Here is a 144,179-nt window from a genome sequence, read left to right as displayed (position 1 = left end):
ATTTGGCAGCTGGAGTATAATGTGAGAAAATGTGAGGTTATCCACTTTGGAAAAAAAAAATAGAAAAGCAAATTATAATTTAAAAGGAGAAAAATTGCAAAGTGCTGCAGTACTTACAGAGGGACCTGGGGTCATTGTGCACGAAACACAAAAAGTTAGTATGCAAGTACAACAATAATCAGGAAGACTAATGGAATGTTGGCCTTTATTGCAAGGGGGATAGAGTATAAAAGCAGAGAAGTCCTGCTACACTGTACAGGGTATTGGTGAGGCTACACCTAGAGTACTCCGAATTTAAGGAAGGATATACTTGCATTAGAGGCTGTTCAGAGAAGGTTCACTCGGTTGATTCTGGAGATGAGGGGGTTGACTTATGAAGGTAGGTTGAGTAAGTTGGGCCTATACTCATTGGAGTTCAGAAGAATGAGGTGTGATCTTATCGAAGCTATAAGGTAATGAGGGGGCTCGACACGGTGGATTCAGAGAGGATATTTCCACTCACGGAGGCAACTAAAACCCAGGGGCATTGGAATCAATGTTCCCCAGTGATTTGTGCCGTTTTTTTGGAGCAGGCTGCTTTTTTTGGCCTAAGTTTAAAAATCCACAGTTTCCCCAATCAATTTGCACCAAAGTAAATCAGTTAGTTACGATTTTTTTAGGTAAGTTTTTTTTCAGCCAAATGGGGTGTAATCTGCCACCTACTCCAATTTTGGCCATTGAGGCAAGTTTGGCCAGCTGAGAGTTACGCCAGTTCTGCTTAGGCCAGTGCATGTGGCTTCTGCATCATGATGGATTTCAGACATTTTTACGAATATAACTTTTAACTATGTATTGTAAAGTCTGTAAACTCTCTTATAAGCCTATCTGTAAACTTCTTTTCTGATCGGTAAACCCCCTTTTCCTCTTTCTCCTCTCTTCTAATTTACTGCCTTCTCGGTATCTCTCTCTCTCTCTCTCTCTCTCTGCCCCTTCCTGAGCCTTCTGTGCATGTGTGGATGACCCCTGACCTCCCAAAATGCGGGAAAAGCAGTCACCAAGAAAAAAAAAATCGCATGCGCGGAAGGCCGTTGCTAGGAAAGCTTTTGCCTTCCACATCGCTGGCTGTTCGCTGGGCGCACGTCACATCGCTGACCTTTCACATCGCCCATTTCACATCGCTGGCCTATCGGCGAGTGGAAAATCGCAATCCAAAAAATGGGCGATGTTCCAGCGATCGGTAAGACTGAGAAATCGAACATCGCTGGAACATCGCCCATTTTTTGGGCGCTAGCCAGCAAAGTGAAAAGTCTAGCCCAAAGAAATCGGCGCAGGTAAGGAAATCGGCAAAGGTAAGTGCAGCAGATGCCCGGACAGCAACAGCAGGAATGGTAAGAGAGAGTGGGGGAGAGAGAGAGAGAGGTGGGGGGTGGAAGTGGGTGTGGGGGAGAGAGTGGGGGTGGGGGGAAGCTTTTCAGGTGTAGTTAGGTGCGGGGACTGGGAGGGAGGAGGCCGTTCGACCTGGGATAGGGACGGGGATCGGACCGGCAAGTCCTTCGGCCTGGGCTAGGAGCAGGAAGTGGGACCGGTAAGGCACTCGGGGCCAGGGTCGGGTGGGGGAGTGGACCGGGAGGGCACGTGGGGCCAGGGTCGGGCGGGGGAGCAGATCGGCAAGCCCTTCGGCCTGGGCTAGGAGCGGGGGACTGGCAAGGGGCTCGGGGCTGGGAGAGTGGGGTGGAGGACCGGAACGGCACTCGGGGCTGGGGGAGGGGGGGACTGAGACCAGTAAGACACTCTGGGCTGGGGCGGGGTCGGGGGGAACCAGGACAGGCAAGAGGCTTGGGGCAGGCTAGGGATTCGGGGTTCGGCTACAAAACAAACTGTGGGTGGGGGGAAGAGAGGAGAGGAGGGACAGATAGCCGGTCAAAAGGCTTGGTGCCCGGAGAGGGGAGGGGGAGGGAGAAAGAGGTCACTTCCGTAATGCTATGTTTTGTTAGTGGAACATGATTCAGTTTTAATGTAAAATATATTTTATTCAAAAGTTTACAATGTACTTAACTCACACAGCACTCCTTCTCACACACACAAATGGCTCTTTAAAAATGGCTGATTGCCAAACCCCAGCTATACTGAGCATGCGCCTTCATTAAAATGATGTCAAAAACTTAACTTTTTTTTTTTCCGTGCATGTGCAGAAGGCGCAGCTTTGTTTTTTGGCGCAGACAGCAGGCTCCATTCCCCCGAGGCGACAGGACACGCTACGCAGCGCCAAATTCGAAACTTTGGAAAACTATTTCTGGCGCATTTCTGGCCTAGCAAACCCGGCCTAACTCTGGCAATATGCCAGAAAACGGGCTTGGGGAAAATTGAGCCCATTGTCTTAGAATAAGGGGCCGTTCATTTAAAACTGAGATGAGGAGAAATTTCTTCTCTCGGAGGGTTGTAAATCTGTGGAATTCTCTTCCCCAGAAAATTGTGGAGGCTGGGTCATTGACTATATTTAAGGCGGAGATAGATTTTTGAGCGATAAGAGAATAAAGGGTTATGGGGAGCGGGTGGGGAAGTGGAGCTGAGTCCATGATCAGATCAGCCATGATCTTATTGAATGGCGGAGCAGGCTCGAGAGGTCAAATGGCCCAGTCCTGCTCCTATTTCTTATGTTCTTAAGTTCTTATCACAGAAGCCAGTTTTCAGTTAATTCGATTCAATCCATGTGACATCAAGAAACGGCCAAATGCACTGGACACAGCAAAGGCTATGGGCCCCGACAACATCCCGGCTGTTGTGCTGAAGACTTGTGCTCCAGAACTAGCCGCGCCTCTACTCAGGCTGCTCCAGTACAGCTACAACACTGGCATCTACCTGGCAATGTGGAAAACTGCCCAGGTATATCCTGTCCACGAAAAGCAGGACAAATCTAATCTGGCTAATTATCACCCCATCAGTCTACTCTCAATCATCAGTAAATGATGGAAGGTGTTGTCGACAGTTCTATGAAGCAGCACTTACTCACCAATAACCTGTAAACCGAAGCTCAGTTTGGGTTTCACCAGGACCATTCGTCTCCAGACCTCATTACAGCCTTGGTCCAAACATGGAAAAAAGCTGAAGTTTTGAGGTGAGAGGGACTGCCCTTGACATCAAGGCAGCATTTGACTGAGTGTGGCATCAAGGAGCCGTCATAAAATTCGAAGATGGTTGTGGGAGGTCAATCATCTCAGCCTCAGGACATCATTGCAGGAATTCGTCAGGGCAGTGTCCTAGGCCCAACAATCTTCAGCTGCTTCATCAATGACCTTCCCTCCATCATAAGCTCAGAAGTGTGATGTTCGCTGATGATTGCAGAGTGTTCAGTTCCATTTGCAACTCGTCAGATAATGGAGCAGTCCATGCCCGCGCGCAGCGAGACCTGGACGACATTCAGGCTTCAGCTGATGTATGGCATGAATGTTACTTTTCACTTAAGTACCAGGCAATGACCATCTCCAACAAGCGAGAGTCTAACCACCACCCCATGATATTCAATGGCATTACCATCACCGAATCCCCCACCATCAACATCCTGGGGGTCACCATTGACCATAAACTTAGCTGGACCAGTCACATAAATACTGTGGCAACAAGAGCAGGTCAGAGGCTGTGCATTCTGCGGTGAGTGTCTCACCTCCTGACTCCCCAAAGCTTTTTCACCATCTACATGGCACAGTCAGGAGTGTGATGTAATAATCTCCACTTGCCTGGATGAATGCAGCTCCAACAACACTCAAAATACTCGACACCATCCAGGACAAAGCAGCCCACTTGATTGGCACCGCATCCGCCACCTTCAACATTCACTCCCTCCACTACCGGTACACTGTGGCTGCAGTGTGTACCATCCATAAGATGCACTGCAACAACTTGCCAAGGCTTCTTTGGCAGCACCTCACAAACCCGCAACCTCTACCATCGAGAAGGAGAAGGGCAGCAGGCACATGGGAGCACCATCACCTGCAAGTTCCCCTCCAAATCACACACCATCCTGACTTGGAAGTATATTGCCGTTCCTTCATTGTCGCTGGGTCAAAATCCTGGAACTCCCTCTATAACAGCACTGTGGGAGTCCCTTCACCACAAGGACTGCAGCGGTTCAAAGCGGTGGCTCACCACCATCTTCTAAAAGGCAATTAGGGATGGGCCATGAATGCTGGCCATTCCAGGAACGAATAAAAAAAAAAAATTAGTGTAGATGACCAAAAGCTTAGTCAAAGAGGGAGGCTTTACGGAGCGTCTTAAAGGAAGAAAGAGAGGTAGAGAAGCGAAGAGGTTTAGGGAGGGAATTCCGGACTTCAGGGCCTTGGCAGCTGAAGACACAGTGCCAATGGTGGAGCGATTATAATTGGGGATGCGCAAGAGGCCAGAATTGGAAGATCGCAGATACCAGACTTGTAGGTCTGGAGGAGATTACAGGGATAAGGAAAGGAAAGGCCATGGAGGGATTTGAAAACAAGGATAAAATATAAGTGTTGCTTAACTGGAAGCCAATGTAGGTCAATGAGCACAGGGGTGATGGGTGAACAGGAGTTAAGACACTGGCTGCCGAGTTTTGGATGACCTCATGTGGGTATGTGGGACTAAACATGACTGTTCTCTCAAAGAGCCAGCTACGGCCTCCTTCTGTGCTATACGTTTCTCTGATTCTATAATTCTATATAGATATACGGTTGAACTGAACAATCAATGGTTGCTTTAAAGATATACCCTCCACTTTCTTTGAAGTGGAGGCCAGCTTTTTGAAGCACATGGCATATCAAATAGCTGGGTGCTAAACAGTCAGTTTGTGTTTCCTCTCACAGACCCAAACTTGTATCTGCTATCATTTCACAAGTTTGAAATATTTGGCCAATCAATCCAAACAATCATGTACACAAAGCTAGGTTGTCTTTTCCTGAAACTAGCAACTCTTCTCCAGATGGAGCTTTGCATTTGTCTCACTTACCTGCACACACTGAAAAAAAAATCTTCACAGAGTACTGCTAACACAAATCCAACCTTGATTCTGGTAAGTCTTGGGTAAAGAGAAGCTGTAAAAAGTGAAATTTAGTTTAACATTTTGATTTAAACCTAGAACTTTAAAACTAGTTAACAGAAGTTGCCTGCCAGTGGCAGTTAACTATCAGTCAGCTGTAAGTGTTAGTCTTGAATAGGTGTTAATCACAAGGGATAGGGGAGCTGAGTCAACACTTGTAAATTGTGTGTAGCTCTTAAGAGTATAAAAGTCGACAGTTTTTCAGAGTAAAGAGTGGTTTATTTGTGAATTTGGAAAGAGTGGGAATTCGGAGAAAGGGGGTACGAGTTGTTGCTTTTTGCCACACTATTTGTAGTGCTTTGTGTTACAGGTAGATATTTAATTTCATTACCCATTCCTTAATCCAGATCAATTAAGAAGTTAAGGAACTAAACTGTAAACTAAGTTACTTAAATACAAGTGTAATTACATTTAATTAAATAGAACAAGATCATATAGGGATGGCACTGCAGGTGGTGTGCCGCAACTGCAGCATGTGAGAGTTTGTGGCGAGCATTGTGATCCCGGACAACCATGCTTGCAGTAGGTGCCTGCTGGAGATTGAGGTGCAGACATTGCGGGGTATCTGGGAGGGGGAGAGTTACCTGGACACTTTTATCCAGGAGGCTGTCACACCCCTTAGGTTAGGTAGTGGTGCAGGTCTGGTCAGGGACAGGAGGGTGTGACTGCAACTCGGGCAGATTAGGGGACTCCAGGTGCAATGTTGGAGGAGCCTCAGCCTTTGCCCTTATCCAACAGGTATGAGGTTCTTGCTGCCCGTGTGGATGAGGGAAAACCCTGCAGGATGGATGAGCATGCTAACCATGGCACCATGATGCAGGAGGCCATACAAGTGGGAGGAGTGAAAGGGAATGTAGTTGTGGTAGGGGAGGGTAGATACTGTTCTCTGCAGCCACGACTGAAAGTTTTGAAGGTTGTATTGCCTGCCTGGTGCCAGGGTTAAAGACATCTCCTCGTGGCTGGAGAAGAACTTGGAGTGGAAAGGGGAGGATCCAGTTGTCGTCGTCCACGTAGGAACCAATGACATAGGTAGAACCAGGAATGAGGTTCTGCTGAAAGAGTTTGAGGAGTTGGGATCCAAATGAAAAAGCAGAACCTCAAAAGGTAATAATCTCTGGATTGTTACCTGAGCCACACGCTAATTGGTAGAGATAAGCATATGAGAAATTTAAATGCATGGCTCAAAGAGTGGTGTGGGAGGCAGGGGTTTTGCTTCATGGAGCACTGGCATCAGTACTGGGGAAAGAGGGAGCTGTTCTGTTGGGATGGGCTCCACTTAAACTGGACTAGGACCAGTGTCCTGACAAATCAAATAACTAGGACAGTAGATAGGGCTTTAAACTAATGAAGATGGGGGTGGGGATTCAGGAAAGAGTACATTTTAAAGCAGCAAGGGAAATGTCAAGGCTCTAGATCAGAGCAGAGTTTTGGGTAAAAATAAGCAGAGTGAGTCAGGAAGGGACAGAGAGAGTAACAAAGGTAATAAGGCATTACTGACTAAGGTGACATCAGGGAAAAACAGAAAAATGTCAAAGCTAAAGGCACTATATCTGAATTCGTGAAGCATTCGCAACAAAATAGATGGATTAATAGCGCAGATAGAAATTAATAGGTTTGATTGAATAGCCATTACGGAGACATGGTTGCAAAGTGACCAAGATTGGGAACTAAATATTCCAGGATTCTTAACTTTTAGAAGAGATAGGCAAAATGGAAAAGGAGGAAGAGTAGCCCTGATAATAAAGGATGGGATAAAGACAGTAGAGAGAAAGGATCTTAGCTCGGAAAATCAAGAAGTAGAATCAGTTTGGGTGGAGCTAAGAAACAGCAAGGGGCAGAAAACATTGGTGGGAGTTGTTTATAGGTCCCCAAACAGTAGTTGTACTGCAGGGCAAAGTATAAATCAGGAAATTAGAGGTGCATGTAACAAAGGTAATACAATAATTATGGGGACTTTACTCTACATATAGATTGGGCAAACGTAATTTGCAGTAATAGTGTGGAGGATGAATTTATGTAATGTATACAGATGATATTCTAGATCAGTATGTTGAGGAACCAACTAGAGAACAGGCTATTTTAGTTCTAGTATTGTGCAATGAGAAAGGGTTAATTAATAACCTGGTAGTAAAGGGGCCCTTAGGGAAGAGTGACCATAATATGATAGAATGTTACATTAAGTTTGAAAGTGATTTAGTTAAATCCAAAACTAGGGTCTTAAATCTAAACAAAGGTAACTACATAGTTATGAGGGGCGAGTTGGCAAAGGTAGATTGGGAAACTACATTCAAAGTTATGATGGGAGACAAGCAATGGCTAGCATTTAAAGAGTTAATACATAATTTACAACAAACATACATTCCTTAAAGGCACAAAACCTCCACAGGAAAAGTGGTCTAACCGTGTATAACAAGAGAAGTTAAAGATAGTATTAGATCAAAGGAAGAGGATTATAATGTTGCCAAAAAGAGCAGTAAGCCTGAGGATTGGGAGAATTTTTAGAATTCAGCAAAGGAAGACAAACAATAGATAAAGAAAGGGGAAATAGAATATGAGAGTAAACTAGCAAGAGACATAAAAACAGACTGTAAAAAGCTTCTATAGGTATGTAAAAAGGAAAAGATTAGCAAAAGTAAATGTGCGTCCCCTACAGGCTGAGACAAGAGAAATTATAATGGGGAATAAGGAAATGGCAGAGAAATTAAACAACTACTTTGTGTCTGTCTTCACGGAAGAAGACACAAAAAACCTCCCGGAAATAGTGGAGAACCAAGGGTCTAGCGAGAATGAGGAACTGAAAGAAATCAGTATTTATAAAAAAAGTGGGAGTCTGTTCGGGTTGGGTCGGGTCGGGTCCGGGAGCGGGTCGGGGAGCACGGGTTGGGTCCAGTCCGGGGGCGGGGGGGGGTCGGGTCCGAGGTCGGGTTGGGGGCGGGGGGGGGGGGCGGGGAGTGATAGTCGAGTCGGGTCCGGGGGGGGGAGGGGGGGTCAGGTCCGGAGGGGGGGGGTAGTCGAGTCGAGTCGGGTCGAGAGAAAGCAGGAGCTGGGCGTGGGAGGTGCAGCCTTATCCACGCAGCCCCAGTGAGGCCATTCGGCCAGGGCTAGGGTCTGCGTGCTTCGGGTCCCTCCCACACAGTTTCGGGCACCTGGAGCTACTGCACATGCGCGCCCACTGTAGCGCGCATGTGCAGAGGTCCCAGCACTGTTTTCAGCGCAGGGATCCGGCTCCGCCCCCCCACAGCTCGTGCTGCACTGCACCCAGCTCCAGAGGACCTGCAGGGAGCCGGAGAATAGGTAAGTATTTTTTAGGCGCACTTTGTGGCGTGAAAAACGGGCGTCCAGGTCGGGGCTGCGCCGTTCTAGGCGCGGCCTGAAACTTGGGCCCATAATGTGGAGAAATGTGAAGTTATCCACTTTGGTAATAAAAAATAGAAAAGTAGAGTATTTTTTAAATGGCGAAATATTGGGAAATGTTGGTGTTCAGAGGGACCTGGTGTCCTTGTACACGAATCACTGAAAGTTAATATGCAGGTACAGCAAGCAATTAAGAAAGCAAATGGAATGTTGGCCTTTATTACAAGAGGATTTGAGTAAAAGAGTAAAGACATCTTACTGCAATTATATAGTGTCCCGATGAAATGGTACCAGAAATGTTGTGTGCAGTTTTGGTCTCCTTACTTAAGGAAGGATATACTTGTCATTGAGGGAGTGAATCGAAGGTTCAGCAGATTGATTCCTGGGATGGGGGGATTGTCCTATGAGGAGAGATTGAGTAGACTAAGCCTACATTCTCTAGAGTTTAAGAAGAATGAGAGATAATCTCATTGAAATATACAACATTCTTACAGGGCTTGACAGGGTAGATGCAGGGAGGATGTTTCCCCTGGTTGGGGAGTCTAGAATCAGTGGTCACAGTCTCAGAATAAGGAGTCGGCCACTTAGGACTGAGATGAGGAGAAATTTCTTCACTCAGAGGGTGGTGAATCTTTGGAATTCTCTAATCCAGAGGGCTGTGGAGGCTCAGACTTTGAATATATTCAAGACAGAGATTGATAGATTTTTGGATATTAGGGGAATCAAGGGATATGGGGATAGTGCAGGAAAGTGGAGTTGAGGTAGAAGATCAGCCATGATCTCACTGAATGGCGGAGCAGGCTCGAGGGGCCAAATGGCCTACTCCTGCTCATAATTCTTATGTTCTTATGATTCACAATACTTGACCTGGTTATAAATTTATTTTAAAAAATACATCTAGAAATGTTCGGATATAGTGCAAGCTGAAGCCTGTAGGGATGACATTCCATTAATGTGCAGCTATGGGTAGAAAATTATGCACATCAATGCACAATTCCCAGTGAGTGGGCATGATGCTTTCATTGTAACATAATCAAAAGTGACGCAGCTCTTTGAAAGGGAATTTTTAAAAATAGGGGTAAATGCGTGGTTCCACTATCGTTGATAACACCTCTGTCATCATCATCATAGGCAGTCCCTCGAACGAGGATGACTTGCTTCCACATGAGTTCACAGATATTTCAATGAAGGACCCGATGTTCCAGTTCTGAACTCCAATTGAGGGGGTGGAAGATGTCTGTGCGTGGATTTTTTTAACGCATGGTGACCGTTGCACATCAGTCACCACATGGGCTTGACAAAGCTAGGCCTTTATCCAGTGGCAAGAGTTAACCAGGATGACTGGAGACCTGCTCTGCTGCACGGACCTAGTGCACACACTAGGGACATTACGGCCATCTGTAGCACCTCTACTGCTTCCATGGTTGAGATTGCATGGCTGATATGGAGATTGGGCAAGAAAGTGTAGTCGAAGCTGACAATCTGCCATGATCCCACTGAATGGTGGAGCAGGCCCAAGAGACCGTATGGCCTACTCCTGCTCCTATTTCCTATGTTCTTATGAACCATCGCAGCACTGTGGCCTTTTCAGTCTGAATGGCTAAATTCCACACTAGGTTATATTAATTTTTTATAAAAAGGCATGTGATCAAATTTTGTCTAAAAAAACACCCCACAAAGTTTAATGGTGTTTGAGAATAAGGCCAGTGCAAGGCTTCATTCTATGGTATCCCTTTTAAGGTACGTACAGCTATATCCTTTTAAAATTTCTATTCTTTGTGTAAATTCGCTTTGCAAACACCTCTATAACGCTGATAATCTGGCAGAATTGATGTACAAAAATTCAGGTGCACAGGCAAAGATAGTCATTGAGTGAAGATTTGAGATGCGAAAGCACAGCTCATAGGGCAAGAACTTCCACTTTTGAGGTTATCTCCCATGGCGTTATTTCTGCCATGGGCGGTAAAAAAGGGTTTTCAGATTGCCGACTTCTCGCCCATTCTCAAAACACCTGGTTTATATTTTTGAAAATGGGCGTTACCGTGAGTGATATCAAATGGGCGGTACCATAACATTTTTCTGACCTTCTTCCTTAAAGTGTGGCCGTCCTTAGCAACGGCATGGCAACACTCGATTCCCGCGATTCAAGAGGTCAAGGGTCATCATGACAAGCGCAGAAGAGGAGACAGAGAGAGAGGAAGCTCAGAGGGACTGAAAGCGTGTGTGGCTGTGGTGTGTGCTTGTTTGGCTGTTGTGGGAGGAACGACAGATTCACCAGCAGCAAAAAGCCTACTAAGCACCAAGAACATAGTTGGCACCGAGTTTTCGTCCAACAAATAAGATATAACATGGAAGGGATGGAGGAGGCCCTGGAGCTGGTAACCAGGAGCACTGGTGGCAGAGGGCTCCCAGTGGTCCTGGAGCGCTGCAGTGCACCCCAAGGTGACGCACCCCCATTGCTAACCACAGAGGAGAGCCAGCAGCAACATCCGGAGATGAGGGGTTACCTTATGATGATAGATTGAGTAGACTGGGTCTTTACTCGTTGGAGTTCAGAAGGATGAGGGGTGATCTTATAGAAACATTTAAAATCATGAAAGGGATAGACAAGATAGAGGCAGAGAGGTTGTTTCCACTGGTCGGGGAGGCTAGAACTAGGGAGCACAGCCTCAAAATACGGGGGAGCCAATTTAAAACCGAGTTGAGAAGGAATTTCTTCTCCCAGAGGGTTGTGAATATGTGGAATTCTCTGCCCAAGGAAGCAGTTGAGGCTAGCTCATTGAATGTATTCAAGTCACAGATAGATAGATTTTGAACCAATAAGGGAATTAAGGGTTACGGGGTGAGGGCGGGTAAGTGGAGCTGATAAGATCAGCCATGATCTTATTGAATGGCGGAGCAGGCTCGAGGGGCTAGATGGCCTACTCCTGTTCCTAATTCTTATGTTCTTATGTTGCTTCTGGCTCGGAACACGCTCCCACCTTGGGACTGTCCTTTCCCGTTTCCGTCCAAACAGCGCTCTAGCCGTCACCCCCCCCCCGCCCCCGCCCACAAATGAAGCATTGCCTGAGGACCTCCTCGGCCAGGCGGCTTGGAGTCAGGAGGGGAAGGAGAAGGGGTAGAGGTGGGGAGGAAAAGTGGGTGGGGGGAAAAGGGTTGGTTTGTACAGAAATACTGATGATTTCAGACTAATGTTCGGTTTAAATGTTTTTTATTTAACAAAATCTTGCAGCACATTGGCTCAGATAGCTGCACTATTACACGCTGGTGATTCCTTATCAAAGGGTATAATGACACTTAACTTCAATCAACTTAAACTTTAACTGTCACCAAGGTGATACTCACAATTGATATATGACCTGCACACCCAGCAGTGTGTCAGCCTTGTAAATAACATCAACGTTCTTTCAGGCAAAGCGATCATTGATGAGCTCCTGACGTAAGGCTCTTGCAGCTATCATGCCACCATGGGCCCTTTCATGCAGTCTACAGGGGGGCGAGGGAATGGCTTCAGCATCAGCCTGATTGTCTGGGCTGATGTCAGTGTCCACCTCCTCGTCCTCCTCTTCCTCTCTCTGGTTAGTTCCACTTTTTGTGGGCAGTTTTTTGAGCAAGCGATATTGTGGGTGAAATGTGTGCGAGGTGGTGAAATTGGCGGTGGGCGATCTCCATGGCCGCTAGTTTGGGTAAATATGCTCTTTACGACAAAAAACAGTCGCCGGGCGTTAATATTGAATCTCTGCGTTAATTCCTTGTGGAAAGTAACGCTGGGCGATATTATGGGTGTTGAATTCGCCCATTCTGCTGATTCCGCCCAAAAAAAGTGGGCGGGTGGTAATATTTTTTCTCAGCGTTAACCACATGGGGAAAGTAATGATCGGCGATAAGTTTCTGAAAAATGGCTGCCAGTTCCCATTTTGTGCCAAAATGGGCGATATATGGGCACTATACGTCATTTCAGCGGTAAAATGGGTGTTAAGTGGGCGTTAAGCAGGCAAAGAAAGTCGAGTTTCTAGCCCATTGTCTTGGACTGGTCTGGGGAAAAGATGTGGTATTGAGGCGTTTAATAGTCCTACTGAGAGTGAACAAAATTGTAACATTGTGTTGTATGGTGAAAAGTATTGCCTTAGACAGAGGGTTGAATCATGCACTTGGATAAAGAGCAGCTGCAAGCAAAGAAAGACCAGGCCAACAATCATGCACAGGAGGCACCAGCAACACTTTGGTCATAACAGGTGCTGGACGAATTCATTGGCCCGAGCTCCAAAACTGATTATTGTAGTTTTCTATATAGACATATTTAAAATGCGGAAGCCTCTCGTGGCATTATCTGTTCAGTTATTCATTACTTTGGTGATGCACATGTTCAACTTAACCTTTCAGAAAGTTACATTTTCCTTTCTCTGCATTAAAAAAATATTAGTTGATTGCAGGATATATTTCAGGTCACATCATTTAATTTAGTGGCTGAGTGCACATGGTGTGAAACTTCAAGGGTTTCTGGTGTGTTTAAAGTATTTTTGTGCTCGGTCTCGCTTGCCCATCATCCCATCCTTGCTGAATCATAGTAATTCCCAATCCACCAACATAAGAAATTTAAAATCCTTATCCTCGCCTACAAATCCCTATATGGCTTCACCCCAGCCTATCGCTGCAATCTCTTCCAACCTTTAATGGCTTATTTTGCCATTTATCTGGCACTTTCTACTCATCCCCTCCTCCCTTCACTGCAACGTTGATAGTTGCCTTGGTCACATTCTTTGAAATTTCATCCCTAAACCTCTCCCCCTCTCTCTAGCTTTTAAAAATTTCCTTAAACACCATCTCTCCAGTCACTTTTGCCAAACTCTCTCTTCTTGACTTGGCATCCATTTTAGTTATGTCTTTGAATGTTTTCTTATACTAATGGGTGCTTTGTAAGCTTGTTGTTGTTTTCTATAAATTACCATTTGTGATTCGTAAACTTCTATATGCTACTTTCTCATTTTCCTTACTTCTCAAGGTTCATCTAGCTAAGGGAGAAGCAGTGGTGTTTGTCTGTTTAGCCACCTGGTGAAGTTCTTATGATTCAGAAGGCAATTGTCATTGTGCAAGGACCAACAAATTCCGATATATCCACTCAGTGTGTAGCATAATCAGGTGGGAGTGGGAGAGGATCAGGGCGTGATGCTGAAGTTGATCTGTGAATTAGGACAAATGGATACCAGGTTTGAAATACAGATAGTTGTCAGGAAATGTTAATGTCTCCGTGGCTGTATATCTTTGTACGAAGAAGTAAAATGCAGATTTTTATTGTGCCAGGGATATCCTTGAAAAACATGAATGAACATCGACTGAAAATCACTGGGATAGCCGTGGCTCAGTGGTAGCACTCTTGTCTCTGAGTTAGAAGGTTGTGGGTTCAAGTTCCACTCCAAAGACTTGGGCACAAAATCCAGGCTGGCACTCCAGTATGGTATTGAGGGAATGCTGCACTGTTGGAGGTGCCATGTTTTGGATGAGACATTAAACTGAGGCCCTGTCTGCCCTGTCAGGTGAACCTAAAACATCCCTGGGCACTATTTTGAAGAGTAGGGGAGTTCTCCCTGGTGTCCTAGCTTATCCCCCAACCAACATCACCTAAAAACAGATTATCTGTTTATAGGATCTTGCTTTGCGCAAATTAGCTGCTGCATTTCTTCATTACAACAGTGACTACACTTGGGCCCAAAATTCCACATGGACTCTCTTTGGTGCAGTTATAGAGGTATGTCTGATTTTTTTTTTAGTGGCCCGACTGTGCCAAAAAAAAAGTTCCAAGTTTCGCCGGCATAAGCTTTCATTTTGGAACGGCACAGCTGTCCTTAAGGGTGGAGCTTAAGGTCTACACCGAAGTTGCCAGGGTAATGAGGGACACACCGAAGGGCTGAGGCACAAATAAAGCATTTCCCCTTTGTAAAATAGATCACTAAGTGAGACTTGGGACAACAGACTGAAATCTCAATATATGAAACAATATGAAATTTCTTTATTTCTTTTTAGCATTTATAGATTTTTTTCACCTCTACAGTGACGATGCTGCTGCAATCCCGGGCCGAAAGGCCCGCCCTGCCCTGCACCTATCCCGGGCCGAAAGGACCCTCCCACCAGCCCCTGCCATCCTGAGCCAAAAGGAACCTGCACCGGCCCACACCTATCCCGGGCCGAAGGAACCCTGCCATTGCCATCCCATGCCATGTCTTCAGCTCCACTGAAACAATGGCATCTTCTTTCCTCTGATTTTCTCTTCTCTGCACCGATTTCCTTAAGTGTAGGTATGGTTTTTCAGAAGGGTGCAGTGCACTGTTTTAGAAAAAAATCGTACTTGACACACTCGCTTAGATGGCCAGAAATGGCACACCCGGCAGGTTCTGTCCTCAGTGACGTAAAAAAATCGGGAACTAAAAAAATCGGATGTACCTACTTTAGAATGCCGCAGAAACTTTGGCGAAACTTGCAGATTTTAGTCTGTTCCAAAAAAACAGCATAGGCCAAAAAAACTGCCGCTGAATGGTGACGAAAATTTAGCCCAATTTATTTGGTTGTAAAGAACTTTGTGATGTCTGGAGGACATGAAAGGTGTTATATAAATGCAAGTTCTTTCTTTGTTGGATCTGAAAGTTTCACATTATCAGTTTGAGTTCTTGATCCCCTGGGCATGACCATTATTTTGTGTATCTGTTTCTGTTCTCTCTGGCTCGCTTCACCCAACAGTCAGGCATCAAAAGCTTTGTTATGGACATGTTCAAAGATTGGAACCTCTCCATCCCAAAAACAAACAACTCAAACTCATGAGCATTTATAAACAAACTGAATAGGTCGAAGGAACAATACTGAGGATCAGGACTGGAGTAGCACTGATTTTCAGCTGCAAATGGAGACCCATGGACAGAATGCTAATTGTCTGCATGCTGACACATATGGTAATTTAGCCTTTCAGGGCAAAAATCATTTATCCTGGAAGGTTCACAGATATTTTTAATCTGAAAATAAAAATAATTATAGGGACTGTAATTCCTGTTCATTTTTTTATTAGGAATCTTACCCCACATGCATCATTTCAATTTATGAACTAAAATCTTTCACAAAACTCCCAAAGTGCATTTTATATTCCCATAACAAAATTACTCACAATCACATCTGTTCCAGTCCCTGACCTGATTGCAGCCCAGAGGCAGACTGGGGATTACCTGGATTGAGGATCAAGATGATGTAACTATTTTTAAATAAAAAAATTTTTTTTTAAGTGGCGTGTTAAGGGTAATATTATCAAAATTAACCTTACAGCCAAGTTCCGATGAAGGGTCACACCTGAACATTAATCTGTCTTTTCCTCTTTTAGATACTAATCATTCAAACATTTTCCATTTTTAAAACCTTAAAACATAAGTAGAAATTACTGCCAGTCACAATAAGGGATGAAGGTTTAACATTCCGTTGTCTATTTTAATTGTGGTATTAATGCATTTAAAATAACCCAGGTAACATCTCCCTTTAAATACATTAAATGATAGGCAACGATTATTGCCAACAGTAATTTTGAACCGATATTGTTAATTTATTTCTTCTTGTACTGGAAATAAAAGGCACTGCACGCTGCAATCATTTAAAAAAACAAAGGCACATGAAAGCATGGTTTGCTGTCTGGGGTTTGCAACAACAACAACAACTTTTATTTATATAGCGCCTTTAACGTAGTGAAATGTCCCAAGGCACTTCACAGGAGTATCATGCACTAAAAAATGACACCAAGCCACATAAATAGAAATTAGCACAGGTGATAGAGGTATGTTTTAAGGAGCTTCTTGAAGGAGGAAAGAGAGGTAGAGAGGCAGAGAGGTTTAGGCAGGGAGTTCCAGAGCTTGGGGCCTCGGCAACAGAAGGTGTAGCCACCAATGGTTGAGTGATTACATTCAGTGATGCCCAGGAGGACAGAATTAGAGGAGCGCAGACATCTCGGGGGGTTGTGGGGCTGGAGGAGATTACAGAGATAGGTTGTTATGCTATGCAACCTATTATGCTGTAATGTATTATACTCTTATTGATTATTAATGTCACTGTGCACATTTTCCAGTAAATGTTGCCTGTTCTGATATGGATAATACAGGTTGTCTCCCTGGTTACTACACAGTAAGAAAGGGACCTCCACAATGATCATGTAAACAAACTCAAAACAGCTTTTAAAGTGACTGAACATAACCTGGCACTGGATTCATCTACACCTATCTGCATCACCATTGTACAGAGATATTTAACATTTTGAAGCAGAGGGCCGGATACATGTGTCACATCCAATAAGCGGAATTTAAATGTGTTATGTAGCAGGCTTGTAATTTTTGTGTTTAGGAGTAGAGGCTTGGATATTCTCTGTATATTATTCTGTGTACAAAACTAAGCTCCCTATACAAAAGTTCAAACCCCTACACACAAAGAATACAAGCCAGCTATGCACAAACGTTCGATCCCCATATATAAAAAAATGTGTTCACATATAAAAAAAATCCAAAGCTCCATACATACGCAACAAAGGTCAAAGCACCATATACAATAAAAATTGAGCTCCCATACAGAAAAAAGATCCTTCATACAGAAAAATGCAAAATTCCAATACAAATAAATGTGATATTCCCCCTTACACACACAATTCAAGCCGTCCTCCCTCTCCTTCTCCTTCCATTCAGTTAAAAAAGATAAACAATTTGGAATTCTCAGCCTCAACTCTTTAAACTTCTTGGGCATTGAGAATTAATAGGGGATAAATTAATCTTGGACAAGAAGCATAAAATGGGCAGTAGCGAATTGCAGCCATTGACTTCAATGAAAAAAAACAATTGTGCGGAGTTGGCTCACTATTGCTACTGCCGAAGATAATTTTCAGCTCCATAATTCTCAATTGGTGCAAAAAGGCTGGTTGCTCTAAATCCACCAATCAGGGAGCTACCGTTTTCAGCTTCCATCTGTAGCTCATGATGCCATGAGAACGATTTAAGCCTTTCTGGTCCTTTCTCTTTACAAGCACTAGACAGAAGATAATGGGTTTTCTTTTGCTTGGGGGTCAAGACTGACTGTCTTCCAATAAATCAAATGAAACTGAATCTCAATGCTCAAATGGTAGCTGCTAACTGAAATCGTAATCCCTTCCTGGTACAGCTGAGGCCGTTTTAAGTTCCATATAGGTCACAAAAGGGAATATTTTTAATTCAAAATTTGAAGAAAGTTCCAGGTTTCATGGGACTATACAATAAATGTATGTACAAATCTACTCATAGTCTGAGGTATAGAGCTTTGGAGACGTGACACTAATAAGTCCCATCCTGAGCTAATTGACAGACACAAAGAACAATAAAGAATGTGTGGATCTCGTTTAGAGACTTAGACCCTTGGAATTTTAGGGCACTAAAGGAAGCTGAGTTTATATACCTCATCAATCAGGGCTCTCCATTAGAAATGCAATCTTCTATAGTTTAGAAAATCCAACAAGGGAAGTTCAAATTTAGGACAGCTGCCAGTCTGATTTATCAGAACCTTTAGTATTTTACAAAAGAAAATATTTTGTGAACACTAAAGGATGTGTTGGAAAATAAAAGAAAGGACAAATAGTTTTGAATCAATTATAATTGTAATCCATGTTGAGTAGCTTCAAACATTTCAGTGCCATAAAAGTGCAAGCACTACTATAACAAACTTTGGACAACTGAACATATTACTGCTCCTCCTGCTATTCCTTTTGCTGCTGAAATGTGCTTTAAAGGGGAGGGCCATGTTGCCGACTATGCAGGAGGGAGAAGGGGCCATCGCTGGACCATCAGGGAGCAGGGTGCTATGGCAGCAGCCCAGCACAGAAACGGACCCCACGATCTGAAGTTGAGAAGACCGCAACTGGTAATTTGGCCATTTAAAAAATTTTCAGTGCTGCCCCTCCCTTTAATTCCCCTCCCCCCTCCCCGTGAGCAGCCTAAAGCGGTATTGCTCGCGGCAGCCTCATGGGGCGCTACCGGATTTTCACTCCAGGGCAAAAACGGGTCGCTGCACACGGAGATGATGTTGTCATTGCCGGCGCAGCGGCTCAGGACGCTACCGGTTAGCACTGCCGCTAAACGCCCGCGGGAGACGGTAGTGGCACCGCACCAGCGCAAAAAGTCATTTGCGCCCCATTAGTGCTCATGGGAGGTGCAAAAAACCCGAATTTTTCCCCAATTCTTTCAAAATAGAATTATTAATTTAATAAAATGATTTCATTTTATTTTCTCTATTTGAAGTTTTATGAGTCAACATCCCTACACTGAACACCTCAGGACATGTTTCATATTTTCTAAATATGCAAAAAAAAGACAAAATAACATGACCAGCTGCTCCATCAAGTCTGCTCCATTCAGCCATGTTGCGACTAGGCAATTTGGCCCAGAGTAATCCCACCACCATTAGCTATCTATCCTGAGAGAAGCAAAATAAAACAAATTAAAGAAGTATTTTGGGAAATTCCTCTCCGACTCCTGAAGGCAATCGAAAACAAGTTCTAGAAGATAACTATGACCATGCAGATCTCTTTCCCTGTCAAAAAACTTTAATTCAGAGCCCAGCATGGTATACATATGCGTGGCATTATTCATTCCCACATACATTAGAAACATAGAAAATAGGCGCAGGAGTAGGCCATTCGGCCCTTCGAGCCTGCACTGCCATTCAATAAGATCATGGCTGATCATTCCTTCAGTACCCCTTTCCTGCTTTCTCTCCATACCCCTTGATCCCTTTAGCCGTAAGGGCCATATCTAACTCCCTCTTGAATATATCCAATGAACTGGCATCAACAACTCTCTGCGGTAGGGAATTCCACAGGTTAACAACTCTCTGAGTGAAGAAGTTTCTCCTCATCTCAGTCCTAAATGGCCTACCCATTATCCTAAGACTATGTCCCCTGGTTCTGGACTTCCCCAACATCGGGAACATTCTTCCCGCATCTAACCTGTCCAGTCCCGTCAGAATCTTATACGTTTCTGAGATCCCCTCTCATCCTTCTAAACTCCAGTGAATAAAAGCCGAATAGATCCAGTCTCTCCTCATATGACAGCCCAGCCATCCCTGGAATCAGTCTGGTGAACCTTCGCTGCACTCCCTCAATAGCAAGAACATCCTTCCTCAGACTAGGAGACCAAAACTGAACACAATATTTCAGGTGAGACTTCACTAAGGCCCTGTACAATTGCATTAAGACCTTCCTGCTCCAATATTCAAATCCCCGAACTATGAAGGCCAACGTACCATTTACCTTCTTTACCGCCTGCTGTACCTGTGTGCCCACTTTCAGTGACTGATAAACCATGACACCCAGGTCTCGTTGCACCTCCCCTTTTCCTAATCTGCCGCCATTCAGATAATATTCTGTCTTCGTGTTTTTGCCCCTAAAATGGATAACTTCGCATTTATCCACATTATACTACATCTGACATGCATTTGCCCACTCACCTAATCTGTCCAAGTCACCCTGCAGCCTCTTAGCGTCCTCCTCACAACTCACACCGCCACCCAGTTTAGTGTCATCTGCAAACTTGGAGATATTACACTCTATTCCTTCATCTAAATTGTTAATGTATATTGTAAAGAGCTGGGGTCCCAGCACTGAGCCCTGCGGCACTCCACTAGTCACTGCCTGCCATTCTGAAAAGGACCCGTTTATCCCGACCCTCTGCTTCCTGTCTGCCAACCAGTTCTCTATCCACGCTAGTACATAACCCCCGATACCATGCGCTTTGATTTTGCACACCAATCTCTTGTGCGGGACCTTGCCAAAAGCCTTTTGAAAGTCAAAATACACCACATCCACTGGTTCTCCCTTGTCCACTCTGCTAGTTACATCCTCAAAAAATTCCAGAAGATTCGTCAAGCATAACTTCCCTTTCATAAATCCATGCTGACTTGGTCTGATCCTGTCACTGCTTTCCAAATCTGCTGCTATTTCATCCTTAATGATTGATTCCAACATTTTCCCCACTACTGATGTCAGGCTAACCAGTCTATAATTACCCGTTTTCTCTCTCCCTCCTTTTTTGAAAAATGGTGTTACATTAACTACCCTCCAGTCCATAGGAACTGATCCAGAATCGATAGACTGTTGGAAAATGATCACCAATGCATCCACTATTTCTAGGGTCACTATTTCTATTCCTTGAGCACTCTGGGATGCAGACTATCAAGCCCCGGGGATTTATCGGCCTTCAATCCCATCAATTTCCCTAACACAATTTCCCGCCTAATAAGGATATCCTTCAGTTCCTCCTTCTTACTAGACCCACAGTCCCCTAGTACCTTCGAAAGGTTATTTGAATCTTCCTTCGTGAAGACAGAACCGAAGTATTGGTTCAATTGGTCTGCCATCTCTTTGTTCTCCATTATAAATTCACCTGAATCCGACTGCAAGGGACCTATGTTTGTCTTTATTAATCTTTTTCTCTTCACATATTTATAGAAGCTTTTGCAGTCAGTTTTTATGTTCCCTACAAGCTTCCTCTCATACTCTATTTACCCCCTCCTAATTAAACCCTTAGTCCTCCTCTGTTGAATTCTAAATTTCTCCCAGTCCTCAGGTTTGTTGCTTTTTCTAGCCAATTTATATGCCTCTTCCTTGGCTTTAACACTATCCTTAATTTCCCTTGTTTGCCATAGTTAAGCCACCTTCCCAGTTTTATTTTTACTCCAGACAGGGATGTACAATTGCTGAAGTTCATCCATGTGATCTTTAAATGTTTGCCATTGCTTATCCACCGTCAACCCTTTAAGTATTCTTTGCCAGTCTATTCTAGCCAATTCACGCCTCATACCGTCGAAGTTACCTTTCCTTAAGTTCAGGACCCTAGTTTCTGAATTAACTGTGTCACTCTCCATCTTAATAAGGAATTCTACCATATTATGGCCACTTTCCCCCAAGGGGCCTTGCACAACAAGATTGATAATTAGTCCCTTCTCATTACACATCACCCAGTCTAGCATGGCCAGCTCCCTGGTTGGTTCCTCGACATATTGGTCTAGAAAACCATCCCTAATACACTCCAGGAAATCCTCCTCCACCGCATTGCTACCAGTTAGGTTAGCCCAATCAATATGTAGATTAAAGTCGCCCATGATTACTGCTGTACCTTTATTGCATACATCCCTTATTTCTTGTTTGATGCTGTCCCCAACCTCGCTACTACTATTTAGTGGTCTATACACAATTCCCACTAGCGTTTTCTGTCCTTTGGCATTCTGCAGCTTCACCCATACCGATTCAACATCATCCAGGCTAATGTCCTTCCTTACAAATGCATCGATTTCTTCTTTAACCAGCAACGCCACCCCGCCTCCTTTTCCTTTCTGTCTATCCTTCCTAAATGCTGAATACGCTTGGATGTTGAGTTCCCAGCCTTGGTCACCCTGGAGCCATGTCTCCGTGATGCCAATCACATCGTATCCGTTAACTGCTACCTGTGCAGTTAATTCATCCACTTTATTCCAAATACTCCTCGCATTGAGGCACAGAGCCTTCAGGCTTGTCTTTTTAACACACTTTTTCCCTTTAGAATTTTGCTGTAATATGGCCCTTTTTGTTTTTTGCCTTAGGTTTCTCTGCCCTCCACTTTTACTATTATCCTTTCTATATTTTGCTTCTGACTCCATTTTATTTCCCTCTGTCTCCCTGCATAGGTTCCCATCCCCCTGCCATATTAGTTTACCTCCTCCCCAATTTCCCTAACACTACATCTATCTACATTAAATGCCATCTGCTAGATGTGGGCTCATCACCCACTGCATCTAAATCCGATTGTGATATTTTACTCTCTTCAAGGGTTCTGACACAAGCACTAACACTGATCCCTGCAAGATTCAACTGATCACCAATCTCCATGCAGAACTGTTACCATTAATGACAACCCTCTATCTACGAGAACGCACCAATTCCCTATCCAACCCAGGATCTGGCTTCCAATCCCACAGAACTCTATCTTATATAGCAACTTATTTTGTGAGGCTACTTAAAAACTTTTTGAAAGTCCAAATATACAATCTCAACAGAGTTACTTTTATTCATCAATTTACTAAATTCCTTGAAGATTTCAGCCAAAATACTCCATCTCTTACAAAACTAATTTTAAACATTATTTCTAATGTATAGAAAAATATTTTGCTGACTAATCACATAGTCATTCATTTTCTTTCTTGCCAGATTCTCCCTTCCCCTCCTCTCCTAAAGGAATTGATTCCTTGCAGTGTATGGTTCCATGGGCACCAAGTGACCTCTGCCCCTCAGAAAAATGGCCTTTATTCTAGTGTGAGACGCAGTAGTAAATGTTGAGGTGCAACGTTGCAGTCAAGCCCAATTGTGACCTTGCCTGACATTCACGCATGGCCACATCCAAAAGGGGTGACTGGATAGTGGAATTCCTATTCCTAATTCAGAATTCTCTGATGCCAGGGACACTGATGCAAACTGTAGACCTGTTCTGCCACCCTAGTGGAGATCAGATAGCTCATACCCGCCGGGGATTGAACATATGACTGAGCTACTTACCCAAAACAGGGACCATCAGATGTCAAGTTAAATTATCTGTACCCTTGCTTACCATTTTAGAATGAAAGAGACCAAGAAGTTGTCTACCTGCTGTTTAAGTGAAGGAGTGGTGCAAGTGCATGTGTTGAAAGGGTAAATCGACAAAGGAGCAATATAATTGAAAAAGGAGGGAGACCATAGATAAATATTGAAACATAACTATTTCCTTATTGAAGTAGGGCTATATTGAGGATCTAAGTAAGATAGATTTATAAACCATCCTGAATCAAATTGACACTCAAATAAACTATATTTCTCTGTTTTCATATTTAAGTATTGAAACTTAATAACACAGTCCTGTTCCACAGAAATCAGCATTTGAAAATTATTTCCAAGCAAGCTCCTTGTGAAGAAATGTAGCTATTTTAAGATACATAAGTTAGGAAGATTGTTGACAGGGATTTTTTAAAGCTTACATAGAGAGAGAGTACATTATAATACAACAAAGCCTGGCAGATATAAAGCAGAGCACGTTCTCTGACACACATGGTTAACATTTTGCTCTTCAAGTTTTTCAAGACCCCTCTCTTCAATCAATGTTTTGCATCTTTTAAAAGTCCATGAAGAAGCAAAAGGAAACCTCCCAAAATATGTGAAAAATTGATACATGGAGGTATATTTCTTCTTGTTGGTCTTTTCTCAAGATTCTTTGGCTAGATTTTCTCCACACTGACTATGAATTGGCAGAAAATCTACTTCAAAGCAGTTTTAAGATTTCAACGTGTAGAACACAGAGTTTGCTTTCAAAAATCAATAAATCCTTCTAAAGCTTTATATTCTGGGGCTGGTTTTTCTGTACCTGACTCTGAAGCTATTGAATCGTGGGGCATACTGAATACAGGAAAATTAGGCAGGGAGAAGCATAAATCTCAAATGGGGCCCATCCAATTTCTGGTATATTTACACTAATGAGCAAAAAACTAGATGGTCTCCATTAGGGGTGCAGAAACAAGAAAATCTGCCCCTATCTACACTACAACTATTTATATTTATGCAGTGCCTTTAATGTAATAAAAACTTCCCAAGGCGCATCACAAGAGTATTATCAAAAAAATCTAGTTTGATTTTATGATCAAGATATTTATTAAGTTGGCAAATGTACTTAAACAACCTTTAAATCTGTACAATGAGAACAGATAATTATAGCTAACTGTTCAGTAAGATTATATCAACAAAGTAAACCTCATAGCTGCCCTGCAGCAAAATGCATATTTATAGAATGTGGTGATTTGTAAATACAACATTTTCTTCCATTTCATTAACCGATAATGAATTTGTTTAGCAGTTTGATAGCTTCTTAAAGGAACTTATGCCACGGTTACAGATTAGAAAATTCAAAGTATCGTAAAAACAACAATTATATAGAAGGATAAATACTGTAGGGGTCCTTACACTTTCCCTTAAACTGCATTAATAGAGCTGGTTTCACTCCAAATGGTGCTAACACAAGCCTTATTGCAAGCACAACTCAAAAGCTTTCCAAACAATCTTTCTGGCTTGCAGCACTAGCTGACATTCTTAATCTATTCAAATGATATGGCCACACAGAAACACAGCTTTAGCTATGCTGTGCTCTGCTCTGACAACCACGTTTGAATCCATGCCAGTGGAAACTTGGACATCAACTGCAGAACAAAAGGTAAGCAAGTGAACGTCCGTGCCTTCCTGTGGAAAACTGCTGATGTTATTTGCAACAGACCATATGTATAATTTTATGATGGAAAAATGCAGGGATCCCTCCCCCAAGTGCTATGGCAGCCAATTTGATCCTCCCTTGAAATACCTCATTGTATACTCATGATCCTTCGTTTCCTTGTGCTGCTGCTATTTGGGAGGAGGAGGGAGGTTGGAGGGAATACTGGTGCCAGGCCAAATCCTCCATTTGTGGTCTGAAAATCCATTTGTACTGATGCTAGCAGTACTTGTGATATTTTACCAACATGATCACGTCACTAATTTTGACAACTGGATTGAAACAATACAAAATAGACCAAACAAAACTGGAATGAGAACCAAAGGTTTGTTTCTCAAGTGTCCCCTTGTTTCAGTGGTAGCACACTTGCCTCTGAGAGATGGTTGTGATCTCAAGCCCCACTCCAAGACTTGAGCACATAATTCATACCTGCCACTTCAGTGTAGTACTGAGGGAATGCCGAATGTCGGAGGTGCTGTCTTTCGGATAAACTGAAGCCCCACACACCTTTCCAGCAGAAGATCTCCTGGTACTATTTGAAGAAGAACAAGGGAATTCTACTGCTATCCTTGTTGCATATATCCCTCAACCAAAACAGATTAACTGATCATTTATCTCAATGCTGACTCTTTTAATGTTGGCAATTGCCAATTTAAAGTATAGCATGTGCCCCCTTTTTAAAGGGGCACAAACAATAAAGACTGTAAATTAAAACCAAATTAAAAGGAAATTTAACAAATTAATTTTAAATTCTATTCCCTGTTGTGTTGATGCACTCCAGTCCCACTGGTTGTGGAATTTATCTCAATGCTGTTTGTGGAACTTGCAGTGTGCACATTGGCTGCGATGTTTGCCTGCATAACAACAGTGACTACTTCCAAAGGTTGGTTCACATCCCACTCCAGGGACTTGAGCACATAAATCTAGGCTGACACTCCAGTGCAGTGCTGAGAGAGTGCTGCACTGTCTTTCGAATGCGACGTTAACCGAGGCCCCATCTGCCCTCTCAGGTGGACATAAAATATCCCACCGTACTATTTCGAAGAAAAGCAGATGAGTTATCCCCGATGTCTTGGCCAATATTCATCCCTCAATCAACATAACAAAAACAGTTTATCTGGTCATTATCACAGTGCTGTTTGGGGAGTTGCTTGTGCGCAAATTGGCTGCCGCGTTTCCCACATTACAACAGTGCCTACACTCTAAAAGTATTTCATTGGCTATAAAGTGCTTTGAGACATCCGGTAGTTGTGAAAGGTACTATATAAATGTAAGTCTTTCCTTTCGAAGTAATTAATTGGCTGTAACCCATTTTGGAATGTCTTGAGGACATGATAGGTGCTATATAAATCAAGGTATTTGAAGTTACAAATAAAAACCTCTTGATTGCAACTTTTGCCTATGTAATAATTGCATTTTATACATTGGAGGTACATTTACATCAGTAAGTATCAGTGAGCTAAGCAACCATTGAAGGGTAGAGCAGGGAAACACGGCTGAGTCCAATCCTGTTGCCACCCAACAATCACACATTACTTTCCAGCAGGGTCAGTGGTTAGTGATCAGAAACAAGTTAATTGCACTGCACCCATCATTCCTCCAACTACATTCAGCTAACATGCATGGACCAAGAAATATGGGGCTTTCTTGATCTCTACGGCTCAGGATCAGATCACATGGCACCTTTACCCACAGAGCCATCAAGATCAACTTCACACTGTTTTCTTGACAATACATAATGATAAAAGTCACTGGGAAAAAAATAACCACCTGATTATATGACAATATCTAAAATGTATTACAAACCCCTGAAAAAGTAGCAATGGGTAGATATCCACTGACTGACTACTTCCCACTCTTCTCCTTGCACACTAAGCCAAACCTTCCTCACCATAGCCCTAATCCCACATTCTTCCCGAGGTTATCTTCTTTCTCACTTCATGCCCTATCGGAGCACATCTTGCCTATGAGAGACACCCTCTGTGACCTTGACCCCATTTCCACTAAACTGTCATCCACTCAACTTCCTTTATTGGGACCCAGCTGGTTCCCTCTCCTCAGATACTGTCCCACTCCCTTTCAAAACAGCCACCATCAGCTCCTTCCTCAAAAAGAAACACCCTTAACCCCTCTGTCCTTGCAAACTGCTGACCATCTCTGTTACATATGTATGCTTGTATTTACTCTGTACAGCCACCAGAGGGCTCATCCCCTGGAGTCCCAAGGGATCCCATAATCCCTTGGGAGCACAGGTATTTAAGGAGGCTTCACAGGTTGGAGAGGCATTCTGGAATCCTGCAATAAAAGACTACGGTCACACTTTACTTTGAGCTCACAGTGTTCAGTCTGACTCTTTCTCCATACACAACAATCTCCAACCATCTTTTCCTCTCTATCTTTAAAAAAGAGTTTATATTTTCGTAAAGCTACCAATTGTTATGGTTTCCTATGCTTTTAAACCTTTATAGTACTTTCAAAGAGGAAACTAATCATAGCTAGTTTGTAGTGTGATTGAACATTTTCAATCATTTCCTTTAAATCATTTGTAAAATGCATTGACAAACCAAAATCAGAAGTGAAAAGAACTGTTCCTTTTGTTACATGAGGGAACTGGAATCAGTCCACAAGGACTTTATGTATTCTTTTCATAAACCTGCTGCTTTACAGTTTATTGGAGTGCAACAGTTGCTTTGGATGAATCAGCTGAGTCGTCTCTTTCCTTGGTGCACAGTCTGCAATCTTTTGTGCTGGGATGTTCCACATAGAATACGAGAGCCACGATTGCTCTGTAGCCCAGTATCCTTGCCAGAACTGAAGACGAGTAACCAGATTTAGGATATTTATCCTAGAGCTCCTTACAAATGTGAACACTGAGCAGGGAATGCAAAGTGTATGGGGAGGGGGAAATGAACAACTTGATGTAAAGCCAATACTTTTGGCATAGTCAAGCAAACAAAATGTTCACCTTCTTCACACCTTGGTAGTCAAAAAGATAATGGCTTGATATGACACCTGAGAGTAATCAGAAATTACATATAATTCTGCATCATTCGCATTTTAAACATGCTTTCGCAGTCACCAATGGAAATTTGTGTCAGCTATTTTGTGGGCAGCAATCTCACTTGTTTCTTGCTGATGAATTGCCCCTCATCTGCCGTTTTGTGTTGAGCAAAGACAGCCGTTCCAGTTCAAACCCCAGTTATTTATAGATCTTAAAACAGAAATCTCTATTTTTGTCACAGGTAATGTTTTTGCAAAGTTCTCATAATCAGTCCAACTACAAGTGTTTAGGTTCAGGACCACCAGCCACTCATTTTCACCTAATTATGTTCTTGGAAACTTGTTAGTTCTTATCTGAATCATTAAGGAACAGCAGTTTACATTTATATAGTGCTTTTCATATGGAAATAACATCTCAGAGGTCTTTGTAAGGAGGAGAGGTAGACACTGAGTAGGAAGTAGAAAAAATGAGGGAGAAAGACCAAAGACACAGTTGAAGAAATATGTTTTGAGGAGGTGTTTGCAGGCCGAGAGTGATCTAGCAAGGTAAAGTGGTTTTGGAAAAGAATTCAACTGAACAGGAGGAGGAGGAGTAGATGGAAAGATCAACCTCTGATGGCGATGTGAAGGGAGTGAAACGTGATGAATCAGGAGTGCGAAGAATCGAGAGTTTGGGCTGCAACATATGGCTCGAGAAGAGGGTAGAGTGATGCGATGGAGAGACCTGATGATGAGGATGTAGATCTTGAAATCAATTTGATAGATCATAGCGTGCACAAAGGGCCAGTGGGATTGGGCAAGGGTAGCAAGAAAATGGGTGTGTTGGAGTTTGTGTGGGAGTGAACTGGAACCATAAGGTTTTGGATTAGCTGAAGTTTCTGAAGGTGGAGTTGGGGAGGCCAGCAAGAAAACTACATGCAAAATCAATCCTTGCTGAGTTGAAGGTGTGGATAAGAGTTTCAGTAGTAGTGGAAGAGATAGGTGCAAAAGTGGGCAATGTTCCAGAAGTAGAATATGGTGGTCTAACAATGGAACTGATGTGACTGTGTGGAAGCAAACCATTTCCTAATGCGAAGGAAGGGAAAACTGACATCAGGTGTTTTAACTACACCTGTTGATGGAGTGCCATTGATGGTGGTCATGGAGAACGCTATAGCTCATCCCGTTTCACCTTCCTGGATAAAAATAAGATATGTGTTGATGAATGATATGTAAACTTTAGTTCATCTTATTTTAACATGTGGAAGAAAACCAGAGAAAAATAATTTTTAAAGAAAATGACTTACACTCTCCAGGATGTCGGTCATAATTTAAACTTTTCAGTAACCCTTAAAATGGAATCTATGACCAAGTAAAATAAGCATCTTAACCTCTACTCTGTCATTCCAGCCAATTGAAGATTTTTTTCTGAAGTATAAGAACTAATTTGTAAAAAATAACAAACATTGCAATGAAATACTGTGCTACAAGAGCACTGTGGGCTCCAGGGGAAGTAATTAACAAGTCTGGTGGGTCCTTCCTCTATTTCTTTTTGTGAAATATTAATATATTTTGGCCGCATGTTATTATTTTTACTGTGGCCAGAAATATTTTTGATGTAAATTATAATAGGTAAAACAAAGTAGCTGGAGGACTGGTCACTTATGCTCTTACAGCAATGAAAACCATTACTGAAACCCATAAATTGTTCTATATAAGTACATGGCTGCCTAATGAAAGAGTCAGGAACATATGAAAAGTATAATTCCAAATTAAATGAGTGGAATTTGGAAGGTGCCGTGTTTCTACTTCACACAAAGAGCTCTACAAGTCGAAAAAGGATATGCTGCTCCATACAGGGAACTTGGGCAAGGAACCAAAGGCAACATCTGAGCTAATCTGTAAACCTGGTGTGGGCTCAAAGAAATTAAAACCTCACTGTACCTGACATGCTTGAGTTATTGTAAAAATAGAAACACACAGGAATAAATGGTCAAACAATAATTGAATGAAGTTTAAAGTGAAATGATGAGACATATAAAAGCCAATTCCTAGTGGAGTGGCCCATTTTTATAACTGAAATCAGATGCAACATTACTACAGGAAATGAAGATCTAGCTAGAAACACAGAGCTGGTGAGCATCAAATCTTTTAATATTGGTATGCAATTTTTCTACTTTATGTATTAAAAGTTATTTCTTGAGGAGGAGCAGCTTTGCTTTTCTCTGGTATCACTCACATGATGCACTAACTTACAGTAACTGACATCAAAGATGCCACCTATTCATTGATGTCTTTATGGTGCTGCACTGACTACAACTGACTACATATGAGGAAAACCATGTTCATTTAACCGAGTGAGTGCTTTTTACATTTTCCAATTAAAGAATCAACATGTTGAATATATTGTAAACCCAGTAATTTCTGTGATCAAAACATTTCATGGTATTCATGATTTGCCAGTCAACTGTGCAAATGTTTAGACTGCAAAGATTATTTTTTATTATGTTACCATGTCTGAATTTGTGCTGCAGTATGAGATAGGAATAATTTTAGGCTAGCATGTGCTTTCTCTCCTGATGACTGAATATCTTGTGCATGTATTTCAGTTTAAGCACTTAAAAGTGATAAGACAATTATAGAGTTCTCACCATTCTCACCAGAATATGGTAAACTGCTTAATTTTTATTATTGCTAACACAGTTCTGAATTTCTGATATGTGCAATTACCTTTTGACTCACACATACCATCCCAAATCTGTTTCTGATGTTAGTATGAGGTTATTCGATTTTTAGAGTGTGGTCTAAAGATTTTCTGGCATAAAATTGTTATTTACTGTGCACAAACTGGCTACTGCATTCACCAACATTACAACAGTGACTACACTTCAAAAAGTACTTAATTGACTGTAAAGCACTTGGCGACATCCTGAGCATGTGCTAGGCACTATATGTCTGGAATTTTCCCAGGTTTGGAGGTGGGTCCACTGTCAAATTGGCCCTGATTGACAGCGGGACGGGATCCCGTTCTGAACCCACCTCCTTGTAAGTTTCTCAACTGTCAGGTCTGCGTGCGGATCACAGACCCGACACCAAGCGGCAGGCAGTTAATGAAAGTACTTAATTTAATGCTATTTAAGAGGATTAAAAGCAGGCACTTACAATTTTACCAACTTTTTGACGAGTTTGTCGTCCCTCGGGTTTGCCAGTTAAGTGTGTCGGGTTCTCAGTCACTCTCCATTGCTTTGGCTAGTTGACAGCTGCAGAAGTGGTAGAAAAGCTACCATTTCACAGCTGTTCACTTTCCAATGTCACAAGCTGAAGCCCTCAGGATTTGGAAGAAAGTTTTGAGCTGTATGCAGTTTGGAAGTGTTTGCAGTGAACTCTCTATTTGAACTCTCTATTCACTGTCACCTCCTTGGAGCAACCTCTCTCACCATTGTCAGATCGCTTCTGTCATCTGAACCTCACCTGCGATCTATTCCAGTAGCATCTGTGCCCTTGAAAAATTCTCACCTTGGTCCTCAGAATCCCACCAAGATCAGCTCCAACAGCTACATCACTAAACACACCAGCATCACCGACAACACCAACCTTCTCCACAATCAACTGATGCTGCACAGGACACAGGACATCAGCACCAGACCACATTATTGCCAGGGATGGCCTCACCATGGCCACATTTACTTCACTTGATGCTAAACACCTTGGCTGCCACATGATGCACCAGGTTGGCACCACCCCACACCAACACCATAAAGCATCCCTACAATGTCCAAGCCATTCCTTTTACACTCATCACCATTGCGGGGGGTACCCTTATGTCTGGCCATTCACTACAATTCACTAAGCCGCATCTAAAGGTGCACACAAATCTGCCCAAGAATACAAAGTGTTCAAAATAAAGATTTCAATGTTTGCCAACATATTTGCAGAAACTCTATATTAATATTGGCTAAAAGACCCAAGTGCCTACCCTTGTGTGTTGTTAGTTGGCATAATTGGACAAGGATGAGGGTGAATAGATAGGGTGGCTAGTGGATGGGGAAGTGATAATGTAGATAGAGAGGGATGGGGGTAGGTGCAAGGTAAGTTGGTGTGAGTATGGATGTGCAGGAGTAGGGTAAGGAAGGCAGAGTGATGGGGATGTGATAAATAGCACAGCAGGATGACATCAAGTGTCACTTTGCAGTAACATTTTGTGATCTACTGAGATCATTGAAAGGTTTGTGCCACTGCAGCCAGGTCCTTCTGACAATATCCCTGCTTGTGACCTCCTCTGCAATGTGCAACCAGGCTGTGTTGATGTTCTGGGGAGGTCTCTTTCGTCCATTGGAAGGGAAGAGAATCTCCCTGCATGCTGTGACTCCCTCCATAAGCATATGGAAGAAGTCATGGGAGAGCATGGGTGCAGACATGCACTTCTGTGCAGTGCTTGTCAGTGTTTGCAGCACGTCAATGCTACGGAACACTGACAGAAGATCTGTCAAAGTAAATTTGGCCATGGTCCCTTCAAGGAAACTGGTTGATGACACGTCATCAGATGACGTCATTAGACCAGCTTCCTGTTCATTGGCTGGGAACTTCGCATGGCAGGCTTAACAAGCCCAATCATCATAAAACTCTGTTGAGAGGGCGGGTTGGAGCCATAAGCTAACAATGCCAGCCCTACCAGTCTCGCCACTGTTGGCGAAATTGCGGCCTATAAATGCATATTCTATTTTTCAAGTCATCAGTTCTACTCCTTCCTCCCTATCTTTTCAGATGACTGTGACTCATGCTGCGGTAGTGTTTCAGAGTGCCAGTATCTTTCTCAAATGCTCATTCTTCAGTAGCGGACCTAGACCAATGGGGCTGATTTCCACTTTCGGTGCGGGCGTTAAACTGGCGGATGAGTATCAGCCAACTGTTACACACGCCACACAATTCTTAATTCCATTAAAATCAGTGGAAAGGAAAATTATGCATGACGAATAACACATGGCCAATTCACAACCACCAGTGTCGATAAGAAACATTGCCACCGTATGTCTCAGCAAGCTATTCAACTATAAAGGTCTTTGTAGATGGCCACGATCTGGCATTCATATAGTAACATTTTCCAGCACAACACCAGAGATAATGTAAATAAACTTATCAAGTGGGATAACAAAATGTCATTAGCAGTAATTTAAAGAAATCATATGATGTCACTAAAAGACTTCTTGTAGTCATGCAAAAGTGTCTTGGTGAAATGATGTCAAAAGTAATGTTGAACATGAAAGTTGTGTCGGTTTTCATTGTTGTTGCTATGGAGATTGAAAAAGCTGCCGAGTCTGGCAATGTTTTAGGTAAATTTGAATTCTTTCAAGTTGTTTCTTAATAATATTGGCTAAAGGCAGCAATCGCTTGAAAATTACCCTTGGCCATCAGACTTCACAACCTAAAATTACAGTTGCTGTTAATAGTGACAAAGGCTTAATACGAGATTCCTCTGTTTGTGATTTTAATGTTGGCATTATTTTAAATGGATTAATGCCTTCACTAAAATAGCAGAGAAAGAAATTTCATATGAATACATTGAAATGTTCTGCTAGCATCACCACTAGTAATCTCTAGGCTTGTATCATTATCTGGATAGAATTGAGTGATACCATTACAAGGAACACAAGGGCCCTGAATTCACAGTTATTATACGCCGAGAACACCATCATATCACCTTTGAAATTGACCACAAGTTCAGGATATCTGCATGTGGTTGCGTATGGACTAAATCCCCAACTTGCGATCTGTCAAGTTCTGACTCCGCATCGGCTTCACTGCTGTTTCACCTACCCATTGAAATCTACGTGCTGCCGAAAAGTTGGGTTAATTACCCACCTACTGAACATTAATTACCCTGAAAATATTTACTGCTGGTGCATCAGGCACAGGAGCCTGTTGCACTGTGTAAGGGGGAGGATATTGAGAAAAGTATCTCAAGACTTTTCAGTGTTTGATCGAATTCTATTAATGTTGAAATCTTGGTTTGTGTATTAAATATTATTGCAATGATCATAATCTATTAATAAAATAGCATTTCTGGCTGCTAAATTATTTAAAAGAAAGAAATACTTCCATTTATATAGCGCCTGTCACGACTACCAGATGTATCAAGGCGCTTTACAGCCAATGAAGTACTTTTGGAGTGTAATCACTGTTGTAATGTAGGAAATTTAAAATGAGTTGTGGGCAAAACAGCGTGTTTCTTGGATTCCTGATTGGCTAAGAGTCAGTAAGTGAAAGGAGCACCGCCACACGTGATCCCAGGTTCGCAAACGCACAACCGTGCGCCCCATGGATTCATGGGGCACTTCGCTGTGCACAACTCTGCGGTGTTTGAAAGCAACTTTTTGCTTGGGGCTTCACATGAGGTAAGTGCAGATTTTGTTCGGATGTACTCCGTTGACCGCAAATTCCGGGCGAAGAAGTTTGAAACACTGAGACCCATGCATAAAGCTTCAGCAATTGAACACCTGTGCTGTCCAAAATCTTTTGCAATAAAATTTTTCTTAAAATGAAACTTTGACAGATATGATTTATATTATATTTGATAGATATGATTTGGCTCTTCATGATTGTTGACAGAATTAGGCCTAAAATTGAAAGGAAAGCATCCTAACAAAAAATAGCAGGGACTTGTCAAACTATTTTTTTCTCAATGAAGTTTCAGTTGCCCTGGAACCCAGGAGCTGGCAGCGGGTCCCTGCTTGAACCAGCACTTAGTCAGGATCTGCTGTAAATAATCCTTGATCACTCAGCAATTTGAACCCTCATCGAGATGCTGGCTGTGTTTTTTAATTCACCTCATAGACATTCAATTTATAGACATATGTTGCTTATTGAGGTTATGCAATCAGCCTGGTATCATACCCATGTAGACCTGGGAAGAATTTCTTTCGGCACATTTCTGAGGCCACCTGTCTCCTCCTGTTACCAACCCTCTGAACATGATTGTGGATTGTTTTCTGAAAACAACTCACAACTGAAGATTCTCTGTTGACACAATCCACATGATAGTATAGCTTGGCCCTCAATGTGATGTGTACTATTTGATATTGGCAAGCTTCCATATTGTATCTGAATTTGTCAATAGTAACTTTCTAATAAAAATATAAACATGCCTCTACCCCATAGCCTACATGCTGCTGAAACTCTTATCCAATATGTTGTCACCTTTAAACTTGATTAGACGGAATGCACGGAGTCAGTCTCCACATGTATGCTGGCGACACCCAGCTTTACTTCACCACCACTTCTCTCGACCCCACCATGGTCTCTAAATTGTCAGACTGCTTGTCCCACATCCAGTACTGGATGAGCAGAAATGTTCTCCAATTAAATAATAGGAAGACCGAAGCCATTATTGTCCTTGGTCCCCAACACAAACTGCGTTCCCTAGCCACCGATTCTATCCCTCTCCCTAGCATCTGTCTGAGGCTGAACCAGACTGTTCGCAACCTATGTGACATAGTTGACCCTGAAATGAGCTTCTGGCCACATAGCCGCAGCATAACCAAAACTACCTATTTCCACCTCTGTAACATTGCCCGTCTCCAACCCTGCCTCAGCTCATCTGCTGCTGAATCCCTCATCCATGCCTTTGTTACCTCTAGTCTTGACTACTCCAACGCACTCCTGGCTGGCCTCCCACATTCTACCCTACGTTTAGAAGATTCAAAACTCGTCCTGATGCTTTGACTGGGGATGTTCTTCAAAAAGCTGGCCTCCACTTCAAAGGGAGTGGCGGGTATATCTGAAAAGCAACCATTGATTGTTCAGTTCAACCATATGTCTACATAGAATTATAGAATCAGAGAAACTTACAGCACAGAAGGAGGCCGAAGCAGGCTCTTTGAAGAACAGTCATGATTAATTCCACACCCCCACATGAGGTCATCCAAAACTCAGCAGCCCGTGTCCTAACTTGCACTAAGTCCTCTTCACCCATCACCCCTGTGCTCATTGACCTACATTGGCTCCCGGTTAAGCAACGCCTCGATTTCAAAATTCTCATCCTTATTTACAAATCCTTCTATGGCCTCGCCCCTCCCTATCTCAGTAATCTCCTTCAGCCTCACAGCCCACCAAGATGTCTGCACTCCTCAAATTCTGCCCTCTTGAACATTCCTGATTATAACTGCTCAACCATTGGTGGCCGTGCCTTCAGCTGCCTGGGCCCCAAGCTCTGAAACTCCCTCCCTAAAACTCTCTGCCCCGTTACCTCTCTTTCCTCCTTCAAGATGCTCTTTAAAACCTACCTCAATGACCAAGTCATCTGTCACAATTTCTTATCTGGCTCGGTGTCAAATTATTTTGTTTGCATTATAACACTCCTGTATAGCGCCTTGGGACGTTTTACTATGTTAAAGACGCTATACAGGAGTGTTATAAGGCAAGTTGTTGTTGTTGATTAATCCAATGTTCTTATTTGCAGACTTCTAGATTCCACCCTCTGTAAAGAAAGAACGAGAATTTATAAAGCACCTTTCAGCACTCCCTCTATATTGTACTAAAGTGTTAGCCTAGAATATAGACTCAAGTCTCTGGAGTAGGACTTGAACCCACAACCTTCTGACGTGTAAACTTTAGCTCATCTTATCCTGCATCAAGTCTCGGACACCCATCACCGCTGTCCTTGCTGACTTACATTTGCTCCTGGTCACCTGCAACTTAAAATTCTTATTCTCATTTTACATTCCTTCTCCCTATTACTATAAGCTCCCCCAGCTCTTCAACTCGTGATCTCTCCGATTTTTTATGATTCTTGTACATCCTTCCCTACTTTCATCTCACCAATAACCTCCATGTCTTCAGATGCCTAGGCCCCGTTCTCTAAAATTCCTGCCCTAAATCTCTCCACCTCACTCTCCTCCTTTAAAATCCTCGTGAAAACTCGCCCCTTTGAGCAAACTTTTAGTCACCCCTCCTAATATCTTCTTCTTTGGCTGGTCATCCATTTTAATTGATTATGCCTCTGTGAAGTTCTTTCGGACATATCTCTTTGTTAAAGGCACTATATAAATGCAAGTAGTAGTACAGGTACAGGTAGTAACAGCAGCAAGAGGATTGTATTTAGCAAATTAGAGTCAGTTCAGGAAACACTGAAAGTGGTATTGCCAACCGTTTATCCCTCATTTGGTTATACAACATGCGGTGAAAGAAATAAAGAATATTAAAAAATGACCTTGTATCACAATGTAACTACAATAGAAAATGCCTGAATAAGGTGTTATAAAAATCCTAACCAGATACTGACACTTCACACCTATAGGCTATTCATCTCCACTGTATCACCAAATGGCCCTGAACTGAATAGATTTGTTACAAGTATATCTCTGATATGCCTCACTGTAAGATTAACGCTCATTTGTAGAAAATGATTTTAACAGATATATAGCAATATTTTGAATCTATTATATGCTTTACTTAGGTATGTCTTTGTTTGCTCTTTTTCTCAATCAGATTTAATTTTATATAGTATTTATGTACATTAAATCAATATGGGACAGTTTTCTTTTGTTCTAGATCTTTTAGTTTTGGTTATTAATAAAATTATAAATTAAGCAGAACATGTAAGAGCCACAAGCTTTTCCCAGGAGCCAAAATCTAGCGAAGCCAGGAGTTCAGAAATATCGACCACTGGAGTAACGTTTGTGAAGTGTTTGAATAATAGGGAGAAACTTTAACCGGTAATTCACACCTGAGATGTTAGTGTCCATTAAGGGCCTACAAATAAAAATGGTTTAACTTGTTTCTGTTTGCAGTAAAATAATTATACAGTTACTGTTCAATTTTACTGATATAGTTTGGACGCTCTGCTCCCAAATATTCACTTTTATTATTAGCCATATGTTGTAATATGATTAAATATGAATCTATATGTCAGGCTATCTCCCTAAAGAACTGCCATTTCCCGTTTCAGTTCTAAAGTTTGGTAAAAGGAAGACACTGATATCCTCCTTCCTCCACTGCACATCGTTAGTTCCTTTCATCCAGAAAGTATATCAGACTATAACATTTTACTCTGTTGGCCAGAATGTGTTCCAAACTCAATGAAAAATCCTTAGAAACACATTTTTTTTATAGCATTCTCGTCAAGGTTTCATATTGAGTCACTGTGTTATTTTCTCTTAGCAACAGAAGAAGTTGCCTTTATAGAAGATGAGAGCGAGATAGATTAGAATGGTGTCAAAATCAGATTCTTAGAAAACAATCTTGAGCTTACTTCAAGGTTTTTGTATCCATTGTGTTTTGGCTAAGTGTTGGTTTAAGGGTTTAACTGTTGTTAGTGTAAACTATGGTGAATATAACATTTATCACCTACACCTTACATACTTGAAAGTTTTGAAATGTTTGAGATCATTAAGAATTTTAAGCTATTTCTTCTGCACTTTGATGAATTTTACATCCACTTGCTATTTGCTTTTGCTTGAAACCCCTCGTAAATCTTTGCTCACCTCAAGTAACGCAACTTTCCTGTTTTCCTGTTCAGCTGCACTGGAGTGGAAGAGACAGTGGAAGCAGTATTCCTTGTTCCTTAGCTCCCTGCCAAAATGAACCTATTTTTGCCCCTTCTTCCGCTTGTAAATGACTGGAATAGCCTCCTAGATACAGGAATGGAGCATAGCTCAGCAAATACTTCTAAAGAAGGATTCCATCTCAGGTCACTTTCACAGCACTAAATATCACTCAGGAGTCCCCAGTAAATATCAGCCAGCAGCCTGTGGGATCGGTGCACAGTATCAATTGACAGATTAGTCTTTGATTTATTATGGAATATTGTCCATTTTGTTTGCTCTTAATAGTAAACGGCTAATGTCCAGTATAAATATAGATATAGACCTAAGAGACAGATTAACTTAATGAACCCAAGAGAGTAATGGAGAAACAGATGCAGAAGCCAAATCTCCTTCACACCCACCCTCCACGTTTAGAAATTATTTGTTTACTAAATTGTCCGGACTAGTGTATGGTGCCAGCACTTGGTCCCATTGCTAAGAGCTGTTGTGATTAGAAGAGAAAGTTTTATCAAGTAGCTTCTAAATTATTTTTTATTGTTCGTGCTTTCAGGTTGACAGAGAGGAAGTCTCAGGGGAGGGTACTAGTGTTTCTTTGAAGTTCTTTATCACTCACTCAGTATTCTGAAGAAGGGGATTACTCTCTGTCTGTTTGTAGCACAACACATTTCAGTAATGAGTGCCATAAAGTTCCTTTTTTATGAGAGATTCTTCAGAAAACCCAGGAAAATTGTCATTTTCGCAAATACACATACAAAACACTTGATCCATGAGATCAAAGAGCCATCCTACTGCCTAGAATTACATCAGGTGACACAACAACTACTTTTGGAGAATGTTCTTTGTAAAATGATTCAGTATCAAAACACCTTTGACGCTTTGGAAGTTGGCTTGCGAATAGTGAAACATATTGTGATGTCATTTAAATATTTAAAAATAATTTTAAAAATCAGCTTCAATAGTTTTCAATTGGATGAGTGGGTTTGAAATGTGTCTTTAATATGATTATTGAGTTAGCTGACTTCAGCTGGGGTGTTAGTAAGGGCACCACATTTTCCTCAAGATTCCTGGCTGGGCAGGGTTAAAAACAGCCAGGATTCCCACAGTTGCTCACCATTCAGTGAAGCACCATTAAACAATTATGTGTGGAAGTTGTAAGGATAAGATTGCAGTAGCCCACCATCAAATAGCTCACCCTATCTCATCATCATCATAGGCAGTCCCTCAAAATCGAGGAAGACTTGCTTCCACACTAAAAATGAGTCCTTAAGTGACTGAACAGGCCAATACGATAACCATAGTCCCTGTCAGAGGTGTGGCAGATAGTCTTTGAGGGAAAGGGTGGGTGGGACTGGTTTGCTGCACGCTCTTTCTGCTGCCTACGCTTGGTTTCTGCATGCTCTCGGCGATGAGACTCAAGATGCTCAGCGCCCTCACGGATCCACTTTCCCCACTTAGGGCGGTCTTTGACCAGGGACTCCCAGGTGTCAGTGGGGATGCTGCACTTTATCAGGGAGGCTTTGAGGGTGTCCTTGTAACGTTTCCTCTGCCCACCTTTGGCTCGTTTGCTATGAAGGAGTTCTGAGTAGAGCGCTTGCTTTGGGAGTCTTGTGTCTGGCGTGCGAACAATGTGGCCTGCTCAGTGGAGCTGATCAAGTGTGGTCAGTGCTTCAATGCTGGGGATGTTGGCCTGGTCGAGGATGCTAACGAGGTCGAGGATCCTATCCATGCTCATGAATGAAGATCTCAACTTTCATAGAAGGCTGTCAGTACCTGTGACTTGCTGATCATCGGTGAAAATATAAATATAATACACTGGATGATGCCTGTTTGGTGTACAGATTTTACACCCCATTTTTTTTTTTAGCTTTTATTTAAAAGTTGTCAGTCCAAAAATAATCTATCATTTGTTTAGTCCACCATATTGTTTAACTAGTTACATCTCTTTCATATTTCATTAAAACACCAAACAAACTGCTTGCTAGGGGAGATGCAGATTCCCTTTTTTGGTTAGACTTTTCCATTTATTTCAATAGTATAGTTAGACTTTCCAGCTAAAGTGTGTTTTATGTCTGTCAAACTACATGAACTGTTTATTTATTCAAAATGAAAACTACAGTGATGGTTGAGCTTATTGTAATGACATAAATAATTTAAAACGTGGAATAAACCTGATACACTTATTAAAATATACATTTTTGTGAGAATGTTATTGCCATTGTGTAGTTTGTTTATTAAAGCTGTGATTCCATGTAAGGTTGTTATTGACTTCTGATTTAAAAGGGCAGTATCCCTCTAAGTTAGGTAATGTGTGAGTTATGTGATGACTGTGAAATAATAGTACAATCCTGTGTTGTTCTTTAAACTTTCAAAGTGCATTATAATCATGTATTTCTAATTCACCCTGACCTAAGTTAGGAGCCTTTTTGAGCTGCTAACACATGGTATTTGGAAAATAGGTATATTATTGTTAAACAGTAATAAACTAGTTTTTAACAAATGGTCAAAAGTTTTAGTATCATGGGGCAACAATGCTGGGTGAGGTATTGAACTTTGGAAATTCCCGGGTCTGCACCTCTCAGTTTCTAACTGCCTTAACTAGCTATACCAAAAGTGGAGCCTGTGAAATTGAATATATTCTTTGCAGTTCTGGTAAAGTGAATCAAAATGAAAATTTAAAAAGCAGTATTGCAGGAATAGTTCAACAAATACAGCCACATTTTTAAAATTTACACAGTCCATGGATACCTTATGATGCATTCAAAGATGTTTCACTAACAAAAATATAACATAAGAACTCCAATTGTGGAAGAGTTGGACTTTTGATGTTTTTTTTTTCAAAATGGGAGCTGTCTCCTTGATAAAGTCCAGACCTATCACGAATCACTAACTTGGAGAAAGAAATTGGTTTCGTGACAAAATAGGGAGTTTTTAAATTTTATTTCATATAGTTCGGAAATAACTGGATCTAAAATGGAAGGAGTTTTTCTTTGCCTAATTTCAAGATGAAAGCCTGGAGACAAGTTGTCTATGGGACTAGGCCAAGTTGAATTGCTCTGGAAATTAGTCAAGATACAGGACTTTGATCTATATGCTAATTAATTGTACTTTGTCAAAGCATTAACATGTCCTCAGAAATCAGATGTCATATGAGCATCTGCTTATCAACATTTTATGTAATAGTTTACACTATTGTGTATTTAATTGTGAACGATTGACAGCTTCAACTTTAAAGGTTTCTGGAACAATTAAATAGTTCTCCATAGGCTTTAGTTCTGGCTGGAGGTCTGAATTCCATGGATGGGATGAGGTTCACATCATTGTGCCACATAAATGTATGAAACACTATTTCATCCAAAAACCCTGCTACTTATCCAATGGTGTAAGAAATATATTCTGAAAAAGATATTTTAACCCCTTATGGACTCATTTCAATGTTATTGTTTTCAAACAGTGTGTTGATTCAGTGTCTTACTGTGTCTTGCTGCTTCTCTGTCGGTAGCACACACGCCTCTGAGTCATGAAGGTTGTGGGTTCATATCCCATTTCAGAAACTTGAGCACAAAAATCTAGGCTGACACTCCAGTGCCGTGCTGAAGGAGTGCTGCACTGTCGGAGGTGCTGTCTTTCAGATGAGACATTAAACTGAGGCCTCGTCTGCCCTCTCAGGTGGACGTAAAAGATCTTATGGCACTATTTCGAAGAAGAGCATGGGAGTTATCCCCGGTGTCCTGGCCAATATTTATCTGTCAATCAACATAACAAAAACAGTTTATATCTCATTATCACATTGCTGTTTGAGGGAGCTTGCTGTGCACAAATTAACTGCCACATTTCCCACATTACAGCAGTGACTGCACTCCAAAAGCACTTCTTTGGCTGTAAAGGGCTGTAAACATCCGGTGGTCATGAAAGGCGCGATATGAATGTAAGTCGTTCTTTCTTTTTCTATATATTATTTAGCTTGTAAATACATTTTTAGCCCGGATCAAAGCTTGTAGTCTATCAGTGTTGTATTTTACATTGTTTGAGAGAGAGAGAACATGTTGGGTAACCCGAGTGGTTTGCAGTGTTCCACAGTGCAATTAGGGGTTAATTGCTAATTCTAGACATGCTATCAAGATAAATAAGGGTGCAGTTTTCAAATCATAGAAAACTCGGTCTGCTTATGGAAACTGTCTTTCCGCCATGAGCACAAGTGTTGCAGAAAAGCTCAAGAAATTTTTGGTTTAAAAATGTAGCATAGTTTTAATAATTGTACTGCAATATGATTCTCACTATTTTTGTCAGAAATCTCACTCATCGCCCAATTGCAAAATTGAAAACTTTGAAAGTGTTTGGATGCATTGCTTTATTTACCACAGGAGTTCACAGCACAGTAAAGGCAGGGGAGTGCGGGGGGGGGGGGGGGGGGGGGGAGGAAATCTTTGTTAAAGCATTTCAAAAATAATCCCAATGGTCTGCTCTTTCCCTATAGCCCTATTTCATTCTCTATTTCAAAAGTTGATCAATTCTTCCCTTATAAGATGCAATGGCTTTGGCCTCAGCTATTCCCTTTTGCAAAAAATTTAATGTTCTAATAATTCTCTGTACAATTAATTTTTCCCAAGCCTCTCTCCTCACTCTTAGTGACAATTTTAAATTGATCATCCCTCATCACTGACTCCACTACCAAAAAAAAATCTTTCCGTATTCAGCCTATCAAAACACTTCTTAATTTAAAAAACCTCCATTAAATTTCTTCTTAGTTTTATCTGCTCCAGTAGAAATAGTTCCAGCATCTCAATTTATTTATAAACACAAAACAAAATGATGTAAGTCATGTTACATCGCTTTATGCCCAGGACTTCTGGGGTGTTAACTTCAAGAGCACCCATATTTGGTGAAATGATGAGGTTCAAAGAACCCCAGGCCTCATTACATTGAAGACGGCGCTGCGGTAGGAGGCCGCACAGGTAAGTGGTCGGGTCAGACCACAGGGGTAGGAGAAGACATAGGGGGCCGTGGAGGGAATCATCAGGAGGGATTGCACTCGGTGGTCAGGGGGAGGGAGGTTCGGGCCAGTGGTGGGGGGGGGGTGGGTAGAGACATCGAAGGTCAGGGCCAGGACCTGGAGGTCGGGGATCCCAGGAATGCGACTGGTGAGGATTGGCATGGTGATTGTGGTAAGTACCTGTACTTTCTTAAGTTTATGTAATGGTTAGGATCGGCTTGTCGTGAGGCAGCCAGCACCAATAGGATGGCACTAGAGTATGCCCATTGCTACCAGGACAAAAACATGCTCTACAAGTCCCAAGAAAAGGGCACCACAAATAAAAATGGCTTATTCTAACTAAAAAATGTTTTAGATCAATGTCTGGTTTTCATTGTTGATTATGCATACTGTATCCAACGGTAACAAGACTCCCAAAGCAAGCGCTCTACTCAGAACTCCTACACGGCAAGCAAGCCCCAGGTGGGCAGAGGAAACATTTCAAGGACACTCTCAAAGCCTCCTTGATAAAATGCAACATCCCCCACCGACATCTGGGAATCCCTGGCCCAAGACCGCCCTAAGTGGAGGAAGAGCATCCGGGAGGGTGCTGAGCACCTCGAGTCTCATTGCCGAGAGCATGCAGAAAACAAGTGCAGGCAGCGGAAGGAACGTGCGGCAAATCAGACTCCCACCTACCCTTTCCTTCAACGATTGTCTGTCCCATCTGTGACAGAGACTGTAATTCCCATATTGGACTGTACAGTCACCTGAGAACTTACTTTTAGAGTGGAAGCAATTCTTCCTCGATTTCGAGGGACTGCCTATGATGATGATCCAACGGTTCCCACAGAAGGATTCAAGTGTACTGCTGGACACTGCACGATCACCTGGGCGCATACAAGATCTTGAAAGAGCAGCAAACAGTTGGATTGACCCTTCCTACAAGTCCTAAGCATCCTGAACCTGTGGATGGCAGTCTTTGCCAGGTCGAGGAACAGACACACAAAAAGGTCCTCTGATCTGCCTCCTCACACTTTTTATAGCATTAGACATGGCCCTGAAATTGCAGTCGGCGGCATAGCAAAGGAGTACGCTGCCGACCTCCAACGAAATCTGCATTTACTTGGTGCGAGGCCCCAAAAGAAAACTTGCTTTGAAATGCTGCAGGGTTGTGTGCAGCGTAGTGGCCCACGGATCTCCAGATGCAGTTTTGAGCATAAGCATACCTGGGATCACGTGTTCCTTTCACTAGCCAATCAGGAAGCAGAAATCTCTGATGCCCAACATCAGTCAACTTGTAAATTGGATAGTGTGAATATTTATTTGACAAGTTGGCTTTAAACAGCACAGGGAATACTTTGAAGTAAGTACTGTTATTTACTGGAAGACTCTGCAAGATTTAAAAAAAAGATTAAAACATCTCTTCCCTCAAATCGAGCTCTTATAGGTGCTTTCACGTGTTTGTTAATTATTTAGACAATTTTCCCATCCACTGCTCCACTTACACTGTGCAAACAGGCTCCTGCGCTTGTTCGCACCAGCCGCAACATTTTCCAGTGGAATTGCTGTGTAGTTGGTGGGCAATTAGCCCAACTTCTTGCCCGCAATGAGGATTTAACAGTCGCAGTGGATGATCAGTCTAGTCGGAACCTGAGAAATCACAAGTTCGGGGGTAGGCGCATGCGCAAGCTGAGAGTACTCTGGGAGTACGCCATCATACCGATCGCAAATTCTACCCCGATGTCTTTTTAATTTTCCTTTACAAATATGGGGGTGATGGAGTGCCAACAACTGCCTAACCAAACTGGGAGGATTTTAAATGTAGGAGTGAGAGTTTGAACAAGTTGAAGATATTTAAGAGAGCCCATAGATATGTTACTTGCTGTCAAAAAGCATAATAGTGCATTATGTTAGAAATCTGAAACAAAAACTGAAAATGTTGGAAACACTCAGCTGGTCAGGCAGCATCTGTGGAGAGAGGGAAATAAAGTTAACGTTTCAGGTATAACCCTTGGTCCTGGTACCGTACAGATGAACAGCTTTAAGGAAAAGCGCAAGGGAAAAGGAGTAGAGATTGCTAACTCTAGTTCAAGGTACTCCTGGAGATTTTATCACATGACCTCCCACCTCTAACCGCTGAATCGCTAATATTTTTCTAAGTAATGAATAAGTAGTAAAAAGAAATGGGGTGTGGGAGGCACTTTTTAAACGCACTTATTATTTTTCTCCCAGGTTGCTGGCAGCAGTATCCAGGAGATTATTAATCTTTCATTCCTGGAGACTCCAGGACAAACCTGGAAAGGTTGGCAACCAGAGAAAGGAAGGAGATGGGGGGGCAGCAAGGGTTACACCTGAAAGGTGCAATTGTTTCCTTTCTCCACAGATGCTGCCTGACCTGCTGAGCCTTAGCAGCATTTCCTCGGGATATTTGGTCTGTTGCAAAGTGTGCTGTGCCTCTGTGTGGACTGATGTTCCTCGATCCTTTGGCTGCATGGATACCTTGGCCGCTGCTTCCCGCCCTGGCTGCAAGTGAAGGCTTGGAGCTGCTTTTATTTTGGAGACTCCAAAGGAACCACAAGTTTCCTTTCATCCGCCGCCCGCCAAGCGACCAATAAAAGTGGGGGCCGGGGCCAGAGAAGTGGTGTAATCTCAATGAGGTGTCAATCATGTTTCCTGGTGGGTGAAGTTTCTTCTGGTTGCCGCCTCTGTGTGTATGTGTGTGAGGGGGAGGGCTGCCGAGCTGGAGAGAGAGAGAAAGAGAGAGAGAGAGCTGGGAGCAGACACAGAGATCAGTCGATGTGCTGCAGGATGGAGTGAGCCGACCGGAGCACATGGATTTCTAACCAGTGACTAAACCAGCGCCTCCCAATGTCCCCCAAATACAGCCAGATGCCGAAAGAGCGGTAGACATGGGTAAACTTCACTCCAAGCATGGTAAGGGACCGCAGATCAAAGTCTTTTTTTACTCGTTTTACTGTTTAAAAAAAATTACCTCTCTCTTCATAATAACTATTTTTTTTCCCGTTTTATCCCCCATTTCCTAAATATTCCCACCGAACAGCCGCCGTTTGTAAACCCAGAGAAAGTCCAGAAGGTAGGCATCTCCTGTTTGTTTTAAAGTTATTTTATGTGGTAAAACTTTACGTGAGTATTCTGACACACCACACACACAAAAAGTTTCCTCCATGTTTGGTCTGTTGAGTGGAAGAAAAGCCCACCGGCTCTTTTCTGTTCATCCTGCAATAGGTGACAGTTTTGTGGTGAACGCTTGTTTGAGTCGGAAGGGGCTGGAGGACTGGATCGTCAAACAGAAGTACAGCTCGGGACATCCGCAGGGCTTCCACCGAGCGGGCTGCAGGCTTTCCACCACGGTAAGGGGCTCGCGCTCTCCCTCTCCCCCCCCCCCCCCCCCCCGGCCACTGGCCGCTGGCACTGGACAGTCAGTGAGGGAAAGGGAGGGAGGGGGCTCGCCCTGGGCCGCCTGAGAAACTGGACGTGCGGCCCGGAGGGGCGGGGGGGGGTCGCACCGTTCATTGAGCCCCCTCCACCCTTCTAACCGCTTTGGAAATAAGTGAAGCTACAAATGTCTGTTTTAGAAACTGCGGAGAATTTCGGTTCCCAATGGTTTGTGAGGTTTTTCTGTGGATTTGTGGAGGTGGGCTGAATGGTACCAGTTGGTACAATGTAACGACCGCGATTCAGATGTCATATGGAAAGTGTTAGAAATTCCCATTTGTACCATGCCTGTTTCTGTTTAACAGCTGGGCTGCTCAAGCTCAGAATCGACGTGTGATCTGAAAGATGTTCTTTTCATTTCCAACCTCCCCCCCCCCCCCAAAAAAAAAAGTGTTGTGCAGATGTCTGAAATATTCATCGACCCAGGTTTTCAGGGGGAGCCACTTTCTCTCGACAGCTTTCTTGGGGGTGGGGTGGAAGAGAGAGGGTTGTTTGAAAAGTTAAAACGGGAGCCGGTAGGTTGGGAAAAGTCCAGGTGATCACTGAAGAAAATATTATTTAAAGTGCCTGCCTCGCGGTTTTACAAATGTACTCAAACTAGAGGATATTTTTCTTACATCAAAGGAACTGAATTCTGGCAGGATGCCTGCGAGACTGAGATCCACATCTCTTTAGAGCTCTGTGTTGTAACTAAGTGTGATTTGAATGTCTGGTGTTTTCCTGGGACAGGCATGTCAGAAGAGTGTCCAGAGCATGTAATAATTTTGCTGTCTCCTTTAAATTTTCAGTCTTGTCTTTGTAATTTGCTACGGGATGCTGGCCCATACTGTATTTTATATTGAAGCGTTTTCGGCCAAAATGTGACTAAATGCACGTCATTTGTTTTGAAGTGAATTTAAAAGAAAAATGAGAAGGGGGGATTGGTCATTATCTGTGCAAAGAGGAGTGTTGAGGCTGCGATTCGGATGTCATTGTTGAGGCAAAGCTTTGAAGTGGTTACAGTTAATCCTTTGGAAACTTAGAAATATATTTGAGTTGTATAAGTATGTTGACAAATGCAATATCAAAGGCAAGTTATTTCAAATACATTAACTGTTTGCTTTATATGCTTTTTATAAAGCAGACCTGCAATAAGCATGATGAGATTTAATAATTTTGCACATTTAGTGACTTTTATATTTGTATTTTGTTAGTTTTCTGTGTAATTATGATGTTTATTGGTTGTTTGCCACGGAGACGTCTAATATTAAAACTGGCACATACATTTCCTAGCACTTTAAATCCGTAACTATTACTTGTTTTAAATTTTAAAGATTACAATTCAAATGAAATTTACCCAGAATAATGATAATTGGTTGATAAAGCGGGTGACTCCAAATGGGTTTGAATGCCTATTAAAGCTGGCTGTAATAAGGTTGCTTGGAACTTGCCCTAATCCTGCATCTGGTCCCCTTCTTGGTGAATGAATGGATTACAGGAGACGAATCCACACGTGGAGCCAAGACTTTCTTGGCTGCTGCACTTTTCTTACCACTGGGAGAAGAGTTTGCTTTTTAAAGGCCCCTTCCCCCCCCAACCCCCCCCCCCATCCCCCGTCCTCTAATAAAAGGAGAAAATAATTCATCTGCATGCGCTGGATTCTTGTGAATGGAATGAAACTATCTTGAGTTCCTACAGCGTGTTGGATGAAAAGTAACAGAAGCCATGTAACTCCAACAGCCTCTTGACAAGGGATCTGAAAGTCTGCAGATTCCATTTCCCAGAATGTTAAACTCAGCCGTCAAGAGTTAAGTGTAATAATGTATATTTTTTCCACCCAGAGATGTATGATGCATTTTAATTATAGACCGTAGTTCACATAACCCCTTAGAAGTCATGCAGCTTTCATTGTCCTAGGCATGTGAGGCCAGAAATTCAAAATGAAAATTATTTTAAAAACAGAGAATTGCACTTCTAATAGAATCAGAATACAGCAAGAGTTCTTGAACAACTTTGATTCCACTCCTAAGTACAGACTGTTATAATTCTGTGGGGCTGTCAGTCTTACTTATGGAATACAAATCATGGGCAAGGTGTCAAGCTATAATGCTCTGTTGTTATTTAATGCTGTTGTAAGGCTCCCTAGTGGATCAGTGAGTAAATCTACGCCACCTGGTGTAGTACTGGGGCAGGCAGAGCATGAAGATCCCAGGCTGGATTTTTTTTTCATCTGTGCTGGATTAGCTGATCTCAGCTGAGACAGCAGTGGGAGCACCATAAATAGTGCTCTGTGTCTCCGGGATAGGGAATGGGGGGAAAACAATCAGTGAAGCTTTCTTCTCCTGATCTCTGTCCAGCAACTCTTGTTGCAATCTGCATCCGTGGATGGTGGGTGAGAACAGGATCAGGGTTGGCTGTGATGCATTAATGATCAATATTCACTGTCTATATTCACACCCTAAGAATGACCACTTGGGTAATGTACTGATAGGTTACGGGTGGTTGTGGAATCATACCCCAGCTTGAGGAGAGGTGAACAAATTTCTGGGCAAGGCAGCTTTGAAGTAATGCTGCCATTTCTCTCCACCAGCCAGTGTAGCATCAATTATATTTTTCATAGCAGGGTTGATGGAGCCCTCAATCATAATGTCTATTTGTGCTGTGCAGTGCAGAGGGAGTGATAGGTATACGTATAGTTGCATGCACACTGTTTACCAGCCTCAGACAACTAATGAGATTTCTAATGGTTGAAAGCAGTGCCTTTCAATTGTTAAAAAGTAAATGGCAGTACTGTGGCCACTGAGTTTTTCAAAAGTATTTTTTTTAGCAGGTTTCACACCATTTAGTTATATTGCAGTTAGTACATTTCTACCAGTGCAAGACTACCTTTTCGAGATGGTCCTGTTATCGAATTGTTGTGAAATGACAGTTGTATTGTATATTGAGTAGCGTAAAAGACTGAACTACAAATAACTAATGGAGGAATTCTCTTTCTCTCTCTCTCCCAACCCCCCACCCTTTCCCACCCCACACTTGGGTCAGATATTGTGAAACACTGCAGCTGCCTTCTGTTGGTTTCTTGTACATTGCAGTGAGTGCTTTGTGTAATTGTACAGGTTTATAGGGGCATGTGCTTTCTGACGACAAAGCATTTTCAATGGTACATTGTTGCCGTAGTGAGGAGTTTTTGGATAGGTTAGGCTCCTGGAATAATCTGCTGCAAAAATTGTACAGAGAATTGTCAACTGGGTTCTGTGGAAAGTTTACACTGTATCACATATTTCTCTTTTTTTCAACAGTTTCTTTTTTAACAGTTTGTTTTTTTTCCCCTAAAAGGTTTTTACAGATTGATCAATATCTGATTTTTTTAAAATCAGTGACACACTAATGCTTTAAATGAAATACATATTTCTCCAGCATGTATTTTTCCCAATATGTGACCTATGACCCTTTCAATTTGTGATTGAATATGATGGAGGAATTCAGTAATATTGTGATTTTGAATTTGATTTTATTCTAGTTCCAGATGTCTTCACTGTGGCTTTTTTTTCAAAAATAGCATTAATGGAAACCATTATCTTCTGTGCTGTGTAAAGGAGATAGGGATCTGTAGCATGAATACTATATGTGTTATTAAATGAATGAACCAAACAGCTATATATTTACAGTTTGAATTTGTCATCCTCCCATTTAGAAAACTGCCATGCACTAGTTCCCTCTGTTGTTTCTTAATCATACCACAAATAATTAAAAAAAAAACATTTCTTCGTTGGACATGATCTTTTTATGGAATTCCCTGTGTGGTATCCTCAGGGTATTCTCTACTAAAGCTAACTCTGTCAAAATGGTAGAAGTACTTCATTAGTCAATCTACTTTCTGTTATTGGCTCTTAATTGAAACACCATTATAAATCATATAATCACTCTCCTATGGGATCAGTGTATGGTGGGAGGGGGTCCAAAGACACCTTATAATCTGCTAGAGGGCACTTGATCTCTGCTGAATTTCAGTAGAACATTTTAGTTACATCACAGTATGAATAACGTTGACGAGAGCATATCCACAGGGCCCTTTGAGATATTTTGCAATTAAAGCTGCTGAGAGTGAAGAGACTGGAGTTTTTATTTTATAATGTATTCTCTCTCCCTCTCTCTCTCTCTCTCTCTCTCGCTCCACTTTCCCCATTCCCTGTTTTTTGAAATACTTGAAGCACTGTTATGACACTGCAGCTGACTGCACTCTAATTAAATGAGAAGGATACATAACATTATTCTAAATATTTATTGTGTTACATACTGAGTAATACGTAATGTCCCAGCCATCAAAGTAAGTCAGAAAGTTTTCAGTAGTAATAACTTTGAATACTTCTCCTGCCTAAGACGGCTGGAAATTGTAGGCTTTTATTTACACAAATGATCAAACTGCTACCCGGCACATGTCTTCCATTGGGTTTCTTTGTAGAAATCCATTAACCAACCTTGCTAAAAGGTCAAAAGGATTAACCAGATTGAGTTTATATTTGCTATAGTGTCCGGTAGCAGAGGCAATACTGTAGCACCCATTTAAAGAGAGACTGTTTTTTGAGAACATGAATAGTGCCTGCAAGATGGCAGTAAAATCTTTTTGTAGCAATTTTACATGAATGAAGATAAAATATGTGAATTGTCCTTGGAAGGTCCTGTAGGTTGAGCATCGTGTAAAATTATAGCTTGTTTGTTACTTGTGACTAATTGTAAAATGCACCAGAAACTGTACATTTTATTAGTACTTTTACCATTATTAAGCATTAGTTTATAAGTACCACTCAATAATTAATATTACTAAATCACTTTTTCCTAATATCATGTTGAATTCAGCATAATTATGTAACATTGATTTTGAAATCGTGCCAATTGGGAGCTGTGGTAATGTCTAGTATGGGAGTTCTTGTCCATTTAGAATACACACATTATCATAGAATGATACAGCACAGAAGGAGGCAGTTTGGCCCATCGTGCCTGTGCCAGCTCTTTGAAAGAGCTGTCCAATTAGTCCCACACCCCTGCTCTTGCCCTGTAGCTCTGCAAGTTTTTCCCCTTCAACTATTTAAGTAATTGTACAGATAAAATTGACCTAACTGCTCCACATTTAAATAGGTCTTGGGGGTTGCTACTGTAAATGGTTGTTGAAAGCCTTGGTTAAGTTTGGAAGAAGCAGATGTCAAGCCATGTAACTTGTAAAATGTTTATAGAGTATGGGTTGAAGCTACTGTATGTAGCATTGGTTGTGAAGCATTTCAGTGTGTCCATTCACTGCATGTTTTGATGCATTCCTCGGGATTTCCTGCAGATACTGATACCCTTCCAGTCACTCACTGTCCACATTTCTGAAAGACCATATCAGTTACCCAAAATAAATCTTTGTAGAAAATGTGTTTATTAGTTCATAACGACAGAGATAATGTGCAAATGCAAAAAGAAAATCAAAAATCTGATGTCATGGATTCCCTCAGGCTCAGGTAGCCTGGTTTGAAAACCTATTTTATAGAATACTCCGTATACCCAGTCATGGCAATTGTGCTATAATCCATGTAGATCACTTCAAAAAAAAATGTGAATGCCCGTTAATAACTGGCAATCTGAACCTCTGAAACCCAATTGTATTGCTGTATAGCAACATACGAACCTAAGAAATAGGAGCAGCAGTAGGCCATACAGCCCCTCGAGCCTGCTCCACCATTCAATAAGATCTTCTACCTTAATTCCACCTTCCCGCCCGATCCCCATATCCCTTGATTCCCCGAGAGTCCAAAAATCTATCTGTCTCAGCCTTGAATATAATCAACAGCCATGAGGTGACCTGCATTAATACTTGGTTGAAGTAAAGAAAATAACATAGCCATATAACACCGTGTCTGAAACAATGTTATATTAAATATGCCTATCAGAATTTGGCAAATCCTTCACTAAGATGTATTGAGAGTGCAACATATCTAACTTTTGAACAAATAGGTCTGTAAAATAAAGTGGCAATAATTTTGTTGCTATTTGAACAATGAAGTTCTGCATTAGGTTAGATTATGGAGGTTGATCCCAGGAATAAGATGGTAAATGGTATGGAAAAGGTAAACCCAGAATATTTCTTTAAATTAAATTAGGAATCGGACGGGATAGGGGTGGGGGGGCATGGTCACAGGTTTAACCTAGTAAATGGTTACATTTGGACTAATATTGGGAAGTTCAGTGGCTTTCCCAGTAAGTGGTGGAAACAAAATCTCTGGATGCATTTAAGAAATTATTGGATGTTGCAATGGGGGGACTGTAGGACGTTTCTGGATGATAAACTAATATGGGCTTAAATAGTCTTCCCCACCCATAATCTATTATTTTCATAAAGAAAGGTGAAGCATTGTGGGCTAGGTGCCCTTGGGTGTAATATTTTGATGTGGAAAATTAGCATTTATTTCAAAATCTTGTTTGAAGTGATATATTGTCATTTTGTACAGCACTGAAGAAGCAAGAACTTTTAATGCAATTTTTCATCTAGGTTATGTTAACATGCACAACTGGAGTTATACATTTCTATTCTGTTATACTTCTGTGTTGCTCAAAGGTAGTAGTAGCTAGCCACCAGTTTACTTTCAGCTTAGTTGGACAGTATTTACATCATCATCATCCCGCGAAACGAGGATGAGATCACAGATGTTTCAATGAAGGACCTAATATTCTGGATCCCAAACTACATCTTGAAGGGTGGAAGATGCCTGTGCGTGGATTTTTTAACGTGTGGTGGCCATTGCATCCCAGCCGCCACACGGGCTTGACAGAGCTAGGTCTTAGTCCAGTGGCAAGAGTTAACCAAGATGATGAAGACCAGCTCTGCTGCAAGGACCTAGTCTGCACACATATCGCAATGTGGGCTGGCCCATGCTGCCCCTGGGCCCTCGCCTCTTCTGGGCCCCGAACTCACGCCTCTCCTGGGCTCCGATCACATCCCTCTACGAACTCTTGCCCCTCCTTCGCCCTGACCTCACCACTCCTACTGTACCTGCCCACACTGCAGTCAGCCAACGCCCTCCTGCAACAGCACACGTTGCTCCCTGCAGTGGCATGCCGTCGCACGCTGCTCCCTCTAATGGCCCCGGCCTGCTGATGGTCTTGCAGGCCGGGATCGCGTCGATTTCCAGGCCAGACCGCCGCACGCTGCTCCCTCTAATGGCCCCGGCCTGCTGATATACATAGACTTGCATTGAATCTACAGCACAGAAACATTTGGCCCAACTGCTCTATGCCGGTATTTATACTGTACACGAGCCTCCTTTGACTCTGGTTACCTCTTCCCTTCCTGCCCCCATATCCTTCTCTTTCTATATTCCCATCTTCCTCATGTATGCATCAAACCTTCCCTTAAATGTGTCAGTATTATCTGCTTCATGTGACCTCATTTATATCCTCACCCCTCTCTGTGCCACTAAGAAAGATTCTCAGCTTATGGCCATAGAAGAGGTGGCAGATTCACTGCGATTCTCACTCATGCTTTAAAGTGCCAGGGCCCCATCATTATACTTTTTCATGTACAGTAATTTTATACAAAGTATTTAACTTGAAGAGTTTTGATAGAATAAATAAGGAAAATCTGTTTCCACTGGCAGGTGGGTCGGTAACCTGAGGATAGAGATTTAAGATAATTTGCAACAGAACCAGAGGGGAGATGAGGAGAAATCCTTTCACACAGCGAGTTGTTAGTATCTGGAATGCTCTGCTTGTAAAGGTGGTGGAAGCAAATTCAGTAGTAACTTTAAAAAGTGAATTGGATACATACTTGAAAAGGAACAATTTGCAGGAATATAGGGAAAGAGCAGGAGAGTGGGACTAATTGGATAGCTCTTTCAAAGAGCTGGCACAAACACGATGGGTCGATTAGTCTCCTTCAGTGCTGATTCGATGAACTTTATGCATTGGGGATTGATATCAGTAAAGCACAGGGTAGGTACTTGTGATAGCTGTACAGATGGAGATCTGTACCATAGGCTCACAAGTCAAGCATTACTGATGTTGAATGCTGCTACCAAACATTTATGATGAACAAAATGGATGTTGTCAGAATACTTATTTTCAGGTTGGCTTTTCTACCTCCCAGCTATATGTGCAGTAAAATGAATGTGGCTTCAGTTTTTTTTTGCGTTTTCTGGTTAAAAGAGCGTGTGCTGTAATAGATACAGCCACCAGCAAAAATGTACTGCCTTTAAAAAAAAAACAATTCAAACCTGCACCAGTGACGTGCAGTTAGCGACTTGGCACTCTGAAACAGTGGGACCTTCATTTTCTAGAACTGCACCACAGATGAACGATTGATTTGACAAAGGTGTTTTTAAACTATTTTCAGCATGGCAGTGGTTTTGAACCATTTGAAGCAGTCCATCCAAATTTCTCTGCTGTCCCTGGTAGCTTTTACTGTTTTTTTTTCAAATTCATTCTTGGGATGTGGGCGTCGCTGGCAAGGCTGACATTTATTGCCCATCCCTCGTTGCCCTGAGAAGGTGGTGATGGACCACCTTCTTGAACTGTTGTAGTCCATGTGGTGAAGATGCTCCCACAATGCTGTTAGGTACTGAGGTCACTTTTAACATGTACAGTACAAATTTGTAAAAGTCCATGCAGCCTGGAGTTTCTTTACTTGTCAAATTGGAAAACTATGAACAATCTACCAATATGATCATTGGACACACCCATTGAACAGATTGCTAGCTTTGAGACGAGCCATAAACAACAAAGCTGGTACCAAATGCAGCATCATCAGAGTGACTTTTGAAGCAAAGCTTTATTGAACTGACAATTCAGGAAGTAAAATCCTCTCCTTAGTGAAAATGGGCCTGGGGGGGGGGGGGGGCGGGGGTGGGGTGGGGGTGTGAGGAAGAAATCTATTTGGAGGATAGAATGACTCTTTTCAAAATATGCCTTTCAAAATAGAGCTCATTGGGACTACAGCCATTTTTGATACTCTGAACTAGTTCTCTGTTCTGGATGGTTGAATATATAGCAGCCACAGGTGACGTTACACAGAAGCTGCTTTTCCAGGTATACTTCCAGCCATTGTAAATGTGGCATTGGTGCTCCAAGCGGTTTTAAGGAAGACGGTGAGATTTGTTTTGAATCCTAAGACTCTGGGCTGTGTGCCTCACATGCTTCTGCAGAGTAAGAGACATTTATGGATTTGTAAAGTTGATGGCAATGAACTGATTGGCGATGAAGATATTGTTAAGCCCAGCCAACTTCTGTTTTTGGAAAAAGAACATTTTATGATTTGAAATCTCTGCTAACTTTTTAGGCAGGATGTAGACTGCCATTAGACATCTTTTTTTTCGCACTTCCCTTTGGGATTCCGTGAAGGCTGTGTCCCTTGGGCCAGAGGCATGTTGGAAATGCACAGGGTATGGCTGAGAAGATTTGGGGCAAAGCCTATTTTGTTGGAGCAAAGAATCTGGGCTGAGAATACATTTCAGTCTGGATTTAGGCATTCAAAGCCTGAAATATCAAAAATGACAATTCAAATGTAAAAGGAATAAAAAAAGAAAGTTAATTGTTTGTTAAAAGGGTACTTACTGTAGACAGACCTAGAGCATAATGCAGACAGACAAGAGCAATGAACAGTTGTGTATTGGAACTGTTGATGTGTAGATCTGAGCATGCCATGTTTTCAAACAGAACTTTATATACTCCTATAATAAAGAGGGCTCAGGTATAGTTGTATCTGTGCTGGCTTGCATCTGGCCTCCCTCAGTTTTGAGATTTAAAGTTTCACTTTTTCTGTGTGGAAGAAGTACTGCTTAGTCAGCCATGCAGAATTATCTCTCTTTGGTGCCTGACACATTCACCAATGAAGTCACATTTCCTGCCTAATGTAGCTTGGGACCAGAGTTCTTTCTTCCTTTCGCCCCCTTTGCTATAATATGCCCAAAGTTTAGTTTCAGTAAAATTGCTAACTGAGGTCAAAGGGTTCTGACTTTGTGGTTTAAGTTACATTGGACTTTTTGTGATGTTTCAGCATTCCCTCAGAATCTGTTACTATTGGTAGCTTGGGGGTCTCTGTTGTACTGGGATATCCGCTGGAGTCACCACAGGAAGCTAACTTTCAGCTATGGTGCTGGTTTTCTTGATTCAAATCCGAACTAGCAGAGGAAATACGGAACTTTAATTATTCAGCTGACTTAAATACTTCGTGAACATGTTAATGGTAAATTAATTATCTATTAAAATAAATCACTTTGTCAACCAATGGAATGTATTCTCATGTATTATTGAATGTCTTAATTTAAATAAATATAGCAGTCTCTCAAATAATATCTCCCAATTTTATTTGTATAGTATTTTGTTTCTGTCATACAAAAGAAAGTTTCTGTTCTGTTTACTTGGTCCCTTCATATAGCTACATCTATATAAAATGTGTTAATGTAGCAATAATGCTCATTGTTGTAACTGAAGTCTAACTTCAAACAGTTTCTTTCTTACATTTGGATCAAATCCAATGTGTGCTTCAAAAACAGACAATGCTGAAAACACCCAGCAGGCCAGGCAGCATCTGTGGACAAAAGTTAACGTTTCAGGGATGAAACTGTTTTGTAGAAGATTCTGCACCCGATATGTTAACTTATCTCCCTCTCCACCGCCTTCACGGCTTTATGGGTACCACATTGACTGGTTATTTAGTAAGCTGCATAGGACAGGAAGGTCCCAGGCTTGAGTTCTGGTCTGTGCAGATCTCACCTGGAGTAGCAGTAGGAGGTGCTACAATTGGCCTCACTGCTTCAGAGCAAAGGAGGGGGAAAAATTAGCTAATCTCCCTGTTCCCAATTCCTAACCAGTGATCCTTACTGAAAAGTGCACGCGGGTGGGATGTTGGGTGAAGACAGGACCAGGGTCAGTTGTGAAGACCCCCAGGTCAAATAGCCTACTGACACTTAAATGACTTCTTGGGCGAGGTATGCGAGGGGCTGTCGGCACCCGGGGCATCATACTGTAACGCCTCTAGGAGGGGAATAGACTTGATGATGGGGGGGGGGGGGTTCAATCACTTTTTTTTATTAACAATAACTTGCTCATAAATCCAGATCATTATTGAAAGACATTCTCGTTCAGTGCTTGTAATCCTCAATGATTTCCCTAGATACCCAAGGAAAATGTGTTGTGTGGATTTCATTTTTTAACAGTTTTGAAATACAACTAACTCAGAGAAGGTGTTTTTTTTGTAGTTTGTAATATGCATCACCAGCACTTTTTGTCTCTGTAGTAAAGATGTGTTGTGTGTTTATTGAATAAACCAATAATCGATTTGCTGCTTGATGATGTGGCCTGTACTTTTCCTTGTTAGCAAGTATATGGAGGAAAAGGCAATTTCAAAGCATTATTATGCTGCAACATTTTAAATAAAAAGCTCTTTATTTGACGAAGCTTTAATTTACCTGTATATCCTTTGTTTAGAATATATTTACAGGTTGAATACTCCCATTCCTGGTCCTGGTGTACTGTATGGGGCAGCTGGTACTCGTAGAAATTCCAAACAGGGTTGTATTTGTAAAAAAAAAAGCTGAGCTCATGAAAGCCATTCTTCTGTGTTTACAACTTTTAAAAGACCTGCAAATTCCTCAGTCAAGTGGCCTATTTTGTTGAGCTTGCTGTTGACTGCATAAATAGCTGGACCACAAGAATTCAATGTGTTGCCTCAGTTGAAGAGAAGAAAGGGTGTTGCTCTTGTGTTGCTGAGTTGTGCATTTTACAGGGAAGCACACGTCTTCGCGGACCACTGGATGTGGAATTTGCATTTAGCCTGTTTGGTTCAATGACGGCTTAAATATATATATACTACCCAGTAATTATGGCCTATTAGTTGTTAATTGTATCGTGTGAAAAATATGCAACATAAAATAATGACATAATCCGTTAGCTTAGTCATTTCGGATGCCTTGAGATAAAGGTTTATTCACCAAGTTTGGTATTTGAAATTGGTATTTTTGCTTTCCTGTTGAGGTTTTCCACAAATTCTGTCCACCTCAGTCCTCCGCTTTAATTGGTGTGAGCTATAGTAAAAGGGGAACTACATACTTCCAGAAAAAGCACAGCAAACTGTATCTACACGGGGAGGGAATTACAGGGTAATCGCACAATCTGAGGGATTTGGAAGGAATTCAAATACAGGTAACCTCACAAATTGCAAGAGGGAAAAGTAAGCAGATTATGCACATCATTACTCCCTTTGACCATTGTACCTCGTCTTAATAGTTATGATTTTTTTTTGTACCACTTTTGACATCTGAACAACTGGGGATTTGCTGGTATTCAAACCCTGTGGACTGATGTTAAAGAGTGCATATCAGCTTTACTGGTGGAAGCTAATACATGATATTGGTCATGTAACTGATAGGCCAGTACTGTAATGGAGTGCAGCTGCTGATCGCAGTCCTGACTTTGCCTGGACTGTAAATGAGATGGTATTGCTGCCTGTGGAGACATGGAGAACCAATTAAAGAGGTAATGCTTCCAGTGGCAGCAGCATCCATTGTGCAAGTGTAATTATTAGTTGCCATATGTGCTGTGGAATCTGCACTGCAATATAAATTGAGCAGTTCCTGCAACAGGGGAGCTCCGTTATATTGCAAAATCACTGACATCTGCACATTGCAACAGTCTTCATTGCAGCAATCCGTATTATTTTGTATCTTGAATGAAGCATATGATACATTTGTACATTCATTTTGTTATTTTTGTTGTCCCCTTCAATAATGTTTCATAGCAGGGAGAGGAAAATGATGTGCAGGTGTAAGAAGTTTTCTCCTTTTCATTACCTCTTACTGCAATCTCGACATGTGCTACTCTCCCCTCCATTAAACTGTTCAAGTTTCAATACCTACATGATGCTTTTCTTTACTCAAAATTGTCTTGGAGCACAGTAACAGATTTTACTCATGAATCGAAAGATGTTTTTGAAACAAAAGTCCAAAAGATAGATCCAAATCCAGTACGCATTTTGAAAGCGGATATTAATTACATTGGCCACACATGGGGCCCAAATTTGCCCAGGAGTTGCTCCGTAATTTTTCTGGAGTATCTCAAAAATCCCCATTCTGCACATTTAATTTGCGCCAGTTAGGATTTTTGTTAGTTTAGGTTTTTTTTTCAAAAGGGGGCGTTACCAGCCACCTACGCCTGTTTTGGTCATTTAAGACAGTTTGATCAGCTAATCGTTGCTCCAAACTAACTTAGGCAAGTGGCCGCACAGAAAACTCTTGCGGAGAGTTACGAAATCAGCGCAGGTAGTCAGAGATAGGGCGGGAAGGGAAGCGGAGAGGACTTTGCAAAGCACTAAACACCTTCTCAATGACATTCATGAAGCATAAAAACCATCAAATATTAAATTAAAAAAAAACTTAAGTCCTAACTTCATACTCTGCCCGGGAAGTTAGCGGGCCTGCCGGTGCGAGAGGCCTTTCGGCCGGGGATAGGTGTGGTGGGTGGGAAGCCCGGGCGGGAGAGCAGTGAACTGGCCACGCACAAGACGCAGCAGGCTGGGCTCGCAGAAGGAGGCTGCAGGAGGGAAATTAAAGGGAGGTTGGCAGGAGGGAGGGGGGGCTTGGAACATACAGGCTGCAGGAGCCTTAATGTATTAAGTGTAAAAGTCTATTATGTACTTATTGTAAGTTTTGATATTTGCCATGACACCTCAAAATAAATCATTAAATAATGCTGACAAAAAGGCCATGAAACAATCCAAAACATCCGTGTTAGACTAAAAAAGTACATTTTAAAAATGAAAGCTCATCTGAGACAACTAAAAATACTCCCAACAGCATGTACCATTTGTATGGACTTCAGAAATTATTATAAATTTGAATGGTAGTGTCGTAATTCATAGAATTAAAATCAGATTGCATGAGATTTGCTTGAATTGAATCCAGTGATTAAGATTGAAGGAGCTTGATTGAATCTTTACTTCTATCTGCATACTTCTCAGGACTGCAGCCATTCTGTGGTCAGCTATTCAAGGTGCCCTCATACTCAACAATTGCAGAGTTATTTCTCTGGGCAATGCCGGTGCGAAAGGCCACTCGGCTGAGGATAAGTGCGGTGGGATATGCGCGAATGCTTCAATGCGCATGCGCATGCGCAACGCTCCGGCACTGTTACACACGCTGGGCCCTAGCCCCGGCCCCCCCTACTGGCCCTCTGTCAGCTGCACGGACCTAGCTCCACTCCCCACTGTGATTGCCATGCCAAGCACAAAGACGGTCCACAGAGCAGGGAGAATACAGCGATATATTTTCGGCGCTATTTTGAGAGCAGAAAGTCGGCGCACCTCACGTAAGTATGCCGAAAAAAACCGGAGGGCCAAATGTGGGCCCATTGTCTCAATTCCTAACTCAGAAGGGGGGCTAAACCGTGTTGGAACTTTAGGAGACCTGATTTATTTTTAGCCATTGTTGCCCGGATCTTGCACTCCCCATGACAGCATATGCTTTCGTAAGCCTTCAGAAAGGCCCAGCAAGTTCTGGGTTTTCCCATGCCCGAAAACCCGGAACTTGCCACCTGTCAAGTTTCGCCTTGACAGATCTACCTCACCGATTCAAAAACACTTTAGCTGGTGCAGAGTTGGGCTATTTGCCCAACTAATGCCTAGCAAATGCCCACAAAACCCTTGCTCCTCAGAGAAATATTACAGAATTATGGAAGTGATGTGGGCATTGTTCTGTTATTTTTGTAAAAAAGCATTTTTTGGAATTAATTTTACATTTTAAACCATTTGGACACTGCTGATAATACATTTCAAGTCCGTTCTTAATGTGTCTCTTTGAATTTTGTGCATGTATGTAGTTTTTATAATGATATAAAACTGTTAAAATAATCGGAAGCTTGCTCCAACTGAGCTGGAGATGTGCAAGAGGAATGCACCCAGGCTGTGTTACTCTCAGTATTTTTTTAATTAAAAAAATTATGCTTTCAACAGCGTAAGGGTTAATATAAATCTTAAATTCATTTTTTTTTCAAAAATCAGGCACAAACATTTAAAGTTAGCTGATGCAAATTTTGGCCCGGATTAAAATATTTAAAATTACTTTTCAAAAAATTACATTTTTGTTGTACCTGTATATGCTTTATTGAAGGGACTTTAATTACATTTGAAAATTGGAACATTTATTTTTATATCAGTTGTATAAATTATTTGGGGATTCCTAATTTGCTTATTGGGATTCCGTTCGTAAATGGAATCTCCATAAGCATATTAGGAATTTTTTTTTTTTTTTTTAATTGGACGACCGGGCCCACGTAATCCCGAACCGCCTGCATCCCTGGGATCCGTGGGCCTTTATGCAGGTGTGCACCTGCAGGCCCAGGACACACGGTCTCCGAAGCTCGGGAGCCTGAAGGTAAGTGCAGATGTTTTTATCTGGTCGGAGGAGTATTCCGGAGGTACTCCTCCGACTGCAAATTCTGGGCCAATACTTCCGAATTCTGGGTGCTCCACTTGCACCTTTAGTGACTATTAATCATAGGCCTTTTCCAGGTAAAATCCTTATAATGACCTTTTATACTCTCATTATGGGAAGATATCAGGAGCCAAGCATTGTGGTCCATTCTATTGTTTTCAATTTTGTCTTCTTTGTGACACTTGCTGGGGTATGATGGTGATGAGTGCTTCGTATCTCACTCAATTGTTTGTGTGTCAGCCTCGGAAGTGAGTGTCAGCTGATTATTCTGCAATGGAGGAATGGCATCATAGCCAAGCTGAATCCTGGCCTCGTTCAAAGCACTTTCTTGCAGCTTTTACTGACTAAATAAGGAGTAATTTTTTCATTTCCTCCACCTTGGAGGATGTGGAACTTGCCACCACATGAAGTAGTTGAAGCGAATAGCATAGATGCCTTTAAGAAGATACTAGATAAGTACACGAGGGAGAAAGGACTAGATGGATCTATAGATAGGATTAGATGAAGTAGGGTGGCAGGCTCATATGGAACATAAACATCAGCACAGGCCAGTTGGGCTGAATAGCTTGTTTCTATGCTGCAAATTCTATACAATCCTTCCCTAGTCTTGGAACAAAAAAATTACTGTAGTGCCCCAATGCCATCCTATCTCAGATTAGCTAACTGTCGAAACAGGACTACCATGGGACTTTTATGGTCTGTGGTGCTTTTACTCACTAAGTAGTTGAGTGAACCTATTTTGTGTGGGTTAGGGGTTGTGCCCTGCACATTGTATTAAATTATTATTTTGTTAACTGGGAGCGAAGTTGCGGTAGCTTTATAACTGTGTACGATGGGTGATTCATTGAACAGTTATTATTTGGGAAGCTTATAATTAAATAACAGTATTGCACCAGCTTTTTCCCAGATGCAACGAACCAGTGAAGGGTTAAGGCGAATCCTTGCAAACTTCGACTGGGGCACAAGCTGACGTTCGGAACCTTCATACTCTTAGAACTGTGGTACTTGGCTGACCCCACAGTTTGTAACATCTGAGAAATGCCAACAGATACAGTGTAAACTTTGAGATATATGTCTGGATGTTGTAAGAGGAAAATGTAGACATGAAAGTGATTCCAGGCTTCTGCAAACAAAAGCTGTCAGTTTGAAATAGTGCTCTGCATAGCTTTCCAGTTCAAGAACTGAGGTTGCAAAAAATTACAAAATTGAGGTGAAAATATGTAGCCTGGTTGTCTCTGCATTTACTTTATCATGTTGTGTACTTGGCATATTGGCCTGTTTGGAATATCATCCAAGAATGTGGCGCCTCGGAGATCACTAAATAGTTTGTTCTTAAATGAAAAATCGTTTTAGAGGATTTGTCTTCTTGAAGCATTACAGAAGAAGATTGTACAGTGCAGAACTGTATGGTATCACACTTAATTTCTCCGATAAGTTGCAGTGACGCATTTGTAAATCGGATGAAAATGTTGAGAAAGACATCAGCTCAAATGCTCAACTTGTAAATGCCTGATATGCAACTGGATCATACAGGCTTGAAGGGTCCCAGGTTTGATCCCCAGTATGCGTGAGTTAGTCCCTCTCAGGAAGGACAACAGTAGGGTTGCTATAATTGGCTTTTGATGCTCATAGGCTGTGAAAGGGAGAAAGTTGGGGCGGGTTTGGTCTCTTGACTGCTATTCAGTAACTTGTGCTGGAAAGTAAGTGCGGATGTTGAGCGAGAATGGGATCAACCTCAGCTGTGATCCTTTTTCCACCACCACTGTGAATTAGCCTGCTGACACCAACTGTGCAGGCTTATGCATAAAGAATAACCATTTGAATGAGGTACTAGACAGCAGCTGGCACCTGTGAAACTGTGCCACAACACAAACCAGTGCCTTTGGGACAGAAAAATTGGAGGAGAAGGAAACAAAGAACCTAGCTCGATGATTCTGATCACGTAATGGTTTTCATCAATTTTCAAATTTAAATGTAAAGTTTTTGGCTTTATTGTCATGAAGCATGTTTTTTTTTCCCATTTGTCCCCCCTTCCCAAAGTACTGTTATGCTTGGGTATGGCTCCACGGATGTTGGCAAATTTTCAGTACGTTATCCAGCGGAAGTTGATTAAATGTGAGCCAAATTGACGAGTGTCAGCCCTTTATTTGATCTCCGGGGACATCACAGCAGAGTGTAATCCTATCCTTCCGAACTAGTGTCACCAGGTAGCTCACGGGAGCAGGTACTCTGTCCCTGCCTGACTTTCCCCTCCCCTGATTTTTCCCTGATTCTGAGGCCAGTTTCAGTGCCTCCACATTTCTCCTGGGCTGAAATCTGGGTTATATCTGGAACCTTTTTGCAGTCTGTACATTCATTCACTGAGCCATAATGGGAGCTTGGCGACAGAGGTTTGATGTTGCATTTGAAGGTTTATCGTAGGGTCATTTTAGATCTGCAGTTTGTACCATATAAACTTAAAACAAAAAGACTTGGATTCATCAAACATTATTATTTTACAAGTATACATCAAATAATTTCAACGTCTGTTGTTAAATTGGAAGGGAATTCCTGAAAAGGGAGTGCAAAGACTGATTTATAATTTCCTTTCTTTGCTATTGAAAATTCATAAGCGATGTCCAACGAACCACTTATGCTGCACTTTAATGTCTCCAAAGGACTTTGCCAGTAATTAGACCATTTAGTATACTGAGGCCATATCTTGTTAGTACAGAGCAATTTATAATTGAATTTGATTTTTTTTTCCACTTTAAGACTAGTAACATGCAGTCCCATGGCTAGACTCATTAAGAGGTTTGACTAGTCTGTTAGATTTTCATTTAATTTGAAGCTCTGTTCTCTGTGGGGACAGTTATACGGTTTTATTATTTTTTATTTTTGTAAAGTGACACTGAATTGTGGAATGTTGGCAGGGATGCAGTACATGTTAACCCTTACTCTATTAACTGTTTTTATGTGTAGGATTCCCATGTGTTAAGGGCAATGTCAGCATAGGCTTGTATATGGACATGTTTGGAGAATTCCATGGATGTTTTACCTCTGATCTAACAAAGCTAGACACAGAGTGCCTGCCTTCTGTTCGTCGTACAATGTTATTTTTCAAGCTGTAATATGCATTGGTAAAGGATACTGTTTCATTGAAAAGCTTAATATGCCAACACAAATGCAGATACTGTAAAACAAAACCCTGTAATATTTTGTGATTTTCACTTGAGTTACTATGGTAATTAGTAGCAACTACAAACTTGTGTTCCCTGAAAACAAATTTAAAGACGAACTGAACAAAACAGACTTTTGTGTGACTTGTTTGTTCGTGGACCAGTTTCTGTTGAATTCCAAAAGTTTCTTCCATTTTGGAGGTCTCCTGAGAACTTTGAAATGGCTCACAAGAGAATGCCATAAAAGGTTAATTAAACAGTAAAAGAGGGAAAAAAAACTAATGGACCTAATCTAGTGAAAAATATATATTTTAGAGTTGTACTTTGGCTATCTTTTGCATGCTAACCAGAAAATGCCCCTTTGCCCTGGTTAGTTTGCAGTTACATTTTGTGATTATTCGAGCAATGGAAATGTAGCACCAAAATAAACTCTGCATAGGCAGATTTGGGTAGATAGATCTGAGAAATGTGGAATTGGCAAAGCTGTAGAACCTAAATGTGAAAATCCAGCCACTTAAGCTGAAATTTCACACCTTCTGGAGAAAGAGTGCACCCACCTCCTTTTATATGATTCTTGTCGGGGGTTAATGGCGAAGAAAGACCCTTCTTTGTTTAATGAGTAGGCATTAGGAACGCACATGATTGTAAAATGCAGGCACTAAGTTCCTTCCTGAATAGTTTAGTTTGAAGAGGGAGGAGCCGGTAGTTCTTGTGATCTTCACTGAGTTTACTGTGATTATACTCAGTCTTTTCTTTGATGTTTTGCAAGTCTGTCGACCAATTAACCCTATCCGCTGAGTGTAGAATAGGTGGGCATAAAACCAATCTATTGATGCAGTCCAAGAAATCTCAAAAGGGATGCGGGATATTTCTATGGTGCAGGCTTTTGATCAAAGGAGAAGATACAATCACATCTCATTATAACTAATTCTTTTGTTTCTAAACTCCCCCTATGATCAGTCCTTTGGACTCAGTTTAAGTCAGGAGAGGATGCAGTGCAGTTTCCAAAAGACCTAATTTGTGTTGTGTATATGTGTGAGTACTACAAAAGTAATCCATATATACTAATGCAGTACCTCTATTTTACATAACAGGAATATTGATAATTTGTGTTTGAAAGGGAGTTAGAGGTACCATGAAACTGGTATGTAGCTTGCACAGGTTTAAAAGCTAAATACTTTTGGATCGTTAAACAGTGAAAGGTCGCTCACGCCAATCTACAATAACCACGTGCATTTATATACCGCCTTTAATGTAGAAAAACACCCCAAAGCGTTTCACAGGCATAATCGGGCAAAAATGGACAGCGAATCATAGAAGGAGCTATTGGACACAGTGACGAGAAGCTTGGTCCAAGAGATGTGTTTTAAGGAGAGCCTTCGAGAAGAAGGAGGAGAGGCATAGAGGCTTGGGGAGGAAATTGCAGGGTGTGAGGCCTGGGTGGCTGAAGGTACGGCCACCAATGGAGGGGAAAAAGGAGCAGGGATGCATGAATCCAGAATCTTTGGAACAGAAAGCTCCGTGGGGGGTTATACGGCAAGAGGAGGTTATCGAGATAGGAAAAGGGAAACTGGTGAAGGGATTTAAATGTGAGGATGAGAATTTTAAATTGGAGGTGTTGGTGGACCAGGAGCAAATGTAGGTCAGCAAGGACAAGAGTGATGAGTGAGCGACACTTGGTGCGGGAGAGGAGCAGGCTGCAGAGTTTTGGATTCTTACCCACCAAGTGCAAAATGGAGGTGTAACATGCGCTGAATTTTATGGAAATCATTTATATGGATTTCATTTTGATATGGCTTTTTATTGCTTATTCAGTTATTTCTTGATCATATGTATTAAATAGCAGGGAAATACACTTTGTATTCAACACTAAAAAGAAAGACTTGCATTTATATAGCGCCTTTCACAACCACCAGACGTCACAAAGCGCTTTATAGCCAATGAAGTACTTTTGGAGTGTAGTCACTGTTGTAATGTGGGAAACATGGCACAAACTCTCACAACGTGACAATGGCCAGATAATCTGTTTTTGTGATGTTGATTGAGGGATAAATATTGGCTAGGTCACTTGGGATAACTCCCCTGCTCTTCTTTGAAATAGTGCCTTTTACATCCAAAGCGCTTCTTTTACGTCCACCTGAGAAAGCAGATGGGGCCTTGGTTTAACATCTCATCCGAAACACAGCACCTTCGACAAGGCAGCGCTCCCTCAGCATTGCACTGGAGTGTCAGCCTAGATTTGTGTGCTCAAGTCTCTCGAGTGGGACTTGAACCTTCTGACTCAGGTGAGCTTGCTACCCACCAAGCCACAGCTGACACTGTATACTATTTACTATATATATTATAATAACAGTATACTATACGAGCATCAGTAGTCATCAATTTTAAAATATTTAAATCATGTGCTCTATTTAATTATATTGTGTGAAGTATGTTCTCTTTAGATTTCACTGCCAATATGTGAAATCTAAAGAGAATTGCTTATGAATTGCTAGTCTTTCACACTCTTGCATCAGACCACTTCTGTCTATTTAGGTACCATATCCTCAATTTATATTTTTCCTCTCTTGGATTTTGGCCCTTTGCCTGTACTTGTAGGCACATTGACCTGTGTAATTAATTAGGCCCAAAAGAGCCATCCTTAAATATGATTGTGAATAGAATGCATATATTGTAGATAAATAAATGGAGAACAGAGGTATACTGGAAATGAATAAGAGTAATACACCCCGCCATTTAAGCTTTCCTTGTGGAGCCTGGAGGAAGACTCCTGTTCAACGGTCCATCTAAGCTGCGCAGCTTAGGAAAAAACACTTAACATGTTTGGGCCTTTTTTGGCCCCGACTCCTCTTCCCGCTATCTTCACCTGGTAGGAAAGCTACAGCGACATCCCCGTCGGGTGACCAGATTGCAGTTGGGTCCTGGCAACATTAGCGGGACCCGCCGTGTATATGTAGAGAAGGACCCTACCGGCTTTGGACCGTTGTGCTTGTCGCCTGCTCAGTTTAAAATTCGGAATGGTGAGTTCCTGCTGTTCTTCTGACGGGTAAGTAACGGGCAATTTTAACCGACCACGCGTCTAGTTGGCATCGGATGAGTAGGATTAAAATTGCCCCCAAAATACTGACAATAATCATGATCCTAACTGCACAAGGTCCTGTGATGTCAACACTTGCTACGAGTTACAAATTAAACCAATCTTTGCTTCTTGATCCCTAGACAATAGATTAAAGCCATTGTATCGGCGGCATATATACTTCCGATCAATGCTCCCCCTAAGATGCATGGCTGCTCGCGCGGTCCCATGCAGATCCCTCACACTTCCGGTGACAGCGGCTGAATATTGCGCATGCGCGGCCACTGCACGTAGGAAAAAATAAATTTGAGGGAACATTGCTTACGCTGCCGTGCAGCTAATCGCCAAACAAGTAGCAGACATATTTTTTCAAAGATTATTTACTAAAGATTAAGATGACTAAACTTTGTAAAATTGCAGAGCACGTGAGTAACTATGCTGAAATCCCTACATGTGTTAGCAATTTAAATATCTGGGTGTATTTTTCAAATCTTGCTGGGATGGGCTTCACCCTGGTTTTACAGCATTGTGCTTATTTGGTGCACGACACTCTTGTAATGGTCATTATTCCCCCCCCTCCAATATGTGTTTTTTTTTCAGTGTCTTTTTTTGTTCCTTTCTAGGGAGATGAAAGGTTGCTCCTTCTTGTAATTGATCCAAGCTGTCTTCTGACATGTCCGAGGATACCTAATTAAAGGTATTAGAAACAGCTGATCGTTTTGCCAGTTTTAATTTACATTTGTTAATCGACTGGAGGGAAAAGAGAAAGGATGAGAGAATGAGGGGGGTCTAATGCTTTTAGATTCCATGCATTTTCTTCTCGAATTCCAATACTCCTAAATCCATAAAACACAAAATAAGAGAATAGTCTCGTCCACCCTCTTTAGGAAAGTGGTTTTTAACTATTCAATAAATTAATGCTAATGTGAAATTGCTTCTAAAGCTTTGGATTTCTTTCATCAATTTTGCATGTGCACGGAACTTCTGTTCTTGGATGAAAATCTAAATTTCATCTGCGGACTGTGGAATCACAGACAAAATGTTTATCAAATCTGTTGAGCACTTAATGGCATTCATTAAGCTAATACAGTGCAAACAGCAGTGACTCTGGGCTTTGATCAGTCAAGCGGCCTTTCCAGTAGGCTTTGGAGTCAAGATGTTTCCCTTTCATCATCTGGGCTTTGCTGGAGCTGACACGTTGATTAGAAACACAGATGGTTGCAAAAAAAAAAGTGCTGGTTGGGGGTAGGGTACATATCAAGCAGGAAAGTCAGGCACGACAATTGGCGCATGGTAGGGAACCAGAGCTGAGAAAAGAACAGCCAGCCTCTGGTCTTCATTGTTTTTGAAAACTCTGGCTGTATTACTTTATCTGAGCTCTCTCTGGAACTAAATACGAGTCCAGAATTTGAAATATTCTCTCAGCAATTAAAAAGTTTAAGTCCTTTAATCTTTCCAGAGTGTTTTAAAGGCAATTAATTTATTTTTGTTAGACAATTGATCGATTTCTAAAGCAGCAGGTCTCTTATCTAAAGGGACCTTAAGGGCAGTAACTGCTATTATTTAAGCAGTCATTTTTACTAAATTTTTGTAAAGAGCAGGTGTATTCATTATAGAGAAAAAACCAAAGCTGATTTTTATGTAGCTCAAGTACATCTTGGTATAATTTTAGGAAGGAAGTTACTGTAAACATGTGATTCCCCTTTTTAAAAAAAGGAATAAGAACATAAGAACATAAGAAATAGGAGCAGGAGTAGGCCATATGGCCCCTCAGCCATTCAATAAGATCATGGCTGATCCGATCATGCACTCAGCTCCACCTCCCTGACCACTCCCCATAACCCCCTATCCCCTTATCGTTTAAGAAACAAGCCCCCTTATAATCTTATACGTTTCAATAAGATCACCTCTCATTCTTCTGAATTCCAATGAGTGGAGGGCCAACCTACTCAACCTTTCCTCATAAGTCAATCCCCTCATCCCCAGAATCAACCTAGTGAACCTTCTCTGAACTGCCTCCAAAGCAAGTATATCCTTTCTTAAATATGGAAACCAAAACTGCATACAGTATTCCAGGTGTGGCCTCACCAATACCTTGTATAGCTGTAGCAAGACTTCCCTGCTTTTATACTCCATCCCATTTGCAATAAAGGCCAAGATTCCATTGGCCTTCCTGATTACTTGCTTTAGCTGCATACTATCCTTTTGTGTTTCATGCACAAGTACCCCCAGGTCCTGCTGTACTGCAGCACTTTGCAATCTTTCTTCAATTAAATAATAACTTGCTCTTTGATTTTTTTTTTCTACCAAAGTGCATGACCTCACATTTCCAACATTATACTCCATCTGCCAAATTTTTGCCCACTCACTTAGCCTGTCTATGTCCTTTTGCAGGTTTTTTGTGTCCTCCTCACACATCGCTTTTCCTCCCATCTTTGTATCGTCAGCAAACTTGGCTACATTACACTCAGTCCCTTCTTCCAATTCGTTGATATAGATTGTAAATAGTTGGAGTCCCAGCACTGATCCCTGCAGCACCCCACTAGTTACTGGTTGCCAACCAGAGAATGAACCATTTATCTCAGCTTTCTGTTCTGTTAGTTAGCCAAACCTCTATCCATGCTAATATATTATCCCCAAACCCGTAAACTTTTATCTTTTGGACAGTAACCTTTTATGTGGCACCTTGTCAAATGCCTTCTGGAAGTCCAAATGCACCACATCCACTGGTTCCCCTTTATTCACCCAGTTCGTTACTTCCTCAAAGAATTTCAGCAGATTTGTCAAACATGACTTCCCCTTCATAAATCCATGCTGACTCTGCCTGACCGAATTTTGCTTTTCCAAATGTCCTGCTTTAATAATGGACTCCAACATTTTCCCAACCACAGATGTTAGGCTAACTGGTCTATAGTTTCCTACTTTTTGTCTGCCTCCTTTTTTAAATAGGGGCGTTACATTTGCAGTTTTCCAATCTGCTGGGACCTCCCCAGAATCCAGGGAATTTTGGTAAATTATAACCAATGCATTCACAATCCCTTTCGCTACTTCTCTTAAGACTCTAGGATGCAAGCCATTAAGTCCAGGGGATTTACCTGCCTTTAGTCCCATTATCTTAGAGTACCTCCTCCTTAGTGATTATGATAAGTTCCTCCCCCCCTCATAACTATCCACTGTTGGAATATTGTTAGTGTCCTCTAACGTAAAGACTGATACAAAATATTTGTTCAGAGTTTCTGCCATCTCCATGTTCCCCATTACTAATTCCCCGGTCTCATCCTCTAAGGGACCAACATTTACTTTAGCCACTCTTTTCCTTTTTATATACCTATAGAAACTCTTGCTATCTGTTTTTATATTTTGTGTTAGTTTACTTTCATAGTCTATCTTCCCTTTCTTAGTCATTCTTTGCTGGCTTTTAAAAGCTTCCCAGTCTTCTGTCCTCTCACTAGTTTTGGCCACTTTGTATGCCCTTGTTTTTAATTTGATACCGTCCTTTATTTCCTTAGTTAGCCATGGATGGCTATCTTTTCTCTTACACCCTTTTCTCCTCACTGAAATATATTTTTCTTTGAGAGTTGTGAAATACCTCCTTAAATGTACATCACTGTTCATCAACCGTCCTATACTTTAATCTATTTTCCCAGTCCACTTTACCCAACTCTGCCTCATACCTTCATAGTCTACTTTATTTAAGCATAGTACGCTAGTTAAAGATCCAACTTTCTCATCCTTCATCTGAATTTGAAACTCAATCGTGCTATGATCACTCATTCCAAGGGGATCCTTTACTAGGAGATTGTTTGTTTATTAATCCTGTCTCATTTCATAGAATAAATCGCATTCAAACTCCATACTCAAACCCCACAGAAAATGGACAATAAGGGCCACTGTCATCATAGATACATTTTGTGGCAAGAGGTGTTGGTGTGGAATGGTCTAAGTGTTAGTGGGTTGTGTCATCTTAAAACAATGGGAACATTTTAGTCTGAGGCGTCCTTTAGGTGAACGGCTCTGACCAAATAAATTTTCATGAAAATACCTGGTGGTCCCGGAGGAATGTAGGATTCCGGTTGGAGGCCTCCATTTGCAGTCCAGCGTACGGGAACATGTCTTCCAGGTACCTATTCATTTCCTGGAATCACAAGGGCCTGGACCATAATTGGAACTCTGTATGAGCTCTCATTACTATCAATGAGAATACCCCCAAAAACAAGAAACACAACACAATAAATGAAAACAAATCTTGCATATTTAAAATTCATTGAAATTGAATGTAATTAAATGTTTGAGAAAAAAAGCATTTTTTTTATTTTTTTTCATGTGTTTTAATAGGGTTAAAAATTACCTTAATGGACAGGGTTTTTAATATAAAAATGATTGATTACATTTAATTTTTCTATATTTTAAAACACTTACGCTGGTAAAAATGGGCAATATGCCTGCTTTTACCAGGCGTAAGAGTTTGAAGGACATTCGCTGGGCAAGAGTTGGGCAAAACAGCAAACCTCTGTCCCGCTGATGTCCTTCTCTCGGGGATATGTGCGATCTGTCAAAAGAAACGATATTTGCGGGTATGGGTGCCTGTGCACATCGTACGCACCCGGCGAGGCCGCAGTTTTTGGCCCAATAACCACAACAGCAACATGCATTTATATATTGTCTTTAATGTAGAAAAACTCCCCGAGGCGTAAATACATCAGGTGTTGTCTCTTTGTTATAAAACCATTGCTCCAATTGCATCTTCTGTTTAGACATATTTTTGGACATCTGCAGGAAGTGAAATTGCTGGGAGTGGTTGGATTATATGGTTGCAGTCTACAAGCCTCACTGTTCGAACAGTGTCACATGCTGGAACATGTAAAATCAATGATCCCAGCTCAACATTTGTGCTGGTGACTCAGTGTTCCAGCTGTGTCTAGTTTGGGTATGAGTCCATGGTCTCCCAGGATCGAAAGTGAGTAGTGCTGGGCCAGACTCCAGTGCAAGGACATTTGTCACCATGCTGATATTCCCAATTTGCTACAAACACCTGGAAAAGATCCAAAGGCTGACTCCGATATCTGATACTGTATTTGTTTACATAGTAATTTCAGTGTTTTACAGCTCGAGCGGCAGATTTTTATACTAGATGGATGCTAACCTGGACTTGCACTGCCAAGTTTACTCTGTAGGAGTCCACACTAGATTCATTTGGTACAAACATGCTTTTTAAACAGAAATCACTCTTGGTGTTTTCATATTGGTAATGTGCTGATAATCGGCGAAGCATGGTACTTTTGCTGCAGCATTATAAAGGAGGCAAAGTCTAAGAATCCAACTGGGTCCAGGATGTGACTTTCCGTGGGTTTTGAGGCAGCAGAAACATGCACCTCCTTCCTACTGACCACCTTAAAGGCCTCAATCACACTAGTGGCAAACTAGTACATTAGAAAAGAGGAGAATGGCAGCTGGGTCCCTGTGAGTCTCCACCCGAGTGCAACTCTCCTTGTGCTCCAGAATCAACATAAAGCACCTTTAGACAAATCTCATGGGGCCCACATTGCTCAAAGTGATGCAGACCTGTTGTTCTGTGGGCGTATTTCTATGGATCTGAACTGAAAGACTGTTGGAGCCAAAAACAAACTCATTCTGCTTCTCTTGGCATTCGAATTCACAATGAACTAATGCCATTAGATTTACCATACATGTGCTGCACATTTAAATAAACACAAAGGCCGTGATTTTGCCGGTGCTCGGGGACGAAATGGGTGGCGGGTCAGTTATCAAATTGTCAGTGGGTCGGGAATCCGCTGTCAGAATGCGCACACCTGCATTTCCCAATATCGGGTCTGCCAGCGGTGGGGGACCCAATTCAAATCATTAGTGGCTTGTTTATGGCCACTTAACAATGCTTTGAATTTGACAGGTCGCCCATTGTGCCGAGACTTTGTCTGTGAAGCTGAGGCAGGAGGTCATTGGTCATTGAATCTGCTGATTGAAAAATGTTCCCTTAACCACTAGATTCATTAAACTGCATTTCCACTACAGCTTCAGAATGCTGCAAGTCTTTACACAAGTCTCCATCCAGTCTAACCTCATTACCTCTCCCACCATTGATAGATCGCTTCTGTCATCCCTACTTCACCTGCCATCTATTCCATCAGCATGGGTGCACTTTATACTCTCTCATCATGGTCCTCAGAATCTGACCACAATCAGCCTCAACACCAACATCACCAGGTACACCAACAGCACCAGCAACTACACCAACCTTCTCCGCAATTACCTGATGCTGCACAGGACATTATCACCCGACCACATTGCTGCTCGGCTGCCAAGGATGCCCTCACCAGGGCTACATTTACTTCACTTGACGCTATACACCATGGCTGCCACGTGAAGCGCCAAGTTGGCACCACCACACACCAACAACATAAAGCATCCCTACAATGTCCAAGCCATTCCTTTCACACTCATCAGTATTGCAGGGGGTACCGTTATGTCTCACCAGTCACTGCAACTCACTGATTCACTTCCAAACGTGCACACAAATCAGTCCAAGAACGCAAAGTTTTTAAAATAATGATTTCAATGTTTGACAGCACATTGACAGAAACTTCACATGATCATTGGCTAAAAGACCCAAGTGTCTACCCTTGTGTGTTATTAGTTGATATAATTGGACCACAATGAGGATGAGTGTGAGGGTTGGCTAGTGAGATGGGGAAATGATAATGTAGGTAGAGAGGGATGGGTGGAGGTGCAAGGTAAGTTAGTGTGAGTAAGGATGTGCAGGAGTAGGGTTGGGAAGGCACAGTGATGGGGATGTGATGAGTGACACAGCAGGATGAGGTTGAGTGCGGCTTTGCTGTAACGTTTCGTGATCTAATCCGATCATTGAAAGGTTTGCGTCACTGCAGCCTGGCCCTCCTGCTGACACCCCTTCTTGTGCCTTCCTGTACAATGTGCACCCAGGTTGCGTTGGCTACCTTGGGAGATCTCTTCCACCCATTGGAAGGGAAGAGAACCTTCCTGCATGCTGTGACTCCCTCAATAAGCATCTGGAGGGAGTCATGAGAGCCTGGGTGCTACCATGCACCTTTGTGCAGTGCTGGTCAGTCTTTGAAGCACCTCAATGCTGTAGAACACTGACAGCACAACTGTCAAAGTAAATTTGCGCATGATCCCTTTAAGGAAATCAGCTGATGATGCGACATCAAATGACGTCATCAGACCCGCTTCCTTCAGTTGGCTGGGAAACTTGCTTGACGGGCTTAACAGGTCCAATCAGTGTGAAGCCATGTCGGAGGCCGGGATGGAGATGGGAGTGTGACCGGGACCTGCTACGGATCTGCTGAGGTAGGAAAAATCGTGGCCAAAGAACCAGAAAATACTGGAACTTCACAGCGGTTTATCGGCTTTTGAAACAGAAAGATGGGCTCTTGGTTTTGTATGTTACGAATTTGTCTTGTTCTACATTAAGACTCATTGGCCAGCGGTATATGTTTTCTTGATTCTGAAAGCGAAAGTTCCAGATGAACTTCTGCTTTGGTGCCACATTGATGTTTCATTGTTGGTTTTGGAATAGCCCAGACATTGCGAACATTTTATGTAGTGTTAATGTTAGTGCAACTTGTGCCACTGTGGTTTACCGTCACTGCCATGTTGTTCAGGATTTTGGTTTAACGCAAAAGAAAATTAGATGAGTACAGTGACTATTCGGTTATCAAAATGAACTTTAAAAAAAACATACACTGACTAGATTCTTATCTCTGTTTTGAAAAGCTTTAAAAAAATATATATATAGTTGTGGCCTAATGCCTTGGCCATTCACCAATGAGATTTTCTCCAACAGACTCTATAATAAAATTCCTGCCTGGCAATAAGACTGGTGACCCAGCCTGAATCCAGCTGGCATGAAGAACAAACAATGGTACAGTGCATGCAAAAATACCTGCTTTATTCCCACCAGCTCTGTTGTGAACCAACCTCATTTCTCTTCTGTTACTCTCTTACTGTCACTTTGTATGGGCTTCAGACTGGTGTTCCCGGGAACCAGTGATGGTCATATCCATCCGGCCATTGGAGTCCATTTAAAAAAAAATGTACCTGTAATAAATTAGGATGCAATGCATAGTTAGATCAGAACACAAAATCTGTGTCTTCCTCATTCCTAGTGACAGAATAACTGCTGTGTTAGATGAAGTATAAATCATGGCAACTCCCCTTGCACTCTACCAGCTCTCCTGCATTCAACTGTGGGTTTCATGTGTAAAGTTGCAATCTTCTATGTACAGGGATTGTGCCAGTTGAGTTTCTCTTGACCATGTAGTTTCCATAGAGATCTTTCACAGCTTTTATAGATGCTGGATTAGTCCTCCATAGCGTTCTTGCTTTCTGTGGGAGTGCGGGGGGGGGGGGTGCGGGGAGAGTTTGGGGTAAGAAAGAAAAGGAACAGAGGGGGATGAGAGAAAAAGGAGAGACGTTAATACCACTTGGTTGTCTTCTGTCACCCATGTGACAAGAGCCAACTTGTTGCCTTTATTCATGTTTGTTTTGGCATATGACGTGACTGTCCAATTTTGACTGCTCCATGCATTGGCGAGTGTGAAGAGAAGTAGTTTCGCACTGAGTAGAAATGAAGCTAATGAGTCCTGTTTACAGTGTATGTTTGTTCAGAACCACACGAATGTTTATTTCAAATGGCAGCCTGTGGCTATTAAAGCCTTGTACTGTACGTGATAACATAATTTTCATTGATATGCCAATATATATCAAAGCATGCCAGCCTATCAGCACCTCAGAAATGGGCACATTTCCAATAAGGCCCCTAGCTACCTTGGCTGTGCTTCATTAATTTATTTCCAGTTCCCATGCTGTTGAATGAGTCTCTGGCTGAGAGTAAGAAAGATGATGTGTGTGGTGACTGCAAATGGAAACAAATACATGTCCTGTGGGATGGTTTTAAGTTGTCTTGGTGCATAATTCATAGATATTAAAAGGCCTTACCTCTCCCTATGCTGTGCAAATACTTTGTTCCTTTTCATCATTATGCAGGTCAAAGAATTTGTTTTCTCCAGTATGGTGTAGCGCATTATGCGTACAAAATAATTCCTAATTGGTGGATGTATGTTGTCTGGCTATGACATTTTTGTTTTGCACACACTGAAAAGAACTACAAATGCAGGGAGAATACAATTACCGCCTTCCCTTTTTTAAAAAAAAGTTTAGTTCAACATGCATTGGTGCCTGCTCAGGGAATTTCCAGGTAGGCCCGGTCCTTTGACCAGGTCATTGCAAACATTCTGTTTTGGCTGTGCAAGTATGCATCACCAGATATGGTATCTAGTTCAGTGGGAGCTATCGCCGTACGTTTTGTTGAGCCATGTTAATGCTATATATTTTTTGTGAAGCACTTGGTAATTCAAAGGACATTGCTGCATCGTGGATGATGCCATTCACATGGTATTCAAGCACCATTGCCAAGCTTTGCCTAACACCTTTCAGTGGTGATAATGCCTCTTACAAGCCACTATGTTCATGATTGGGTAGTGGTGTCCACCTCTGATTTTTTTTTTTAAAGTCTGTTCTTCAGATTGGGGCCAGAAAGAGGCGGACAATTAGAACCCGCTTCAAGTAGGTCTTGGAGGCTTATGTAACTTGGGAGCTCTTGGTACTTGCTTGCTAGGAAAAAGGGAAACGGTGAATTCAGTTATAGCATGTAACCTTGGAACAGTGAATTCCTGGCAGCATTCAGCAAGAAGTAACTTGGGCGATTTTAACTGCCCACTGGCCCAGATTACGCTGGGCGGGTAGGGTTAAAATAACATTTTCTTTTAAATGTTATAAAAAGGTTAACCGTAACCTAATTTACAAAGAAGCAGCTTGACAGTATGTCGACTGACTCAATGTCTAAAAGTATTGCCCCTGGGGGATCCAGACTTTGCTATATGGGACACTGAGCAATTCAAGATGTACAATACTTGTTTACTAGAAGAAAGGGAAATAGTAAATTTAGACATGGAACGTAATATTTGTCCCAATTCCAGTTGGCACATATCTTTTCCCAGCTAGTATTTGGAGAAAATGTGCTCTGTATTCTCACCTGCTGCAGTGCTTGTGCACAAACATTGGACAGAAATAGCTTGAACAATGTGTACCAATCATTAGTGGGTTACGTCATGCATTGGATTATCATAACTAACCTTTAAAGTCCCTTTATATAGATGATGGAAAGGACAAGGGGATTAGGATAAAATTAAAATCTGGCAAGTGGTTCACTGAGGTGCTTCAGAAGAGCATTATGGAGGTTACAGTAGGCCTATTGTGTAAATCTATTTAGGAGATAGTCCATGTATTGTCATCAATCTTTCATTAATATGAAGCACTGAGAGCTAAGCCGGGGAAATGGACACATCTGCCAGTCTGATCGCAATGACACAAACCAGATATAATCCATTTTTTCAACAAATTCTTGTGGCTGCCTCTTATTGAAGGTTCCAGAAATCTCTCTGCGTTGTTTTTCTAGTAGTATTGCACATCTTGAATTGCTCAGTATCCCATATGTCAAGATCTGGATTCCCATGATGCAACGCCATTCGACACGGAGACAGTTGACTTTCTTTCAATCTGCTTCTTTGTAAATTCGGTAAAATTTTTCTAACACTTAAAACAGAGGGCAATTTTAACTGTTTCCACCCGGCTATGTAGTCAAGAGAAACTTGAGGAACTACTGGCGCAATCCCTATACATACCCAGTAGGTGGGCAGTTAAAATTGCAACAGTTAATTATCTGATGGAAAGCTGCCTGGAAATCGCCGTTCCGAACTTTAACCTTCTCTACTGAGCAGGTAACAAGGATACCTGCCCAAAGCCGACCCTGGCCACCGATGCAGCCAATTACCTGGTCTTGGCAGGAGACCTCTGGGCTGGGCAACTTTCAACTGCTTCCTGTCGGCTTTTCATCCGAAACGGGTAGGAAGTATGCCAGAGGGATTTACATCAGGCCCAGGGGCTAAAATAGTCCGAGCCTCATTTCTTCGACAGAGTTTCCAACTTACCTTGCTATCCACTTGGAGTTAAAGTCGAGGTCAGAAGACTAGCTCATTCTTTATTAGTAGAGAATAAAGGTTCTTATCATACTTGGAGGATTTAAAGAAACAATGTCATGAATAAAAGCTATTGGGAGTCAAAAGGAGCAGACTCAGGGTTTTAACCATATAATCTACTTAAGTCCTTGTGCTTGAAGTTTCAATATGTTGGTGCATGGTCCAAATTCTAATGCTGCCTTTAAAGTCTTATAGGATCACATGGCTATCAAGATACTTTATTTAAACCTTGCTGTGCCACATCTGTTAACTTTTAGGGAATGAGACATAAATAAAATAGTGAAATCAGTTACAGACTAAAATTATACTCTGAATTTTAGAAGATCTTAAAAAAAAAAAAGGTGCTAGGCCCTCACCTTTTGTTATAACATTCCATTTAAGGAAATGTTCTCTCGTGTAGGCTTGTCTACAAGAATGTTGGATCATTGTGTTGAGCTCTCTCATGCTATGTTGACGTTAGAGCTGAATTGCATTGAACATTCGGATTATTGGCCAAATGTAGTTCTGCGAATTTGGCACATGGAAATCAGTCGGCATTTATAACAGTTCGAAATTTTAGGAACTTGGGGGGTGAAATTGCCCCCTTTTATCGGCCCGCTGGTGCCTCCGGGGGGGGGGGGGGGCGCACGATAGTTTTCGCCAGGGGGGAGGGGGGCAGCTACCGCCTCCCAGGAAGCGGCTTGGGAGGATGTGGATGCGCTGCCATGGCAGCGTTGCGCCCTGCGGTTAGTGCCCCGAGTCGTCACGCGACCGGCGATGACATCATCACCATGCACGACGACCCCTCAGTGCCCCGCGGGCCGCGAGACTGGCAGACTTCCGCTCTCGTGGTGGTGATTAAAGGGGAGGGTGCCAGCGCCCCGCGTCGCCATCTTTTATTGTTGTCCGACTCTCGGGTCGGCTCAACGATGGTGGTCCTAGCATGGTCTGGGCCGCTGTTGTGCAGCCTGGCATTCTGTCATGGATGCCGGGTGCTGGCCCGGTCGCACACTGCCCTGGTGGTCCAGTGGTGGCCATCAGAGGCCGAGCAGAGTGCATAGCGGCCCTCCCCTTTAATCAAAGGGGAGGGGCAGTGAAGCATGTCATCACGACACAGAGTGTCCGTGTAGCACTTCCTTCAGCACCCCGGGACCTGCCCCCAAAGGAAGTGGACGACAGAGATTGCGCTGGGACAGCACTTCTGCGCCAGGCATTCAGTCCCAGTCCCCGGAGGATTACTGCTCCCAATCGGGGTGCGGGGCAATTTCGTCCCCTTGGAGGAGTTTACAAAATTTGTCAAACAAAACATACCAAAAAGATGAAGTTCATTTATCTTGATTTTTATTCTAAATTCATTATGTTTATCATGGCAAATGGCTCTCTTCTAAAAGAAACAACTTATAATTATATAGCGCCTTTCATCACCTCAGGACATCCCAAAGCACTTTGCAACCAATGAAATACTTTTTGATGTGTCACCACTGTTGTAGCACAGGAAATGTGGCAGTCAATTTGCGCACAGCAAGGTCCCACAAACAGCAATCAGTTGATGACCAGCTCATTTGTTTATTAATGATGTTGGTTGAGGGATCAATACTGGCTAAACTCGCAACCGGTCAGCTCTCAGAGGTTTCAGTGCAATTCCTGCTGGGCGGGTGAGGTTAAAATTTCCCCCTATGAGTATATTTTGCCCCATTTGTATTTCTTGCCTTGTACCCATGTGCTTCTCACTAACAGAGGAAAATTTAGTCCCTTGTGTTTATGCATCTCAATTTGTGTGTAAAATATTTGGAGGCGGGGCAATTATGTTGCATATAAATAGATTGTCAGTCAATATTTTATTGTACAATAAATGTCTTAAATATTTAAAGGTTTTTGTATTGCACTTAGAAGTACAAACTCTTAGATTTTAAATTTGGTCAGTTCTCCAACCGGATAATGGGCTGCCTTTTCGTCTGTTCATGAATTTCAATGAAGAAATAGATGTGAGTATGCGGCTGTGTTTCCCGCTTTATTTCTGTGTCTACCGTTTGCTTAAACTAGTGTAAAATGGAAATTCTGTACGTGAGTCTTGTTGTGAAATATTGTTGGAATGTGAAAAGAGAAGATACTAAACGTGTTCTGCTGTTCAGTCCTTGCATGTGGCCAAGATAGATTTAACTATTGTAATTTCATCCTTCATAAATAGAGGCCTGCGGTCACAGTATCCCCACTGCGTGCTACTTGAATCGTCTCAGAAATGAAATGTATATGTGGTGTCAGTAGTTTTTCCATGATCCTATTAATAAACATTCACTATTGGTTTAAATGACAGACCCATAGAGTTCAAACATTAAAGAATCCAGGTCAACTCACTGTCTTTCACATTAAAGTGCTGACCACCCAGTGAGAGCAGCCTGTGGGACCAACCTCGAACGAATACAGAAAATTGTAGTAATCTTATCAGCGATGAACCTGATTTTTCTGAGGATTTTGATAAACCTCTAGGCATGCTTTACAAACGGAATTCTTTTATCAGTCCAGTTTTCTGATCCTTTTCAACGGGTCATGCATGTAGATCCAAGTTACTGATTCCTTCTTTGTACAGTGATCAGGGCGGAGGCAGGAAATGCACTTACTGTAGAGTGCCATCTGATGCAACTGTGCCAAATACACGGCTTCACCACTGCACTCAGTACCCAGCTCAGAATGCTGATTTTTGTTCTGTTTTCGGACTTGCACTTTAGGCCACGCAACTGAATTGTATTAAATGTTTTCATTGCAGTTGAGAGCATAGGTGGTCGAAAGTGTAATGTTTGCTTTTATTTTGTTAAACTGAGCAGGATAAGGGTATTCTGGTTATTGCTTTTTACAGTTTTGTCCGTTATTTTCTTTATGAAAAGAGAATCTATTTTGTGAAATTGCTGTAGGGTTTGGTCACATGGCACTTGCAGCACACTAAGGGTTGTTGATATGGTTGTGAGGCTGCTGGGAATGACCTGGTGTTTGGGGTCAGGATCGTTTCCAAGTCTCTGAAGTTGTGCCTGTCGAGGTTTTGGAATTGCTGGGCAGGGACTGTCACATTTTGGGGTATGTTTTAACCATTTTACCACACTGGGGTTTGGTGTCCACCAATTCCCGTGTGCCAGTTGCTCGTTGCCTTTGCATTTAATGGGGCTGAATCTGCGGTCCAGACTTCCCGCGAGCGGAGGCAGCCGACCAAAAAATCTACACACTTACCTTCTGCCTCGGGATCCACGGAGACTTGCGCTCCTGGATCTCTATACGTAAGCCTGCGTAGAAGCCCACATATTCCAGGGGCGCATGCGGTTCGCAAGCACCCCTGGGATCAGGTGGGCCGATCCAACCAATAAAAAAAACACAATATTCATTCATGCTTATGGGGATTCCATATGTACAGAAAGCCCATAAGTATGAATGGGGATAAAAAATACATCTATACATCAAATAAATAAAAACCATGACATATTAAAAATTAATTAAAATGCCATTTAATTAAATATTGAAAATAAAAATTCAATTTTTAAATTTTTTTTTTACATGATTTAACGGGGCTAAAAATAAACTTACCTTATTGCACAGATTTTTTAAATGTGTAAATGATAACATTTTAATGTTTTTTTAAATTCTTACGCTGGTAAGTTTCATGGGCATTGGCTGGGCAGAAGTTGGGCAATCACTCCGTCCGCGGAGGCTCTTTCCCCGGGATGTGTACGACCTGTCAAGAAAATTCTTGACAGATTGCAGGTTCCAGGTTTTAGGGCATGCGCAGCGCACGTCTAAACCCCGAACTTGCACAGCCTCTATGGGCGCATGCACACCTAGTACACGCTCAATATTCAACCCTCACAGACTTACTGTGGCTGAGTGGCATTACGATGGTCAGTACCTGTCATCTGTAGTCACAGCAGTTGGGTGTATACAGGGAGAATTTGTCAATTTGTTGTAGTTTAGCACATGTGAGCGTGGCTTCCTTTGTTGATCCTAGTAGGGTTCTTTGTCCTGTGTTACTCTGGTCAGTCCTATAGGATTATCCTCTGCTGTTGGTGTTGCCCACTTGAGCAGGGGGTTTGAGACTGCCACTTTGTTGATTGGAGGCTGCTCGCTTGTTGTCGGCGTGAACATTAGGAGGGTTCCTAGTTTGGATTGGTGCGGCAGACTTTGGGGAAGAAGGTATACTTTCTGTCGTGTCCGTGAGAAGCAGTTGCTTTGGTTGGAAATAGAATCTCTGGATGCAGGGGCTACCTCCTCAGCTGCTCAGGCTGTTTGGAGGGAGAACATTACAGGTTTTAGATTTTGCCAATTTTCTCCCTTCACCTCCTGTCCTACAGTACATGGGCGTGTGTTACCTTCCAGTATTTCGTTCAAGTGGCCATCTTTTATGTGTGAGTCTTGATAGTGAGAGTTGGCAGAATGTTTAACTGCCGTTAGACAGAACAGTTGTGTCTGACCCTGTCCTCACCCACCCAGTTGCAGAGCCTCTCCCGCCGCTTAGATCACCTAACGTAGTACAGACAGGGAAGCAAACCGGAGACATCCTAAACCTGTAAAGTTCAGCTACTCACCGGATAAAGTGGCTGAGCCATCAGGGAGCTGCTTGGAGTTTCTTTTCCTTGCTGTGACATTCATTAAATATACATTTTGATTGGGAGATTTGTCCTTGCCTTATTAATTACAATTTCTGCATTCTGGTTCTTGCGATTTGGTGGGTATCGAGGCCATAGCTCCTAACATATCAGGCGAAGTCGTCCCCCCTCCCCCCTCCCCCCAAGCTTCGCTGTTTATTCCCACTTGCCATAAAGCTGCAAATTCAGTGACCTCCTCGGATTCAGAGCATTTTTAATGGCACCATTGGGGAGCTCTTAAAATATTGTACAGTGAAACCTATCTAGAACAACAAAGCCATCAGCTCGCACACATTTGGCCATTAAATGAGTTGTAGTCAGATTTGTAATTTCCTCCAGCCCCACAACTCTTCGCAGTCTCTGCGCTCCTCTAATTCTGGTCTCTTGAGCATCCCCAATTTCAATCGCTCCACCATTGATAGCTGCCAAGGCCCTGAAGCTCTGGAATTTCCTCCCTAAACCTCTCCGCCTCTCTACCTCTCTTTCCTCCTTAAGACGCTGCATAAAACCTACTTCTTTGACTAAGCTTTTAGTCATCTGTCCTAATATCTCCATGTGTGGCTCGGTGTCAAATTTTGTTTTGTAACGCTCCTGTGAAGTGACTTGGGACCTTTTACTATGTTAAAAGCGCTATAGAAATGCAAGTTGTTTGTGCCAAATCAAATTCCTGCCTTATTCTCTTTACATAATATTTCACTCTGGGTATTAATGCATTTTTTACATCAACAGGGGTGAAATTTCCCCTTTTTATAGCCTGATGGCGCCTCCGGGAGGTCTAACGGGGCAGAAGACAGGGAAATTGCCTGCGGCCGCGAGGCTGAGGCGAGCAGATGTCAACGCCAGCTTTGCGGGTCATAAAACTGCCCGACATCCACCCTCAGGGTGGTGCTTAAAGGTGAGGGCGCCAGTGACCCATGCCACCATCTTTTTTGTCGGCTGACTCTTTTGTCGGCTCAACGATGGTATGGTTAAGCATGGTCACTCTGGCTTGGGTGCCGGGCTGCTGGCCTGGTCGCACGCTGCCGAAGTGGCCTAGTGGAGTCCATCAGAGGCCTTCCAAAGTGCGCAGTGGCTCTCCCCTTTAATCGAAAGGGAAGTGCATTGAAGCACGTCAGCATTACACGGAGTGTCTGCATAGTACTTCCTTCAGTGCCCCGGTATCCACCCCCAAAGGAAGTGGAGCGCGGGAGATTGCGTCCGCTTCCTTTTGAGGGGCAGTAAGGGCAATTCTGGGGCAGGGTCAGGACTTCCGCAGCGGGCGCTAAAAGTCCCAGCCCCAGAAGGTTACCGCCTCCAGTGTAGGGGAATTTCGCCCCTTAAGAAACAGGCGGTACTGTTTGTAATTTCTGTGGCTGTTTTATAATTTTGACAGTATGAAAGAAAATGTTTAAAGCTATATTGGAAACTATTTGGTGAAAGCTGAATCAGGAGATGGGGAGCCCTTTAACAGCCAGTGGCAACAATGCTGAAATGTAGAAATGGGTGGTTTAAATCTCAATCACTGCGATTAAGACTGGTTTCACTGTATGTGGATGATCTTTATCTATTCCAATATTTTAATCTCAATTTCTTGTGATACCATTTCTTTTTGTGGAGTGACATCTTCAAAGGCGGAGACAATGTTGCTTTAAACTGGCTAACTTTGACCCTTCAGGTTGTTAGATGGACTCTACAAGTAGCTCACCACCAATCCCAGTGGAATACTCAGATGTGGTCTGATTTTTCCTTTGGGTTTATTTCAAACGCCCACATTTGGCCCAGTTTGGAAAATTTGAGATTTAAATGTAACATCCCTTATAAAAGAGAATAGTGAATTAAATCTATATACAGTGAAACCTGTCGGAATGTGTGCAATACGCTCTTATTTTCTCTCAATGTAACTAGTGCCTATGACTGAGGCATCAGAGATAGATCTGTGCAGAGAGTGCTGGGTTCAAATTGGCAGACTACCTTCTGAGGCACAGTCATACTCTTAACTTACCATTTACAGAACAGCACATTGTGGGAAAAGTGTCTGTATAACATACATTCCCTAACAGCTTGGGGAGAGGGTGCATCCGCATTTTTGGAAGGTTTAGAAGTGACTGTCTATTCACTTCTGGCAGTTTGGTGGTGGTAGGGAAAGCAATGGTTATATGTTTGATGTATTCCTAGGTGGCCTAGCAGTGAATATGGGCTCATTGCCTGCCAGGAGTAGGAATGTTCCTGTATTCTCAGTAGTCTAGTAGTGAAGGTGTGTCTTTTTCTTGGAAATCTGGGTAGTTGAATGTATTCGCAGTCATTGATGATCCAGTAGGAACTGTACATTTGGTTTGTGGGAGTTTAATGTGGGAAGTGTGGTATGTGTTTATGTGCTATGGCATTCTAACAGTGGCCAGTTTTTCAGCTGCAGACCTTCAAAGGGGAAATAAAGTATTTTGAAGAGAAATGAAGAAATATTATTTCTTCTCCCTTCTCTCACATTTCAGGGATCTGTATAGGGTTCCCCCCACCCAACAATTTCTTCCCCTTCCCCCCGAAGTCTGAAAATACTAACTGTGGCTAGAGTATGATTCCACGAGTGCAAACATGTCCCCTCCCCAAATGGCCATTTTTCATGTGTAAGCCAAGATGATAGTCAGCAGACTATTCAGCCATGGAGAGCATCACAGCTGTAATATATGCACCTGTGAGTATGCTCACAGGTTTGTAGAGCTGTTGAGTTGGGAGTGGCTTAGCCAGTCACGTAATGTTTACCAGACTCAATAAAACCCCAGCCAGTTGGGTTCGGGGGATCCACGATGGGGCAGGTGGTTGTGAGCCTGGTGGATGAACTGGTAACATATAGTGTGATTGTTAAACCTTTTGCTAATAAACCAACTAGTTCTTAATAGCAATGTGTTGCTATGAATTCTAAAGCAAAGAACACATTAAGGAAATATATTACAACAGCCAAGCCGGCTTCTGATCTCACATGTTATCTGGACACGTAGCCATTCATTAGTGAATGAGTGGGAACTATAGCTGATTTTTTTTTCTTCCTTTCCTAGCCCTGAAGCCAAGTGCATTTCACAAATTATGCCCTGGCTGAGATCAGCTAGCTCATCATGGGCTCGAGATCAAATGTGGGACTTTCTGACTGGTATGACCGCCACCCATTAAACGTTTAGAGGGACTTGAACAGGGTTAATTAGCTCTTGGTGAGGAACTACTTCAACATTTACCTTGGATGGTGGACTTTCCTATTTTACTAATTTGTGGAGTAAATAACAACAACAACAACTTACACTTATTTAGTGGTCCACAGTAAAGTACATCTTGGAGTATACTTATAAGGGAAGAGGGGAGAATCAGCAGGAGGTAAAAGAAATTGGGTTGGGGCAGATGAAAGTAACGGAAAATAGATGGGTTTTTAAGAGGCTTTTGAAGCAAGGCCAAGTGTTTTTGAAAGAAAACTCTCGAGGCCGAGTATACTCACTGAAAACTCACTCTGTGATGGTGGAGTGGAGGGAATAGGGTTACTTCATTACTTTGAAGTTGGAGGAAAATTAGGGAGTGAGGGGGGTGGAGGGGGCGCAGGTGGGGAGGGCTAGGGAGCGAGGGGGTGGAGAGGGCTAGGGAGAGCAGGTGGGGAGGGCTAGGGAGCGAGGGGGTGGAGAGGGCTAGGGGGAGCAGGTGGGGAGGGCTAGGGAGCGACGGGGTGGAGAGGGCTAGGGGGTGGCGAGGGTTGGGGAGGGGATGGGGGTGGGCGAGGGGGAGCGGGTGGGGAGGGCTGGGGAGCTAGGGGGTGGCAAGGACTGGGGAGCTAGGGGGTGGGGAGGGCGAGGGGGTGGGGAGGGCAGCGAGGGGGAGGGCGTGGGGAGCTAGGGGGTGGCAAGGACTGGGGAGGGCGAGCGAGTGGGGAGGGCTAGGGAGCGAGCGAGTGGGGAGGGCGAGGATTGGGGAGGGCGAGGGGGTGGCGAGGGCTAGGGAGAGAGCGAGTGGGGAGGGCGAGGGGGTGGCGAGGGTTGGGGTGGGCGAGGGGTGCGGTGGTGGACGGCGGGCCAGTGAGAGAGGGAAGGCTTTTGACATAATTTAAAAACGTAGAGTCAGCTTCCATCCTGACGGCTATACTCAAGTCAGCAGAGACAGTTCACAGTAAGTCTTTATTACTTTCCTCAGTGGGACCCGGAGTGCTGCTCCCCACAAGGAAAGTTTATCCCCCGCCCCCCGCCACCGCCTTGAACTCTCCGCACTTGCATCCCACGTAGCTAAAAAGTTGTTGTGGCTTCATTCTACCATGAGCAGGCGGGAATCGAACTGAAACCAGTGGGTTTCCAATGGGTTAATGTCCCCCCCACCACCCCCCCCATTTCCATTTATGTGTTGAAGTACACAGTTTTTGTTGTGGGGGGAGGATTGAGGAGAAAACTATTGTGTTGCTGTATTAATCTACTGGCTGACTATCTGTGATGGTTGAGTTTCAATCCGAGCTTGTCTTTTAACCTTGATCAATAAGGGTTAGAATGTTGCAGGATCAGGCACCATTATTCCACTGCCAATCCCCCCTGACCCTACATAAAGCTCTTCCTCTCCTGTGAAACTGGGCACCGGAAAATATAAACATATACAATATAACAAAATGATTGCCATGTAATTAGCATTGGGAATCGACCTACACTTGCTCATATGACGTATGTTCAGTGGGTTTGCTGACTCTGTAGTTTTTATAGCTCTGTTATAAAAAGACAGCATTCTTGTAATTTTTAAAAAGAATTGTTTGAACATCACTATTTTTCTTTGTTTATAGAAAACCTTTGTTAAAAAAAAATACCAAATGATTACTGAGGGTAACGTAACTGGGTTTTTGTCTTGCAGGGATCGGCTGGTGAATTTAGCAGAGAAGGATATAGTGAAGAACATTATCCATTAGAAGGTAACTGTTGCACTTTGTAAGAAGAAATAGTTTTTTTTTCCGTAGTTATATTTTATTGTACACTTAGTTTGTCAGTTGGTTACTGCCGGCTTCAAGTACTCTGAGGCTGCAGTTAATTTACAAAGTTTTCAGGGCTGGTGCAAAAGGTCTCATTTCTGTTTATTTACTCGTATACTTTGCAAAAAGTTGAAATATGTAGAAGAATTGACATACCTGGGAAGTGCAGTGGTACACATTGTGGTTCACAGAGTGACTGTAATGCTGCCGTCCAGTGCGGGTCATTGCTGGGAACAGGGACATGGGCTAACTGCAACTCTGATACCAACTCAGTCTTCAACTCCATCATCCTCTCCATTACACAACACGTATTTTCCTGCAACGCAGCCATAATAACAATTATAATCACCAATATCTTATCTAATTCAATACTTCACAGGGATTAAATTACATTTCTACACAATGTGTTTTCTTCTGTTTAAAGAACATTAAGAGACCCTATACAAAAACACTTTCATACTTTCTTAATACTATCTTTGTCGGTTGGCTATTAAGTGGCATTGACAGCTGTCTAAATGAACTTGTGTTTTGATAACGGGCTGAGCTAATGCCTGTTAGTGTTTGTTAAGTCTGTGATATCACAATGTCACTCATTGTTACTAAGTTGATGAAGTTGTACAGAATGTTCTGTATTACGAAGCATAGAATTTCATTATAGCTGTAGCTATGAATTTGTTTTGATTGATGTATCTCAATGGCCACTTTTACTATGTATAGTTGTGTCAACATTTCAGCCGTAATGTCTCTAGAAGTGAAGACTTTAATGTGCTTTAGCCCCAGTATATTGAGCACTCAGATCTTTACTGCTTTGAACAGTGGCTTCATTGTGACATTAAATTGGCCGTTGCTAAGATTTATTGTGAGGAGAGGAACTGAATGTGTAAATATACTGATGCACACATGCTAATCTCTCAAACTAGCAAAAGCTGACTAACTACTTCAAACTGGCTGATGCAGTCTCCAAACCAGTTAACCGCTCGAGAACAGCACTGACATGTGAGAACAAGAAGTTACACTCTTCCTCCTTTCTCTCGTCCATTCAACCTGGCTCCCTTCTCCCCTGCAAACTTAGTTAAATTGCTACTCTTCTACGCTTCCCCAATGAAGCTGGTCCTCTTTCTTGCCTTCTTTCCCTCTCACCATGTGGACACTGTGTCCCCTAATTCATGCCCTTCAGTTAATGCTGGCACTCTCCCTCTTCTACCCTAAAGGGGCAATCCTAGCTCCTCCCTTATTCCTACCCCACCCCCAAAGTGCTGCTCCTTCCTTCCCTCTTCATTACCATCAATTTTATTTTCCACTTCCACCCCCTCGCCCTCACTGCTATTCCCTCACCACCCCCCCTCATTCAATGCCATCTATTCTGCTTCCTCCTTCTCCCTCGCCCCTCCCCATGCCATATATTCTTCCCTACCAACGCTATCCATTCTACTCTCCCTCCACTCACCTTGCCATGCATTCTCTCCCCTCCACTAATGCTTCTCCTGACATTAGGTCCCAGCTCTAATGGCAGGGATTGCCGCCCATGCATATTGTACACAGGAGCTCCCGGTTGCACTGATTTGTGGCAGCAAACTCCGGCACGCTGACCAAGTCACAAAATGTCGACGGTGGGATATCTGCAAATTTGGTGACATCATGAGGGTATTCTCTGTCCTTTTTCTCATAAGAATAAGAGCAAAAACAGATGCAAACTGCTTCCTTGTACAGAACCTTCATTCTCCCAATTTAATTTGGGGAGTGAAAAAAAAACATTGCATGGAAGCATACCCACAGCTGAAAAAATCCCCCTGACATTTGTACTTTTGGGCAATGTGGCCTACCTATCAGAAGTACCCATTCTTCCCATTTAAGGTCCTGTTTCATCAGAGTTTTCTCCTTGTTCACTCACTGATGATGGGAATGCATTTTCTGTGAACTTTTGTCACTGACGGAGCCTATGGCAGGTGCAGACAGCCACGGGAATCAGCTTATCTCCTGGGTCCATAGAGCAGTGCAACTCCAGCCACATGAATCCCCTCCCACCCATACCCGGGCACTCATTTTCCTGAGCATCTGCTTAACAGGAGGCAAGAATCCTCAAACAAAATAACCTTTCTTTTTAGCATAGCCCACAACCACAATTGGACTTGCAAAGTTTAATTTGAAGATTCTGAAATTGTAATTTAAGTATTGATCAAACAGCTTGCTGAAGTTCATCTGGTGTAGGTAGACACTGCAGCTGTCACCATTCATCTCCATTACAGTCAGGGTGATACATGGCCAGACAGATGGAGTATTCCACTAGTGGATCTTTCCCGACCCCACCGAAATGCAGGGAATCTGTGTTGTAGACTTTAATGGGTTGAGCGGTTGTATTGGCTGCAACTCTCTAGGGAAGAAGGCTTAGTAAAGGTCAGGATTTTTTTTAAATAGAAAAAAGGCAATGAACTATTGCCTAGATAATCATCTGAACAACTTATCCATTGACTCAGTGCTCAGTAGAAGAAAAATCCATCTATCTTCGATGTTTGGAGATTCCTTGGCAGTCATTTATATTTTACCTGATTAAAGATAGCCAAAAGGTTTGGATTGTAAGGCTTCTTTTAAAGGGCCATTGACTCAAGTTCTGCATACCTCAAGGAATAACTTCCACTAATTACACTGCTAAGTGTAGATGCTCACTATAACACTCCTGAGATATTGTAAATTGTAAAATGTTGTTAAACAATACCTCTTATCATAGTTTTTTGTATGTCTCCTAAAAACTTATTGTAAGGGCCTAAAGCATTATTAGAAACTTTAGATTCTTCACATGATTAGTGTGAAATGGGAAAGAACATTTCACAAATGTATACGATGAGAAACAGGATTGTTTGGGCACAGATGTATGCAAGAACACACAGAAACAAGAAACAGAATCTGAATAGTGAAGCATGATAGTCCCTTCGCTTGGGTACAGTCGGTCACATCACTGTCACATAGCCCAAGGGCGTTGCTTTGTCTATGTAACAGGATACAGAAAAAGGGAGAAAGAAGAGATGTAGTCACCATGGTCTCAGCAGGAAGTTTAAAGGGTAAACCTTACCATTATGAAACTTGAACAATCTGTCTTATTCCTGCTGGAATAGAAGATTCTAATTCTGAAGAGATTTAATTAAGTATGCAAATTTGATAAATTGCAAAACCGACACGGGGTGAAATTAGTCAATGGCAATAGTGCAAAGCAGGCGGATAGCGGATCACCAACCTGATATTTCGAGCCCGATATTTCTTTCCCACTAAAGTCAGTGGAAAAGAAAATCAGGCGCAGTACAACACGGGCGGCCAATTCACTATCCGCTTGTTTAGTGCTGCTGCTGTTGACCAAAATCATCCCCATTCATTCAAACACCAAGCCCTATATTTTGAAAGTTCCAACGTATATTTGTTTTGCTAAAGGAAAGTTATGAATTATGCTAATTACATCAAATTTGCACATGTAAAATTGTCTGGCGATTTTAAGCTCAGTATCAAAATAACTCCTACAATTACTACAATTCTAACTTTCATCTGCAGAAGGATGTGCTTGTAAAATATGCAATAATTCAAACATCATATATGTCTGTACCACAAGTTAAAATACTGCAGTGTTCACTAACTGAGGGGAAAACTCGAAAATGATTGGATATAAAACTTTAACCTTGGATGCTGCTTGAAGTTTTAATTTTGCTCTTTCCCTGGTGAGGGCATTGTTAATTTGCAAACAAGTTTTTGTGAAAGCGATTTTGCAGTAACTAAGTTGACCTCTGGTAATTCTCTCTGCACTGAATAAGTCTGTCTTTTTGATCCACTTCATTTGCCAGAAGTTCATGTTCTGGGATATAAAGTTGAACATTCCTACATTATTCATTGGAATTGGTGTTTTTAAAAAACTGTGTTGTAAAATATTTTTATTTAATGTACCATTTGGATGAGAAAATATTTGTGTAATTATATTTAGTGCTCTAGTTTAAGCTTGGATTAAGCTTGGATCAACCTGAGAAATAGCCCTCCTATGAAACGTTGATGAATATTCTATCTTTGGATGGCAGGGCGGAGTTGTGCGCAGTCGCGGGCCAGCCTATTGGTGGTAAAACAGAGAGACAGACTATTATCTGAATGGTGATAGATTAAGAAAAGGGGAGGTGCAACAAGACCTGGGTGTCATGGTATATCAGTCATTGAAGGTTGGCATGCAGGTACAGCAGGCAGTTAAGAAAGCAAATGGCATGTTGGCCTTCATAGCGAGGGGATTGGAGTACAGGGGCAGGGAGGTGTTGCTACAGTTGTACAGGGCCTTGGTGAGGCCACACCTGGAGTATTGTGTACAGTTTTGGTCTCCTAACTTGAGGAAGGACATTCTTGCTATTGAGGGAGTGCAGCGAAGGTTCACCAGACTGATTCCCGGGATAGCAGGACTGACCTATCAAGAAAGACTGGATCAACTGGGCTTGTATTCACTGGAGTTCAGAAGAATGAGAGGGGACCTCATAGAAACGTTTAAAATTCTGATGGGTTTAGACAGGTTAGATGCAGGAAGAATGTTCCCAATGTTGGGGAAGTCCAGAACCAGGGATCACAGTCTAAGGATAAGGGGTAAGCCATTTAGGACCGAGATGAGGAGAATCTTCTTCACCCAGAGAGTGGTGAACCTGTGGAATTCTCTACCACAGAAAGTTGTTGAGGCCAATTCACTAAATGTATTCAAAAAGGAGTTAGATGTGGTCCTTACTACTAGGGGGATCAAGGGGTATGGCGAGAAAGCAGGAATGGGGTACTGAAGTTGCATGTTCAGCCATGATCTCATTGAATGCCGGTGCAGGCTAGAAGGGCCGAATGGCCTACTCCTGCACCTATTTTCTATGTTTCTATGTAAGCCATGTCTGGGATGTTGGGGGTGTAATGGAGTCAGAGGAAATGTTTGCAAAAAATCAGCCTGACTTAATTTGATAGTGTATGGGACAGTAACTAATAGGGCAGTAATACTGCATGCCTTGTGTTGCTGTGAAAGTTTTTGGGCTTCACAGTAATGCAGAATATGTGGTTCAATTGCAGCCAAACTGGCATGAGTTTGGTTCTTGGCTTCCGGTGTGAAACCATTTCAAGGAGGTAGATGCATATCACTTTTTGCATACCAGCTATGTATAACAGCAACCAGTATGAAGTAAATGTTTTAAACTGTAAAACAAAATGTTAAAATGTTCACATGAATCACCAAGTTTTTAAAGTAAGTAAGTAGCGGAGAGGACAGTTGGTTCTTTTCTAATAAAAAAAATGTCCCGAGTCTGTATATGTGTGTTTTGACTACTCGGATGCTGATGATAACTTGCTCCTGACTACAGAGGAGTACACAACTGGCAATATAACTTTGTGCTGCTGGCCTGTAGTGGGTACCACCTCCAAATAGTACCTGCAGTATAACTGCAGCATAATGGCAAAATGTCAAACTGATGGGATGAGAAGTATGTGTTCTGATTAAAATAAACACTTTATACAGCTATCATTTCGGCAGTGCCTATCTTGTCAACAACTGCAACTTGCAATTATATAATGTTGTAAAATGTCGAATGTGCATCACAGGAGCTTTATAAAATAAAATTTGATACCAAACCACATAAGGAGATATCAGGGCAGAAAGAGGTAGGTTTTAAGCAGCATCTTAAAGGAGGAAATAAAAGAATAAAAATACAGGTTGTTTTCCATGTAGTGTTATTGGAGGACAGCCTGTTGGGATGAATCTCTCTCCAATGAGAACAAATTATTTTTTCACTGCCGACTTGTAAAGTCATAGAGATTACGAAACCTGTCCATCATATGCAATGTACTGATTTCCACTATATGTGAATCCCTCAACTTTGACACTGGAATCTTGTTCATAGAAAACAGAACTCCCCTTCATTTATCTGTGGAACAACATTTCTTTGAAGTTTCTGAGTTATTGGAAAAGTGGACAATTGCTGTCTTTTTTTTAAAAAAAAGAGCGTGTTACAGACTGAAAGAGGCTGGAATAAAACATTAATCAGTTATGAAAAAGCTTGCTACAATCCTTCTTTTTATGGTCTTGGATGGCAGAAAGGCAAGACGGCGGGTTCCTGGATTAAGGATTTATTTGGCGAGAGATTGGTACGTTAGTGGCCCTTTTGAACTGTAGAATGTACAAAGTAAACTTCAAAGTATTGAGCTACGAGAGCAGTGATACTCAGTGAAACTCCAGCTATGATTTCTACCCAGTGTTGGGTTATATATATATATAATGTGGTAAGAAACTGTTTGCCTTTTATTATCTAGTACAACCAGCACCTAGATTTGGGGTGAGTGGTGGGGGTGGGATAAGAGAGAGGAGAGGAAGTCTTATTGCAGTGTTTCTTAAGTTGCTCTTTTATAGTTTTATATATATTTTTTCACTTCAGTAGTGCTCTATGATCAGCCAATTGTGGGGCTTTTCTACAGGTGGAGCGGGTCCTGCTTTTTCTTTGCTTTAAAGTGTTCTTTACAGTAGCCTGCATGTGAACTGGTGTCGTCTCCCTGTTTATTAGAGCGGTTGAATTGATACTGTGATACTCATGTTGTCCAGTTTGAAGTTCAGTGATCTACTGCTAGAGTTACAGGACTGTTCTTAAATTCCTGCTTCAAAAATGGAAATTATAACAACAATTTCCCTTGAGCACAGCACGTTTCGTGGCTGGAGTCATTCCATTAGTAATGATACTTTTAAAAAAAAATATAGTCATTTCTTTATGTACAAATGTTCAAATCCTGACCAGACCTGCAGGGCTCAAGAACTTTGGACTATAAACAGCAGGCAATATATTCATTTTAAGAGGATTTTTTAAGTTGCTGTTTTGATGAAGAATTATTATGTAGTATTTGTTTTTTTTTAAATGTAACATTTTTAAAAAGCCAGCGATACCAGTTGAGAAACCTACATTACAGAATGAATAGTAAATCTCAGCTGGTCATACAACTGTGACAGTTACCTCACAGATAGCTGAGTAAAGCCCGTTCAGTAGAAAGTGCTCACCTTTCTGCAAGTATTTTAATCATGTTTAGCAATGTTTATCACAAATGTTCAGATTGAGAGTTTGTGGGACTCTAGATTCCACAATGCTATTCCTAATATCTATTCCTGATTTTGCTAAAATCACTCGAGTATTGTCAGTACAAATTGTCACTTAACATTCCTCCAAAAACAGGAAAAAGGTTTGAAATGTTCATTTAAAAAATAAACCCTACTGTAGCTACAAATGAGCAGGAATTTTGACTCCAAGGCATATATGATTAAAGGAAAGCAGAAGGAATTAGGCTTCATTCCAGGGTCAAATCGATCAGGTCTGTCCGGCCTGTGTACAAGATGTCCCAGGCTTTCTTGTGAGAAGCCAGGTTGGGAATGATCAATGAATCCCTTTAAATACATGTGTGCTGTTTTTTGATGCATTTAAGTTTTAAGCCCTGAAGGTGCCAATGATTTTTTTTTTGTAATTGCTTCTTAATTATAAATTCACAACAGTCAGGTCACATAGCTTTAAGTAACCCAGATGAAGCATGCTGGGAATGTTTTAATTTAGCTCTGGAGATGGGTGGGGAGAATCTTCTTTGATCTTCAAAAAAAAGTTCACTTTTCTGGCCAACGTAGAAACAGTGCTTAAATTTTAACTTAATGAATTAGTAATTCTATTTAATTCTGTCTGATCTACGGCCAAAATGCATTTTCTTAGCATGAGAATAGAGCATCAAAGAGTTTCAAGTGAATATGGTCAAATAAAGCGTTTAATTTGGCCGTTGCTACCTAATGGGATAAACAGAGGATAATACATATTTGGCAGTGCAAACTTGGTGAGCTAGACTACAGGCTGCAATGCTTGTAGCATATCTTGGTCGTTTTAAACCAGTAAAATAAGATCATCTTGCACACGATCTAGCTACCATTACAAAAAAGCAGATCTTATTTTGTTGTTTTTTGAAATGCTGTATTTTAATGGAATGAAATTCAGCAGTTAATTCATCAACAAAGGTACAGCCAATAAAAATTTTGGAATGCTGATTAGTAGTTTCATTTTCATGAGATTGTTGATATGGCAGTAACTACCTGACATATAATCTAGCATTAAAACCGAGTCACAACTAACCAGCTTTCTCTCAGCCATGCTTTACATCAACCCTTCTACTTTGCTACTCTGATTCTGTTGGACTGGTAGCAATGTCCCAGTAAAAAGCTTTTTGTTACATACAAAGTTGAATTTGACAGTTTGACTCTCTTACAAATTAAGCTTCCTTCTAAATTAAGGGGCCGAAATTCGTGAAGGCCAAGGCCCACCCAAGTGCCGCCCAAAGGACCGCTGATGGCCACCGCGAGACCGGGCGGTACTTTGTCTGGAAGATTCCTCTAAAAGAGGTGGCAGTACCGCCCAGCGGCCAAACAATGGCTTACGCCATCAATCTGAGCAGGAGCTCTCAATCTCGGCGGAAAGGCTCATGCCGCCCAGGTGTTGCCGAGGATGGAGTCAGGCCCAGGGAGGGTGTAAGACCTGCAAATAAAAATCACGGCAAACAAAAAAAAATACCAGAACACCTTCAGGGGACTCCATCCAGGTAAGTCGCTGTAAAAAAAAAGTTAAATATGGTCACCAGCCTTTTTTTTCCGTTCTTCATACCTACCGGGGTTAGACCAACCTCCACGTAGTGGTCCTTTCCCCCTGCTGGCTCCGACTCCCGCCCACACCAATCTGGCAGCACAGTGGGCGGGAGGCCACTTACGCTACTTGGCCACCAGAGGACGTCAGCGGGTGGTTCCTGCCAGTACTCCCCTCCCACCTGCTCCAGCCCAAGTGGAAAATGGCAGAGAGGAAAAAGGCAGCAAAACCCGACAGTGGGCAGTAAGGCCTAAGTGTTTCACTGAACTTGCAGCTATTGGTTTCGTGATACACGTAGTGAGTTTTTGACAATACCATTTCATTGTAACTGGGTTCAACTAAAGAACGTTTCACCATTATTGCTGTCACCGGATACAATAAATCTCGGATACAATAAATACAGACTTGCAGGCTGCAAGTCTTTGTAGCAAACTCTCCAGCCAGGCTCACCTCGTTGCAGCAACCCTCTCTCACCTTTGGCAGAGTGCTTCTGTCATCTCGCCTTCAACTGGTATCTACTCCATCAGGATGGGAATCATTTACATTCGGTTACCTTGGCCCTCAGAATCTGACCACAATGAACCCCCATACCAGCATCACCAGGCACACCAACCTTCTCCGCAATCACCTGATACTGCACAGGACAGGGGGCATCAGCATCTGATCACATTGCTGCCAGGGATGGCCTCACCATGGCCAGATTTACTTCACTTGACGCTGCACATCCTGGCAGCCACATGATGTACCAGGTTGGCACCACCCCACACTAACACATAAAGCATCCCTACAATGCCCAAACTATTCCTTTCACACTCATCACCATTGTGGGGGTCATTGTGTATGTCTCACCATTCACTACAAATCACTAAGCCAATTCCAAAGGTGCACACAAATCTGTCCAAGAAGGAAAGTGTTGAAAACACTAGCACATGAACAGAAACTTTTCATGAACATTGGCAAAAACACCCAAGTGCTTACCCTTGTGTGTTTGTTAGTTGGTATTCTTGCACTAGGATGAGGGCGAGTGTGAGGGGTGGCTATTGAGATAAGGATGTGATAATGTAGATAAAGGGAGAGGGTGGAGGTGCAAGGTAAGTTGGTGTGAGTAAGGATGTGCAGGAGTAGGGTAGGGAAGGCAGAGTGATGGTGATGTGATGAGTGACACAACAGGATGAGGTTGCAGTAACGTTTCGTGATCTACTGAGATCATTGAAAGGTTTGCACCACTGCAGCCAGGTCTTCCTGATGACATCCCTGCTTGTATCCTCCTGTGCAATTTGCAACCAGGCTGCATTGATCTCCTCGGGATGTATCTTCCGTCCATTGGAAGAAAAAAGAATCTCCCTGCGTGCTGTGACTTGAGTCATGGGAGAGCCTGGATGCAGCCGTGCACCTCTGTGCAGTGCTTGTCAGTGTTTGCAGCACCTCAATGCTGTAGAACACTGATATTACAACTGTCAAAATCACTTTACGCATGGTCCCTTTAAGGAAACTGGCTGGTGATACATCAGCAAGTGACGTCATCAGACCCGCTTCCTTTTAAGTGGCCGGGAACCTCGTTGGGTGGGCGTAACAATCCCAATCAGGGAAAAGTTGTGTGGGAGGCCAGGATGGAGACAGCAATGAGGTCAGGACCCCGCCACCAACATCGGCCGCCTTGGTCCTGCTTCGGTAGGCGAAATCGAGGCCTCAGTCCCAAGTTGGAAAGGAATTAACTTTGACTCTTTTACCCCTTTTCATCTTCTTTCCTCTCCCCCACCCGCCGCCACCCCACCCCCGACACACGCACACACAAAAAGGTGATCTCGAAATCTAGATTTGATTCCACTTCCCCCAAAATCTGCTGCATGATTGGGTGGATAATAATTGGGCTGATGGGGAACTCTAGCTCCACACACGGATGCTTCACAAAATCCAGTGACGCACGTATACACCTTCTAGACCATTTTAGTACTGCACTTGCAAAAGTATACATGATGCAAATCTTGGCTCAGTAATAGCAACTAGCAACATGTCAGGTACTGATGTATGCTAGTACAAGAAATAACTATTACTGAGTTGGAGAAATATCATCAAATGTGGGAAATTCGTAGTTAATCCAGTTTATTTTGCAGACTTATTTAAATATACCACTTTTTTTTTGTTTAAAGGAATGTTTACCCAATTCCCATCTTGCACAATTGCTTGGTATCCCAGATTTAATTTATAATATTGATGTTTATAAAAAAAAAACAGCGGAACTGCTGAAAAATACTTTTTTGCAACAGAAAATCAAATTTAGTTGCTGAGTGTTAGTGCTGTATATTTTATTGATTATTAGTCATGGATTGATTTCATTTTTGTGGCCTGGGAGTGATTCTGTGTTCAGACTGATGCTGAAGGTGCAGTTATACTGTAAGTATAGAATTGGTTGCAGCCAGGCAGTACCTTGTTTGTTCTGTCTGGCTCCCAATCAGATTGTCAGAGGCAAGAGCATTATGTGTGTGCATGTGCGCTTATATGCATGCAGAGTGCTCTGCCTTTGATGGTCACGTTTGAAAAGTTTTGAGAGCGAGGGAAGAAAATCATTCGCCTTTCCAACCCATTTAAAATGGCTCTGTGTAATTTTATAAAGTGCTTAGAAGGTCCACGGGAGTTATATACCATGCAATGCCAAATCCAAGTGGGGCGACATGATTTGGGCACGTCTGACTGCTTCCCTTCACTTCACAGCAATACAAAGTAACAGTATAACTGTACCCTGAATCACATTTTGCAATCGGAATCTAATGAAAATACCAAACATCAGATTTCCATATAATTAATTACTTTTATGCCTCCTATATATTTCTGAACTCCTGTTGTGCGGATTCCTTTTTTTGGAGCTGTCTTTCTTTGATAAGGCTTCAGTGAGGATTAAATGAAACTGGTGTAAAATGGGATATGGTTTATTTCCATATTTGTGTGATTAACTGAATTACACAGCTAGTTTTAAAAACTAGCTTGGGGGAAGAGATTTGATGCATCATTGCAGAAAGTTTTAATCATCAGATAGCTGTTGTGAAATTTAGAATTTCATGTCAAGTTTTTATTTGATCTAAATTTATATATATTAAGCGCCATTGAATTATTAAAGGACGCATCAGATAACAATTATTCTACACATTCATTTAATTGTGTTTGAAAGAGATTCTGTTGTAATTTTTACCAAGTTTACACTTGCATATACAACTACTGCAAGTAGTGCAAGGCAACATATCAGTGATGTTGACTCTGAAAGCAGTCATACGTCTGAGACTGCTTTTTAAAACAAAAAGTAATGTAAACATTTTTTTGAAGACCAATGTTGAAAAGTTTCTCATTGTGTTTTTTATTAGAACCAAAAATAGAGATGAAGAAATCAACTTTTGAGCTGTAAAGATTATCCTTGTGGTGGCAAAAAGCTACCAAAGCAGTGAGGGGCTTGTATTGTTAATTGGCTGAGGGAGAAGGCTATCTGTGTTGTTCCGAATAGATGTTGTGAGGTGAATGTAATGAAATATATTGAAGTTAATGGTTTGATAGATACGAATTTTGGATAATGACTGTTAAAACTAAAGCACAATGATCAAGATTTTGCAGCGAGACCTCAAGGCTATGCCCTATTAAATGAACTATTAAATGAACTAAAACTTTACCACAGTTAGCCACCAAAGAGCTTCTCAGTCTTACAAACCAAGGATTGCAGTTGGATCTATTAAATTAAGGGCGAGCCTAATTCATCGGCCACAGCTTTCATCTGACAAAACTGTTCAGTCTGTTGGCAGGTTACCAAAAATAAATCTCTTTTTTTCGTGTGCTTTGCATAATAGACATGAATTCTTCCTGATAAATTATTCATAGAAAATAAGTAATGACTATTATGTTAATTCAAATGTTTCTATAATAATTGAATTATTAGAGGGTCTTCATTAAAGTACTGTTGTTCGCTGGTCCCAGGCAGATACTGCTTTTATAGACCACCGGGGATAATTGGAACTGGTGGTAAATCAGAATCAGAACCAGATCCAACTAAAATGAAGCTGTGCTCATTTACCTGCCGCCAATGGAATCGGCAAGGTTTACTGGGCTGTCTACTGTTCATCAAGGACTTCTCCATCATGGCATCTATATTAGGAAAACTCTCCAATTTGAAAACAACCCGCTAATCCTGGGATACTTCAGTGCGAAACATTCAGTGTGGGGCGGCCAGCCTATTAACACTGCAAGCAAAGAGCTGCTGGACATAACTGGGGTTTTCAAAATGCTGCAGCCCAGTACACTTAGCACATCAGCAACTTTAACTCCCACAACATGCTTGATCTCACCATTGTAATGCCAGCTATGGTCAGGGAAGTTGTGGGGAGTGGCTATTTGCCAGTCCTGTTCACACTGCATTTCTCTGCCTGATTACAACCAACCTCGGCTGGGACAATAAAGCAGCTGACTGGCTGTCATCAGGCTGCCTGTAGCGGAGTATCATCCACCAATCGCCTGCAAAACCCCCAATGACCTAGACCTGGCCAGTAAGCAGCTGACCGATGCATTAATGGGTGCAGCAATAGCAACAGTTCCAACGATGAAGGCTCCTGGTGATGGGGCTACAGTAATGCCCCTAACAAATCACTAGGCTGATTTGATTGAAGAACAGATACAAGAGGGGCTTCACTACAACAGTGCTCAAAAAGGACAAATTAAGATTAGACAACTCAGGAAAAGGTTTTTGACAAGGTCTGGCACAGTGACTATGATATGCCATCTCCTGTCTCGACATCTGATTCACTGGGTATCAAATTTCCTGGCAGAGTGCACAGCAAGCTCCACTGTGTTGTTTCCAATGGCAGGAGTTCCCCCGGGGTTGGTTTGCAGCCCACTCCTGCTCCTCATTTGTCGGTGACTTTTCAACAATCGAACAATGGATTGGGGCTTGCTCACAATTTGCTGATGACATTGCCATTTGCATATCCTACGTGAGTTCAAATAGCCTCAGAAAAGCTCCAGATATGCCTGGATGACCTGGAAGAATGGACAGCCAGTCGAGAATTCTGCTGAGCCGCAGAAAATTATAGTGTGTGCTATTATTCAAACAGAAAACCGGTAGCAGGATATGAGGATTGAGCTCCTGTCAAAACCAATCAAGATCAGTAGAGGGCAATAGTTCCTGGGCATAGCTTTGCAGAGCAACATGACTTTGTAACCTAGACTTGACTATTCCAACACACTCCTGGCTGGTCTCCCATGTTCTACTCTACGTAAAGTTAAGGCCATCCAAAACTCGGTTGCCCGTGTCCTATTTCGCACCAAGTGCCTGTTGTTATTGTTCCTTCATTACCCATGTTAATGACATGAAATCATAATTGTTCCCCTGAAGACGATAGTAAAATCCTTTGCTCAATCTTGTGACTTCTTGCAGAAGAATATAACACCTGAATTATGAGTAGGCAACTATTGCTCTGTGGAAAGAAGATATTTACGGCTTTCACTTGTGGGCCTAGAGGTGCATTTGGCAGGCTTTGTGATATGCTGATATCCAATGAATGTCTAGGGGCTCTTTGTTCTGGCTATGCCTGTTGGAGAAGAGATTTATAGCATTTTAAACGTTAGACTAACTTACCATTAGACACACTTTTTGCAGGTGAAGTGTAAAATCTGCTGTTTGGAGGCAAGTCACTGGAGCTGGTAAAAATGATAGCTCCAGTATCATTCAAAGAAAAGTTCACAACTACTCCAGGGCTGCTGGCTCATATTTTCACATTGTTCTATAAACAGTAATCATGGAAATACAGTCATTCATAATAAAAAATAAAGCTTTAATTTATGAACTGGATGCTTTTTTTAAGGAATACCAAAATAGAATATACTTGCAAAAATAGGGCAAATAAATTTAAGAGTTCAAATTCTGGTCTGCTAAAGGCAGCAGATATTATCTTGCGGATACTGAAATCTTGAGATTCTGTTTGTACAAAGATCACACAATCTCCTGGAGGTTTATTTGTGTCTTGGAAGATCCATGAACAAAAAGTCCTTGCCTAAAGGTTCTTGCTCGTTTGACTAAATAGGTTGTCTTTCTCTCCCCCACCCTCCCTCTCTGTCCAGCTGTATTTGAAAGCCCATACCAACCCCATCTCCAATAGTCGCCTTCCTGCACTCCCTTGGTCATTATATCACATCATTAAGTAAAAATGTTGAGGTCAGGGTTTGTCATTTGACTCGAGATCTAAATGAAGTAGCTATGGAGATTTGTGAAAGTTGTTGCAATACTGTATGGCTGTCTGAATTCTTATGAAGGAAATTATGCTTTTAATGGATGACCCACACAATCCACAAGGAGATCTGGAGAGGTGGGGGGTGACAGTTGATAATTTGCTAACTTACTGGGACATTGATTTCTGTTGCTGCCTACTAATGGAAAAAGGTTTTCTACAATGATGGCACTGCTTTCCTCTGGGTCGCTGAGATCATCTTTTGGAAATTAGGGACAGGATCCCTTGGAGTGCCACTATTTGCGGGGGGTAAGGGTCAGCACCCCCGCCCCTCCCCAGAAAAGTTTTTAAAACTCTTGACATTTTGACTGTTTTACTTTTACTGTGTTGAGGAATCATTTTCTATTTTAGATATTAGTTACAATATAATTGTGTATACAGGATTAAAGTTTACATCTTTAAGAATTTATATGAAAACATTAAGGTGAATAAATAACCAGTGGCAACAGTTTCTATTTAAAATTTATCTTGAAATAAGTTGAAACACTAACCTTTTTTTTTTAATTTGAAGTTGCTCTACCTCCAGAAAACACTGATGGCTTCAATAAGACAGTCGAGAAGAAAATGGAAAAAGAAGGAGCTGGACAAAGTGGCGTGAAGAAACAACTGAAATTTGAAGTGAGTTTTTGTTAAATATCTCTGGTTAAGGATATATAATGTGTGCGAGTAGACAAAGGACTTTCATGGGTGTCTTTACTGTGCTACACATTAAAGAGAAAAATTCAGCAGCTGAAAATCTTTTTTCATTGGTTGCTTTTGTAAAAGCACTCACATTCGTACATTGTCCAGTTTAAAATGTAAAAAGGGGGAAGGAAGTAAATTTGTTGTATGTTCCTCCTCCACATCTGATCTACAGCCAAATTCTATGTGCTGAGGAGACGTGCAGTGCCTGTATTGGGCTATGGCCATCATTAAATTGCTCCAAGTCAGTTGCAAGTACAGGGGGTAACTTTAACTTTAGGTGATTGTGTAAAACTTCAATGGAAATGAAAATCGGGAGAGGTGTATAATGGCTGGCTGAATCAATATTGTCCGTTTTACACTGTCGTCTAAAGTTTAAATTAACTCCATTCTCTGCCAGGGCTGGATATTGGGACAGAAACAAGGGCTATGGTTTTACAACTCTTTTAATGATAATCATGTAGAAGGAATGGCCTCAGGCTGAGTTAAGACAGCAACAACCATTCAGTGACAACAACTTGCATTATATAGTGCCTTTAATGTAATAGAACGCCCCAAAGCGCTTCGCAGGAGCGTTATCAAACAAAATTTGACACCGAGCCACATAAGGAGACATTAGGACAGATGACCAAAGAGGTAAGAACATAAGAACATAAGAATTAGGAACAGAAGTAGGCCATCTAGCCCCTCGAGCCTGCTCCGCCATTCAACAAGATCATGGCTGATCTGGCCGTGGACTCAGCTCCACTTACCCGCCCTCTCCCCGTAACCCTTAATTCCCTTATTGGTTAAAAATCTATCTATCTGTGACTTGAATACATTCAATGAGCTAGCCTCAACTGCTTCCTTGGGCAGAGAATTCCACAGATTCACAACCCTCTGGGAGAAGAAATTCCTTCTCAACTCGGTTTTAAATTGGCTCCCCCGTATTTTGAGGCTGTGCCCCCTAGTTCTAGTCTCCCCTACCAGTGGAAACAACCTCTCAGCCTCTATCCTGTCTATCCCTTTCATGATTTTAAATGTTTCTAAAAGATCACCCCTCATCCTTCTGAACTCCAACGAGTAAAGACCCAGTCTACTCAATCTATCATCATAAGGTAACCCCCTCATCTCCGGAATCAGCCTAGTGAATCGTCTCTGTACCCCCTCCAAAGCCAGTATATCCTTCCTTAAGTAAGGTGACCAAAACTGCACGCAGTACTCCAGGTGCGGCCTCACCAATACCCTATACAGTTGCAGCAGGACCTCCCTGCTTTTGTACTCCATCCCTCTCGCAATGAAGGCCAACATTCCATTCGCCTTCCTGATTACCTGCTGCACCTGCAAACTAACTTTTTGGGATTCATGCACAAGGACCCCCAGGTCCCTCTGCACCTCAGCATGTTGTAATTTCTTCCCATTCAAATAATATTCCCTTTTACTGTTTTTTTTTCCCCAAGGTGGATGACCTCACACTTTCCGACATTGTATTCCATCTGCTTAACCTATCCACATCTCTTTGCAGCCTCTCTGTGTCCTCTACACAACCCGCTTTCCAACTAATCTATGTGTCATCTGCAAATTTTGTTACACTACACTCCGTCCCCTCTTCCAGGTCATCTATGTATATTGTAAACAGTTGTGGTCCCAGCACCGATCCCTGTGGCACACCACTAACCACCGATTTCCAACCCGAAAAGGACCCATTTATCCCGACTCTCTGCTTTCTGTTAGCCAGCCAATTCTCTATCCATGCTAATACATTTCCTTTGACTCCGCGTACCTTTATCTTCTGCAGTAACCTTTTGTGTGGCACCTTATCAAATACCTTTTGAAAATCTAAATACACCACATCCATCGGTACACCTCTATCCACCATGCTCATTTTATCCTCAAAGAATTCCAGTAAATTAGTTAAACATGATTTCCCCTTCATGAATCCATGCTGCGTCTGCTTGATTGCACTATTCCTATCTAGATGTCCTGCTATTTCTTCCTTAATGATAGCTTCAAGCATTTTCCCCACTACAGATGTTAAACTAACCGGCCTATAGTTACCTGCCTTTTGTCTGCCCCCTTTTTTAAACAGAGGTGTTACATTAGCTGCTTTCCAATCCGCTGGTACCTCCCCAGAGTCCAGAGAATTTTGGTAAATTATAACGAATGCATCTGCTATAACTTCCTCCATCTCTTTTAATACCCTGGGATGCATTTCATCAGGACCAGGGGACTTGTCTATCTTGAGTCCCATTAGCCTGTCCAGCACTACCCCCCTAGTGATAGTGATTGTCTCAAGGTCCTCCCTTCCCACATTCCTGTGACCAGCAATTTGTGGCATGGTTTTTGTGTCTTCCACTGTGAAGACCGAAGCAAAATAATTGTTTAAGGTCTCAGCCATTTCCACATTTCCCATTATTAAATCCCCCTTCTCATCTTCTAAGCGACCAACATTTACTTTAGTCACTCTTTTCCGTTTTATATATCTGAAAGCTTTTACTATCTGTTTTTATGTTTTGCGCAAGTTTACCTTAGTAATCTATCTTTCCTTTCTTTATTGCTTTTTTAGTCATTCTTTGCTGTTGTTTAAAATTTTCCCAATCCTCTAGTTTCCCACTAACCTTGGCCACCTTATACGCATTGGTCTTTGATTTGATACTCTCCTTTATTTCCTTGGTTATCCACGGCTGGTTATCCCTTCTCTTACCGCCCTTCTTTTTCAATGGAATATATTTTTGTTGCGCACTATGAAAGAGCTCCTTAAAAGTCCTCCGCTGTTCCTCAATTGTGCCACCGTTTAGTAGGTAGGTTTTAAGCAGCAGCTTAAAGCAGGAGAGAGAGGTAGAGAGGCGGAGAGTTTAGGGAGGGAGTTCCAGAGCTTGGTGCCTAGGCAAAAGAACATAGGAACAGGAGTAGGCCATTTAGCCCCTTGAGCCTGCTCCACCATTCAATGCGATCATGGCTGATCTGCGACCTAACTCCATGCAATAAACAGCTGAAAGCACAGCCACCAATGGTGGAGCAATTAAAATAGGGGAGGCGCAAGAGGCCAGGATTGAAGGATTACGTTGACTTATCCGGCTGCAAAACAAGGTCTAACGCACACACATCACTTTCATGCTTATTTAATATTTAATATTTACTTGGTGATCCCCAGTGGCCACATAAAAATCTGATTTTTGTCCAGGTTAAAAACCCATTTATTTGTCTATACACTTGAAGAAATAGCTAAAACTCTGAGCAGGTAAACTTAAAACTTCAGTGGGTTGTAATATGGGCGGTCAGCGATCAGCCGCCCATTCTATACATTCCTTTCCTATGATGTCAGTAGACAGGCAGTGCAGGCGGGTTGTATAATGGGTGGCTTTTCTGCCACTGCCTGTTTTACCCCCGTATATTTTATTGCTTTCAATCACCTGATACGCACCTCACGAACAATAGGAGTCACCATCTTCAACAAAGAAGGAGCAAGAGATGAAATTGAGGAGGGAAATTATAATGAATCTTAAATTAACCAGTCATCTTTCAGAATCCGTATTGTAGGCAGGCTTATAAAGGTCTGTCAATAGGAGAGAAAAAAAGAAAACCTGTTTTTAGGCCCAGCAATTGTAAACCACCTGCTCAGATTTTTCTTGCCGGATCAAAACGTTATCAATATTCAGAATATTTAGATGTTCATGTTACGTGACAGATGTCAAAGAAATAGCCGCGTCAGGTTTTGGGACAGGCTGTGGTTAATATAGAAAGGAAGCGTGATACGGTGATCTCTCTTGAGGTATTTTGCTTTTTAGGTTTTACTGATGTTCACAGGGAACTCTACTACATGTTTCAACAGATTTCACCAGCACTGTAGCCAAAGTTTTAACATGTACACACTTGCTATCTCATCACAAGATCGATGTGAACCGTTCTGAAATGTTGGCATGGCAAAGTCTTGCAAACTGCCTGAATGATACTAAAACTGAGTACTACTAACAGGGCTGTACTGTAAACTCGAACCTGCAATGCATGAAAAACAGTTAATGTTGAAGCATCACGCAGGTGAAAACCATTATATCGTGATGGCTTCATCTGAGCGACGACTGGAGCATGCACACTTGTGCACATTACACTCCCAGTTACACTCCTTCCTCCTTTTTAGATTGTTACTCATGAGTGTAAATCAGTGAGAACAGATGAGCAATGGCATTTTATTCCCCGTCAGCTGTGGTAGTTATATGGGAACATCAGTGTGTGTGACCAGTACTTTCAATGTAAAATCCCAAGATAGAGTGGAAAGATTATTTGTAAAATATGTCTTTATACATTTATTGTGCCTTTTGCAGTAATAGAAAATCTGTATCTTTCATTATCAATTATCAGTACTTGCAGAGAGAAGATATTCCTATTTGTGTTAGTCTTTTTAAGTAGCCTTCTGGAGACTGCAAGGTTAGATCTTCCAGTGGGAAAAGAACTTGTTGGATGACATTTTTATAGGTCCATTTCCAGCTGGCTGGCCATGAAGATTGGCATCGTTCCTGCTCCTGGTTATTGATCTTGGCACTCAGACATTAGCACTGGCCAGAACTCTCGAGTCTCAGCTGCTATTGAACCTTTGACCTATTAAAGCGCAGGGATCATCACCTGGAGCAGCAACAATGCTGATATCTAATTGCCTTACTGGCAACTGTCTACATATAGACCTATCCATTGTGTTGGATCTGAATTCAGCTATTCAGCTAATATGGACTGGCATAAATAGGAATCTCTACTTTCTGGAAGCAGATATGTTTAACAGTATGTCTTTACATTCTTTCTTCATTGAGTACTTTACACTAAATGATGTTGGCCACTTAACCACAGACAAATCTTTACCAGATCCAAGACTAGAATTATTCATTTCATATCAATTTCCACTCAATCTCATTATATATCATTTCTAAATTTGGAAGAAAACCTAAAGATATCTCTCCCAAAGACTCGTGGTAACACTACTGCCAGCATGGGGCTAAGGCATGTAGACTAAGAAAGCCACAGGCATGATCTTCAGTCTGCTTGGCTGATGGTGGGACACACTGCAGTTGGTCTCAGCATCCACAAGCTATAGAAGGGAAAAATTAGCCATAATCACTGCGAATGTGTGCGCGCACATAGCACCAGACGATAAGAAAGAATTAGGAGGCTGTGATGACATTTGATGCTCTGATCTGAGGCATCTCGGGCCCTGGTCCACATCGGAACAGAAGTAGGCCATTAAGCCCCTCCGGCCTGTTCCATTATTCAGTGAGATCATGGTTGATCTGTGACCGAACTCCATATACCTGCCTTTGCCTCATATCTCTTAATATCTTTGGTTAATAAAAATCTATCAATCTCAGATTTAAAATTAATTGAACTTGCATCAACTGCTATTTGAGGAAGTGTGTTCAAAATTCTACCACCCTTTGTGTGTAGAAATATTTCCAAACTTCACTCTTGAAAGATCTGGTTCAAATTTTTATGCTACGTCTTATACTCCCAGACTCTCGAGCCAGCGAAAATAGTTTCTCTATATCTACCCTATCAGTTCTCCTTAATATTTTGAAAACTTTGATCAAATAATCTCTTAAATGCAACTTTGGGGAAGCCCGAAAAACCCTGGGGCAGTGTATAGAAGGCGAAGTTCTGGTGTCACAAGTCTCTGTCCCTATTCCCTGTCATTTGAATCTGATAAGTGTTCCCTGCACGATACTGATGGGGAAAATTGACCCCATGTTGTCTAAGCTCACAAGTGAACAATGGCCACAGAAATCAGGTAGTTTGGAGGACTCTTGGCTTCTTTAGAACCCTATCCCACCATAATTCACTGCATTCAGTGAATTTTAGAAAAACTTAGTTATAATCCCCTGGTCTAATCTGAAATGTTTTCCTGAATTCAGCATGCACATTATTCTCCTTTGCATAATTCCTCCAAAAGATAACCTGTTGGAGGTCTGATCTTTTGCCACGTTCTATAAAATTACTTAACTAAGTTGCACTTTGATAGCAGTATTATTTATGTTAAATTGCTGAATACGTAAGTGATTTAGCATTTTACAAAATGAGTTGGACCTATTTTGTGCAATTCATAGATGTCCTGGTCCATACGATACGTTTATTGTAAAGCAGTTACGTGTTTATCAGGATTCCACTTTAATTTAAATTGCTTGGATAGTTATAGTCTTGTGATGTAATCATTGCAATTCTGCATATTTATTCATATGGCAAGATATCAACTCTGTAAAGATGTATGGCATTGATTAAACAGGATTCTAGCACATAATGCCTTCTCCTGAGGTCTGAAATTTGCTGATTATTATGGTACAGAATGTATCGAGACTTTGTGCTGATAGAAAGTCTGAAGTAGCCCTTAAAATGCATTTTACAGGAGTTGGAATGTGATGTGTCTATAGAAGACGACAACAGGCAAGAGTGGACATTCACTCTGTATGACTTCGATAACAATGGGAAAGTCACCCGCGAGGTAAACTAAACAAATGACTCACCAACTTATTGTATTTTTTCAAAAATATAAATTTCTTTAAATTCTTGTTTGTCTTAAAACATTCCTGTCCTAATTAAATGTGAATGCTAAAGTAGGATATTACAAGTATAAGATTGTCTTTTGACAGCTATAAAATGTACAATAAGCAGACCATTGATATGAATAGATCATTGAGTTACGGAATACTTGCCGAGGCCAGTTTGGTTCAGAGTAAACTGCTGTCGGTTTTTCAGCTGCGCTTGAGCAAGTTTCTTTGTGAATAAGGTGCTTGAACCCAGCTGATGCCTACAAGGAGGTTTTAGTTCACACAATCGTCAGTACAGTACCATTTCTACCTGCTTTGGTTCATGTTTATGATGACTGGGGCGGGAGTATCCATTTACAATATAACCAGTGTCTCTTCATCCAGGATTTTCAATAAATAATCTTAAGCAACTGCTAGTTGTATACAAATATATTATCTGGTCCTTTATAGATACCAGCAGCCAAGGCTTAAAATTACTCTATTACATTCATAGGAAATGGGCCACACTTTCCTGCCATTATGATATTGCAACTTAATCATATTGGCATCATTTGAGAGGCAAGCTCCTGTTTAGCTTTACATACACATGTTTCAAAATACATTTTGTTTGAAAAAATCTGTTGGGACTCTGCATGTAGATATTTGTCACCCTAACAACGCTTCTGGTGCAACTGAAATAAATTGGAGCTTGACGCTGGCAGTTAACGGCAATAGCTTGTCTTGAGATCACGCAGCACAGTAAAAAAAATCCCAAAAGGACTTGGGTACTTTATAATGCTTGAAAAGGAATTAAGAATTAAATATGTTAATAGACCTAAATAAATAACTTATAAAAGTTCCGAGGATCCACTGGGGGTTGTTACCTCCATTCTGGCTGTGTATTACAATTATCATGGCTGATTCTCACTCCACAGAACTGCTTGCTGTTATCAATCTGGAGCACTTTCAACTGTACCAGGGAACTTTTCTCTGGGAGCAGAGTAAGAGTCTCTTGAATGTCCAGGTTTTTTAGTTGGACCTATTTATTTGCAACACCTAAAGCTCTGATTGGGTCCCCTGGATCATATTGCTGATTGGTCCCCTTGAAGGATAAGACACACCCTGCAGTTTCTCTGGAATGTGTAATTGGAACCACCCTGCCTAGGTAATCAGTGACTTTGCAAAGTGTAAACAAGCCATTCTGACTGCCGACTCTAGATAGAATGGAGCTCACTTGGAACAGACAGGGCTCACTCTCACGGGTTAAGACCTTCTCCCACTCCCCCAAACAAGTTCCTTCCCCCATCCCCCACCACCCAAGTGCTTGACCTTCCCCACCCGGCCGAAGTTCCTGACCTCCTCCCCCTACCAAAGTTCCTGGATCTTTTTCACTGCCCCCCCAGGTTCCTGACTTTCTCATGCCCAAGTTCCTGATCTTCTTTTCCAACCGCTCCCCAGGTTCCTGACCTTCTCACCATGCCCAAGTTGCCCATCCCCATGGATTCATGACCTTCTCTCCCGCCACCGCACCCCCACCCCCCCCAAACAAGTTGCTGACCTTAGCCAACCCCCCCGCCATAGATGGGGCATTATGGATTGGGTATGAAGTGAAATCAACCAGGTGTAGGGGAAGAGAGGGGAACGTGGTGCGGGTGTAAAAGGGGTGGGGTTGAGAGTGAGAACGTGATCCAGAAGGTAAGATGGATCGCATTTTTCCAACCCCACCCCCTTTATACGCGCATCACATTCTTAACCCATTCCCACTGTGCTCTTCGTGCCCTTTACCCACCCCCCCTGACCTCCTCTCCCTGAGTTCATGCTCTCTCTCTCTCTCTCTCTGCCTCCTCCCAGTCTCTCTCCCTCTCTCTCTCACCCTACTCTCGCACTCTTTCTCATCCCACTGTCGCGCTCGCTCTCGCCCCGCTCTCGCCCTCGCTCTCACTCTCACCCCACTCGCTCCCCTCCCAGTCTCTCTTTCCCCCCTCCACCCCCAATCTCTCTCCCATCCCCAGTATCTCTCTCCCAACCCCCATTCTTTTAAGGAAAAGAGGGCAATTTTCCTCATCGATTCAGACAGTAATTCTTCAGATAATTCAAATTATCCGACCCAAACGGGGAAGAGGGCAATTTTGGTCCCTCTCTCTCTCCCAGATCCCCACCCCTATTCTGACTTCCACTCTCTCTCTCTCTCTCTCTCTCTCTCTCTCTCTCAGAAGGCCATGAGAATGTTCATGTAGATAATCACAGCGATATTCTCGGCAAATGTCCTGGAAGCTCCTTTAGTATAATCTTTGATTTGCGAAAGATAACCCAAAGCCCTCAGAGCAGGCTTAGGCTCAAGCAGCAGCGTGATTCGAAACCACTTCCGGCTCCCTCATCTATCGTACTGCGCGTGGGGGACCGGATCGAGCGTGCATGCTCAAAAAGGGGCGGAGTCCATGGCGCGCATGTGCAGAAGGACACAATAATGTCCGTACACATGATATCTCCATTTTTAGCTGAGTGGACTTGGCTGCACTGGACCTTCTTGCATTGCTTCAATTGGTGCTGTGAAGCCATCTACTAGAAGTTGGAGACAGCTCTTACCAGGCATCACAAAAGCTTCCATTGTAAGATACTATTGAGAAGCTGCAGATCTAATGATGCCTAACTCGAGCTGCAACACTGTGAATGCTTGAATAATAGGGTGATGCAAATCTAAAGTAAGCCACACTAATAGCTAAATAATTGGGGTGGAGAAATGATGTAATATATCTATTCCCATGTAGTTCAGAGTGTGTCGGCAAAACCCCAATGAAATAACACCTCCCTGGGAGCTATTTCCCACTAAGACTGCAAATTCCCATGGATGTTTTTTCTTTATTATCCAATTACAAATTTGCTGAGTAGGTTCTCAAACTGTTTTTTAAATTGTTTTCAATAGGTAGATGCATAAGCATTGTAGTTCATTGTTTACATTCTATTCAGAAGCAGATTTTATTTAAAGAGATGCTATCTTGATCACTAGGGTAAGATAGCAGTCCTGTGTCATTTTGATTGTGTTGACTTCACATGAAAATTATGCAGTGATGTGGTTCAATAAGATCTCCATCATTACATCACAGTGTTTGGCAAACATGAAGAATAAAGGTTTATTAAACACCTTTTATTTAAGACAATGCACTTTATGGCTCTAACATAGATATGCTATCTGATTAATAAGATTTATCAAAATTATTGGTTTTCTTTTAAATAATATTCAGTTACTAAACTGAGATGAAAGAAGAAAACTGCCAGAATTAATCTTAGGAAATAACATCTATGTGAAATATATTTATAAATTAAATATTGATGCAGATTAATTTTACCAAGTCCCAATAAAAAAAACTCTCCTATAGTGCTTTGTGTATTAGAAGATAAATTGACAGGCTTTGTGGATTGAAAAACACAGGGTGATCTCATTCACTGCTATATTTATTTCCAAGGCTTCTGAAGGCCGAAGTGAATTTGTTCTCATGGTCTTTTGAGAACTATTAGTTATGCTGTAATTACCTTCACAGGGACCTCAGTAAAAGACTGGAAATCAAAATTATTCAAACTAATCTGTTTGATCCACAAAGTTTTACAACTGCGTTTCTTAAAACATAATTTAGATCTTTTTCTTGCTAGAATTGCCTGGTGGTTTGCATGTGACTGCAGTGTAATTTGTAGTGTAATTAAAAGGCTTGTAAAACAAGGACGGCATGTGTAAGCAGAGGAAACCTCGTGTTTGTATTTCTATAACATTAATAAATCTAAAACTGATATTGTGCTGAGTGTGCAGTGAAGCTATTGGACGTCTGACAGCCTCACCCCATTTTTTGGTAGAATGTTGCTATGAATAAGGAACTCGAATACTCCTTTTCTCATGTTTTGGGACTATAGGTTATTGTAGATGCACAGAGGAATAGTTCCAGCATCGTGGCCATGATGCTACCTGTATTTAAAAAAAAACTTTCATAATTCAAACCTTCTTTCAATCCTCCATCTCCTATTCATGACCTGTGGGTTTGCAAAGTGCTGCAATAGAGCTGCAGGGATGTGATAATAGACATTAATATGGATCAAATAGCACTCACTGTAGTGCTTTGCATGAGCCTGCAACCCCTACTATCAGTAACACCACTTTGTGACACACTGCCAATCCTTGTATTCGATCATTTAAATAAATATTTACTTACAGACCTTTCACCCTGATTGAGGACAGGGATTCTTATGGCAGTCTACAATTTAGAAATGTTGTTTAATTTGAATTCAGTTTGGGAGGATATGGGCTCCAGTGTTGTGAGACCAGCTGTCTCCAACTTGAAAGCATGGCAGAAGTGTATTTTTCAATAATTTTACAAAATGGATTTGTAACACTAAGCTCTACTTTGCCCTGTAGAAACTAAAGTTTTAGTTGGCAGCATTTAGAATCTATAAAATCTTGCACTGCTTAACTTTGTGCCTAATCCAGTTTTCTCTTTGATTACCCCACCCCCACCCCATGCCCTCCACCCTTTCCTTATGCTGGTTATGGTTCCACAGGTGAAAGTAAACCCCGTGTACCACACCCAAGTGGCTATTCTTTTGTGAACCTGGTTTGTCACTTCCAGCACACTCTATGCAATGCAGACAATCCTGATCCTATCCTCACCCAGGGTAAAAATTCCCCTGGTTGCTATGTGTAGTGATACAGTAAATGTTTTGCCATAATCTTCCCTGACACTACTTCTAACAGGTTTGTGATTTCACTGCACTTAGCGACCAGAGCATTTCTTCCCGTGTAAGTTTTGCCACTATCCACTGTCATCCAACTTCATGGGACTGTGTTTGTATAGTTCCATTCCTACCTATCCAAACATAGCCAGTACCTCTCCAGCAATGGGTTGGCTTCTCTTTTTTTTTTACATTAAAGGTGCTATATTAATGAAACTTGTAGTTAGTAGTAGTAATATTTATTTGCGTATACTTTCAAGAAGGCTCTCTTTGACTGTGACGATCCGGTATAAAATGAGTTTATGCAATATGAATTAAAAATTGGCCTTTAATTGGATAGGAAACTGGCTCAGTGACAGGAAACAGAGAGTAGTGGTGAATGGTTGTTTTTCAGACTGGAGGAAGGTATACAGTGGTGTTCCCCAGGGTCGATTCTAGGACCTTTTCTTGAGATATATTAATGACTTGGACGTGGGTGTACAGGGCACAATTTTAAAATTTGCAGATGTCACAAAACTTGGAAGTATAGTGAACAGTGAGCAGGAGAGTGATAGACTTCAGGAAGACAGAGACAGACTGGTGAAATGGGTGGACACGTGGCAGATGAAATTTAACACATAAAAGTGTGAAGTGATACATTTTGGTAGAAAGAATGAGGAGAGGAGTGGAAGATGCCTGTTCATGAGTTCTTTTAACGTGGGGTGGTCGTTGCACACCGGCTACCACACGGGCTTAGCTGAGCGAGGTCTTGATCCAGTGGCAAGGGGGTCCAGGATGACTGGAGACCAGGCACTGCTGTATGGGCCTAGTTGCCTACGGCAAGATGTTGGCCGAAAGCTCGGCACTGGGTAGTTCCCTTTATGGTAGGTGGTCCGAGGCTTGGTTGGGGGCAAGCATTGGGAGGGTCAGTGGCCCACTGGGGTTCAGATTGGGAGGTTAGGGGGGTCACAGCCATGATGCTCACCACTTGCTGGAGGAGGAGAAGAGACCAGGTCACCAGTGGGGAAGGAGAGCTCCAGTCGTCGCTGAGGGAGGAGGGAAGGCCAACCACCATCGTGGGAGGGGAGGACCCGGTCGCCATTGAGGAGGAGGTCACCTGTGGGGAAGGAGAAGTCCAGCTGTCATGGAGGAGAAGCCCGATCACCGCTGGAGGGGTGAAGGCCTGCCGGTGGAGGGGTGAGGAGAGGACATATAAACTAAATTGTACAATCCTAAAGGGAGTGCACGAACAGAGAGACCTGGGGGTATGTGTGCACAAATTGTTGAAGGGCAGGTTGAGAAAGCAGTTAAAAAGGCTTACAGGATCCTAGGCTTCATAAATAGAGGTATAGAGTACAAAAGTGTGGAAATTATGATGAACCTGTATAAAACACTGGTCAGCCCCAACTGGAGTACTGTGTCCAATTCTGGGCACCACACTTTAGGAAGGATGTGAAGGCCTTAGAGAAGGTGCAGAAAAGATTTACGAGAATGATTCCAGGAATGAAGGACTTTGGTTACGTTGATAGACTGGAGAAGCTGGGGTTGTTCTCCTTGGAGCAGAGAAAATTGAGAGGAGATTTGATGGAGGTGTTCAAAATCATGAAAGGTCTGGACAGAGTGGATAGAGGGAAACTGTTCCCATTGGCAGAAGGGTTGAAAACCAGAGGACATGAACTCATTGAATGGCGGTGCAGGCTCGAAGGGCCGAATGGCCTACTCCTGCACCTATTTTCTATGTTTCTATGACACAGATTTAAGGTGATTGGCAAAAGAACCAAAGGCGATGCAAGAAAAAATGTTTTTATGCAGCGAGTGTTTGGGCTCTTCAATGTATTGCCTGAAAGGGTGGTGGAGGCCGACTGAATCTTATCTTTCAAAAGGGAGTTGGATAAGTATCTGAAGGAAAAAAATTTACAGGGCTATACGGAAAGAGCAGAGGAATGGGACTAGCTGAGAGTCGGCACGGGCTCGACGGGCCGAATGGCCTTTGTCCATGCTGTAACCATTCTATGATTCTATGAATTGACAGTCTCATTCAAAGAGTCTACAAAGAAGGAAAGTAGGAATGCTGCCATAAGCAGTAAGGAATCCTGTTCTGAGATTGAAGTCATCCTATCATGTCATTTTGTTAGGTTTCACAGTATTTAAGTCAACATTGTTGTAAACTGGCTGCTAAATAGTGCATGTGAGCATAATCCCTGACATTTTCTTATGTTGTTCGTAAAGCCATAAAAACGAATGCACAGAAGAAAATATCTGGACATGTCTCCCATTAGAACTCAGTTTATAAAAGAGTAACTACACTTAGGGCAGTCTCTTAGTTGATAAAATTACTACAGCATTTTTGTTTTGATACTTTTGCAGGATATAACTAGTCTTCTACACACAATCTATGAGGTGGTAGATGCATCTGTGAACCACTCACCGAGTACCAGCAAAACACTGCGGGTAAAGCTAACTGTGACGCCTGATGCAAGCCAAAAAAAGAAGGGCAATCAAACACGTCAGACCGGTAAGAGAAAGACTTTTATACCAGCCCAAATCATGTACTTGCAGATGAAAGTAAATGTAATGAGTTTGCAACTCTCTCTGGTAAAACAATTACTTTAATTAGACAGAACTTTGTAAAGGGTGAGATTTGTGACTTCTTAAACCGTCTTCAATTAAATGAGCTTCGAGGCCCAATATTCTGGGCTCCTCGGACCTCTCCATTTGTGAGGGGAGGGTGTACAAGGATTTAGTGAAGCTATTAAGGTGGAAGATTGACAAATGTGTACAATTAAATGGCTAAAAACATAATCTTGGACTTAAACAGATTGGAAAAGAAATTGCAAGGGACATAAGAACTAGGAGCAGGAGTAGGCCATCTGGCCCCTCGAGCCTGCTCCGCTATTCAATAAGATCATGGCAGATATGATCTTGGCTGCAACTCCACTTCCCTGCCCTCTCCCCATAACCATTGACTCCCTTATCATTCAAAAATCTATCTTTATCTCCACCTTAAATTTATTCAAGGACACTGCTGGAAGAAGGGTGCTTTCTTTCTTTGAGTTTGTAATAAGCAAAGTACTGTATTAAAGAAGAGAAGCATCTTGCAGAAAATATTGAGTAAGGAAAAATACTACAAAAGAAAGTTTGTTTTTTTGTGGATTTTAATATCGAAAGCAGTATTCCCTTTCCAGTGATTGGAAGGAGAGCTAATGTATTTGAACTTGTGGAGAAAATTGGAGATTGTGAACAAAGTGGTCACTTCTTTAAAAAAAACACACAGAACCCTTGATTATTTGCAAAAGAACAGGCCCAGATGGAATGTATCCAAGAGTACTTAAGGAAATGAGAGTGGAAGTAAGGGCAGTTGTGGCTGATTTCTTTTTTTTGAAGCTCATTAAGTGCAAAGGTAGTACCAGATGATTGGAAAATAGCTTATGTTCCAGTTTTTGGAAGAAAAAGTCAGAAATGTGACCCCTAGATTTATAGGCCTATCAGATTGGTAGGAAAAGCATTGGAGTTTATTATAAAGGAAGCAATTTAAACATACTTAATGAGTAATGGCAGTAATTCCAAGCCTGTGAGAACAGTAGGCCATGTTGTACAACTTTATAAAAATCCTTTGAAGACATAACTGAATTGTTTTATTTTTTTTAAGTATGTAATGTAATGTAATGAATGTTTGGATAGCTAGACTTTCAGAAGTAATTCAGTAAAATGCCTCGGGAGCCTTGCGGCCAAAGTGGGATAAAGGTGAATGTTGTAATGTGGTTAGGAAATTGGTTCAATTATAGAAAACAAACAATAAAGTGAAAGATACATCAAGTCAAGAAATATATGATGTGACCAAACATTGAATCTATCAAGCAATGTATGGCACCAGTTGCTATGCCAAATAAAATATACTGTGTACAGATTACTATAAACTATAAGGCCACTAAAGTGAGACCAATGCGCGCTATCCAGCATTACTATGATTGCATGGAGTATTGTATGCAGTTAGGTTTTCAATAAATCTGAAACCGTAGAAAAATAGAAAGGATTGAGAAGATGAGAGAAAAATTTCATTTATATAGTGCCATATCACATCCTCAGAACATCCCAAAGTGCTCTACATTCAACTAATTACTTTGCACTGTAGGCAAATGCAGTAACCAGTTTACTCACAGCAATATTCCACAAACAGCAAATGAGATGAATGACTGCTTAATCTGTTTTTGGCCAGGCAGATGAAGCTTGGTTAATGTCTCATCAAAAAGATGGCATCTCTAACTATGTAGCACTTCCCTAGTACTACTTTGTGTGTCAGCCAAGATTTTTTGCTCATCCAGTTGCCTTGAACCAACAACCTGATGGCTCAGTGATGAATGTGCTACCAACTGAGCCAAGCTGACACCCAAGGTTTTGCTTAATTCAATGACAATCTACAGGGGCTAATCTTAAAGTTTTAAATCACCTGAATTTAACATGAAGAGTAAATCAGTCACACTTTGGAATTGTTGACTTATGGAAAAGACTGCCACGTAATCAAGTAAAAATAGACTCAGTTGAAGTATTCAAAATGGAACTGGGTTAATTCCTAATTCAACAAAGAGATTTAGGTTTGAGGTCGGAAACCTCCAATATAACCATGCACCATCGGTGGTTAGGATAGGTAACCTACTCGTCTATCAGATGCTAGAGGCACGCACGAATGTCCAAAGTGGGCCTTGAACTTTTTTCTCCCTCTCTCCCTGCACTGAGAGAAACGCTGGCATCCACACAGCTCCACTAAAATGGTGTAGCTGAGATCAGCAATAGTTGGAGGGAGGAATCACTAGTACAAATTCATGGCCTGCCACTGTTCCAACCTCTTATCAATAAGTTTGATTTCTGGTGCTTATAAATATTTAGCAGTAAATAATCTGTACAACCCAGAACTGAAATTGCTAATGGCTGCAGTTTCCTCCTCCATCTTAGATGTTAACAGTTCGTGGCAAAAAGCTGACAATAAAAGTGTGGAGGAGTCAAAGAATATGGAGAAGAAAACTCGTGCTCCCCTCGGGTAAGAAACAGGCTAATGTGCGAAAACTATTTTTTTTAAAACAAGCTATCCAGATCTATTCAAACTGTTAAAGCAACTGACATGTATACAGCGTCCTGTGATTACCATGTAATTATGGTAGAGTTCAATAATCCTTTTTCTCATGTTGATATACAGCACTTTATTTAGAAATATTTTCAAATTATTAAAGATAAGGAGCATCTGTGCTTCACAACTTACTTGGATTGTATCCTAAACTTAAATCTGTGTGTTGGGCTTCAAATAAAACTTATTTTTATTGTATTTTGGTTGGGTGCAAACAATTGAGATTTCATTTTATGCAGGAAAAACCAATAGAATGTTACCTGGATTAAGTCTGTGGAGTGGAGATGAATAACTTCCTTATTTTTTCAGACGTCACAACAGTGACCAGCATCCCCAGCAGAATAACTGCCATCGCCACTGTGTGGACGAGAACATAGAAAGGAGAAACCACTATCTTGACTTGGCAGGGATAGAAAATTACACCTCAAAATTTGGACCAGGTACAAAGATCCATGTTAGAACAGACCCATTCAGTTATTGTTTTTTTGCAGGTGATAGTTTCCATGTTTTTTTTATATTAATTGTCTCCCCTTAAATATCTCCTGACCTCTTCCAAGGTGGTAAATGATATTGAGTCATAGTTCCATGGGCATTGTCAGGGCTAATTTCAGGAAGTACTTCTTCATGCAAAGAGTGAATATTTGGAATGGTCTTCTGGGTGGAGCAGTAGAGGTAAAAACTTTCAAGATTGTTGTTGGCAGGACAAGAAAATGTAACTGTGGCGATGGTAATTTTAATTCTCGGGCTGCCGGCAGACAGTGCATCGGCCGTTGGTGCCAATAGAAGGTCCACTCCATTTCAAGGGCCGTTTGGTGGCTGGCTGTTGTCGCCAAATGGGCATCCGAGCAGCTCTCCCACTCTGGGTGGATGTATTATTGGACAGCCTGGCCTGGAAAAAGATGTCTGGGAGGGACTGTGATCGCAGAGGGGAGAGTCCCAGGAGCAGTGGCCCACATGATCTCTTTCTCTATCTTTATCTGTCTCCTGCTCTTTCTCTCTCTTTGTCTCCTGCTCTTTCTCTCTCTCTCAATCTCTATCTCCATCTCTCTCACCCAGCAAAGTCCAGAGGTTTAACCTGGGACTTTCCTAATCTATGTCATTCTGTATTAAAGCACATATCATTTATAATATTTAAACAAGCAGGAGATATGGTTGGTTAGTTAGTGACACTGCATATTCAAGGGTAGGTTGGGGCCCCTTGTACAAGCAGTTCTCAATCTCCGTTTGGACAAACTGATGGGAGGCACTTTACAGTGTGGAAGAAACACTGCAGGTTGTGTATGCTGTGCACACCTCCCAGAAACTGGATTCAGAGCAATATTAATCAGAACATAAGAACATAAGAAATAGGAGCAGGAGTAGGCCGTTTGGCCCATCGAGCCTGCTCTGGCATTTTATCAGAACATGGCTGAACTGATCATGGACTCAGCTCCACTTCCCTGCCCACTCCACTTCCCTGCCTGTTCCCCATAACCCTTTACTCTCTTATTGCTCAAAAATCTGTCTATCTCCGCCTTAAATATATTCAATGACCCAGCCTCCACAGCTCTCTCGGGCAGAGAAGTCCATAGATTTACAACCCTCTGAGAGAAGAAATTCCTCCTCATCTCCGTTTTAAATGGGCGGCCCCTTATTCTGAGACTATGTCCCCTAGTTTTAGTTTCCCCTATGAGTGGAAATATCATTTCTGCATCCACCTTGTCGAGCTCCCTCATTATCATAATTTTCGATAAGATCATCTCTCATTTTTCTGAACTCCAATGTGTATCAGCCCAGCCTACTCAACTCATCTTCATAAGTCAACCCCCTCATCTCTGGAATCAACCTAGTGAACCTTCTCTGAACAGCCTCCAATGCAAGTATATCCTTCCTTAAATATGGAGACCAAAACTGCACACAGAAGCTTTGGAGCAAGCTGTGTGGAAGAAACTAAAGGTGTTGCAAACAAGAAAATTAAAAAAGAGACTTGGCATTTAGGACCCAATATTGTAAATTCTTAACACCAACAGTATAAAAAACCTTTGAGTTATAGACTAATGCAAGTGTTTATCTCACAGGTTCACCTCCAGTGGCTTCTCGAAAGGAGAATCATGTGAAAGTTTCTCATCAAGCCAGATCCCGTTCCCATGAACCTGAGGTCATGCACAGTCACCACAGGAGATCTCAAACTATGGATCCAGGACACAGTCATCTTAATCATTCTTCATACACGAGGATGATTGAATTGCAGCAAAGACTACGCAATCAGGACACCAGCAAGCACTTAGTTAAATCTCCTAAGACCCTGAGCAAAAATATGATGGCTTCAGCCACAGCTGGAAAAGTTGGCAAAAACAAGCCTTCACAGAGGCCCTACATGCCATTGACCTCTACTCCTGTGGTAGTAAGCCCAAATATTCCATATCTACCCATGCAACTCGGTCAACAGCATCAGCAGAGCCATAAGAAATACAAGCAGAGGTCTAAGGACAACCATCAAGTGTATAAAGCCTTTCAGCCCCCTTCAAGAGTAGTAGAGCAAGAACATGTGAGGGATTTGCCATCTCTTATGCTGTACGAAGGGCATGTTGGTCGGATTGTTCAGAGACATGAACACCATCACCACCATGAACATCATCACCACTACCATCATTTCTACCAGACTTGAGCAGCGAAGAACAGGGTATTCGACAAGAACTTAAAACCACAGTATCCAATTTGAAGGATTTTGTGACCTTTGGTCTACACAGTATTGTTGATATTAATTATAAGATGAGCAATTCATTACTTTGACCGTGAACGATAATGACATGAAGTGAAACTAAAAAACTTTTGAACAGCTGGCTACCTCTAGTGTTAATTCAGATTTTATTTTCTTTAACCTATAAAATGTGCCACAAGGGGTTTTACTGTTCTGCATACTTGTAACCTTTTTGTGTTGTCCAGAGTATCATTTATGTTTCTATAATTGAATTATTTTCTGTATTAAGATTCACGTTAACCACACTTGCCAACTCTTCAGTTGTTATAAGACTGTAGTTTTAATTCTTCCTTCTGGAGTCAAATTTTTTTTCTACCCTTTGAGAGGAAGCCTAAAGGAAAGAAACGCTGCTAAGTGTTCTGAAAGATTTGTGCCATTATGTGGTGCGATTTTTTTCTTCGTTTATTTGGTTGTTTGAATTCAGTGCTTTCTGGTGAAAAGTTGTTGATTTGAATGTTTTGTAACTGAACGTGTATTTGAGTTCTTTTGGAATACCCAATGCAGTGAATGGCATGTCTCCCAAGTTAGTTCTATTCTGACTGCATATTTGTGTGGAGTAAATCGACCAGCCAAAACTGTGCATATAATTGCCAAAACCTCCTGCACTAGTTAGTGCACTGTATTGCAGATCAGATGCTCGCCGTTAAAATATCTTGGGTCTAATCACTCATGTACGTTTGACAAATGTGCACAGTGCAGAGTCTAAGAATTGTGTACGTATGCAATTAAGCACCAATATTATAGCACTCCAGTTCTGTCACTCCAGTGCCACCAACTGGAGAAACTCAAGGCCACCATAATTATTGACCCTGTGCCGCGTGACTATGAGTGACACTGAAGGTTGAACACCCTTTACACATTTCAGAGAAGTTGGCAAGTACATATTCTATCTCAGGTGCATTTTCTTTTAAAACTGTGGTTTGAGTTCATTTTTTGAAAGACATGCCTGTTCTGAAAGAAATGACGGTGGACTTCTTCATGAGTGGTGCACATGGAAGGCGGGACATCATTTGGTGCAACCAACCCCATTATCTTATTGAAACAGCATAGGAGTTAATCAGAGGAAGATACCTCACCCACGATGGTGATATGCAGGATCCTGTTGGGCGTTCGTTCTGATGAGTCTTTTGCACAAATGGAAGAAGGCCTGGAATGAGTGGGATGTCCTGTTTATTCTACGGCCAGCATCTTGAGCTCTACAACAGAGGAATTGTAAAACACTACATGCTGCTGCTGACTATAAAGTGTTCAGTCCCTTTCACACAGCAATGAATGTCTCACTGCAAAAAGTTATTTTTACTCCAGTAAGAGGTCAGTAATAAACTTCAATGGCTGTATTCAGAAGGGAAACCTGTTCCAGAGAGAAATGTTGTCAGATTTTTAGGTTGACCTTTAGCTCAGTAAAAGTTATCAACTTTCTGCCGATCTTGCTCGTTGTTTAGCATTTAGATTTTAAAACTACTGTATCCAATTGCGATAATATTCCTGTGATAATCTGTATAATAAATTCAAAACTCACTTCTTTTAAATCACTCGGTAAACTGTCGCTACCGGTAAAGTCATGTGATGTATTTCCAATCGTGATTGGATCCTGGAAGGCTGCCCTTCGTTGCTGTCTGGCTTCAGACACCCTCGTCAAATAAAAAAACACTCCATATGTAATATACAGAATAACACATACTGGAGTCTGTGTGTTACCCTATGTATGTATTATTCCAAAGATATCAGGAAGTGAATTGCTGTGTGAATTGGACTTTATTTCACATCTCTGAAAAAACACGTCGGATTTTTATAGGCGTGAAAGGACAGTGCCGTGGACAGTGACATCGCCACTCACGGACCATAGAAGAAAATGTTTAAGAATGTACTGCTTTATTTACAACTGCGTCCTTGAAGAAAATATTCTAAGTACATTTCAAGGATCCTTTTCAGATTTACTGAGGAATTAAGGAGGCTACAAACTTTTTCATTGATATGGGCTTAGACAGAGTTGTACCTTGTTGCTAGGTATGTGACGAACGCTGCTTGTGTAGCAGTCTTTCCCTTCTAAATATACTTTGTATTTATAAAATATATATTGGACTGAAAATGACATGTGTCTGCTAAGGATATTGGCTTTTTGTGTCCTAGTGTTTTAATTATTAGTAGCCCTGTGTTAACAAACTAAGTTTAATGCAATCCTGTCTACACCATTAGTATATCTTACACATTTGTGTACATTCCCAACGTATAGAATGTTTTCTGACAGCTATGTATAAGAACAGTATTTAAATTTAAATCTGTATTGAGTACATATTGTACCATGCAGTTGTAAAGCTACTTGTGCAACACAGTTCCTAATGTTCCCTTCTGAAAGCATTTTTTTGCAGTATCCCTTTAATTGAATATATCTTTCAGTATTTTGTATAGTATATATAGATGGTTTTGACTAAATGCTTTATTTATTTAATAGTAAAACTGTGCCAACAGAAACCCCTTTTCATTAAAGGTAAACTAGTCAATTATATTAAAAGAAACCTGTGTCCCTGAGACTAATTATTTGGCAATGTTCAGCAGTACTTCACTACGGACCATCAGGGACCAGTCGTTTCTGATCTATCTGCCTGCCATTTTGGCGAAAAGGCAAAATCTCTCTTATGCAATTCTGTGGAACCTCATGAGATCCCATGAGTAACATTGCATTGCAATTAAAGTACTTACATTATTCATCTTGCAAAAAAAGAGAAACGTGGAGGGAAGGGCGGTAATTTAATTATAAACAAATTGCTAATAATTACTAAGAACTGAGTAACCAATCTTACAGATTCCATGTTTTGTTACACTTTGGAAGATATACTGTTTATTATTATGCTAGTTATTTAAAATACTTCACACTTGCTATATTTTGACAAAAAACATTGAACAGATCTGCATATAAATAAAATGAGATGAATTATAAAAGTGCTTATGGTCCCAAAGTGGCTTCTTTCAGTGCAGCCACTTGTTTCAGTAGAAGCTCCAACAATATGGAGCCCCACAAACTACTGTACTTCAGCCCTGAGCCAGCCATTGCTTTATGTATTAAACAACTGACTGGAATTGTGTCTGGGTCAGTTGATGCACAGGTTAAATGATGTTGCAGGTGAAAGGTAATGATATTGGAGGTGCAAATTGCTGAAAAATAATAATGAACAGATACTGTTTACAAAAGTGTAACATACAAATTGTGCACAGTAATAAAGTAGCTGGTATTTTATATATAACTAAATTATATTCAGTTAAAGCTCTTGAGAACCTCCACCAGGCTAATTTTAGTACCATACAGTGAGCATATATACACCAAGGCTAATATGACCAGTGATTAAAGAGTCTCATTGTGAAACTGTTTAAAAATCAAATACGGTCGTTACAACATAAAATTCAAATACTGTAGTTGCAAAAATAACTAACTTTAACTCCTCTTGTGCAGTTTTGTTTATTTCTGGGTTTTTAGTAAATGCTAGTGGCCTTTAGGAAAACTGACTGGAGGGGTTACTGAGACTGAAAGCATAAGAAAGATAAATTAATATTAACACAGTACAAGAGATAACATCACTGAAGCACCTGGGTTAATGACTTTCTATGAGCTAAAAATTCAGCTCTGTAGCATCTGATTTTTCGGTGCTACGGGTGCCGTTTGGGACGAAAATGACTTCCTCACTTCTGGTGCAGGCTGCGCCAGACGCAATCTTGGTGAAGGCAGTAGGGCAAGCATTAGGAGCCTGCACCAGAGTAAGTAGAGTAGGCAAATTGTGACGTGCAACACTGATTTGACACTAGTGCTTCTATTTTTATCCTCTACACTGGAGCTAGCGCTCTGTATTAACCTCACGTTCAGCTGCAGCAAGGACTCCTCACCTTTTTTTAAAGGGATCACCAACCACTCCAAGGATTCTGGTCAGACCACTTGTTCCCAATCACGGGTGCTCTAGTTGTCATCCCCCTTGGCCTGCAGCATGACAGGGAGAGGAAACGGAGGGAGCGAAGAGGACATGCTGCTCACAGAGGGAGGTGGAGAACAATTATCTTACCTCAGCCTGAGCAGGGAGCAGTGTGTGAGGCATCTGCGCTTCACAAAGGAGGTGCTCACAGACCTGCAGCCTTACAACAGGGCAAGGACAGCACTGCCAGTGCCTGTGAAGGTGACTGGCTCTGAATTTCCTTGTGTTGGGATCCTTCCAGACTGGTGCAGGGGACATCTGTAACATCTCCCAGTTCGCTGTCCAATGCTGCCTAAGAGAGGTGACAGAAGCGCTTTATGCCAGCAGAGTGGACTTCATTGTCTCCTCTCTAACCAGAGAGAAGCAGGCAAAGCGTGTACAGGGCTTTGCCAGGATAGCGGGTTTTCCCATGGTGCAGGGCACCATGGAGTGCATGCATGTGGCTTTGCAGGTGCTGCAGCTAAAGGCTGAGATGTGTGCTGCAACCACAAAGGTTACCACTCGCTGAATGTGCAGTTGGTGTGCGACCACGCACAGCACATCATGATACTGATTGCCGGTATCCTGGCAGCAGCCATGATGCTTATGTTATGCACCAGTCTGCTGTTCCCTCAGTCTTTGAGCCATAAAGGCAAACCAGAGTGTGTCTGTTGAGCGAAAAGGGCTGTCTAATGACTCGGAACTTTGCTCTGCAACCGTGCCATGCTGCCATATGGAATCTGTTAGAGCAGACCATTGGCATCCTTAAAAAACACTTCTGCTGCCTGGACCACTCTGCAGGAGCCCTGCAGTACTCAGCAGAGCGCAGCTCATGATTCGTCGACGTCTGCTGCATGGTCCACAACCTCACCATCATGAGGCCACGGCCATTGCCACCAGCTGAAGAGGAGGAGGAGGAAGTGAAAAAGGAAACAACCCAGACAGCCCCTTTCTGCCCATGATTGACTCATCCACCTGCGGTACCAGTGAACATAACCCCAATTCCCCATTCAACAATAGTCTTACACCTTATCTTCCCTCTGTTACTGACCATTGCAGTGTCCTCTTGGTCACGATGCTGAAATGAAAGTCACTAGAAAAGAAACATTCCAATCCAACTTTATACATCAATCCATTCAATATTATAACAAAGTCAATCACCTTTGTGTATTTCCTTAGTGCCTGTCTTCAGTGTGCATTTGCCTGTCCTAGTGCTCCCTACGAAGTGCTACCCCAGTGGCTGCAGCATAGCTGGTGGAAGGCTGCTGACTTTCAGTGGGGGAGACTGCATTGAATTGTATTCTAATGGTGTATATTGGGAGGCAGTAAGAACCTCACCAAGCTAGAGCCACATTAATTGTACTTGGGGACAATTTGTAGACGCACTCAACTTAAAACTAGATGGTCTATCTCCCTTACATATCCTGTTCCACATCCATTTAGTTAAGGTTTTGTATAACTAATCATGTCACGCAAGCAGTTCTACTTAAGCAGCTTTTGCAAGCAGTGCGAAGTCTGAAAGGGTGAAAGGTTTCATTTTGTGTGACCTTTTGCTAGTTCTCACATTATCTGAATACTGTAAAAAGCAATGGAACCCTTTGAGAGTTACAATCTGTAAAGGATGTGGCCTTCAACCTATGCACCATGAAAAGGAAGGATTATGTTAACAGTGATTTAAGGACTTGTAGAAGCTATTTTCTGCTTGAATTCCATAGACATACAAAGATTATTACATTTTATCACATATTCCACTTTTTGCATAATTCCCATTCTATGCAGTAACAACCTATTTATGATGCATCAAAATGAGCCTTTCACTCATTCCTAGAAGATCCTTTACTTCGAGATCATTTATTAATCCTGTCTCATTACACTGTACCAGATCTAAGATAGCCTGCTCCCTGGTTGGTTCCACAACATACTGTTCAAGGAAACTATCCCAGATACATTCTATGAACTCTTCCTAAAGGCTACCCTGGCCAATTTGCTTCGTCCAATCAATATGAAGGTTCAAATCCCCCATGATTATTGCCGTTCCTTTTTTACAAGCCTCCATTATTTATTGATTTATACGCCGTCCAACAGAGTAGCTACTGTTAAGGGGCCTATAGACTATGCCCACCAGTGACTTTTCCCCTTTATTATTCCTTATCTCCACCCAAACTGATTCAACATCTTGATTCTCTGAGCCAATATCATTTCTCACTACCGCATTGATCTCATCCTTTATTAACAGAGCTACCCCACCTCCTTTTCCTTTCTGTCTGTAATTCCGAATTGTCAAATACCCCATAATATTTAGTTTACAGTCTTTGCATCTTGCAACCACGTCTCTGTAATGGCGATCAGATCGTACCCATTTGTATTTATTTGTGCCGTCAACTCATCTATTTTGTTACGAATGCTATGTGCATTCAGATAAAGAGCTTTTAAATTTGTTATTTTACCATTTTTTCCTGCTTTGACCCCACTTTCTGATTCACCTTTATGTTTATACATTCTGTCCCTTCCTGGCATGCTCTGGTTTTCATTTCCCCCAGTACTACTCCACTCTAGTGCCTTCTCCTTATTCTTTGACTTTTTAAATTTTCACTCACTTTAATCCTCCCCCCCTGCCCCCCCTAATTAGAGGCAAGAAGCAAATGGTAATGTTTGATGGGTGTTTTTGTAACTTGAAGGCTGTTTTCAGTGGGGTTCCGCAGGGCTCAGTACTAAGTCCCTTGCTTTTTGTGGTATATATCAATGATTTATACTTGAATGTAGGGGGTATGAATAAAAAGTTTACAGATGATACAAAAATTGGCCATGTGGTTGATAATGAAGAAGAAAGCTGTAGATTGCAGAAAGATATTAATGAACTGGTCAGGTGGGCAGAACAGTGGCAAATGGAATTCAATCCGGAGAAGTGTGAGGTAATGCATTTGGGTAGGGCTAACAAGGCAAGGGAATACACAATAAATCTGTCATGTATGTACTTTTAGAATCACTAGCCACTAGATGGCATCACTGTTGGAGGCCTGCAGCCCAAGTATAAAAGACCAGCCATTTTGTATATTAGTCACTTTGGGCCTTAATAAAGCAGAGCCAAGGTCATACCTCTTGGAGTTAAACAGTATTCAGTCTAACAGTTATTGCATACACAACATTTGGCGACAAGGCAACAAGAACTTTTGCATACAAAAATGAGCATAATTGGATTGTTGGAGCGACTTGTGGAAGGAGAAGATTGGGCAGACTTTGTGAGCCATTTGAACCAGTTCTTCGTGGCCAACAAAATGGAGGAGGTCAGTGACGCAGATCAGTGCCAGGCGGTGTTCCTCACGGTTTGCAGTCCAAAAATTTATGGTCTGATAAAGAATCTACTCCTGCCTGTGAAGACGTAGGAAGAATTGTGTACACTGGTACAGGACCATCTTAAGCCAGACGAAGGCATCATCATCTCGAGAAAGAGGTTTTACACACACGTTCGCTCAGAGGGCCAGAATGCGGCAGAATTCGTTGTGGACCTGAGACGTCTAGCGGGACCGTGTATGTTCGGGGCTGTGTTGGCAGATGCTACAAGACTTCTTTGTAATCAGCATCAACCACGAGGTGATCCTGCGTAAACTACTGGCGGTGGAGACGTTGGACTTGAACAGGGCCATCACGATCGCTCAGTCATGCATGACGACGGATAGAAGTCTAAAGCAGATATCTGAAAAATCGAAACCCGGCAAGTAGTGTAAATATGATTGATTCGGCATTCGGCGGAGTGGCACATGGCAGGGCATACCCGATGGCATACGCGAAACCTGTGGCTGCCCAAATTCCGCCAGCGCAAATGCATCCAATTTCTCCGTGTTGGCATTGTGGGGGAAATCACCGGCACCAGCAGTGTCGATTTAAACAATATAGTTGCAAAGGCTGTCTGAGAGTGGGGCATCTCCAGCGCAAGTGTCCACAGATGAGCAAGCGCGTGGAGGATGATGGTCATACTAGCACGGATCCAGATACGCAATCCGAGATACCAGAGGAGGAAGTGTATGGACTGTACTCGTTCCTAATTAAGAGCAAACCGATAATGATCAACGTGAAATTTAATGGGATGCCGGTATCGATGGAACTAGACATGGGGGCGAGTCAATCGATAATGAGCCAGAGGGCATTCGACAAGCTGTGGGATACTAAGGCTGTGAGGCCCAGGCTGAGTCCAGTCAATGCCAAGTTGCACACGTACATCAAAGAACTCATAATGTTGATTGGCAGTGCCACAATTAAAGTGGCGTATGATGATGCAGTTCACGAGTTACCGCTATGGATTGTCCAAGGCAATGGCCCAATGCTGTTCGACAGGAACTGGTTTGAAAAAAATCAGATGCGATCAAATCAGATGACATCAAGGCGTTGTCGGAGAAAGATACATGTGCTCAAGTACTGAGCAAGTTCCTCTCGCTGTTCGAACCAGGCATCGTCAACTTCACAGGACACACGGTGCAGATCCATGTGGACCCGTCCATCATAAAGCTCGGGCAGTTCCATATATGATGAGGGAGAAGGTTGAAATCGAACTGGACAGACTCCAGCATGAAGGGATCATATCACCGGTTGAATTTAATGAATGGGCCAGCCCCATTGTTCCTGTGCTGAAAAGTGATAGCACAGTCAGAATCTGTGGTGACTACAAGGCTACGATCAACAGGGTTTCAAAACAGGATCAGTACCCATTACCGAAGGCTGATGACTTGTTTGCAATGTTAGCCGGGGGGAAGTCGTTCCTACATGATATAGGAGATGGTCGAGACGTCGAAGAGACTTACGTGCATTAACACGCATAAAGGACTGTTTATTTATCACAGTTGTCCTTTTGGAATTCGCTCGGCTGCAGCAATATTTCAGAGGAATATGGAGAGTCTATTGAAGTCCGTTCCCAGAACCGTCGTGATCCAAGATGATAATTCTGATCACAGGTCATGACTCCGAGGAACATATGAAAAACCTGGAAGAGTTTCTACATCATCTGGACAAAGTGGGACTCAGGCTGAAACACTCGAAGTGCACCTTCATGGCACCAGAGGTTGAATTCCTAGGGAGGAAAATTGCTGCTGACGGCATCAGGCCCACGGACGCGAAGACCAAGGACATCAAGATTGCACCCAAACCGCAGAATGTGACGGAGCTGCGTTCGTTCCTGGGTCTACTCAACTACTTCGGTAACTTCCTACCTAAATTGAACATCTTATTAGAACCACTGCAGATGCTGCTGAGAAAAGACGACAACTGGGTGTGGGGTGCGTCTCAAGACAGAGCTTTTGAGAAAGCCACTAATCTGCTTTGCTCTAACAAGCTACTGGTACATTATGACCCATGTAAACGTTTAGTATTGGCCTGTGATGCTTCGTCATATGGAATTGGTTGCGTACTCCAACAAGCTAATGAGTCGGGTAAACTTCAACCAGTCACGTCTGCTTCAAAAAGTTTGTCTAAAGCGGAAAGAGCCTACAGCAGGTAGAAAAAGAAGCACTTTCAATCACTGACATGTTCAATGAAAATGGACTTTCGATCCCTGACATGGCCATTGCCACTTCCACCAGGTCAGCCCCCCAGGCACCTGACACAACAGACTCTGAACACTCACCCGAGGCTGGAGTTGAACTGAGACGGTCAACCCGGGAGCGTAAAGCACCAGACCATCTCAATTTGTAAAAGACTGATAATATCTCAGAGGGGGGTATTATCATGAATGTACTTTTTTGATCACTAGCAACTAGATGGCGTCACTGTTGGAGGCCATTGGGCTGCACGCACATGTGTGCAGCCCAAGTATAAAAGGCCAACCATTTTGTATATTAGTCACTTTGGGCCTTAATAAAGCAGAGCCAAGGTCATACCTCTTGGAGTTAAACAGTACTCAGCCTAACAGTTATTGCATACACAACAACATCGTAGGACACTGAGAAGTGCAGAGGAACAAAGGAGCCTTGGAATGCATGTACACAGTTCCTTGAACGTAGCAGGATAGGTAGACAAGGTGGGGTTAAGAAGGCATACGGAATATTTGCCTTTACTGGCCGAGGCATAGAATACAAGAGCAGGGAGGTTATTTTAGAACTGTATACAACACTAGTTAGGCCACAGCTAGAGTACTGGGTGCAGTTCTGGTCACCACATTACAGGAAAGATGTGATTGCATTAGAGAGGGTACAGAGATTTACGAGGATGTTGCTTGGACTGGAGAATCTTAGCCATGAGGAAAGATTGGATAGGCTGGGGTTGTTTTCTTTGGAACAGAGGAGGCTGAGGGGAGACCTTATTGAGATGTATAAAATTATGAGGGGCCGAGATTGGGTGGATATGAAGGACCTACCTCCCTTAACAGAGATGTCAACAACCAGGAATTTAAAGTAATTGGTAGGAGGTTTAGAGGGGATTTGAGGGGAAATTATTTCACGCAGAGGGTGGTGGGACTCACTGCCTGAAAGGGTGGTCGAGGCAAAAACCCTCACCACATTTAAAAAGTACCTGGATGTGCACTTAAAGTGCCGTAATCCACAAGGCTACCGACCCAGAGCTGGAAAGTGGGATTAGGCTAGATAGCTCTTTGTTGGCCGGCACGGACACGATGGGCCGAAATGGCCTCCTTCCGTGCTGTAAATTTCTATGATTCTATGATTCTATGAGAGATAGTGAATGCATTGTTAGGCTGCTGATATCAGCTGTACTGTTTTGAGGAAGCAGTGAGTGGAGGCCAGGCTCTACTTTAGAGAGAAAGAGAGAAAATATGAAGAGTAGGCCTCGGGTCACTTTTGTGCAGCCCTTTGGAGACTATCTCAAATAGTCATGGGATTAGTCACTTACCTGCTCTCTGATTTGCTGATGGCCCTGAAAGACAAAGCAAATAGAATATTCATATCCTGTGTGTTCCTAGCATTTACAGTTTCTGTTTCAGAATTCCAGCATTTGCAGTTTTTTGCTTCTTACTCCCTGAAAATAGATTGATTAACATCTGCTTTACCATCTTGAACACAGTGAGGCACCACAGGCAGAGGTAGGGCAATAGCATAATCAACAGACGGAGTTAAAAATGGCAACATGTGCTTCTTCAATCAGCTTTTATTTTGTCAACGAAACCTTCTCTCCTCAGTGTCACTCCATGAGTACTGCCATTAATTGAAGTGATTCCTTAGTCTGTAATCTGTAGATGAGATTTCTCGCAACAACAGGACTTCCCACCTAGAGGTCGGAATCTTACTACCCTGTGACTGCGTGTTTGGAGACGGGGCCCGCTGTCAAAATGGCCGTGATTGACCGAGGGTTGGAAGTCTGCTCTGAACCCGCCTCCATGTCAGTTTCTCAAGTCCTGGGTCTGCGTGCAGATCACATATCTGACAACGGTGGGCCAGTCAATTAAGATGCTTAACAGGTAATTTAAAGGTATTTAAAAGGATATTAACCAGGCACTTACAATTTTACCAAGTTTTTGATGAATTTTCCATCCCTTGGGGAACTAGCCAGGTAAGTGTGTTGGCTTCTCAGTGACTCCATTGCTTTGACTAGTTGACAGCTGCAAAATTGGTATAAAAGCTATCATTTCACAGCTGTTCACTTTCTAATGTCATAAGCTGAAGCTTTCAGGATTTGGAAGATACTTTTGAGCTGTATGCAGTTTGGAAGTGTTTGCAGTGAACTCTCTATCCACTGTCACCTTTTTGGAGCAACCTCTCTCACCATTGATAAATCGCTTCTGTCATCTCAACCTCACCTGCCATCAATTCCAGCAGCATAGGTACCCTTGAGAAAATCTCAACTTGATCCTCAGAATCCCACCACGATCAGCCCCAACACCAACATCACTAAACACACCAGCATCACCAACAACAGCACCAACCTTCTCCGCAATCACCTGATGCTACACAGGACACAGGGCACCCAACCACATTGCAGCCCAGGACGCCAGGGATGGTCTCATCTAGTATCATCCTTGTGAATATTCTCTGCACCCAGTGCCTCTATATCCTTTTTATAATATGGTGACCAGAATTGCACACAGTACAGGGTGGGTGGGACTGGTTTGCCGCACGCTCTTTCCGCTGCCTGTGCTTGATTTCTGCATGCTCTTGGCAATGAGACTCGAGGTGCTCAGCGCCCTCTCGGTTGCACTTCCTCCACTTAGGGCGATCTTTGGCCAGGGACTCCCAGGTGTTGGTGGGGATGTTGCACTTTATCAGGGAGGCTTTGAGGGTGTCGTTGTAACGTTTCCTCTGCCCACCTTTGGCTCGCTTGCCGTGAATGACAAAAAAAGATGTATGTGAATTGCAACAAACTTCTTTCCATTGGCAAAGGTCTAAAACCAAATAGTCCCCGGTGTATATGGTAGAAGTTCTGTGGTTAGATTTCGAATTAAGCTAATAATATAAATTGGATTTACGATCACTCACAGTATTAGTTTCAGCTTCATTACAAGATGCAGACAGGAAGACAGGAACATAATCACGTGCAGTATTTATTATATAATTGTCATATGGTCAATGAATACATAGATGATGAGTATTCATTATAATGGGAATATGCCAGAGAAATTTGTCCACCCCTCCTTTATTTTTATAATTTTTATTTTCTTCACTCCTTATTCACCACCTCATTTCGCGGCCAAGGGGACAGACAGGCGGCCTAATCCAGGCATAAACCTACTGAACAACAACAACTTACATTTATATAGCACCTCTAACATAGTAAAATGTATCAGGGCGCTTCACAGGAGCATTATCAAATAAAATTGGACATCGAGTCACATAAGAAGATATTAGGACAGGTGACCAAAAGCTTGGTTAAAAAGGTAGATTTTATGGAGCGCCTTAAAGGAAGAGAGAGAGTTAGAGAGGCAGAGGGGTTTAGGGTAGGAATTCCAGAGCTCAGGGCCTGGGCAGCTGAAGGCACAGCTACTGAAAGCGATGAAAATCAGGGCTACTCAAGATGCAGCGATCCTGTGGGTTGTCGGACTAGGAGCGAGAAGTCAGAGTCCAGTTGGAGGGACTTGCCAGCAGGGAGGTCAATCTGGAAGGTAAGTTTTGATTGGGGGATGGGAGATGGGCAGTGGGCCATTGCAGTATGGGTTTTAGGGGTAAGAAAATACTTTGGGGGTAGAAGTGCACCCACTTTTAGGGCCGGGGGAGTGGGGGGGGGCTTAAAACAGTGGGGGGGAGGAGATTGAAGGAGAGAGAGGTGAAGGCTGGCAGCAGATGGCCAGAGGAAGGCTTGTTCGGGGAGAGCTAGGGAGCTGCTATCCCATCCGCCATCTTGCACTGCATTCATTGCAGTGGTGCTCATTGCTCGTCGCCATCCTCTGCCTGCTCCACGACGACATGCAAGCCGTGATCCTGACCAATGGATCCACCACAGACCCAATCCACGTCCAGACCAGGGTCAAGCCGGACTGCATCATCGCACCAACCCTCTTCTCGATCTTCCTCGCTGCAATGTTCCACCTCACGATCAACAAGCTCACCGCTGGACTGGAGCTAAACTATAATACCAGTGGGAACCTGTTCAACCTATGTCGCCTCCAGGCCAGATCCAAGACCGTCCCATTCTCCGTCATCGAACTACAGTACGCAGATGATGCTTGTGTCTGCGCACATTCAGAGGCTGAACTCCAAGCCATCATCAACATCTTCACTGAGGGATACGAAAGCATGGGCCTTACACTAAACATCCGTAAGACAAAGGTCCTCCACCAACCTGACCTCGCCACATCACTGCCCACCGGTCATCAAAATCCATGGCGCGGCCCTGGACAATGTGGACCACTTTCCATACCTTGGGAGCCTACAATCAGCAAGGGCAGGCATCGATGACGAGGTCCAGCACTGCCTCCAGTGTCCCAGCGCAGCCTTCGGTCGCCTGAGGAAGAGAGTGTTCGAAGACCAGGACCTCAAATCTGCCACCAAGCTTATGGTATACAGGGCTGTATTGATACCCGCCTTCCTAGATGGCTCAGAGACATGGACCATATGCAGTAGACACCTCAAAGCGCTGGGGAAATACCACCAACGCTGTCTCCGCAAGATCCTGCAAATTCCCTGGGACGATAGACGCACCAACCTCACTGTTCTCGATCAGGCCAACAACCCCAGCATCGAAGCACTGACCACACTTGACCAGCTCCATTAGGCAGGCTACATTGTCCGCATGCCCAACACAAAACTCCCAAAGCAAGCGCTCTACTCGGAACTCCTACACAGCAAGCGATACCCAGATGGGCAGAGGAAACCTTTCAAGGACACCCTCAAAGCTGCCTTGATAAAGTGCAACGTCCCCACTGACACCTGGCAATCACTGGCCAAAGACCGCTCTAAGTGGAGGAAAAGCATCCGGGAGGGTGCTGAGCACTTCGAGTCTCATCGCCGAGAGCATGCAGAAAACAAGTGCAGGCAGCGGAAGGAGCGTGCGGCAAACCAGACTCCTCACCCACGCTTTCCTTCAACCACTGTCTGTCCCACCTGTGACAGAGACTCTAATTCCCATATTGGACTGTACAGTCACCTGAGAACTCACTTTTAGAGTGGAAGCAAGTCTTCCTCGATTTCCTATGATGATGATGATGTCGGACTGGAGGTAACAATAGGGAGGGAAAAGACCATGGAAAGATTTGAAAACAATGATGTGAATTTTAAAATTCTACAGAGAGATGCCAGGAGTTTGCGAAGGTAGCTGGAGTACTCCACTTTCTGATTTTCCTTTGCTCACTGTTGGAAAGTATGTCGCCTTCTTTTAATTCCGTCTCACTCAATGGAAACCAGGGGCTAGAACCTCCACTTTTTTTGCATGCTTAACGCCCACTTAATGCCCATTTTACCGCTGAACGCCCATATATCAACCACAAAATGGAAACTGATGCCTATTTTTAGGAAACTTATCGACGAGCGTTACTTTCCCCATGTGCTTAACGGCAGGAAAAATTATTACCGCCTGCCCACATTTTTTGGGCGGAATCATCAGAATGGGCGAAATCAACGGCCATAATATCGTCCAGCGTTACTTTCCGCACTGATTTAACGCCGAGATTCAGTATTAATGCCTGCCCACTTTTTTTTGTCGTAAAGAGCATATTTACCAAATATAGCGGCCATGAGATTGCCCAGCGTCAATGTCACCACCTCGCACACATATCGCCCACAATATCGTTCGCCCAAAAAAACGCCCACAAAAAGTGGAACTGTTCTGAGCAAACGCCAATGTTGTGGCTGGCATTTGTAAAATCCCACTCTTACATGAGGAGCTGATATCTGAATGATTTGCTTGAAAGAGCATTGATATGAGTGACAACGCTGACACACTGCTGTGTGTGTGCAGCTCAGACATCAATGGTGCCCATCACCTTGGTGCCAGTTAAAGTTTAAGTTGATTGATATTAAGTTGTATTTAACCCTTTCATGTTAAGGAATCACCAGTGTGTAACGGTGCAACTATCTGAGACAATGCACAACAAGGTTATGTTCAATAACAAAAATGTTATCCCAACATTGGTCTGAAATCATAAATATCACAGCCAATAACATCCAACTCCCACCCAAACCCCACTTTTTCTACCATTGACATAAATCACATGTTCAACATATCCAGAAACACAGAATACAAAGGCAAAGCAGGAGCATGGTCCCCAGCCCCCATACATTGCAACAAATTGCATACACCCAGATGGAGATATAATACAGCCATCACCTGCGGACATGCACCTCACTTTCCTTCCCCCCTCTCCTTCTTCTCCCCACCTCTACCCCTTCCCCTCCTCGCTCCACACCGCCTGGCTGAGGAGCTCCTCAGGCGGTGCCTCATTGGGGGCTTGAAGGCAGATGCGGTCGTTGCATGGGTACGGGAGCGGGGGGTGTCGAGGGGGCAACATTCTCTGATGCAGAAGCAGGATCTTGGTTCTTGCTCTCATCTGTCATTCGCAGTGGTGGTGCAGAACCTAGGAGTGGAGTGCCGCGCTCGGGGACCACTGGGAGGCCTGTGGCAGCAGTGTTCCTGGCTATCGCATCCAGGGACTCCACCATCCGCGGAATGTACTCGGTCATGGTGCCGGAGATGGTGGCAAGCTGTCGGGATATGCCCTCCCAGATGCTTCGATGAGCTGGTCACCAATGTCTACAATCCTCCTGGACAACTGTACCATCTCTCCTCTCTGCAGGGTCAGCGCCATCCTGGGGACAAAAGGGGTGCCCTGTGGTGAGGTGCTTGGGCCCGGTACCTCCAGAGTGGAGGCGGGAATGACTGGAGGACCATTAGATGGCCTTGGGGTGGAATGGCTTCTAGAGCGTGGCGATGCAGGTTCCTCGAAGTCCGCGTTCTCATCCGTGGAGCACAGACCCAGCGGATTGACGGGCGAGAATCGGAGCTCCTCAGCACCAGATCGTCCGCTGACTCCTGCTCCATGCCCCCACCTTCTGGCCTCTGTGGTCTTGTCTTGGGACGCGTTGCTGGCTGAGCTGCAAAACACAAATGAGGTTGTTAGAGGAGAAAGCGGTGCTAGGGTGACAAGGCGAGTCCAGCGCTACACACATCATCTGCACAACAAAAGCACCACCGCTATCAAAATCATCACAAACATCACATTTCATGACGATCAACACATTTGCATTCCAATGATTTTCATTAGGCCATCATTATTTATATGACAATTTTAGAAATCATCTATCATATATGATTGTTCGGATATGAGTGGTGTGGCATCACGCCATGGTATAAGCTTTACTCACGTGGCATCACTTCAGGGTCTGCAGATGTGTCCGTGGCTGTCCGGAGGTGCTTCCCCACGAGTGTGAGCACCCGCTCCTCCATGTCAGTGATGTCGCTGGAGACTGGTGGCCCCCCACCCCTTCGCCTCTGCACGGACCTCATCGTCGATAGCTTCTTCTGTAAAAGCTGACAGGATGACATGGCATGCGATCATTGCGTGATACCATTGCTAGGTACTGTCACAGACACTGATACAACACATAACCGACAGATGTAATCATGATTATTATGATAATTATCATTCTTTACCTAAAGACGTACATCGTGACTGCCGGCTTTGAGTAAAACAGTCCCGGTAAAAGTGAAAGACCTCACAACAGTCACTCATGACTGTTACAAATCAAATTATATAAATACATAAGTACATGTAAATCAATGTAATACTTGCTCTTGCGGATCCCACAAGGTAGTTCCATCGTTTGCGGCATTGGTTGCCCTCATGCACCTTGTTGGCCGCCGACGAGGCCACCTCTGCTATCTCAGTCCATATCTTCTGGTATGCCTTTGGGGTGGGCTTTCCACGTCCTCCCAGCGTCAAATCACCCCTGCATAACTCGACCTCCTGCAGAAGAGAGGCATTTGCCTCGTCCGAGAATCTCCTGGCTCTTTTGCGGCCTCCAATATGCTCCTCTCCCATCTCACTGTTCTCTCCAGCGCCAGTCTCCACAGCGTGCTGTGATGCTTCCTCCTCTCGCTCCATTATAGGCCAAATTCGGTCAAATATGTGGCTGGTAACAGATACTTTTTGATGCCTACTTGCTGTGAAGCTCTAAAGTCTCCCTCCTTCCTGCCAAAGCAGCCACACCACACCCAGACACGCCATCAGTCCCTCTGAGCTCCCTCTCTCTCTGTCTTCTCTTCTGCGCATGTCATGATGACCCTTGACCTCCAGAATCGCGGGAATCGCGCATTGCCATGCTGTTGCTAAGGATGGCCACACTTTATGGCAGAAGGTCAAAAAATTTTAACGCTACCGCCCATTTTATATCGCTTGTGGTAACGCCCATTTTCCAAAATGTAAACTAGGTGTTTTGAGAATGAGCGAGAAGCCGGTGATCTGAAAACCCTTTTTTAATGCCCACACCAGAAATAACCCCAATTTTGGGGTGATAAGCACAAAAGTGAAGATTTTAGCCCCAGGTATTTGTTCTATGGGGAAACCCTGGATTTGAACCTCTGTTTTTCCCATCCACGACACAGAGTATCAATGCACCATGTACCAGTGCTACCGTAACTTTAAACTATTAAACAGTCTTATGCTCTCCTGGTGGCTCTGTGGTTAAGTACACTGCTCATTTCAGTACTGAGCTGTACAGACCTGGAATGTCCAGGTTTGATCCTTGCACTGTGTTGAGTTAACTGCAAAGTTAAGGGAATATTGGGTTAATAACACGCAGTATTGCTGTGCATTGGGCAGTGGAGGGGAGTCATGAGCCAGGTGGAGAGTGGATAGCCCTATTCTACGACCTGAGCTTGATGTGGCAGCTGGAAGAGTGCTGGCACACCGGTCTGGCGCAGGATGAAGGCATCGTGGCTGCTGCCAGGATAACGGGTATTGACAGTGAGGATTCGCTGTCTGTGGTCGCACACCAACTACACATTAAATGAGTGGTAGCCTTTGTGGTCATGGAAGATCTCAGGATTGTTATGTGGTGCCTGCAAAGCCTTGTGGGTGCAGTCAGTGGCGCCCTGCACCATGGGCAATCTCACTATCCTGGCAAAGCCACATGTGCGCTCGTCCTGCTTCTCTCTGATGATGGGAAAGGAAATGTAGTCCCTTCTCCTACTGCACAGAACCTCTGTGACCTCCCAGATGCAGCGATGGACAGCAATCTGCGAGATGTTAGCTATGTCTCCTGTTGCAGACTGCAAGGATCTGCTGGCGAAGAAATTGAGAGTGACGGTGACCCTGACTGCCGTTGAGAGAGCCGTGGTCGCCCTGATCTGAGGTTGCAGGTCTGATTACCGGAGATGGCAGAGTTCTGTGACCACATCCCTGGTGAAGCGATGCCTTCTAATACACTGCGTTTTGCTTAACTGAGATAAGAGAAGTACTCTCAGAATACCCTCAGAGGGTAAGGCCTCCTGTTGAGAGTCTGATGGCCCTCCTCCTCCCTCTGGCCACATGTTCCAGTCCTTCTCGCTACCTCTGCTCCCTCCACTGTAGATCCTGGAGGGCGAGGTTGACTGCCAGTACAGCCCCCATTAATGTAACCGAGTGTAGCAGTTGATTTTTTTAAGAATAACTGTAGCCACTTTTTAGTTGCAACAACACTCCTGATACTAAATAACCTTGCAATTACGGCATGAGACTGTTGCACTATGTGAAACTGGCAAGAAAGCACTGAAACTCCACTAACCCACAGCTGTGACTCATTACTGATGATCCTTTTAAATAACGTCCCTGGAGCCGGCTTCCTGTTGCTTCACGCCAGCTCGTCCTGTCACTGTTTACTCCAGGTGCTAAGGTAGGTGGCGACAATCAATTTCACAGATCGGATGGCCAGTGAGCGTTGCACACTCACTGACATCCTGGATGATCCACCTGACATTGAGGTTCCCGGAAATAACTGTTAGCGGCAGCGCTGTGGGAGTGGGGGGAGCGGGATTTGGCATGCAGTGTTCGATTTGCCTCGCCCTGGCGATAATGCTCTAGTGCCTCATTAGCGCCATCTGCTGCCCCCCAAAGACTTGAACTAGGACTCCAATCATTTCTTTGAGCAGTGAGCATGAATTTTGCGTGCAGTCTAAAGCATTATCATGAGATTACACTTTGTGACCAGTCTTGGCAGTTGATTTTATTCAGCAAGCCATTGAAAAACTGGTGATAAAGTTTTGCTCCATTATGATATTATTTTTTCTTAAAACTGAGAAGGACCATCAAGACAAAACCGCTATTAATAGTGTCAGACTTATAGAGAGCGCTCTCAGTTTGCATCAGGATGACTTGAAATGAATGCTATCCCCCAGGGTTTAAATCTTAGACAAAGGGCTACCTCCAGTCGGTCTGTACACTGGGAGATATTGAATTACCTGCCTGATACACGTCCTGCGGTTTGATTTTAAGTTGGAATCAGCTGGATAGCCACATTGGCTGACTATAAGAGCCTGATGTAAATCAGCTGCTTTGGAAGACCAGAGAATTCGGAGCTCAATGTTACTTTGAAATCTGGTCAGAACCTACCATAATTTATATGTCACCAACTGCTACAGTTTTCCCAACCTACTACACTACAAATAGAATAGGATAAGAGAGAACAAAGATAGAAACACGCTGCTGACTTCATTGCTTCTATTGTTGAAATACAATGATGTTTCATGCTTTAATGCTTAGTTTCTCTGTAAAGGATCATTTGCTACTAACACCATTGTTATCAGCTTCATATGAAAAGATTCACTGAGTATGGAAATAGTTATGAGCTGCAATATGTAACCATATATCACCTCATTGTGTGCATTGAAATACTGATAAAATGGCTTGATATTTGGTATGCCATTTGAACATTCACAATATGTTTTACATACTTTCAGACTTGTGTTTGCAATGTATTAATCACTTCTACATAGTAATATAATTATGGTATGTTTTGGGGAGGCTAAATGCAATAAAATTTAGAAATGGTTGGTTAAACTACAAAGAAAATAGTCATTGCTGTGTTGTGTTTAAGGCACTGTGCTCGCTAAAGTTTTAGCACACTCAAACCTATGGTATATATAAAATATTACAGCACAAAAGGGAATGCAGCCAAATGCTCACAAAACTCCATTTTAAGTGTGGTAGACTTTATACTGCACCTTAAAGTCCTTCCCATGAAACATATCTATTATTTGGACAGAATTTGTATCTGAAAGGACAAGAGAACATGTTGCAGTGAGTATGCTTGCTTTGCAATAAATAAACATCCAGCA

The 144,179-nt window shown here is 42.4% G+C and overlaps 1 protein-coding gene across 1 annotated transcript; it reads left to right on the top strand.

Annotated features, from left to right (window-relative positions):
* Positions 1-46,055: 46,055 nt before the first annotated feature.
* Positions 46,056-123,681, top strand: nkd1 (NKD inhibitor of WNT signaling pathway 1). The gene is made up of 10 exons (XM_070896936.1): positions 46,056-46,119; positions 46,247-46,279; positions 46,432-46,556; positions 88,840-88,897; positions 104,356-104,462; positions 110,887-110,982; positions 118,070-118,217; positions 120,653-120,737; positions 121,131-121,261; positions 122,879-123,681. Exons 1-10 carry the CDS (start codon positions 46,095-46,097, stop codon positions 123,466-123,468), a joined length of 1,398 nt encoding a protein of 465 aa, XP_070753037.1. The 5' UTR covers positions 46,056-46,094; the 3' UTR covers positions 123,469-123,681.
* The last annotated feature ends 20,498 nt before the right edge of the window (positions 123,682-144,179 follow it).

Source organism: Pristiophorus japonicus, chromosome 13 (genome assembly GCF_044704955.1).
Source record: "Pristiophorus japonicus isolate sPriJap1 chromosome 13, sPriJap1.hap1, whole genome shotgun sequence".
Classification (NCBI taxonomy): Eukaryota; Metazoa; Chordata; class Chondrichthyes; family Pristiophoridae; genus Pristiophorus; species Pristiophorus japonicus.
Note: the sequence above shows the minus strand (reverse complement) of the source record. Positions and strands in the feature narration are given on the sequence as shown.

Bases quoted from the DNA above. Each gene is read 5' to 3' on its own strand.
- nkd1 (XM_070896936.1), top strand. From the start codon at position 46,095: ATGGGTAAACTTCACTCCAAGCATG. The intron at 46,120-46,246 runs GTAAGGGACCGC...CCCACCGAACAG, and splicing joins TAAACTTCACTCCAAGCATG to CCGCCGTTTGTAAACCCAGA. The intron at 120,738-121,130 runs GTAAGAAACAGG...TTATTTTTTCAG, and splicing joins AAAACTCGTGCTCCCCTCGG to ACGTCACAACAGTGACCAGC.